We start from the raw sequence: 121,896 nt of genomic DNA on the forward strand, positions 1-121,896 counted from the left end.
CTGAGCCTATCAGCAACAACTTGCAATAAACAGCAGAAGAAGATGTCAGACCCACACGATGGGTCAGCCTTGATCCCTCACTGCAATTCAGTACCATAAAACCACCCCCCATTTGAGTCTGGGCTGTTTACACAGCTGAAGCATAAATATTTAGATTTTCAAGAGAAACGCTTGCTCAGCCAAAATCGCTGTGAGATCTCTGGAGTCAGCAGGGGGGTGTGGAGAGGCCCAGCATTTCCTTGGAAAAAAGAGAATCGATAATAATTAGAGCAGGGGAACTCTGCTTCCACAGAGAACCCAGCACTTTTGTAAAACTAACTCAGCTCAGGTTCTTTGGGGGGTGTGGGAAACTTCCCATGAGGGTGGGCGAGTGCTGTGACAAAGCTGCACAAGGGCCACACGTGGGGACCTCAGGGACACAGGGGTTGGCACGTGAGGCGTGGTGGGGAGGGTGCCAATGTTGCTGTGAGGGCAGGAGGTCCTGGGAGAGCCACAGGCACCTCCATGGGACAAGTTCAGCCTGTGGGACAGCAAGGAGTTTGTCCAGTGCATTTTGTGTCTGTCAGGTGCTCTGTGATTGATGTGCCTGCCATTGCCCTGGACAGGAACCATTGTATTGCCATGAATTGTTTCTTTCCCCTTGCATTTTCCTATCATAAAGTTGGCTGTGGACCCAAGTTCATCTTTTCCCACCTCTTGCCAGGGGAAAGGAAGGTTTTCACTGTTTCTCAGTATTACACAGACAGGTACAGCATCCTCCACCCCAGGGAGGGGATGGAGAACCAAGTTGGCTCCTTCCCACTGAATGATGACAGCCTCCTTTCTAGAAAAAAATGTTTAAGTGGATTTTTCATCAGGTAAACCTTCACTTCAGGAAAACCATAAGGTATAGCAGTTATTAAAAAGATGATTTCTACTAATGCATCTGCTGCATCTTCATTATGTCAGGGCATCTCCATGAAGGGATTTGCAGAGGAATCCAGCTATTCATTTCCACACATAATTCCTCAATAGCCCATTTGCTTCAAAGACTTTTATAGACTTTTACTACTACAGGAATCCCCAGATACTTATTTTTTAGGCTCCAGGGGATCCATTGAAAGGAAATTCGTTTTCTGAAGTTTTATGACAAAGGTTTTGCTCTGGATAAAAGCTTCCCGTTACTTCCAGCTTCTGTTCTCCACAAAGATGACTTTGGCAGGTCTCTTCCTATGGCTGCCACAGGGTGTGAGGCATGGGTAGAATTTTAGGTCCCAGAAATAAATAATATATTTAATTAATAACTGGAAAAGGGTCCTTCCTTACCCTCACTGCTTTCAGCAGTGTGGACATTTTTCTACAGATATACAAATGCACGTGAACACCTGGGAGTGGGAACCCTGCTTGTTTCCATGTTCTTCCTGTCACCCTCATCTACCTCATCCCCTGACCCATCTGGTACAGGCCAGTCCCCCAGGGATGGCCAAAAATGCTCTTATGGATCCCCCTTGTCCCCCCAGTGGTGCTGGAAGAGCAGCAGTGAGCAGCAGCTGGTGGAAAAACCCGAGGGTAGGTGGGATGTTGGCCCCTAACCAGCAGGATCCCACCTGGACAGAGGGGCCATGGCGATGGTGAAACTTAATAAGAAACAGGCAAAACTAGTAATAATAAAAACCTCTCTCCCCATTTCCATGATCCTAGTGCAACATTTAAGCCACACAAGGGCAAGGCAAACTCACAACACTCAAGGAACATTTCATACATCAAGTGGTTTTTTTTTGGGAAGGAGCCAAGTCTTTTCTAATTTTGCTTTCCTAAGGATTGGGAATTTCCAAAAGCAAATCATTTGCCTTGAAAAATAAGCTAATGTGAGTGTGAGGATGTCACACACATGCTCGAGCAAAACAGGCAGCCAAGGGAGTCCACAATCCAGGTGTTCCTGTCTTGTGTAGCTCCAGGGTAAGGATGATCTGTGTAAGCTGGAGCAGTCAATGTGCCTTGTTTAATAAAAATATAAACTGTTTGGTACAATCCTGCTCCTGTTGGAGTCCATCAAGGTGGCATTTCACTGTCTTCAATGAGAGGCTGAGTGAAGTGGGGTGATGGAGATGAGGCCAGTAGAGGGTGAGAGGGGAGGATTAGAGGAGAGCAAACATGGTCACACCAGCCAGGCTCCAGAGGCAAAGCCAGATGGTTACACTGCTGCAGCATTGACACAGCTAAAGGAAATATTTAGCTGGACCCATTTGCCATGAGGTGTCACTGGAGTTGAGAACCAACATGTCCATCAAAGGAAGGGGTGCAGCCAGCACTGGGGTTTATAAGGAACAAAAGCCACCACACTTCAGGGACCGAGCCAGCCGTGTTGGAGGGAGGGGAGGAGGAACGATGCTGCGGGCAGGGAGGCAGTTTCTGACTTTCTCCATGGAAAAATGTGCTGGCAGAAGCCATGGCTGGGTTTGGTGTCAGTCTGCCCATGCGGCGCCATGGCCACACACCAAGGATCACCGCTGGCAACTGGCTCCTTATGGAGCTTCTACCCCAAATCCAGCTTCCTCCTCCCTCCTGCTGGCTTGGTCTGTCAGGGCCATGTCCCTGTCCCTTTGCCTGCCCTGCCCCAAGCATCCTGGCAGGGCTCCATGAGCAGCAGTGGGACCACAGTGAGTCCCATGGAAAACTGGGCAGCCATCTCACCCTCCCTGCGCCTGTCCAAAGGACATCTCCAGACCTTCACAGCCTGATAGTTCTGCCTCAGAAACTGCAACTGGCAGCAAAACAGGGCAATTAGCCATAATCACCCTGAATTATCACAAGTCCTCCTCCGTCCTGGCTTTTCTGCCTCTCCTCCCCCCCGAACTTTGCTCTCTCATTAATCGAAACAGAACCTTTCTGTCACCACTGATTGCATCGTCCAACATCAGCTGCCTGGAAGGATAAAAATAAAAGATGGAAAGTGTGTGCTTTTGGTACAAATAAATAGATGCCAGAGAAGGTAATTTAATTATGCAGTGATTGAATCAGGTGGAAGAAACTGCATTATGCCCACAATCCATATCTGCCCTGATGATGGATTTGAGGCATGGTCCCTGTTTGGCCAAGTGATGGGGTTTGCTTGGGAGGGCTTGGAGCAGCATGCCATTAGGACCATTGTGGATACCTCATCCCCCTTTTTGGCAAATTTGGCTGCTGGCAGAGTGAGGCTGGCATTAAAACACTCTTGTTGTTCACTACAGATTTTCTGTGCAAGGAAAAATTACTGTAGAGCTGATGAGCCTGATGGCTGGGCTGTGTCCCTCCATTATTGCACCTTAAAATTAAATGAACAAAATGGAGCAATTAATGGACAAAAAGGAAAAGCTCATCATGGATGTGTGCTACTGAAAAGTAAAAGCTATGAGGAATTTATATGGGAGGGAAAAAATATCGATTTATAGCCAATAAAGGGTTTCAGGGAGGTCCCAAAGCCAAGTGCCCTCATGATGTGCCACAGCCCCAGCAGACCTCTAATTAGGATGAATTTCCCTTGTGCTGGAGTTAATGCATTATGTATTAAAATAATTTGTGTTCATTTGTAGCAAATAATTACTTTTAAGTGTTATCATTCATTTGGATTATTTGACTTCTCTATCAATTCTATAAATAATTGTTTAAAAGATTGTGTTGAGGTTGGTGGAAGGCATTCCTGTTGTGTTGCTGATGTGGTGGAGCAGCCCCCTGTGGTAAGACCGGCTGGTGAATGATGCGTTTGCACCAGCAGAAACCCAGCCCGAGCTCTCTGTCCCCACCAGCTTCCAGTGCCCCTTGGTGACAAGGAACACACACCAGATCAATGCTGGAAATCACTAGGTGCCTCAAACTTGCTGCCTCTATCTTAATTGTTGGAAATGCTCTGATTTCCATGTAAAGCTGTGCCCCTGTCCTTGCTTCCCCTTGCTGTAAATTTTCTGTCCCATGACACCTAAAAGCAAAAGCAATCTTCTTAATCACAGCACTTCTGAGCACAAACAGAGGTACAAGGTAAGAGGCACTGAGCAGTGAGCTCCTCTGTTGTGTGCCCTTCAATCTGGCTTGATAAATGGAGATTTTGCCAGGAGATTTTTCATGCATGAGCATTAAAAAGGGAGCAAGGCTATTTTGTTTCCTTGCAAGGCGAGACAAAAGAGCTGTGCTTTCCAACTCAGCAACATTAGTCTTTATTTCAATGGGGGAAATTAAATAAATGAATCTGAACGTGGGAAGGAGGGAAAAGCCTTCAGAACAGGATTTAAAAGAATTATTTCTGGGGTTCTTCATGTCCTCCTGCTGTTTCAGCCAAGTCCATAAAGCATTAGGGAAACACATGGACCCTGTAGACATCCCACCATCAGCCCCTGGCTGGGTACCCGATGTTCCAACCCAGCAAGCTGCCAAAATTTTAAAAAAGTAACCTGTCAATCAGCAGATCCTCTCTGAAGAATTTAGTCTGGGTAACTAAAAACTTGAGTGAACTTAAAAGCTCACTGTGTTTAATTTGATCAAGGCTTTAATAACATCTGGCTGGATGACTATGTGGGTACTCCTGCTGCCAGCAGGAGTGCTGGAACTGGGTTCCCAGCAGCCCTGTCTGCTGTGCTTGAGTCATTTCCCCCCAAGCTCATGTGTTTGCAAGTTAAGAGAATGTTGTGTGGTTTCAGTGGCTCCTCTGGGAGCTGGGGATCCTGGCAGCACTGACCCCACTGGTGCTGAGAGGTGTGAGGAAGGTGGAGAAGCTGATCCTGACAGAGCCCCTGTCCTGGACTGGGGAAGGAGGGGCTCTGTGGGGTCTCTGAGGGGACAGTGAGGTGCAAGGGCAGGGATGGGGGCTCAGCCCCTCTTGCATCTTGTGCCATCACGTTGTCTTTCTGTGGCGGGGCTTCTCCTGGGAAGGCATCACACACCTCGCACCAGAGAGGGATTTCGCCTGCCCTTAAATCACACAAAGATGATTTAAGGAACTGAAAGCTTCAAGCCAGGGCTTCTAACTGAAAAGACACATTGATTTTCTGTAGCTGATGGAATAAAAGAATTACTGTGGCACAAAAAAAGGAAAAAAAAAAAAAAAAAGAAGTAAACTTTGTTCAAAAAGCTGCCTTGGCACGTGCTGTGCATGAGTGGGGCTGGCATTCCTGGGACAGGATCCTTCTGCAGCCCCAAGCTGCACGGACATGCTGGCACAGTTTTGGGTGCCCTGTGGTGGGAGCAGGCAGGGCCCAATGCCCAGAGGAAAGCAGGGTAATGATGGGGAACCAGGCTCCTCCTTTTGAGAGCGCAGAGTCTCTACCTCACCCATTCTGGTGTTTGGGGACCAAACCGCATCCCTTAGCAAAGGGGTACGAAGGGCAGTGGGCTGAGGAAGGGGAAGCAACGGGCAGGGGCACTCCTGCTCCCGGGTCTCTCCAGCTGCCGGCAGCAGGGCGCAGGAAGGCTCTTCCTGCCATGGAAGCCACTCCCTGGCTGTGCAGGATTGGTCTCCCCCGGCCGTGCCCCAGTGGCCCCTCACGGAGCCGGTCGCTCCCTTTCCCGCGCAATGTTTGATCCCAGCTCGGCGCGGCTGAGGCTCCGCCGCCTCTGAGGCGGGCCCAGCCCGCCCGCCCGGGGGAGAGGCTAGGAGAGGGCAGCACACCGCACAAAAACGCCCTAAAATATGTTCGGAGGACGCTTCTGGCGCTGGCAGCGATCCCGATCTGGCGGCTGGGCCTTCCAGAGAAGTCTGGAAAGGCTGGAAAGGGTGGAAAGAGTGGAAAGGAAGAAAGGAGGCTGCGCAACAGCCAAGGGGTCCCTCAGGCCCCGGGCCCTTCCCGGCCGGGCTGGGGCTCCATCCCCCGCGGGGTCCCGCAGCTGCCCAGGCCGGGGCAGCCCCCACATCCCCCGCCTGCCCTGGGCTGTCCCACCAGCCCCAGGAGAGCCAGAACAGCATCCTGCAGAGCCGTGAGGAGCTGGCAGCCCTCCCTCGGCCCTCCGCAGAAGCACTTGTTAATTCTCTATTCTCCCTTAATTACACGAAAGCAATGACCGTTCTATCATCGCTTTACAGCGCTTCAGCTTAAATCCACTATTAAAGCAGAAGTATTGTGGCTCAGACACTTTAATTTACAAGAATGATCTCACCTTTGTCCACAGCATCTTTTTACGTGCTATTATATCAGGTAATTGTTAAACTATTCACTGGTTTGGAGAGGTCTATGCTTTCATTAAAATGTCTTGCTTTTTCTGACCCAGCAGATTACCCACATTTTTACACTTAGAATTTGCAGGTGATTTGAGTTAAATCAATCTGCAGGAAACCAGATGAATTATTTAAAGCACTAGTGGCCTCACACTAGGAAATGGGATTTGGTCAATGCTTCTCCAAATTTTAGAAGTTTCAAGGTGCTCCCAGAGCTGGCTGGGAAATCAACTCCCTATTGACCAAAGCTATCAAAAGAACGAACTGAATAGTTTAAATTCATTTGAAAACTCCCCACACTTGTGGGGGGAAAAAAAAGCATTCATTAATTTTTAACATACCCTTTCTTGTTTTCTCTCTCACCAGAAATAAAGGCTGGGAGAGAAACCAGGGGCTCTTCCCTCAGGAAACAAAAGCCCTTCCAATTCTTTTGAGCTTTTCAGAAATGCTGCTCATAGGTTTTTTGTTGGTTTTTTTAAAGTGAAATTACACTGAAAATGTGGAATGATGAAATAAAACCCAACCCAAACCTCCAGATGATAAGTCCTTTCATGTGGATGAAACTTGCTTCTGACCAATTTTGACCACTTGAAAATGTCCATTCTCTAAAATCAGGGAAAATTGAAATAATATTTGTGTAAACAATCGTGGTTGCACCCTGTGTCAGCCCTGAGCATGGACAGTGATTAAGCTTCTCTGCTAAAACACGGCCCAGGGCGCTGTGGGAGGCCTGGTCCTTCCCAAGAGCATCTCCAGTTCCTGCTTCCAGCATCTGGTGAATGATCAGGTCAGAGCAAGACTGGGATGCAGGCACAGGATGAGACTTCTGCCTCAACTCTTCAAGAACCAAAGCACTGGATAAACCCTGAAATTTGATCTGAACACGTGAACCTTCATTTCCTCCTCTTCCTCACCCTGAGTTCCTCAGAAGCAGCAGCAAAGCTGAGGTAGGACAGACAGGGGAGAAAATCCCACTGCCCCTGGCCTTCCCCATCAGCAGCAGGAGCATCACCTGTCCCCAGCCCGTGGCAAGCACAGATATCACAGGAGCTCCTGGGGGCCCTCATGGCTTGCCCAGACTCAGCTGGGACACACACCTGCACAGGGCACTGGAGCCTCTTGCAGCTCAGCCCAGCCACCAGTCCTGGCTTCAGCCTTTCTTCACAAGGGCCTTGCATTACATCATCCCATTTCTTCAGCCTGGAATCTGTTTGCTCCCATCTGCTGGACTGTGGTGTGGTGAGCTCTGGATCTTGTTCATGTCTCTCTGTCCATGGACACTGGTCCCAGCCTGCAGGGCTGCCCCCGTGGGTGAGGATCTCCCCTGACTCCAGCTGGACCTGCTGCTCCCCACAGTGAGTTGTTGTGCTTTGGGTGGTGGTGAGGGCAGAGCTGTGTATGAGCCACATCATTACCCTGGAATCAGCCTGGGAAAAAGGGCTGGAGGGCACCCTGCATGAAGGGACTGTCTGAATTGTGCCATGTGTTTGACCCCCACAGGTGTGTGCCGTTCCCAGGGCTGGGGCAGGTCTGCTGCAGTGTCCCCCATCACTTTGGAGGTGCAGCTGAGGCCTGGAAACCATGTTGGGTGTCAGGGTTCTTGTGCTGTCCTGCCCCTGAGAAGAGCCTCTGGCACTACTGGGCTGGGGGCCATGTCCATGGCTCCCAAACCCATCCCCAAGGAGAGAGGATGGGGAGTGGCTCTGCCCCTCAGCCCTGTGGATGTGGCTGGGGACAGGACAGGGAAGCTCCTCTGAGGGCAAGGGCAGCCTGGTGTGTGTGACATGATGAGAGTTGTGGCTAACTGGGTTAGTTATATTCATGTTGCTAGGAACACGGTGAATTATGTTAATAGCAGCATCTGGGGAAATTACATCTTCATTAATTGGTCCTGATTGCTGCTTGGCAGATGCGAGATGTTTCTGACTTTAACATGCAGGACAAAATTTATTGTAATCAGCACAAGCAGGGACTGCACAAATGCTGTTACCATGCCTTGCTAATTGACTTTCTGAAGAAGAAGGGATGGAAAAGACCTGCATGGCCATCTCATCCTTGCTCTCCTGCCCCAGCCAGGACAGGCTTGTCTTCCACTGATTCCTGTTCTAGTGCTCCTTCTGATAGAGCTCTGAACATCTTTTTGAGTTAATAATGGTAATAACATGGTTGACAGACACAGGAGAGCAGTCACAGGGCTAAGGATGCTTCTGTTGATGTGTTGTGCTGGCCTTGCTCTTGCCTTGAACTGCCCACAAGGCTCCTCCTCATGGATGTAACTTGGGGGCAGTCAGGTCTATTCACATGCTTGGTGTTGGTGATTTGGAGATCTTTGATCCCATCGAGTTGCCAGCAGGGCAGAGAGGAGGCTCACCCAGGCAAGGCTGTCCTCAGGGCCCCAGCCTGCGTGGGAGATGGGGCTGCTGGCCTGTGCAGAGACGCCCGTCATGGCCAAAGCAGGGGTGAGCTACATGTGTTCTGTGGCATCGATGTTTGCAATGCTGCAGTTTCTACTCAAGGGAGCAACAGCAAACAAGGAACAAACCACATTGCAGTGAGCTATCCCAGGGGGGCAGAAAGCTGCATTCTTAACCAGGGCAGGGATCCTAATCCCTTTGGATAGACCCCCAAAGCTCGCAGCAAATGCAGAGGTAATACATTACATCCCTGGGGAAGCAGGGGCTGAAACGCAGGCGAGGCACCAAGTCCCTTGTAAGTCATGAGGCTCCTCTGGGGACAGCAATAAGTTGTGTTACAGCCTCACTTGCTCTGCCTTCTTTTTACACAACACCATCTTTCATTTTAATAGTGGTTTTTCAGCCAGCTTTGTTAGGGCTGCTGCTAATTGGGCTGGATTCATGTGTCCCACCAGGGCACAGGACAAGCCTGGCACTGCTCAGAAGGGAAGGGTTTTACTGCCTGGTGCTTTCAATGGGCATAGCCCAGGCTCTGGGGAGTAGGAGGAGGGGACGTGGTGGGGGTGAGAGAGGAATTCAGGAACAATTTTAACTCTTTAGCTGCCCTTGAAGCTCATACACCCTCCCTGATGCAGTGATGCGACGGAGAGTGACTCTACATGATTCAAGTATCTACCAGGGAGATAAAAACCTGTTTTACAATCAACCTTTCTGATCTGGAAAGGCGTGGAGCCACCTCTTTTGCTGTGAAATTGGATTTAAAAGTTCTTCAGCACTGAAAGTATCAGATTCAGACCTTCACAAAGTGGTTTTCGTAGGTCATCTCAAGGAATGAGAACTCATTGCTGGGACAATACCACCAGAGCTTTGGAAGCAGCAAAGTCTGTGCCCTCAAAACCTAGAGCTAGGTTTCACTAAGAATCTGTAATAGGTACTGAGCAGGGAGCTGGCCATGTCTTTTCTATGACACTGCCCCTGTAAATTAATGCAAGGACCAGGAGAGCTGTGATGTGTGTGAGATTTGGCTGCACAGCAACACTTCTGGCTTGTGAGACACTTTCACCAGCTCCAGGGCTCCCCAGGTCCCTCAGCACAGGGGCACTGGGAGGTCAGAGAGCTCCAGGGTTTCTGCTTGTGTTCTCTGAGCCTCTGGGAGACTCACAAAAATCCTTTCCCTACCACTGCTGCACAGCACTTGCCACCTCTGTCCCCACAGCCCTACAGTTCCCCCTGGAGCCCTGGGTGCTGTGTTCCTCCCAAACTGGCTGTTCCAAGGTGACCAGAACTTCCAGCTCCCAGTCATCCCACTAAGGTGGACGAGCCCCACTAATTAGATGGAGAAATTAATGTTTGGTGGGAGCATCCACTTGGGATGTCACCGAAAACACAGCTCTGAAATGTGTGGCTCTTTAGTCAGAGATGCCATCATCCCACTGCCCCTTCAGCCAGCGTGGCAAAGTGTGTCCCCATCTTGCTGTGGGTCAGGCCTCTCTGTCTGGAGGACAGAAGAATATGGTACAGGAGATCTAGGATCCTTTCCCTCCCCCATCTGGATGAACCAGATGGTAAAACCAGGCCACTTGTTTGCAGAGGTCTTTCCCCATCAGCCATACTGGAAATGTCCCATGGAGGAAACTCCCATGAGTGGAAGCCTGCTCATGCCAAACACCCAAACAGCTCACATTTGCAGCTGAGAAACACAGCAAGGAGCTTACTAGTTGGCAAACAGACTGAATTGTAGCACTACTTTTATTTTAAAGGGCAATTAGCACTGTGGAAGGATTCTCTTCTGCCTCTTCAATATGCCATGTTTGTTAGTTAAAAGCTCAATTTATGGTTAATTTTACATGATAACATATGTCACAGCTCTGCAGTTGAACTGCTCTTGTGGCATCAAGAAAATTTAGCCACAGCAGAAATTCTGGGAGACGCAAATGGGGGCAGTAGCACTGTGAAACCCAGTGGTACCTACAGAAATTTAGTGGGGAGGATTTCCAGAGAAGACTGAAACTCTGGAAGAGGTTGTTATTTGGGGTTTTCCCTTCCTGCTCACTTGAGAGCTGAGACTGTCAGACCTGGGTGTGGTTTTTGCAGATTCCTTTCAGTGAGGGTGGTGCTCAGGGCCAGTGAGTAGCAATGCCAGTCAGTCCAGGAGTGATAACCCAGGCTGGCCCATGAACCACTCTGCAAACCTGGTACTGGGGCAGGGAACACAGAGGGTCTCCACCAGCCAAGAGCAGCCTGGATGTGTGTGGGGAGATGAATGTGCTGCTCCATCCTGCTGCTGGGACTGGCCCTGGGCTGGAGCAAGGCTTTGACTTCAACACCAGTCCCTGCAGCGTCCATCTCTTACTGTCACTCAGCTACAGCAGAGATGACACGATGTCACCACTGTGACCACCCCGGTGATGGCTCTGGGCTATGATCTCAACTGCTGCCGTGCCCACTGCTGATAGTGAGTGGGAAATGCTCCTTCTTGGGGAGAAAGTTTCTATCAGCAGTTGCAGAGGGCTAGCACTGGGTTCCTGCTCTTCTTGGAGACAGGCTGTCACCAGAGAGATCAGGAATCATTTATTTTTAACGCTATGAATATGTAGAAACTTGTCTGAGCTTCTGCACACAGCGGCCATGAATTTAGAAGCAGCGTCAGGAACGGTGGCGCTCGGCACGCTGCAAATCGGGTCAGAGCCATAAATTTCTCTTGCTTGTGCACAAGCCATTTGCCATACGTGACTTGCTGAATTTGTGGTCATTTCTCTCTCTGCCCCCGTGTGCAGAGTGTATGGCTGAGATTTTATATTGCACCTCTGAGACACAAAGTCCTTCTGGTGCTTTTGCCTTGCATCCTAAACAGCCTCACTCGCTCTTCTCCCTGTCCCCTTGGCTTAATGGCTTCTGGCCACAGCCTGGCCCTTAAATCATGGGCTGCACCTGGACAGGCATAAACTGTGACTGTCCCCAGACAGAGAGGGTGTGATTGGAGTGGTGAGGGATGTGACTGAACACAGCTCAGCCTTGGGAGAATGCTGCTGCTCCTACACTGAGCCTGAGATGGCTCCTCTGGCACAGGCATGTGATCAGGGCAAGTCCTACAGAGACCCCTGACATGTTCAGTGAGCTTTTCCAAGGACAGTCATTTGGAATACACTGGGATGAAATGTTCAGTGTGGATTTTGTGGGGTATGTTAAGATGATCTATGTGTTGGGAGGCAAGCTTAAGCTAAGCAAGTTCACACTGTGGGGACTGGAAGATGATGCTGCCATCCTCCTCCACTTTACTGCCTGTGCTTCTCCTCCCCCACCTCTATCTGTTCTAGACATAAAAGCTTTTTTATTGCAAGACTATTTTTGCTCAGTGAATTAAAATGAGGCATTTGTAACTCTTCCTTCCCAGTGTAACTGCTCCCAGCAGCAGAGCTCTCTAGCTGGTCCCAGCCCCTCTGGTCAGCCTGGGAAAGGCAAGCCCAGCAGTAGGACATGAGCAGGGTCTTGCTAAACCCAGCTCTGCTGAGATGTGCCTGTGCCTCAAAATGGGTCTGCCCTGTTCCACAGACAGCTCCCTATGAGCCTGGTGAATCACTAAAGGCAGCAGAGATGACCAAGATGTTTCCTAAGTGATTCCTGACCGAATCCCTTTGTCACAGCAGTGCCACCACACAAACAGGAACTGTATCAACAGGATTGTTTATTAAATTCTGGTCTGGTTGCAAGGGTGCAGCCCCGCTGAGACCCTTTGGTGTAGAAACATGAAACAAGAACTGTGGATTTTCTCACATTGCTGAGGTGTTACCACGGTCTGAGCCCAATTACCAGGGCAGAGCAGGACACTGGAAACTGCCCATTTGTGGGTCAGAGATGGAGCTCGTGTGGCCTCTGCTGCTAACTCACAGCCACTCTTCAAAGCCAGGGTCTCCAGCTAACTACACACACAGCTCTGTTTCTACCAGGGTAAGGTTTCTGTGCTTGTTAAACGTGAACCCTTGAGCCTTTTCAACTAAATCCTCTTCCAAGTGTATTAGGTTTTTGGGGAGATTTTTGAAATGGCAAGGTTCCCTGAATTTCTGATCTACTGGTGCATATCTAAAGCCCTTACCATAACTCATCAGGGCCCTGCCAACAATGCAATCTGAATAAAAGCAGAGAGAAAGCACCTTTGCAATCAGGATTTTTCAGCTATAAATTAGTGGAAGGTGATCTTCGTGAAAACAGCACTAGCTTCATGTATTTAGCAGGGAACACACACCAAGCAAAGGAAATACTAGCTGGAGTGCTGGTGGTGGAAAGTTAGGACTATGGGAACAGGCTGATGATAGAAACTGGCTCCTTGGTCTCTAGCAGACACAAGCAAAGAGACATTTTAAAAGCAAAGGTTTCACAGGAGCTGTCCCTGAAGCTGTCTCTTGAAACTGCAGCTAGGGAGAATGCCTCTGTTGCCACCACAAACAGAAATCAGAGGAGGTGAGAGCATCCTGGAAGATGCCAGCAGCTTTCTTCCCAGGTTTTGTTCAAGCCTCCATGCATAGATTCAGAGTTAACAAACTTCTTGCCTATATTTCATGTTCCCTACATTTCAATCAAAGAACAACCCAGCCTTCAAAAACACATCCAAGGATTACTATCCTTTGAAGAAAGGATGATCTTGTACAGCAACCATTTACAACCAAAAGAAAAAAATTAATACATTTTGATTGTTATGGTAAAGAGAAGGACAGAGGTAAAAATCATAGCTGTTTTGCTTTGTTTCTTAGAGATAGGGGACTGTGCACATCTGGCTTTAAATAAATAATAGCAGGAACTTCCCAATGCCCTTACTCTCTCACCTTCAAGAGTTTCCAAACTAGCTAAAGGCTGCTTTCTTGCTAAGGGCTTTTGTCTCACTCCAACCTAGAGCTTTGTGACAGAACTGAAGTTATTTAGTAGAAGGGAGGAAGTAGATGCATTACTGAGTGCATTGTCTCTTGGCTGAGGTTTAGGTTTACCTGAAATTATTTCTAATGTAATCAACTGATTGCTTATTGACCATTTTACTTTAAATGTGGTCAAGGACTGCAGTCTACAGTCAGTCTATCTGCTCCCACCCTTGGTTCCCCTTTGCTGTGACAATGTCCCAGCACTCCCTCTGCTATCCATCATCAAGCTATACTTGTTTTCCAGCTCAGAGCTGTAGAACACTGTGAAGATCCCACCTGCACAGCACAGTGGGAGTGTGACTGTGTGTGCTCTCTCTTGTTCATAACATTGAGCAGCTCCCTGACTAAACATACCTTTCTCTTCCCAGCCATCACTAACCAGCTATTCTTCTTTCAGCTCAACTTCAACCTGCACTTAACCATTAACTGTGTCTGTCTGTACCTAAAAATTACTTGAAATGGAACATTCAATTATTACAGATCTTAAACATGGAGAACAAGGCTGCTGTTTGATTTCTGTTTCAGCAATGATAAAGCACTCCAGCATCACACTCTCATTCTCTCCAACAGCAGCTGAGCCACTAAACTGATGACACGAGGATTAACCAGACAGTCTAACAAGTCATTGGTAGAAAGGGCTGTTTGTGAGGTGCATGGACTGCAGTCTGAATCCATTTGATGTGCAGCTGTCTCACAGTCATAACTCATTAGCAATCTCTTCCTCTTGCTCTGTAATTTTCCAAAATGTTCTTCATTTTCATGGAGAAGATCTCCACCATCACTTTCAACTGCAACTGCACCCACCACACTGGTTTTGTGAGACTCTGGTAAAACCTGAATAAGATGAGGCCCAAAAGGTATTTTCTGCAGCTCTTCTGTTTTGGGTGCAGGAAAGTCACATTCCTGGGTTAGTAATGTGCAGCTCTCTGGTTCACAGCCGAAAACTTCCCTTCTCTTCCTCTTGCACGAGGTGTTTGTCTTCTGCTTTGCACCACTGCTGCTGGAACGTGCCTGTCCTGACACACTTGTCTCCTGACACTTGAGGTATGCAGACACTGCTTTATTCAGGTACTGAAGATTGATTTCATGGGATGTTGCCTCAACCTAAGAAAACACCCAGAATACACTCAGTTAAAAGGAGCAATGTTTCGATTCAGCCTTGCGTGATTATTTTCCATGAATTACTTTTGCTACATGAAGGGACGGAACTTAAAACTCTTTTTCTCAAAGCAGCATAAAGACTCAGGGGGAGCTAACCAAAATGTCAGTAATTCTTTGTTATTGCTGCTATAATGAGAGCAGTAGAAGGCTTACCTCCGTGGGATTTAGCCAGAGATCTCCATCACTGGGATTTTCTGCTGATTTTATGGCGCATACCAGCATTCGAGTTATTGCCTCCTCTACACGGGCTTCATGATCTGCATCCTGCCTCAAGAGAACAGAAGGTTTTAGGGGATAGATTAGCTCATGGGTCTCTGCAGAAAGCTGAAAGATCTTAGGAAAAACATAGATGGCCTTAGTTTGAAAGCCACACTCATGCATATGAAGTCAGTGGAAGGTTTCAGACTCTCTTCCTGTGCACAGCCCCCAAAACAGGTGACAGTACAGGCTTTGGTGGGACTGCTCATCTGAATAAGGATTTGCAAAAAATAGTATGTGTATATAATCTTTTCCCTTATTAGTGTTTTGTTAATTGAATCTGGTGCTTGAAATTATAATGCAATATTAGCATTTAATTAATGTGTGCATTTAAACAGCTCTTTAGAAGAGCCATAGAAGTACATAGCACATTTTTATATCTACATATTATGTCTAATTTAAGCAATTAAAACACACAGGATGTTATAGCAAGGCAGCAGCTATCTAAGGACTACACAAGCACAAAAGTGAATCTTGAGGAAATTTGGGAAACATTTTATCATGTAACAGCAGCTGACAAACTGCTGCACTTTTGAACATCACCAGAAGGAAAAGCATATTTTCTCTGAAAACTCTCCTGCAAAACTGAAAATTGACTTACTAACTTAATAATAGACTCTTTGTTTCAGGCCTTCAGTTCCTTCATGGCCCCCCCTTGGACAGCTGGATACTGGCTAGGTTAGGATAGCAGAAAAAAAACTTTATAGGATCTTGGCTTTCTTTCCCATTTAAGTTTCTTGTATACAGAAGGAATGGTAGACTCTCCAAACAGGATGGTGGTTTTGTTATCTCAATGACAAGTACCTAGAAGTGGATGCATATATCTGATTTAATTGAGATGCTCAGATGTGTTTGTTTTGGAGGGAAGATGCAACATGGTCAACCCACAGCCCTGACCAGTCTAACTGTGGCTCCAGGGAACCTGTCAAGCAAACCACACATCTGGCTAGTATGAGGGCTGAAGGCAACAATTTGTCCTGGAGCCCTAAGCAGAATTTGGGATAGAAGCAGGGGGAAGTGCTCTTGGTATTTCGTGGGTTTGGATGCTAGGCTTTTAAATGGCCTTGTATAAAAAACCAGCAAAATACAGAGTTTGGTATCGACATGTGGAAACTATTTAAGGTGTTGCATTGTTGGTATTCATCCTGGCCTGCAGAACAACAGGGCTGTACTGATTGCATGATAGTATGTTAGAAAGCAAGGAATACTTTTGGGTAGCTCACATCCAGCTGAAAACAAATTAAATTTCTACTCTAGACTCTTGCCAATATAATTAATGGTTTCACTGGGACTGTAATTGTTGGTGTGATTCACATCTGTCAATATGAAAGCAGCTGGTAACAGCTGTGAGCAAGAACTGCTTGGTTTGGTAATGCAAATGTTCTCAGAATTGTCTTTCAGAATCCATGTCAGAATTTATTTTATAGATGGAAGTGCCCAACACCTCACAAACAATGCTGCATCATCAGCTGCAGGGGTGGTTTCTGTAAGGACCTTTCACCTGGGCTGCAATAGCCACATTTGCTCATGACAGATACTGATATCTGGGGAGGGTGCGTGCTGTTTATTGGCAAGATCCACTAAACACTCCTCTGCTTATGACACCACACATAACTGACTCCTGCTGGCACCAAACAGGATCTTGGTGACTTCTGCAAGACCTTTATGACAGAGGTCTTTTTTTTCCTTGCAACACATAAGAACAGCTAGAAATGCTCAGGCCCCACCCCAGCACCTGGGAGCTACCAGCCAAGCTGATCCCACCACAGCCTGCTCCTCCGGAGGGGGACAATTTGTGAGGCCCAGCTTAGGGCACAAGTGTGTGCTGACATCAGGACCTTCCCAAGCCCAAGGCACACAGCCAGTTCCTCTGAATTACTTCAAAGGCTCAAATTCAAGGCAGGCTTAAGTGGCTGCTCTACAATATAATTGGTGCTTTCTCTGGCCCTGCAAACAGCCTGACTGCATTTAGGGCTGTGTGAGAGCCTGGTCCGGGCTGTGGGCCTGATGTCCTTGCTAAATACACAGGTTTCACCTCAAAAATTTCTCCATGAGGGAAATACCCAAGTGAGTTCCTGTGCTCTGCTTGGTTTGATGTTGGTATGAGAAATGCATTCTCTGGTCTTGGAACAGCAGCTGAAAGCATGTGTTCTTTCCCCTGCAGATTTCCAGTCTAATATAGCTTTTAGAAGTAGGAAAAAAAAAAAAGGCAGTGAGTATTTTAGTGAGGCCATTTCACAGGCCATTTCAAAAGTTTTTTTTTTTTTTTAATATTAACCTAGGATTAATAATAAAGTAATGTCAGTCAGAAAATCTTCTGGAGTATTGAGGTGATCTAGTGGAATATGTCCCTGCTCCTTGTAGAGTGATTGGACTAGACAACCTTTAAAGGTCCCTTCCAACCCAAACTATTCTATGATTTTATAATATCCCTGGAACCATCCCATATATACTGGTTAACATAAGCAAGAAAAATCAAAGCCCAGGGAGAAGAAAATTATTTTAATACATGAGGAAATCCAACTTCAGCCAAAGCAAAACTATCACAGAGGAATGAAAATTCAAAAATCTTCTTCTCCTCCCTTCCTATTCACATTAATCTGATTTAAATTCTAATTTAGCTTTGCACATAAGCTTGTCCTTGAGGTGAAGTTCCTGGTTTTTTGTTCTCTATTCAGCACAAAGCTGGCTGGCCCTTAAGAAATTAGGCATGAAAATTTAGCTTGTGTTTAATTGTTTACTTGATTGAAGTGAACTTGAAAGGGGATTTCTGCTGAACTGGGGCTTCAGATCTGGAACCTTGAAAGGTTCTCCCAGATAAAATGTATCCGTAAGGGCTCTTCCCTCCCCAGCCTCTGAACACAACACACCCAACAGGACTGAAACTGGCAGGCAAGGGACGGAAATCCCTCGTGCTACACCCCCAGGACATTAAAAGGAAAATACCAGTTCAATCCAAGAGTTGATGCTGACAGTGACAGGATCAATGGATTCCACATAGTGCCACCAGTGCCTTGGGACGAGGAGGACCTGGAAGTGCAGACATTGCATTAGGGAACAAGCAGAAGCCTGAAGAAAGACACAGTTTTTTAATTTAGGTGATGTGGGATGTAGAGACAGGACTGAGGCAAGGACACAGGTGAGAGGTGATATTTATTTCTCTCTTTTAAAGAGCCTTTTCTCAAGAACTAAATGCCCACTCTATCAATACTATCATGTAAGACATGGACATGATCCAGAACTACCTTTCATCCAAACTCCTTCCCATACAGTCCCAAGCAGGACTGTAACCTTTAACTGCTGTGGGTAAGCAAAGTCCAGCAGTACAGAGGGGGTGCAGCTGTGCAGCAGTACATCAGGACTTCAGAGAGACTCTCAGCCAAGCAGAAATTCTTTTGTAGACTCTCCAACTGAGCAAAATTCCCAGTTCCTGTAGGACTGCCAGCTGGTTTTCCCAAAAAAGCAGGCATGCCTATGCTCATCTAGGTGACTAGGTGACAAAATGCAGCTTTAATTCTGGTGAATAATCACCAGTATTAAATTTGTCACTTTTAGTAGACAGGCTTTTAAAAGAAAATGTCATGATTTCTGGGACAATCTAGTTTAGATCAGAGCTTTACAACAATATCAGGATGATAGCTGTGACATAAAATTGATTCCCACCCATGTTTTTTATGGTACAAGACACTGATGTTGTTTTGATGATAGAGGACAAGCTTTGCAGATTACTTAACATTAGAGTAACATGGAGCTATCAAGGAAAGCATAAAAGATATTTTTTGACAAGTTATAAAAATGGTCAGAGACAGAAAAATATATACTTCACAATGGGGAAAGTGAAGCAATGATCTGTATCTGAATTGCAGACAGTTCTTTCTCTTGGTAGACACAAATTACTTAGAAGGATGTTCTGCTACCCAGATAGCCCTGTGCTTCATTATATCAAAACACACCTCATGAGAAAATGTCTGTGGGGGAAACAATGGCACCAGTCCTGCAAACACTTACAGGACACTTGGAACACTCTTATTTTTTGGGCCAGATGACAAAATGTTCTCCACAGACTTAAATTTAAGTCAAACAAAAAGAAGCATTGGCTCTCCAAAGGTCAAAATCATTTGGAAATTATTATTTAATCCAGTACAGCACACAGAACAGAAAAGGAAGTCAGTCAGTGGAGGGTCATTATTTTAAAAATATCACTAGTTAGTACTGATATGTAAGTGTATGAAACCCTACAGACTGCAGCCAAAACATGTTTTCTCTGCTGAACAAGTTTCAGAGTTTTGTTTTTATCAAGGAAACATCGACTTTAAATGAACAGTGCAGTTGCATTAGCAGCAATTGATTTATCTGTAAGGAAGTGTTTTCCAGTTTCACTGACTGCAAAATCATACAAGCCCCCTCCCCAAATGCTCATCTGCTCTATAGGGGATTTTACACTGAACTCTGCTAAAGACTCTGGGTGCCCTCCAAGTGACTGGGTGTAATGCTGAACCCTAGCAAACGCTGTGTTACAGCAGAAGAAAGCAGAGCTCCCGTGAGCGGCTGTTTGCACCGGCGGGATCCTTCCTGTGAGCCCTGTGCAGAACAGGGAGCTCCAGCACGTGGAGGAGGGCAGCAGACACTGGGGAGGTGGTGCAGAGGGACCAGGTAGCAAGGGAACATGAGCAAGAGACAGATTAAGGGAAATGTATAAATGTCTCAGTAAGAGATGCTGCCTGGAAAACCAAGAAGGCAATTAGGCATGGAGCGTGCTGGCTCCACATGACTCACATGCAAAATGGAGACAGAATTGCTTTGGAGAGAGCAGGTACAGCCAGAAGGAAAATACAATCCCCACAGCTTGTCCTGGGTTTTCAAACCAAAGTGGAGGAACTTGGTCCTTTAGAGACTAATCAGGTTTCCTTTGCCAGCAGGTTAAGGGTAACAACTGCAAAGCTGTGTCTCTCTGCAGCTGGCACTGTTTGCTGATGCAGTTTATAGGAGAGCTATAGAGCTGTGACTCAAATAGGCAAAAGAGGGTCCATAAAGACATTTGCTGTCTCTCTTCTATTGTTGAACAAGCTTATGCTTGTTAAAATTAGGATTTATAGCAACAAGACAATTGAAATTATCAAAAAGCAAAAGGACTAAAACTTTAAGGAAGATGAAGAAATGGCAAAAGGTAATTAAAACCAAAAAATACAGCTGGCAAGAGAGTAGAACTAACAAGACCAAAAAAAAAAAACCCAAAACCCCCAACAACCCAGAAAAGAAAGATAGGATTCTTCTACATTTACAAACTAGTATTCTTCTAGGTTAGGTTTTCAAATTAGAAGCAAACAGAAGCACAATAAAATGAAAACAAACCAAAAAAACCACCACCGCTGCCTCTAAGGATCAATTTCACAATTAAAAAAAACAGACTTCCATATGTTTATGAATATGGGACACAGATTCCTATAGGAAACATAAAAGTAAGCCACAGTGAAACAACACACACAAATGCAGCAAACATTTTACAGGGAAAATGTAAAATGCAATAGCAAGACAGAACTACTCCAAGCTAAGAGATAATCTTGTGCTAGGCTGCTTTCCACAGAACTTATCTAACTTTATTTGTGCTGGGAAGATACTGATCTAAACAGTAACCAATCAGATAATTTTAATATTTAGGCTAGTGACAGCCAAATATAGCAAACGAAGCTAAAGTAGGACAGAAGTCCCAGAAAAGATAAAATGAGATGCTGTAATGTGAGGAAAGAAACCAAGGGAACAGTTGGGAGAGCAAGTGGAGCAATGCTGAAGACTTGTACAGCACAGAGAACAGAGCAGGTTTGAATTCTCAGTGGACATGATTAACTTGATACAGTGCAAAGGTAGGGCAAAGGTGGAATTGCTTCAAAAAGAGAGCATACCCTGAAGTGAAATATTATACCAAGAAATTTCTGCTCATTAGAAAAAGATATTTAGGTAAATGCACACAAAAAGGAAGCCAGTGTCACGGGAAGATAAAGACACTGAGCCACGGGGGGACCCAAGGAGATCCCAGAAGTGTTTGCAACCATGGCAATGAAAAATAAAATGAAGTAGGTGCAGGCATAGCCAATTCTGTGGGAACAGCACCTGAGGACTGTCTGAGCACTGCTGCCCCAGCCTATGCCTCATCCCAGCTGGAGCCTGGCTGTCCTGGTGCTTGGAAGGTGCTTCTCACCCTGCCTCCTCCTCCTCCCTCCTGCTGTCTTCGTGTCCACTGAAACAGAGCTCCAAGGGTGACGGGGGTCAGAAACACAGGCACAGCCATGGGGAAAGGCACAGTGAAGAGGAGGGAGTGGGGCTGCATCAGGCCATGCCCACAGTGACCCAGGTGAGAGAATGAGGGAAGCTCAGGGAAGAGGTGGAGAAGCAGAGGCAGGGAATTGCAGCTTTGACCTTCCATTTCCCTGGCTTTTGAGGCATTCATGGGGTTCTCCGTATGTGTTGCAGCTTGAGCAGTGTTTTTCCACCAATCCTAGCATAAATTCAGCTCCTGGACTCTTCTGCTTCTTCTGTGATGGAAATCATAGTTCTGGTGTCCTGAGGTTGGGTTGGGCTGTCTGCCTTCTCTATGGGGTGACTTGGGGCCAGCTCTGCAGTCTCCCACATGAAAACTCTTTATTCCTTCCCCAGAGCAGAATTACCAGCCACCTACTATGCATAATGGTGTGGCCAACTCTGAATTCTCTTTTAGTAAAATCACTTAAATTATTCTCCAATAAAAGTAGGTTTTTTTACTGTAAGCCCTTTTAAAAAGTCTTTTGTATACTTTGAGCTGGAACATTACACACTACCTTTGAATTACTGTATTTCTTGACTTACTAAACCACTTTTCTTTGGTATCAATTATATTTTTCTTGGCTATCACGGCTGTGTGTTTTTCTGTTCCTCACTTAAGCCCAACCTAAAGTTCTCACACCCTTTCTTTAAAGGCAGCACACAGGGAAATCCCTCCCTGACTTCATGAAGATTTCTTCTTGCTCAGGGTTAGGTTAGAAGTCAGAGGTTTGTCTGCACTGTTGGGAGCTCTGCTGCTGAGCAGGATCCCATGGTGTGTTAGATTCTGCAGCAGAAGCCCAGAAAGAGAAATCCTGCAGCTAAACACAGGAACTGAGTGACAACTGTATTTGTGGCCACATAAATGTGTTTCTTTTAGACTTTGAGAAAGCAGGTAAGCAGAAGCAGGGGAGGGGAGCGTCTGAGCAGCAGGACATGGTAAGAACCAGCAAGCAGTAACGTTCATCTTTTTCTAAAATAGTTTTTTTTCCCATCCAATGACAATATTTTTCAAGGCCAGAGGGAGGGCATCCTTCTCAGACCCAATGTGCCTCTTGGCTACCTCATTTAGGCCTTTCCCTGCACTTCTGCCCTGCAGCTCCTCTGGCCCCAGGCTGCACTGGGGCACAGGGCCAGGCCACAGGGCAGGCAAGCTCTGCCTCAGCAGCACCTGCCTGGGGTAGCAAGGGGGGAATGGGATTGCTCACAGGGGCACAGAGGGGCAGCTGCTTGCTCTCCATCCCTTCAGATAAACTCAGATCACTTTATAGTCTCCCTACCATTGTCTGGTTATGTGGATATGGATTAACAGGGAGATGGATTAAGAGCAATTACATTAGAGAGCAGGAAGGAAGCCAGAAGTCAGTGAGAAGTGGGGCAGAGGAAAGAATGATCAATGATTTTATCCTTGTACAGCATCTCAGTTTTTTGTAGCTTTTTCAGGTGGTATTCATCTTTCCTATTTTTAATCATCAAAAAAGTTAAGCACCTATGTGCATAGGCTCCTTCTACAGCCTGTGTTGAAGGACAAGGTGGGATGAATGTTCCTGCAGGATTGTAATTATGTAAGACAGGAAGGATGAACTACCTTGTTGAGGTGCCAGGTACCACTGATGGCAAATAGGACACCTGTCCTGAACAGGATTTAAGCTGAGGGTGACAGATCCCTAACTCTCTTAACACTTTTCCCAGAGCATGGGTAGAAGATACAAGAACAGATGTGGTTTGTCCCATTTCTGGTCTTTTAGGGGGTATTTGTATTTGAGAAAGAATCAAGGTGTTACTAGAAATGCTGCTCCATACTTAATCCTCAGCTTTGCAACCATCACAGAGGTGACCAGGTCCAAACATTTATAAGGACCCCCTACATTTGTGTGACACAACTTGAGCTTGTAACTTCATGGATATAGTGAATATAGTCATGTACTGCTGCAAGCCCTTCCACTACTCAGCTGCCTATTTGAGTAAGCTTGACATCTAAATGTTTTCATCATTTGTTTCAGAACAGATCACTGATGTATAAACAGAAGTTATGTCTGTTGAAATGCAGCTGACAGCCAGTGGTCAGGTACAGGATGAAACCTTATAAAACCTTAATTCTCAATCAGCTACCAAAATTCATAATAGAGGTTCACCTTTGAACAATACAGTGGAAGGGCACAAAGGATCTAACTGACTGTACACTCTGTGCACTGGCACAATGTTACATGAAGGAATTCTGCTTTCAGGCAGAAAAATGGCTGGTGGCAAACATCGACCAGAAGGTGGCATTAGACACATTAAGTTTTTGATATTCAAACCTGCACTCACTCTACATGCAGCTGCTCTCCTGAATACCTAAGAACACCTTTGTCTTCATTTTTTCAGCCTTTTATTGTTACAATCATCCAAAATGTTCTGCATACCCTCTGGGAATGAGTGGAGATGCTACATTTTATCACAAAATAAAGATGCCTACAAATTCTCCAGTAATTGGGCTAATTCTAAGTGAAAACCACTGTTAAGCACATATCAAGACATTATTTAGGAATTCTCTCCCTTGTTGAAAAAGGAGTTCTTCTAGGTCATTCCTTTCCATCAAACGGCTGCAGCTCCCAGTCACCTGCCCTGAAAGCTTCTGGATGAGATGCTGGCCAGCACCACACAGAAAGCACTGATAAAATGGACAAAGGCAATACCTCACTGCTCCATCATTGCTTCTACATTACTTTGCCCCCCAGGAAATCCAAACAGTATCTCGTTCATGGCAATGCAGACAAATTCTATTACTGAGCTGGCTCAAGATCTTTATTCCTAGCAAGATTAATTTGTAATTGCTTTAAGCCTAATTAAAATTAAGATCATATTAAAGGTTCACTAGTGCACTTGATCATTGCAAAGGAGATTATAAATTCAAATAGTATTGGGGATCAGGGATAACGCAATGCTGAATAGATGTGGCATTTTTATCAATAGTAAAAATTTGTTCTTTGTGCTTTCAATTACTGACTGCTGCAACTTTACAAATTGCTGAATGTGAAACTAATGATTTGCTTTAGTAGTATGAGTATGAGCTAATGTAGTGCAAACAGTAAAGGCTGATCATAGATTCCCCATTTGCATCTGTACCAAGTGCAGAGCATTACACTTCCAGTTGAAGGGTATCATTCTTTTGTTGGAAGCTACTATCCTGCCCCACTCTGCCTCCTCAAAATTAACTTAATTAGCAAAAATCCATTCTTTAAATTGTTGAAGGCAGCTGGGTTTGCCAGTTAGGGACAGGGGAATACTCATACAAGTTGTTGAGCTGGCAGGTCAAAAGAGGTGACGATATCTGGTAGGAGAATGGTAAAAGGGTTCCAGAAGCAGCAACTCCACTGTCTGAGCAATGACCATTGCAAAATTCCTTTGGAAGGGCCTGACAGTTTGAGATGCACAGCAGTGCCTTAGCAGGACATGCACGGCTGAACAAATGAAAAAGGGTAATTCAGACTCCAAATACAGACCTTGCTGATTAAATAAAGAAGGACACTATTTACAGCAGGAGACTGGGAATCAAGAGTCCTGAGCCCTACTCTCACACTGCTGCTGCCTGCCTGTGTGACTGTAGGCCAGGCACTTACAGCTGAACCTTCTCAGTAAAGCAGGATTAAAAACATCCTCACAGCCCTGGAAAACACCATGAAACCTGTGAATGGTGTGCACTCTAAAAGCAAGTATCATCATTAAAGTATTTATTAAAGCAACAGGTGAAGGCTATTCACTACCAAAATATGAGTTCCTTTGCTAGCTCTATATACTCATTAACCAAATGCATTTTATGGAACATACTGCTGTCAGAGTAGACAGGTCAGAGTTCAAGAAAGTTCTGAAGTAGACAAATTTGAGGTGGTTGCAAGACAGGTGGTTGTATGGAATCAGGCAGCTGATTGAACTCTGATCTATGAATCAGGCAGCTGATTGATAGCTCTCCAAATGTCTGCAGTTTTTGTACTAAAAAGTTGAGGCAAACAACTGTCAGTGAAGAAAGTTTCTGTGCTGAGAGAAATCTCTAAGGTCTGAATGTGGAGTGGAGGAAGAAGGAAGTTCCACAGTCAATTTGTTAAGATTTCCTAGCCCTTAATTAGGCAGTTAAATAGAATATTAAGTAATGTGAAGCTTGTATGTAAGTGGTACCTGTCCTGGACTGAGTGTAACAACATGGGCTGTTGAGTTCCTAAACTTGGGAAAGCGTTTCAGATCAGGGTTGGCAATGTTGACTTTGCTGAATATGCTGGATTCCTCATAAGGGATCCTGGTAGGATAAAGGAAACTGGTGTCACCAGGTGGGAAGAGGTGCCATCTCTTCCTGAAAATAGAGAGAAGATAAAAATGTATTCAGTGCATGTCACTTGCAGCAAAGAACTAAAGGCAGTAGCAAGGTTTTCAATAAAACATAAATCTGCCTCACTGTGTGAATCTCCTACGCAGTGAGAACACAGCCAGTGCTTACAGGCTGTCTCCTAAAAGTGTTTTTAAAATATTCCACTTTTTAATTTTTTAACTGAGAAGATTTACAGCTTCTCACCAATCATTTTTAAAGGCAGATAAAATTTAAAAAACCTCTCCCGTCTGGTTTCTTCTTCCTCCTTTTTACATGCAGCATTTACAGATGCTCAGAGCATTAAAAATTGCTCTATAAACTAGAGGAAATAGTTTAGTTACAGACAATGTATTTTTGTTCACTGAATGAAAAGCTTTCAAAATCTGTATTTGTTTTGAAAGGAGGGCATGGTGTGTTTAGGATGGCAACAGTAAAAGGGTTAGACATTATCTTCTGTTTCCTTATATGGCTGTGAGTCGTGAACCCCCCTTTCTTAAAAATCACCTTGATGTTTCCATATCAAAGATGGAATGAATAAAAACCAGATACATCCATAGACATAAGTATCCTTAAACACCTGTATTTTTTTTGTGTTATCAGTACCACATGATGAAAATGTAGCTGGTTGTGCATTTAAGAACTTACTGGTGTGACTAAATGCCAGGTGGAGCAGGACAGGGTTGTTCTGCTCATGAGGGCACTCATGTGCCACGTTGCTCCTACATGCCCAAAGAAGCACATGAATGCACCACAGTGCAAAGGCCAAGCAGAGCTGAGACCACACTTTGTCCTCAGGAGCTTATGTCTCTATTTCACTTACATAGACCAGATCAAAGAGGAAAAAAAGAATATGCCAGAACTGGTGGTGCCAGTTTTATGGGTATTATAAATTAAATATCTTAGCAGGTACATATGGTATTTAGAAATAGAAGTTTTAAATCGCAGTACTTTAGGTGGTAGAAATAACCAGAAGGAATACACAAAGAGAATTTATTACATTTAAGATGTGCTAGACAAACAGTGCAACATGACCAATGCATTAAGCAATGGAAAAGTAAAGGCAGCATTTTACAGCACAGCTGGAGACCTTGTGTAGCTCTTCTCTTTTGTTTTGGACTCCTCTAGAAAGGGCTTTTCTTTGTTTTCTTTCCCTTGGCACTCCTTGAATTTTGTCTACTGCTTCTGGTTGTCAGTTCTAAGTCACAGATCTGAAAATGGGAGCGAAGCAATCAAATGGCACAAAACCAAAAGGGACAGGAACAGAAGAGATAGGAATAGCAGGACAGTCAGAACTACAGAGACCAGCACAGATGCAAGTGCCATAGGCTGCTGATATTTCTTGGTAATTACCAAAGCAACTGCTGGATGCAAGCATAAAACCACTTCTCCTGAAACTCAATCCTTATTGCAACTTTATTTTGCCCTCCAAGCTAGATTCTCTGAGGGGGCAGAGAATGACTAGGTTAGGAGGCTCAGGGTTAATCCTGCAGGCTCACGGCAAAGCAATATCATAAAGCAAAAAATTAAGAAGCCTAAGGGATGCAAGGAGGAAATTCAAGATAGCAACAAAGGGCTAAGGAGCTGTCCCTGGCTTTCCTGCAAAGGCAAATCTATTTAAGTTTAGCATAAGCTTATATTCTGTTACAAAGCCTGTCTTGTTTGTGAGTCTCAAAAGGGAATCTTTCTGCTCTGAAGAAGCACAGGATTCACAAGCTTGTGGAAGTTTGCAATCTATTTACAGGCTTTGTTCTTAAGAGGAAAACAACTTTGTCTTTTCAGGCTGTGCAAGGGCTTTGGATTTTTTTCCCTGAGAGGAAAAAGGATTTTGGTCTACTTGAGGGGGAGGAAGTGCCTTGGGAAGGTGGACAGAATTGCTGCATGATGCTGGAACTCTGGCTCGAGTTCAACATCTGAAGGTAGAGATTGAAGAGGCTTGGCAGGTATTGTGTCTTCTACATCACTGTACTTATTTAGTACACCCAGTATTTAAGTGGATCCTTAGAAGATTATGGCATTTAAGTCTCATGGTTTTCATTGAGATTTCTGGCTCCTGAATACACTAAAGTGTCTGGACTTCAATGCACAATGCTTACTGATGTGATCTGAAGTCCACAGGACTGGCTGCAGCACAGCAGTGCTGAGGGAGGCTTCTAGAATATCTCTGCTGCATATCCACCCAAGGACCTCAAGGCTGTTTGCAAACATAAATGAAAACCCTACACAGAGTTACCCTTCTTAGGGATAAGATGATGACAAATTCATTTGCCTCAGGCCTTAAAGCCAGTCAGCATGTGATGCTGCTCAGCTAAAAGGCAACACACCTGACTTCCAATCCTGCACCTTAATCACACCACCACAGTCTTACTGTTCTATAAAATGGCAGAGTAATTAATCCCATTGAAAAACTCCTAGCAAATTTCTCCTTCCACTCTATACTATCAACCATAGAAAGTGTGTGCAACTTGTTCTGTTACTCTAGCACTTACTCTAGCAATAATAGATAACAACCCAAAAACCAAAAAAAACCCACCAACCCTGAAGCCAATATACAAGGAAAGGAGAAAAAAAAAAGAATGGAAAAAAAAAAAAAAGACAGCATGCAAACAGGCAGAAAGATACAGCAACAGCCACATGCTCCCAAATGAGTTTGGAGCCTCAAATGTCCCTTTCAACTTTGCTCACAGCTGGCTGCTCCCATCCTGATGGTCCCCTTTTAAATTAATTCTAGCAGGCTATTAGAGGCTCTTGCACAGACAATATTGTAAAAGTCTAAAGTAGTTTATTTCTATTTTGTTTGGTTTTTTTTTATTTTTAACTCTTTTATCTCCTAATTCCAAATTCCTGAATTCATAACTACTAGGAAGATTAAAGTGTTTATAATTGGACCATATTACACACAGACTAGAAAATAAAATTGTGTCAACTCCAGAATGCCCTGAAGTTCTGCCATTTCCTGTAGAACCATTATTATGCTCTTCAATCATTGAGAACTCAGAAAACTGAAATAATCAGAACCTAGAATTGATACTAAAAAGAGTCCAAAACTAACTTTATGCACAGTATAGCTCTCCCCTGTATTTACTGTATGTACACTTGTTACCTTCCTTGTACTTGCAAGACCAAGTTGCAGCCATAGGAGTCCAAGTGGCAGGGGGTGTTTGCTCCTTCAGAACCAATCCACAGTGTGCTCTCTTTTCCACTTCTTCCAGGAAAACCAAAGTCAGACCACCTTACATCCTACAGCAACAAAAAGGTTTATTTATGTAAGCTGTTGAACTGATTGACATCCTATCCTTAGTTCTGAGAGTCTTCTGTCTTCTCCTTCCATTGCTCATCACTCTTTATCCACTGCAGCTGTTTTTCCCTGGTTGGGTTCTGAAGCATGCACAGTCTGTTTCCCTTCCTCCAAAATTCTCATCCCCACCTTTCATATCACTCAAGTTACTCATTTGCTCTACAGAAGGGCTGCCCAAATTCTCATGGGGCTTCTTTTCCTTTTGAAACACTCTTTTTTTTTCTTTCTCCACCCTTAACCATCCACCCAAGCTCAGGATTGCTTTTTGAAAAATTCTTATATATGGCACTTAAAAAGATAATGAAAGGAAAGAAAAATCCCTATTCCCTTTTCAAGCGATTGATAATCTATGTGGAATTTTTGCTCTCTCCTTGCTCCTATTTCAGCTTTCTCCACGTAGTCTGGGAACACAGGCTTTACCCCATCTGTGACCCAGTGTTATGCCAGGTTAAGTTTCTTATTATTTAATGGACACAATTGCAACTGCAGAGGCAGTGAACTTAAAACAACTTGATGACAGGGTAAGAAAGGGCAGAACAGGTGTGCTCATATTATGAACACAGTGCTGGATCTTTCCAGTCTGTTGATCCTCACACAAGCAATCCCTTGGGGCTGACAGTTGGAAAGAGGCACAGTGAGGCATTTTTCAGACAATCCAAGGAGTTTGCAGAATGGTTCTGTGTAGCTTGGATAAAGCTTTCCCATTTATCTACAGCTCTCCCTGCCACCTGCAGGGCCTGATCATTTGTTTATTGGAAAGCACTTGAGGAATACTGGCCAGAGATACTGGCACCTTTTGGCTGGAGCCCCAGACTGAGCCTTAGGAAACAGAGATTAAATTTCTGGCTTCCTGATGGTCTTGGGCAAATCGCTTCATCTCCGAGTTTTATTTTTCCCATCTTGAAAAGGAAGATAATGGTATTTGTTCCATTTCAGTAAAGCACTTTGGGGTCATTCACATCACCTAACTTTAGGAACCTAATTTAATCTTGGCTCCTGCTCTAGTCAAAGCACTCTCAATCAAGCCTTGGAAAAGCCTCTCTCTTTCTGCTGTCTATAAAGAGAAAATAGGAGTCTAGGAGTCCTAATTTAAGTATGTAAGCTTGCTGCTTGCAGACAGGTAGATGACTATCCTTTTTTAAGATCTATGGATGAGGAAAACAACAGCTAGACATTATAAGGATGACTTCACCACGACTCTGCATCGGGAGACCCTCAAAGTGAGTGATAGCCTTCCCAAAAATTAGGTGTTGCTAAAGATTCTGAATTTCAGAGTTATTGATTTTAAAGATATCATTTGAAAAAAATGCAGAAGTGTAATATAAACATTTGTCAAAGACAGCAAAAGATCAAAAAGAAAAAGTTGCTCCTATAGATTTCAGCAGGCATAAGATTTGAAATTCAATCCAACTACTTCAGTGAAAAAGTTAAGTGTAGCACCATTTCTACACTTTAATCTCACACCTAAATAGTTTTTATATTTTGTTACAATTTAAGTGAAAAGAAAGCACACATAATCAATATCAGATTTAAAAGAACTTTTTGAAAATGCTCCTGCTGTAGTAAATAGTTGAAGCAATTATGGGTAAAATAGTTTTTAACCAATGAACTGAAAAGGAACTGGTAGTATTACTGAAATCTTGTCACACTAGGTTCCTTTTCTACAATAAAAAGCCACAGTGAGAAGAAATGCACTAAAAGGTGTTCCAACCATAACAGATGGCACATTACTTGTAATATATATTTATTTCATTTGCTGCTTATAATGAAGTTAATCTGTACCCGTATGTCACTTTAAAAGGTCTCATTTCTATTTAAACTTCATGCATGTATCTTGCTCCTGATTTATATCTCAAATTCTGTAATGAAATATCAACTGAACAAAAAATGTAAGATGCTAGATATTGCTCATAGATTAGAATAATGGAATCATTACCTTAGCCCACACAACTGTAAATGATAAACAGTGCAATCTAAATTTCAAACAACTTCTAAATGGCCCTATTAATCACTATAAATAACAGTGCAGTTGGCCTTCTTTTCCCCTTCAAATAACCTCACGTAAATCTAAATAAAATCTAGAAGGAAAAAAAAGGAATTGTCATCAAATTCACACAAGAATGGAAGAGAATTTCTACAAAGAACTCCTTTGGCTGGTATAAATTTTGTAGCAGTGTTTCAAAAGCCATGTGAGTGTGGAACTGATGGATGCATTTCTCTCCCATGCCTGTGAAAATGGCAGATGACACACACCATATTTGCTTGCATAACACCACCAAGTCTTTCCTTCCCAGATTCTGCTTTTCAAAAAAATCCATGGCATAACCATTACGTGTGTCTGCTCTAAAATTGCAGTACAATCTGTTGTGTGTTAGGTCAGGTGATCAGGTTGTGGCATGGCACCTGCACAGAAATGCAATTCCTGGAGGCCCAACTTTGTTCTTGAATGGGGGCAAGGAAAAGAAAGAGGCAGAAAAATGGTTGTTTCCTTCAAGTGTGAAGGAAGCAGAAGGATATTCAGGACTTCTGAGCTGCTATTGGCTTGTGCTGGAAGACATATCATGGAAATGCTGTCTGTGGAAGCAGAAAAAGAGAAGACCTAGACAGGACCACAGAGAAAGTTATGCAAAGATCTGGGGAAGCCTGAAACATCCCTGGATCTCCCAGTTTAGTTCAGACAACACAAACCAGCCCAAGGTTATATGATGCTGGTTATGTTTCAGCGTGTTCAGGAAGGGAAGGGGGAAAGAAAGGTAAGATGATCTCTGTGCCCAATCCTTACCTTCCGGCCCAATGGAAAGTCGGAAAAGTCTGAAAGCCTTAAAAAGACTGATCACTGAAAGACACCAGTTTTACTGGCACAAAAGAATAAAATACATATGAGGAACATGGGAAATGCTTTCTGAGGAAATAATTAATTTGAGGGGGCTTATCAGTTCATACTCATTGTCACCCCAGTGATACAGTGATTTTACAGGGAATTATGATTCCATTTTCACCTTTCAAAGTATAGAAATGAATAAGGCTTTACTTACTCTTTCTTTATATCTTTTGAAGAAGTACACCTTTTGTATAGCTATCCTTAATTTTGCCCTCTTACAATTTGCAAGGAGAAGTAGCAGGAATGTAGATGAAGCAAGACATGGAAATAGGAGATAGGCACAGAGAAAATAAAAGGAAATACCTTGGGTAGCTGTCCTACTGTGTATGGTAATTGCATACTTCCATGGACAGGTTACTTCCTGTATTTAATTGCCTCCACAGAATCTCTCCTCCTCACAAACAGTTAATCTAATTATATTAAGGAAAGGAGCTAAGCTACTTAAGAAAATGAGCCACAAGGCAAAACATGGAGCAAAGCCATGTTACAGCCTTGTTACTACAATGAAATACATGCCATCAATCCTCCCTCCTGAGTGGAGCTGTTAATTTGGGTACCACTTGGGTGTTAGGTGGATCTGGCCTAAATGGGAAGAGAGTAATGCCAGGCTGGTAATTATTTTTTGTCACTTGGGGTGGTGTTTCTAAATTTATAAGGAGACCCAGAACTTTGATGGCTGCCACTTGGCAGATTTCAGTTTGCCTGAGAGCTAATACCTTTTATTTCAGAATTTTAAAGTAAGTGGCCAAAGGAGCAGAGAGGGATAGCAGTAGACGTTTCAGAAGCTACATTAGATAATTTGCAGTGGTTCAACTAGGAAAGAGATAATGTTTTACCTGGAAAATTTCTGGCTTGTCTTCAAATATCCTGGCAATGTACTTGTAGTCAGCGTAAGCCCAGTATTTGGAGTAATCATAACAACTGAATGGTCCAGAGAGACAAGAAGGCTGCCCACAACTCCAAGCCAAAAACTCCTCAAGTGTAGCTTCCACATAGCTACAACTGGTTTCAAACTGGGGAACTAGAGCAACAAAAGAAAAATCAAATATTACATGAGCATTGAGCATAGAACCAGTAAAAATAATACAGGTTCTCTCAGCTGTGGTTAAATGGAACATCAGATACAAATCTGACTAGGTAGCTTGACTCTGGTCAATAAAATGGTTCTCATGACCTAATTCATAAGTAAAGTCTGAGACTATTGCTTTTTCATTAAGGTTTAATTGAATGGCTGTTACCTTGAACTTGCTGTGAGACAAAAGCAGACCAATAGTTAGTGTTGTTCTTCAGCACAGTAACTCAATAACACGCCCAAGTTCACTAAACAGCTTTGCTTCATCTCCCTTCCTAAGTGTGAGCTGAAAATGTGCACATCAAGTGTTTCTGTATCCTTTATTTTGTCTCCATAGATTTATGTAGATGGACATGTTCATCTTACCCTTTCCCTGAAGCAATGACCAAACCAGTGTGGTCATGCATAGAAAGTGAGGTATGGAACCACACAGATGCTGCCAATGATCCATCTAAAATGCTGTGTGCCCTTATTTTTCATTTGGGACTGACAAAAGCATATTGCAGTGTTCCTTGGCAGACACAGAAAGTGTTTACCAGCAGGGTTTTGCTCCCAGCATGCTTTGGTCAGGCTGACAGATACAGCCTTTCAGCTCAAGGTCAGGTCACTTGGAAGGCCTGTAAAGTAACCCACATCACAGTATATTTTAATTGCAGTTAATCAGAGATCTTCATTTCCTGCCACCACTAATTGTGCCATCTTCAAAGAGACTTACCCAGTGTTAAAAAAAATATTACTTTACTATAACTATTACTGGGGAAAAATTACTGCAGCCTGCATGAATGACAATGACAGAGCTGCAATTTAATCTTGTGTAACTTGCATAGAGCTGCACAGAAATGGGATCCTTTCACTGCTGTGCAGCAGCAGCTCTTGGTTCTTTACCACTTTCATTTCGTTACTGCAGCAGTTCTCACAGAGTCTCATACAGCTTTTACAAACCTTTATCACTATTATTTTCCATTGTAGTAGCATAGGTAGTAGTTTCCTTCCCACTACTATCAAATCATTACCTAAAAGTGTCAGTGGATAGGCTCCCTACCTAAGGACTGCATACAAGACATATAAATCACTTGCAAGTCACAAAATCACAACCAAAACCCTCTGTATTGGATCCCATATCTGTGTTGCAGTCCCTCTCCTGATACCCAGGTTTTAATGCAATGTTTATCATTTTACTATAAGGTGGTCTGACAGAAAGATTAGACAAAAGAGGCACTACTGAGGGTGCCTCAATATCTGTATTCCTTTCATGAGAAAAAAAGAGGACACTTTTTCACTTCATGACACTCTTAGGACACTGCCTATTTTCCAAGATAACTCAGAAGCAAATGTTTTAAAGGCAAGAAATATGCTCTTTCTACCTCACAGCATATTTCACTCTCAGTTTCATTTAAAAAAAATCCAACTATGAAAGGCAAGACTATCTTGTAGAATACAATCTCCTCAGGGCAGGGTTCTTGGTTTGATTTATACCTTATTCAGTACCAAGGTGTGGGTGCTTATGGAAAAATAAATAGTAATAAAAAACACATTTGGGCAATCTAGACAGTTTGCTTAAATGGGTTTGTAGGTTGTAGGCTGCAACAAGGGTGAAAATGTTAGCAATGAGCAACAGAAAGCAAGAACATTATTAACCAGCTTGCTAATACTTAATGATTTAAAGCTGAGGGTGTTTAGTGATTGACAAATTGCAGATTAAGCCATGCAAGTCTAAAGTAGGCTGCCAGTTCTGTCTGATGACATGGTACCTGAAAGTATAACAGTCCTCTACTTTCCCCTAATACCACAAATGGAAATTGGAGGGAAGGAGAGAAGGAAAACGTGGGGTTTAGAGAAGCAGCTCTCCTCCTTAGTTAAGGTCTGGTACTGACAGTTGCCAACATCTGTTCTTCTCAGAGTGTTTGCAATGTGTACTAAGGAAAATGTAGACAAAAAAGGTGTAATAGCCTTAGAAAACACCTAAAGCTCCATTAAGAATGCAAGTGAAATATCTTCTCCATTTCTTTAAAGAAAATCAAACCCCTATTCACAGCTGCTGGGGAATTAAATAATCCAAGCAAGGAATAGCCACTTCATACTATAACAAAGCACAGGCATACTCACAAACAAAAAAACCTGGCCATGCACATCCAAGTCCAGTAACCACTTCATATCTCAGCTTTATGCAACATTTAGTCAGTGTACAGTATTTGTACTGTATTTTCAGCCTCCTATTCAGCAACTGATTCTGCAGCCACCTTTGCAGTCTCCCTCTATATCAAACCTCAGAGATCTGAATTCTTTTGCCATCCTTAGTGATAAAACCTCTTGGCAAGATGGTCAAGTTGCAGCCCTTTCCTATCCAACTGCACATCTGACAGCATCAGCTCTATCCAGGATCAGTGAAAGAAACATCCTCCAGAGATCCTGTGACTCAGAAACTGATTAGCATGACAGCTTCTTGTTCTCTCCAGCTTCTTCACAGTAAACTCATTGTTGATTCATTTTACTATGCAACCACCAAAAACGGTCAAAAAAGAAATGGCTGCATACAGAAGTGAATTCTGTGTAAGTTTTCTTCTTCTTTGTGCTGGTGTGCTCCAGATAGCCATCAGAAACAACGGCTCTAATGCCACATTTTCTCTGTCAGAAACAAAACTTCTGAAGCTTTGGCCTATCCCTTATCCCACATCAGAAAAATAAATCTTTTAGTGTGGCTAAAACCAGATGGGTAGGGATTACCTGATTAATAGCATCTTCACTGTTCTTGTAATGAACTTTGGTACTCTCTTTGAAGGTATCTTTTGTCAATGCTAAGTCCTCTGATTGTAGTTCTTTCCCTTTCTTATGGACACAAACTGTTTAACTTGTGTAATCAGACAGAATACTATAAAAAAACACACTTTAGTACAAATAATATATACAGATAATACTGCTAGCTCTCACATTTTTCCATGTTTCAAATGTGCAATCCACATTGATATGCTTCAGAAGTTACAAACTAGTAAGAAAAGCAAATATAAAATCCTTGCTACTCCCACCAAGTTCCCCATTTGCAATTCTCACTTTTTTACATTAAGGAATCTTCAGCTTGGGAAACCCATCCAGATGCAGATGTGGCACTAAAGAAAGATGAGGAGTTGCTGTAGTAAGAGATGTCCATGAATTTTGAGTTTTCCAGATGAACCTCACCTAAATAACCTCAGAAAATCTGAAGTTGCCATTTCAGAGTGTCACCAGAATGTGCCTTTAAGCAGGAGAGTGGATTTTTTCTTCTGCATTTCCAATTCCATAGTAGGAGTGTCCCACCTAATCTTAAGGCAATAAACCTCTTGGATATGGAAGGAATATTGAGAGAGAGAGATCAATGCAATTTTAGTTGTGTTCTAAAATACAAATTCTGTTCTCTCTCAGAGCAGATGACTGGCTCCATTTCACCTAGGAAAGTTAGCAGGAACAATAAGAAAGAGAGGCCCTCATTAAAAGTAGTTTTAAGCATGCAATAGTGAGATCAACCACCTTCCAAATGACAGTGGCACATGGAATGTATTACATTATTTCAGACTCTGAGATGGCTTGGATAATGGCTTCACTAATATATTCTTATATTGAAAATTTTTTATGGCATCACAGGTCTCATTCAGTTACAGTATAACCCCTGAAGGCTGTACCAATCTCCTCAAAGACAATTCCAACCAACATTACCACATAATGGAGGCTCCTGGAGACAAACTGATTGCTGCACAGGGATAAATGCCTTTAGGAAAAAGCAAAATGCAGTTAGATGCTTCAAGATATAAATTCCAATTTAAATCCACTCTGTATCTCTAGTGACTACAAGTTATTGTTAAGTGATGACTCTTATCTACTCAGTTGGTAGCATCAATCTGTCACTTAGCTACATAACACTCCATCAGTCCCATCAGAAACTCTGCCAGTTGGAACATCCATCTGGCTCTCAAAAAGTGCCTACTAATTAATGGAGAGTAGGATCAAAACTACTCTTTTACCTGGTAGGCCTTGTGTGTTACAACTCAGATATATTAGCAAGGTATAAGGTAACAAGGTATATAGGTAACAAGGAATGTGTCATATATATATATAAATTAAAAAAAAAAATGCTACACCTTCTCTATTGGCAATGGGATGCATTTCACACTTAGTGCAAGAATTAGGTGGTACCTCACTGAACAACAGAGATATTGCTATGAAGATGTGTACCAAGGTTTTAATTCTACACCTCAGCTTTCCCATCTGTAGAAAGTGAGTAAATAATATCTGTTCCCCCCAGGAATGGCACAGAAATCATTAATCCATGCTGGTAAAATGCTTTGAAATCCTAACACGCCAAGCATTTTCCCTCTAACACTTCTGTTTCATCACTTCTCTTGCAAAAATTGAACATGAAATAACATGGTCATGATGCTGTGAAGAAAGCAAATTTCACAGTGTTAAGTAAGATAGTATGATGTAATCCCACCACTTTCACTGGAACTGGCAGACCCTCATCTGGAGTCTTTGTGCAGACTCTGCATTCCAAGAAAGAGGAAGTCCAACTGAAAAAGGTTAGAAGACTACAGAAAGAATAGTTGGGTAGGGTCTAAGAGCCTATGACATATTAAATATTTTTAAAGTGGATTTTTCTGGCCTAAGGGTTAAAAAAGATCCTAAAGTTAGTCAAGATACTTTATAGGCAGAAGGGAGAAAGTGCATGGCAAAATGTATTTTGGTATGTCATTGGGAGGGCAAAGGCTGTAAAGGGCAGGGATAAAGCAGTGCAGAACCTTTCAAGTAGACAGCAGACAGAACATGTTTCTTCTGTCTTCCCCCATGGTATGAAACTCAGTCTGTCCAAGGACACACTACTGTGTGCCTACAGACAGAGATGAAGTTGTAGTATTTAAAATCCAGTTGGAAAATTGTCTTTCTCCCATGGCATGTTCCAAGATGTATGAGTGAACCTGGAGGGTTAGCAGTGAAATTACTGCACTGGTGTCAAATGATTTTCTTAATGCTTTATACTTCCATCATGTCTTCCATCACAGGACCTTAAAGTACTGAAAATCACCTAAGTCTTAAAAACCTATGGAGGAAGGTGAGAATTACCACCATATAGATAAATACCCCAAGTCTGGCTAATTATTTGGCTAATTTCTTAACACAGTCAGGCGGATGGATATGGAAACTCAGCTCATGTGAACAATCTAATCATGTGTAAGACTGGGACCAAACACACACACTACAAAGCAAGGAAGGAACACTGAGAGCCTTGGTTCTTAAATGCTGGTGTTACCCACCACACCTCCTACTGAGAATAAACACATGAGAAAGAGAAGGGAGAGTTCTACTGCTGGCCAGATCCCATTCCTAAAAACAAAGCCTGCAATGAAAAGCAATACATTAGAGGAAGAACAGTTATAATGAAAAGGCAGATAATTGCAGGACCTGGAAAAGAGACTTGTGACATTAATGCCTGTCCACCTCATTCTCACCTAAATCCACTGTCTTCAGGCCCAGCCTAAACTGGATTGTCTTTCCCTCCAACACAGCAGAAAGGTATTCCACATTCCAGTGCAGGGCTGGCCAGTTGCCAGCCATCTTACAGAAGACTGCAGGTTGCTGTAGAGACATCACAATTTCCTTGGTTTTCTCAGGAGTAAATGGTTTGACATCTTCATCTATGTAAAGAAAAAAAAAAACAGATGGGGATGATTTATCATACATGAAGTTTTACCTTTCATCTTCAATGGGACAGAAAAAAATAAGAACTAAGACCTCCTTTGTTTATGACTGATTGTTTTATTACATTTGTAGATTTTTTTAAAAATCAAAGTTGTACTGGAGACAACTGCAAAGACTGGAAACTAAAATTAAAGTTTAAAGCTTTGTATTAGCACATAAAATATAAAGCAAAAAATAAAAATAGGCACATGCTTAGAATTTGCACTTGTATCTTAGGCAATATAGCACTGTAGCCAAACTGCTTAGAAATAGGCTAACAATAAAACAAACCTGCAAATAATGTTCAGAGTTTAGAGAACATAAATTTAATGAGTAGCAGTTTTTCTGCATGGGATTCTTTCCAAAATTGTAGTATATTGTCAGAGGTAGCAAAAACGGGCTCTCCATGTGTTCTCTTTAAACTGAGGAACAGTAGCACAACCAATCAGCAGGTATTTTTGAAGTGTTTTAAAATTTCATCAACAGAATTTTAGAAAAAAGGAAATGATGCCAATCCGAGAACTAAACTAACCCAAGATTTCCATTTATTCCTTTGCTGTTTAGACATTTATATGTCCCACTGAAACTGTCAAGCTGAAATGCTGGCAATCTTGAATTAACTCAGCACTTTCAGAACAACTTTTCTTTAGGGAGATATTCAGAGGGAAAATCTGGAGTTTTTTAAAAGGAATGACATCTCTGTAGAGCAGAAGAGGTGGACTACAGCTTCAGATCATAAAAAATTCCATTCATTATTTTAACCTCTATTGAATTTAACTCATCCAGAATTTTTATCTGTATAATGGCTAAGATTTAACATGCTGAATTGATACACATGGCTCCTTGTGACTTCCAGCAGTTTATTTTAAACAAACAAACCAATTCAATTCAATCATTGTATTTAGGGGTCAAATGACGGTCTGGCATACACGGTGAGTTAAATACAGGCCAAGAAAATTTCCTTCCCCTCTGGGTGCTAATTTTGCCTGTCATTCCTCCCCATGTATGGGAAATAGCAGAGAACCATCCAGTGGCACATGGGGCAATCCTGTGGAGCCAGCTGGGGGAAACACAAGATGACCCACTGGGAACAATGTCACTGAGAAAAGTTTTTCAGTATTAATTTAAATGCAACAAAAATCCAAAATAAATCTATGAATGCTGAAGCGGGAATGACAGGAGTAAGAGGTGTCCTGTGCATGCTGTGTGCTGTATCTTGTTGGTAACTTTTCTGAGTCCCTCCTCTTTTGACAGGGTTTATACTCCCACATAGCTGTGCTTTTTGGCTTTCTAAATTAGGCTGCTATCTTGACACAAACTCAGTGGGAGGTATTGAGGCTGGGCTTTCCTAGAGTCAATGGGTCTCTTATTCCACAACCTTCCAGGGAAACCAAATCCCTCACTTTTCCCTCATGAAAACTCCATAGTGAAGCTTTAAAACTAAAGACCTCTGGTATTTCATCTTCATGGAACATAATTTTAAATGGCTTCTCTTTCCTAAGGCAGACGACAGGAGGGAGCTTGGATTTTGGTTTGTTTTCCACATTTGCTCTCCTAGGCAGAGCAACACTTGACAGGATGGTGTTGCTGTGACACAGGGATGTCTCTGACACTTGGCCTTCAGTCTCACACCCAGCAGCTGACACAACCAGGACATAAGGAGCCTCACAGGGACCGTATGGCTCACCATATGCTCTTCCCCACCCCTGAGGAGGCTCTGGGCTTCCCGAGGAGAGGTTGGCACACCTGGGGGAGCAGCTCCAGAGCAGGCAGAAAGGCCATCTGCAGACACAGGGCACGTGCTGCAGCCACCAGGAGCTGCCTGGAGGCATGGCAAGAGGGGAAAGCTCAGCATGTTTATTCACAGCCATTCTGGTCAAGAGCTACCACGAGACTTGGTCCAGATCTGAACACTCCCAGGGGGTTTATAAAACTTCTGTCTTTCACCAGTGCAATTATAATATTGCACAGAGGTGCTTTCACCATGTGGGAGCTGGCAGGCCTTACCTACCTTTCAGATTTTCCAGCTCATAAAAATGAAATCACTTCTGCTTAGGCCATGTTTATCACTGCATGGCTGTCTTTTTAAATACTCAGGGCTTTTTTTGCTTTAAGGGCACTGCATTTAAATATTTTAGAGGATGTAAATGCAAATAAATGCAAGAAACCAGTGACACCTTTTTGGAGGATTTTGTAAAGCTGACTTTTATTGCAAAAGTTTCAGGTTTATCCTGTAACTTCAATGAACAGTTGGGATGTACTACAAAAGCAGAAATTTTACTGGAAGAGACAGGAAGACTCTTTGAAGCCTACTGTTGATTCTGTGTGGCTTTCTAATGTGATTTCCACATGCACATCATGCTTTTGCAAGGTGTGGTTTTAACCACAGGGCATACACACACAGTGGGAAGCTCAGAGCTGAACCTACTGGGAGAGTAGGCTACTGGCAAACAAAAAATCACAATTAGGCTAAATAGCCTCTCCTCTACTGAATGATTGTCATGTCACCATGTTCAGTTTTAAACATATTTCCCTAAAAATCAATAAAAAACGAAAGAGGACAGTCTGTCTTGCTAAGATGCTAATAATTCCTATCTTCAAACAGTATTAAAATCTTTGTTAAATAAGTATATATCTTCTCCTGATATAGATAATCACATACAATACATATAATGTACAGTGACATCTGAAACATTTTAGAAAATTTAACGACTTAAATAAATATACATTAGGGATTTTTGCAAAGACAAATGCAGATTCTTGCTAGATCTGTGTGAAGAATCTGTGTCTTGATTTGCCTTTGTATATTTCTTGGTGAGAACAGAGTCAGCTAAATGTAATTCTTTCCCTATAACACTTGTCATGCATATCTAAGTGCCTGCTAGAGAAAAGACACTTGATAAAAGGTAAATATCATATAATACAGCAAATAGATATTATGATAATTTGGAGAACTCTGCTCAAGACCAACAGAGATTTCTGATGGAACCATATGCTGTAGGAGTGGGGAAAAGTAATTAAAAGAGATATCTGAAGATAGAAGATCTGAAGAGAGATTAGCAGGGCTATAGTTTAAAATAATAATTTCCTCAGTTATTGTTATCATAGTTTCACAAAAACCTTATAAACTGGGCTGTTGCTTCTTGGTATTTTTTAGCCTGAGATTGATGGTAATCGAGTCCAAGGCAAAACCTGAGGTTGTGTAGCATATATAAGCACATACAGTTTGGATACAGATGTGCACAAGTAAAAGGTGAACAAATAAAAAGAAGAAAAATATCCATTGCACATCTTAGGCATTAAATATCAAATTCCTAGGGGAGATTGGGTAGCAGGAAAGAACAGAAATGCATATTCCCTTGAAAAAGAAAAGCTCTGTGGGAGTCTTCATTTTCTCAGTTGTACTCTGATCCACAAGAGAAAAGGAATACTTCAGCTTAGCTCTTTCTATCAGGCTCAACAAATGGTGTGACTTCACAGCACAAAAGGAAGCAGGAATAATTTGTCTCATGTTTTGACTTTACTCAAGGCATGTACAGAATCCAACCAGGAACTGAAAAAATGAACCAAGTTTAAGCTCAAGTTTTGTAACTGTGGCAGCTTATATAATTGGCAAAAAACATAGGTGTTCTTTAGAAAGGCAACACCTGGCAAAATAGAGATCTCCCAATTAAAAAAAAAAAGAAAGCTCTCCAGTTGTCTTTACACAAAGTGCTGTCAAACATTAAGCCTCATCCAGACTTAGCACTGAGGGCAGGTAAAAGAAAAGTAATGAATTGCCCAAGTACTCTCCAGTAGACTTTGTGCTTCTGAAACAGAAAATAATTTAATGTTTCTGATTAACAATTTTTCTGAATAACTGAGTAGGGTTTGGGAATTAAGAGTTTAGCACAGCAGGCAGTCTAACTAAAAGTGGACTTGATCAAAGTTGTTCAGAAGTTAAATGTACAGTCATTAAAAAGCTAAATGTACTGTCATTCATTTAAAATAATTTAGCAAATTATAAGAGTTCATTAGTGCGTGGCAGTTGGCTTCTGCCAAAACACCCTGCTGCTTAAATATGAGATTTAATTGAGAGGTATTAAAATTATTTTCTAAAATAAGGAGTACAAGGAAATCCTGGTAATGTATTTGGTACATGCATCATCAAATTGTTTTTCTAGCAAATCTGTAATGCTCCCTTTTCCTTACTTCTTTTATTTAAAAAAAAATTAAGAAATAAAATTTAAAAATTACATTTTGAGTACATTAATACAGAGCAGCCAGGGGAGTAAAAAAAAATCACCTAACCTCCAGAATCTTAACTATTCAACAACCAGGAGTGGGAAAAGAGAATGTATGGAGGAAGACGAGCAAACTCCCCAAACCAAATATAAGTGACTTGCTTTGGAGGTCAGACTTAATAGTTTCACAGTACATTAATTCTGTAAATTAAAAAACCAACTTTAAATAATCTGCATGTGATTACAGCACTAGGCACTGTAATCAGCCTCCTCTGGGCAAACAGAATGCCTCCAAATATACATGTGTAGTTTTCAGGATTGGCTGCACCAACATCTAGGTATTACCTGCCAGCCAGCTATTGCTGTTGCTATTAGTTTTGGCTGTGGGAATGTTAATGCTGTGAATGCACACAGCCAGCAGGCAGCTACCCCACATGTGCAGATGTTTTGATACTGAAGGAGAGGTGGCAGCTACCCCAGATGTGCAGATGTTTTGGTTACTGAAGGAGAGGTGGCAGCTACCCCAGATGTGCAGATGTTTTGGTTACTGAAGGAGAGGTGGCAGCTACCCCAGATGTGCAGATGTTTTGGTTACTGAAGGAGAGGTGGCAGCTACCCCAGATGTGCAGATGTTTTGGTTACTGAAGGAGAGGTGGCAGTTGCATGGAGACTCTGGACAGACCAGTCTGCACTTGTCAGACTGGCAGCACAGCTCACTCTGGCAGCCTGCAGCCAACGCAGCCTTCCTTCCTCTCCAAGACTGCTACTGCAGAAGGAAGGCAGGCAAAGGAAGAAGAGAAAGAGGCTGAATGAGGAATTTGGACTCAATTTCCAGTGCTCCTGCGGCAGGGCTGAGCATCTTACAGTTTTTCTTACAGGAAGCTGAAGTGACTTCAGACGTGAAGTAAGATAGGAGTGGGAGCCATGCCCAAACCTCATCTTGCCCTTCCGATAAAGCAACGGGAATTGCGGCCAGACTCCTTAAGGGGGAGTAGGGGCTGAGCCCAGAACACAGCTCTGGGAGGGACCTCCCCCCGCCGCTCTAAATGACAGTGCATCATCTCAAGCACACGTTTAGGAAATTCTTCCCCTAAATGCCCTAAGCTCTTCCTCGAAAGCTCTTCCCCCCCCCCCCCCCCCCCCCGCATCAGGCCAGCTCCTGCCTGATGTCTCTCCTCCATCCTGCCGTGCAGGTTCAGAATGCAGTCCTGCCAGTTTCAGCTCATGAACTGAATTTTATTCAGGGCCACCATGCGCAAGTAACTGCAAATGACATCAGTGGAGTATTTTACACCCCAAAGTTATGTTAAGGAAATTCATTTTCAAAGACTGATGGTTTCCTCTCTTCCTGAAAACCTGAGAATTATGCAAATGAACTGAGTCACAGGATATTAGGCTTTAATTGGGAAGTACAGGGTGAAAATTTCCACCATTTCCTTGTGCTAGGACTGTCTCAGTGCAGCTCTCGTTGTCTCTGGTGCCAGCAAGAAGAGATAGTCATGGTGCTCTGGTACTGGTCTGTCCTTTGTGTCTCTGGTGCACATGTTTCTCATTTCTTATCAAACTGTGCCATTGTTCTCCTGTTGTCTTACATGGAAGCAGCAAGGGGTAACTTAATTACCTCTCTGCTATAATTAACAATGTAGACATTAGGGAGTTTGTTTCTGTTGGTCTAGTCAGGTTTAGCTGTCATACAATAGGTATGCTGTGAGCTCTGCAAATGAGTTGTCTGAAGACCTGATTGTCTGGGTTGGTGTTTGGGATCAAGTCCATATTGAGGACATAAAGCTCACAAAATGTTGTTTGTGTCTTTGAAAATGTGACCCTATCATGCAATTTCATTTAGAAAGAAGAGACTGAATTGATTATTTCTTTGTCTGTGCTTTTCTCAACAGGGACATATATGAATAAAGTTTAAACTATTCTGTGCTTTGTGATCACAGACACAATGAAATTCTTGGGAGAAGATATAGTAGCATGAGATGTTGGGTTCTTTAAAAAAGAGCAATGGTAAGGTAGTTTGGATATCTTGGTATAAAAGTGCAACTTTAACCTTTTGCAGTTTTATTATTTCGCTAATGTTCAGGGGGTTATATTAAAATTCTATGTAAAATTCATACTTTTGAAGACCAGACATAAAAGACATCATTCCTTCTAATACTAGTATTACATCAGACAATGTTGAGTGATATTAATGTTTAAAAAGACTATGAAAATACTGAAACTCTTCTACTTTAAGGAGTTTTCCCTATTTACTGATAGGTTGAAAAGTACTGAGTTTTGGTAGATTTTGCATATTGCAAGAAACTTCCACAATTCCAAAGCAGCAGCATTGTCATAGTTTGTTGTATAATTAAAGGTCACCTTCAGTCTCCAGAAATGCAGATGCAGCTGATTACAACAGGAGTTCATAGAGATCTGAGTAGAAACTTGGGCCTGCAATCCTTGATCTTCTCTGATATTTAGTCTTGGTGTTTACAGATACAGAAACTTCGCAGGCAGTTGTTATTTGAAAAAGAAAAGATAAAGGAAATCTCTGGAGGGAAAATGCTAAAGATACATTGACATCACTAGCAGCAGTTCATTGTATTACAAAGTTGTGAAATATGAGCTTCTATGTAAAAAGGCTGTGCTTTTTCAGATAAAGAAGAGTTTATGTTTAATAGTTATATTAAAAACCAGATCTAACCATGAACGTGTTAAGGTTGAAAATAAATTAGAAAACCTTGGTAGTTCACATTTTTGTGGGCTGTTTTGGTCAAGTGTATTCTTGACATTATGTCAAAGCAAAGCAATATTTTTACATGAATCAATATGATCTGGGTCATAATAAAACAATAAAATGAGACAACACAGGGGCAGTAGTCTGCTGAAGCTGGAGTTCCAACACAAACTCCCTAAAATGTCTAAGACATGGAGCCTGAAGGCTAAAGTGAGGTAGGGAAGTAGCCAACTAAATTACCTTGATGAAAGACATCATGTAGCTTCCACCTCCCCCTCAAAGATACAATCATCACTTAGATGTTCATCATTAAGAAGGTGATGAATGGCAGAACAAGCAGAAATGGAGCACAGAATGCTTTAAATGTGCTCAAAGCCCAGGTCAGATGTGACTTTTGCATATTCCTTTTGAGAGCTGCAGTAAAGAACCTGCAGTGTGGTGTACAGGTAATCTAGTGACATGTCTTTCATTAGCCAGCCGCAAAGGTAGACTCCACAAGAAAAGGTGGAAGATCCCACCTCTCCCTAGAGAATCTTACAATGGGCTCTGGCTCACCACAAACCTGGAATCATCTACACTACAATGGTCACTCTGCAGTGGGAATATACACAGTCTGCAATCAAAAGGTATAAATCAATTCCCCACTGGAAAACACTGAAGTTTGACTTTAAAACTGCTCTGCTTTCATAAGCTAAAGATGGGTCTGGTCTGTATTTTTGCTTCCTGTTGATTCTAAAAAAAAGGAAGCACTGTAAAACCTGAAGAACAAGGAAATCATTGTATGACATTAGAGCTGGAGTTTACATACTTCCCAATAAAAAAGAAAGGCAAGAAAATGTGCTGAATGAATATACAGATTGGAAGGTGCCCAAACCAGAGCAGATTTCAACCAACCTGTTCCTGAGCAACTAGAATAGAAACGATGTCAAAACTTGAGGAAGGAAGAACGGGATTTGCTCACACCTCACAGGCTCACCTTCAGAGGTGTTTTTCAAGATGAGGTATAAAGAACTCACCATTACAGATCCCTGCTACACCACTGTTGTTTATGGCAGCTCTGAAACTGCACTGTCACAATTCCAGCTGAAGTCTGGAAATTGACGGAAATCCCTGGTAAAGACAACTTTTTTTAGATCCTGAAAGGAATTTTCAGACTCTGCAAAATACTACTTTTCAATCTTTGAATTAATTTTGGGTTCTGCCCATTTTGTGCCAAAATGCTTCTAACCTTTATGGGCTATGCAATGACTTGCTGCTTGTCACATTGCAAGGTATGAGTTGACACAAGAAGGGACAAGATTTATACATGACATTAGGAGCTGCTGGGAGAGAGGTGTAAGAACCAAGGGGACCCAGGCATTCATTGACTCTCTGAAGTATGTAACACGGAGAGCAAAACCATGGTGACAGGAAAGAGCAAATGGCCCTTCCTAATGTGCTAGGAACTGGGGGTTGCCCCACAGGGGGATGCTCTCCTGGACTGCTGAGCACAACATTACATGACAGATGTGTTTTAGCTGAACTAGACTCTGCAGATGCCCCAAGGTGGTAACAAACCATCAAAGCCTCAGTTTATATTAAAAAGCCAATCTTAAATCGGCACACTGCAGGTGCCAACCTGCAAGCAGATCCACCAGGCCTGCCTCAGGGATGGCAAGAGAATTTGGAAGCAAGAACAGCCTCAGCCATGTAATTTTTGTCTAGCCACTAGTCTAGCAGAGCTCCAGGTGACCAACTCCTCCTAAGATGAATTCCTGAATGTTTTAGGTCAGACACAGGCAGACAGGCAGGAATATGGTCACACAACCACCTCAGAGCTTGCAGGTTGGAAATGAAGGCACCTACCAATGGACACACTATTGTGCTCAGGCAATTAGTACCTGCATGGGCATCTGTATCACAGTTTGGATCTAGGTGTCATTCTGTCCATGCAAGACCTGCTATAGACATGAAAGTTATGGGCCAGGAGAGAAAATAACCTTTCTGCTTGCCTGAATATATGTGCATTTCATCTGATAATATTCAAATCTCTTTAGCTACATTATAATGAGGTTAAAGCAAGAAAAATTTTCCCACCTCAAATATTACAAATGTCAGTAATGAGAACAGTAAAAATGTCACCACACGGAGAAAAGAGTGAAATTAGCATATTTAGGGGAGTATTATACCCATGAGTGAAATAATGCAATCAGCTAGCTGCAAGATAAAGCTAATTTGGTTTCCAACAGTTTATCAACAATACACTGCTCCTTTACATTAACAAATTTAACCAATACCATATCCTGCAAACAAGAATAATTCACACAGAATATTACACTGTGTTAATTAAATAGCTAGAATAGAAAAGGTCAGGCCATGACTGAAAGATGCGCATATGGGTTGTGAAGCTATGAAAAGATGGAGCGATTTCAAATCAAGCAATTAAAATAAATTATTTAAATCACCATTAAGTCAATAATAAATATACTTAAATATTTTTGAGCCTATTTTGACAGCCCCTTTAGTTTGTTGCTGTTTCTCAGAAATTTCTCTTTCCTGTTGACCCATGAGTCAAAATATCTTGCAACCCATCGTAAGATGAAGTGTCTTGGATAAGTTACCGAAGAGTTATCTTGCTTATATTCAAGTTTTCATTTGACCACGCAGATAATATGAGGCATGAGACAAGTTTTGCAGTTAAAAAGGACACTACAAAACCCCACTTGCCTTATTTCTTGATGGGTTTCCTGCCACTAGAACCATGAAACCTCCACAATTACTACAGTTAATTGAAAAATATTCAAAGAGAGAAGTGCTTTTTACACATTGTTTACTTCTGCAAATAGCAGCACTTTGTCTTTGGATGAATGCCAGCAAATCACTTAAATTACAGTTGTAACATACCCTTTTTTAATTGAAAGAACATTTTGGCATGGGCTAAACTATGCTGAGGTGGTAATGTATGAAAAAGACTTAGTAAAATGGGGAATTAATCTTATTTGGAGCTCCAAAGCACTACCAGAATATATATCAGTCATGAGGAAGTCTGAATCTCACCCTATGTTTTTACTGTACTTTTGTCACTACAGCTGTACACAGCAGCCTCAAATTTGAGTTTGCTGTATGTCCCCCATTATTTAATTGTGTGTGAATTTTATTTTTCATGGGGCATTTCCTGAAGTTTTGTAGACAAAATATAATTTTCTTTTGATCACAGTTCTGCCGATTTCAGTCAGTATATACTTCCTTGTTGCACTTTCAGTCTAGGAAACCGAGCTGCATGGACTAAAAACATGCGATGTCTGTAATGTTCTGAGAAGAATTTCATGGGAATGAAATGAAAACTCTTGAGGTTTTGGCTGCAAAATTGTGGGATGATGGCCATGTGTAAAATTCAGCTGTGCACTGCCCAACACATCAACAGTTATGACACTGACACTGGACATAAAACCAGTCTGTGGGGATCCCACCGTTCAGCTCTCCTCATTTAATTACATGGGCATTTATCAAGCCAACTTCCAGACTTGGTGACAGAATGTCTAATCAAGCCACACTGAAATACCCAATATTTTAGGGAACATGAAGCACTGTGTAGCATATGAGCCATTAATTTTATGACAAGTACAGATGGCTGATCTACAGATAAATTCTCACATAAACTAATCTAATGAATATATACTTCAATCTATTTAAATGATAATACTAATGAGCAGAGTGTTCCCCACATGATGGTATATTGACCCGAATTATTTTAAAATGGACTTCTGCGCATGTTGTATCCGAACCCTGCTATTTTTTCCCTCTCAATTCGGACCATGGTTGAATTGTATCCACCAAAGCAAGACGATTTCCTTCTCCCTTTAAGAGGATCGATATCCAAGGGATGCCCTGCTGCAGCACCTCCCTGCGGTGAGGGGCCCGCGGCCGACAGGGACGTGTCGGAGGAGGAGCTGATGCAGGGGCTCGGCAGGTCCAGTCACGGGCCCCGTTACGGGCCCGCTTCAGCCGCCGCTTCACCCTCCCCATATCCGCCCTCGGCCCAGGCCTGCAGTCACGCCGCGCTGGGGCCCGGGCGGGCCGGGCCGAGGGGCACCTACCCGGCGCGGGGGAACGGCAGCTCTGTGCCCCGGCCATGCTCCGGCGGCTCTGCCTGCGGGGCGGCTCGGGCGGGCCTCGCTCGGCACCGCCTTCGGCGGCGGAAGGGGCAGCGCGGCCCGGGAACCGCGGCGGGGCGGAGCCGGTGGCGGCGTGACGGCCGGAGCTCCCCGGCCCTGCCGGTGACACCCGGGCGGCCGCGCCCGCGGGCCGCCGCGCTCCTGCCCCGGGCTCCTCTCTCCCGCTCCCCGCGGGGCGGCGGCCCGGTGCCTTCCCCGTCCCGCACGCCTCCGCTGCCCGCCGGCGCGACTCCCTCCCCGCGGGCGGCGGGCCCGGCTCTCCTCCGCGGCGCCGGTTCCCTCCTCCCCTCGCCGGCGGAGGAAGGAGGCGGCCGCCGGCCCTCTCCGACCGCGCATGCGGCAGCGCCGGGCCGGGGCAGCGCTGCCGCGCTCGGGGGCTGAAGTGTGGGTGTCCCTTCCCCCGGCCCCGTCCCCTCCTCCCCTGCGGGCCCCCGGCAGCGCCCCCGCAGATGGGCTTGGGCTGGAGCAGCGCGGAGGAGCGGCGGCCCCTCCTGCCGCCGCCGCCGCAGCAGCCGCGGCCGCAGCCGCAGCCGCGGGGGCCGGCGGGGGTCCCGGCGGGGCGGCTGCCGCCGCTGTCGGGCCGCGTGTACGGGCGGCGGTGGCTGGTGCTGCTGCTGTTCTCGCTGCTGGGCTTCGCGCAGGGCCTGGTGTGGAACACCTGGGGCCCTATCCAGAACTCGGCCCGCCTGGCCTTCGGCTTCAGCGGCTGGGACATCGCCCTGCTCGTCTTCTGGGGGCCCATCGGCTTCGCGCCCTGCTTCTTCTTCATGTGGCTCATGGACAAGAAGGGTGAGCGGGGCCGGGGGCGGCGGGGCCGGGGGTTCGGGACTCCCCGACCCGCTCCTGTGGCTTTCCCCGGGCCAGGCGGGGACGCCGTGGCCGTGTCCCCCAGCGCCGCGGTCCCGTGGCCGGTGAAGGGGACGCTGCCAGACCGGGGACACTCGGGCACAGTGGCCTCGGCCTTAAAAAGGGTTGACTAATACCTAAAAGGCATTATGACTGCTGTTTTCAGTACTCTGCCCAAACGAAGACTCATCAAAGTCCATTCACAAGGAAGATACTTAAGCTAAGCGGAATTAGGGCATTTGACGTCGCATGGGAGGTGTGGGTCTGGAGGAGCGTGCTCCAGTCCAGCATTGCCATCCAGCTGTTTGACCTGGTGGTGATTTCTGGTTACCAGCTGTCAAACAAACACGCGTTGATGTTTCGATCAAGTAATGCCATTGCTCAGGGTGGCCATTGCATCTTGAAATAAATTCTTCATTTTTAATTAAAAGCAGGCTGGACATGAAGTCGGTGGATTTCTTTTCATTGATCTGAGGAGATACAAAGACAGGGAACACAGAGAAGTTGCGCTTTGGTGTTTCAAAGAGGAGTACAAGGGAGAGTTTCCTAATTTGTGTTCAGGCCGTTGCATCTCAGTAGCAAACTTACAAAAATGGTGTTTGTCTCTGGAGAACTTCTCCAGGGTCTGTGTGGTTCCTCTGTGGTCACCCAGGGGACCATTCCAGTGAGGTCAAGCATCTGTGTTTGCAGATTTCAGCTTTTGGGCCTAAATTCACTGAAGGGATTTCTTTTAATTCCTGTTTAAACAGACCTCTAAACAGGAGATAGTCACCAGTGGACCCTTGTGGCTCCTGATCCTAAGTGCTACTTATTCCATTTATTTAGGAATTGATAGTTCATTTGTGGGAAAGGAAGGGGAAGAGGAAGGGAAAGTGAAAGCAAGCAGGGAGAAAAGTTGTATTTGAGAAGGCCTGCTTCAAAACTGTAATTATGTTTCCTAAAACTGAAGAGGCATTGGGGGAATAAAATTTACTGGGCTGAAAGTACATTCTGGAAATGAGTCTATGGTGGCTGTACATCCAGTTTTCTCTCAAGCAGTTTAGACTTGAGTTGGCAATATCTGTCTCAACTGATACATAATAGTGTTGTTAATGATCTTAAAATTAAAACAAGTTATTTTGGTTTGTACAGTGAAGACTGCTCATGGCATGAAGGAAATAAAGGTAAATGTGAACCTATGCTTAGAGAGCTGAGTCTGTATTTTTATTTCTACATTTTCTATGAAGTGATCCTGAGCAATGCAAAATAATACTGGAAAAGTTTTGAAGCAATTCGTGGGAAAAGAAACTTTAATATTTTGTTCTTTTATATTATGATTAGTAGTGTAGTTGTGGGATTTCTTGGTTTCACTTAAGGTTGTTTTGATGAGAATATGTATACAGGTGTTCTTCTCATTTCCTTAACTGATTGCTTGGAGGGTTCTTTTGTGTGTTTGTTGGGGTTTTTTTTAATTCTCATGTTCATTGGAGGTGCAGATATGAGCAACTCCTTTACTCTTGGTTTGTTGCTGTCCTTATTGAGAGAATGTTGGTAGGTAACCTGAACAGAGTGTCTCAGCTCATTTGGCTGTGCGCATAAGGAGTACATATGGGCACTGGAGCAAGTTCTTTCCAGATCAGCGGATTTTGTGAGGGCCCTGAATGTTTTCTGGTATTTGTTTCTTTCTGTTTGCTGAGTCTGGGTGATTCCCACAGAGAATGTGGTGCTGTTGACTTTGGAAGGGATGGTGGAGTCCTGTCACTTGCTTCATGATGGAGCAGAGAGGAGAGCTACTGAGCCCCCAGTGAGCCATGGGGCACACTTCACTGGAGGCGTGTTGTGGGGGGGAGTAACCTGCTGTTTGGAGTACATGTGTTCCAGCAGGATCTTGACTATTGCTTTGAAGCTGTAAAGTTGGTCGAATCTGATCTTGCAAGGGTAGTATTTCACTTGCTTGCTGTTACACCAGATTTACTCTGGAGAAGCTACACCATTTACTCTTTGACTTGAATCATTTGTCACTGGAGTTGGCTAGTAAAGGAGCTGTCAGGAAAAAATGTATTTGTGAAGTGTCAACATGTAAAACCTGGCAAGTATCAGAAGTATGACACTGTAGATGAGGCATGTCAGAATCTGAGAGGAGATTGTGCTGTTAGATAGTCCTATACTTCACAGTCAGAGGTAAATCGACCTGATAAGTAGCTGCCTGCTGTCACTTAATCTGATTTTGTGTTATGATGCCTCAGAAGAAGTTCAGAAGTATTGGTCTTTTTGGTTTTTAGTTGTTCATTCGCAGCACATAGTTCACAGCATATATCTGTATCCATACCAGACTTCTGTTGTGCATTTTGTGCACCTGCTCCTTGTTTCAGTACTGGTTTGGTCACTGGTAAAGGTTTGGTCACTTTTCTTCTTTTTTTGCTTCTTAAGTAATTGGAAGTTGAAAGAACAAATATTCATGAATAGCATACTAATAGTTACAAGAAGCATTTCTTGGATTCCGTGATCCACTTCCATTATAGCTTTTCAGAGAAGTGTGGGACCCTCTGAGAAGAGACAACAGCTGTGTTTATTTTTAGTGAGAGGTGTACTAAATAAGCTCTTTTCTTCAGTTCTGTACAGAAGGGTTCTAGGAGGGAGGAATTACAATTTTTTTGGTTTTTCTAACCTCAAAAGGTTTATTGGCCTTTGTGACCTTTTTCCCTGTGGCCTGCTGAGGGTATCCCCTGGATTCACTCTGAAGGCCTGGTTGCAGCCAGCCCAAGCTAGGCAATTGGGGAATGGCAGGAATACGTGGACTGGGAAAGGTGTATAGATGGTGTCACTTCTGGCTCCCTGAGGAATACTTCTGGCAACTGTATGCGTCCCCAGAGGATGACCCAGAAGGGTCTTGGTGCCAGAAACAGCATGACAAAAAGTCTTGGTTGACTGAAGACCATGTTCCTATGGATCTGTAGGGATATCATGTTTTTTATGAAGTTGAGGATGATTTTTCATCAGGAGGGTAGTGATGAAGGCTTCATCACAAGGCTTCACAAAGAAGCCTTTTTACTTGAAGATCTGAGCAGACTCAAAGAAGACATTTTTGAAGGGATTTTCCACACTGTTCTAAAGGGTCTTTGAGGCAATGGAGGAAGTCTGGATTTAGCCTGTGTCTCTGTAAACTGTGTAAACTGAAAGCTACTTTGTGGTTTTGCTGAGCTCTTGTCCTCAAAAATGCATTTGTTTTCAGATGCATAGTGAGGTTCACATATCACAGCTGAAAGTTCTCTGGGGAATGAGCTCTGTTCCTGTTCCTGCCTCCCAACTTCCTCTGGCTGAATTGAGCCAGCCCTTGGGCACCCCCAGGGGTTTCCATGTTCCTTGGCTGGGTGCTGTATAAGGACAGTGGTGGCATCTGTCACATTTCTTAGTCCTATTCTGGGATGGGTGCATGATGAAAATCAGCAATTATATGTCACTTTTGAGTATGTGCCATTTTGGGTGGGTTTGAAAACTCTTTTCTATGTGTAGGATTAAAGGTGTTGTCTAGGTTGGTTTCTTAGTGAAGAAAGGTGAAAAGATAGAGGGTGCCATGGAGCTACATGTGTCTTGGTGCATTTTCTTTAGCAATAGGATTAGAGAGTCCTTGTTTAAATTCTAATTATCTTTAGAGATTTAATAAGACTGAAATTAAATGGGAAATTACTTCAGTGTGCTATTGGATGGACCCTTGTTGTTTACATGATTAAAATTAGCTACAATTTGTCACATGATGCTTGAGTGTTTATGTACATTTCGTGCCTTGAGTGTTTCATTTCCTGAGAACTGTAAGTGCAACCTCACAGGACTGTTAGGATGTTTATATGTCTAACTTGAAATCAAAAGCTGGATCTGGTTCACCAAGGGGGTTTTATTAAGCTCCTAGTTACAAAGTGAGACCTAGAAGCAATATATGTCAGTCTTCATTATGTTCCCATATAAGCAAGAAGAGGCAATGAAGGATGAAATATTTTATGATAGTTTACATTGAACAAATTGAATAGAATGGTAATTTTTTTCATTAATTTTAGGAATGCAGTGAACAGTTTTATATTGAATTTGAAGATGAGACATATTACTTGTAAAAGTGGAATGTAATCTATTTCTTGGTCCTTTTTTATAAAATTATATATGCTTATGTGGGTTGCATATACAATCTCAGTAACTTTATTTTGCTGAAATCGAATTTACGCAGCAATGTTATTCTAGTGATTACATTATGAAGTAGAGAGAAAACTTCAATAATCAGATTCTGGTTTTAATCAAGATTGGCTTATCCATTGACACCATGAAAGTTTTTATCTGTAAGAGTAGTTATTCCTTTCCTGAATACCACACTCTTTATTTTATTGCTGTCTCCTAAATCATGCATCTTGGTTTCCTTCTCTTATTTGATGGCTCTTTCTCTTCCACCTGGGAATTTTGAGATTAAATTCCTTAATGCAGTCTGACAAAATTGTCATGAATATTGAGTACAAGTACTAAATCAGACCTTAATAATACAAAAAATGTTCTTAATAACTGTTCTCCCTATAAAATAAACTACACATGATGTAGAAACAGAACTGTGCATGGCGGCTTTCATGTTTGGAGTTCCTGGATTGTCACTTAGTGCTGCATGCATACTGGTTTTGCTTTCAGGAGACCTTTGGATACATCTACCTCACATATAGGGTCACTGGGACATAAGGGAGGTGACTCCAGGTGAACTTGTTTTCTCCTGAGATTTTAGTCTAGGAGGTGTTTGTGAAATGCCTTTGGGTTTATTTTGAGAGATGTGAAAGTGGGTACAGAGAGAAAGCAGGTTGTCCTTCTAGAAGTTGGTGAAAACATTGAATGGCAAGTGAATCCAACAGGTGGGGAAGATTTTTTTAAGTATTCCCATTATGCTTGGCATTTCAGGATCCTTCTCTGTCATTCAGGCTTTTGGACAATGTAAGTATAAATTTGACATGTTACTAATAACTTAGAAGAATTACTGCAAGTGTAGTTGCTGATAGGGTCCATTGTTAATATAGATGGATTATATGAAGTCATTTCCATGGTGGCACTCAGAAGAAAATGGCAGTTTTTGATGGAAGTATTCATAGTTCTATCATGCCACAGATACTTAACAGAGGGACAAAAGAGGTGACTTGTGAACCTTGAAAGTCTGAGAATTTTCACCTTTGGCAAAGAAATGCATTTTCATTTCCTTTTTGTCATGATCTCAGAAACAGACTTTTCTTATCTCAGATTCATGACTGCAAGATGAGTGCCCAGTATTTCAAAGTGACCAATTTGATAATTCATGTGCTAAGTTCAAGTGTGAGCCTCAGCTAAAAACATGTGGGGTAAGACTTGGCCTAAGGCTGTAAGACTAACTTAGTGACATCAAGCCAAAAGGATTTACATGCTTCAACAGTAGAAGTTTTTAGGCATTCTGACTTTGGCAGGTTAGTACAGCCTGCAAGAAATACCCATGGGAAAACTTACAGATTCAAAAATGTGAGTAGAATGGCAAGGGAGCAAGTAAGAAAGGCAAGTGTGATGCAGAGATTAGAGAGCAGCCTCATAATAAATAACTGATTCTACTTAGTATTTATGATGTTAGGATCCAGTAATTACGATTATTAGAGAGATGCCTCTGCCTGAATTAAGGTGCAAATGAGACCATATGTCCAAGTCTGTAGTATGGATTTTATTTAACATAGATGTGAGGTAGAGAGAGAGAGAAATAAGAAAAAGAGAGGGAGAAAGGGGGTGACAGATGAAGTAGAAAGATACCACTACCCACAGATTCAGACAACATCCCGTTGATCCTCTTCTTCTTAATCTTCTCATCTTCTCAGTGGTGGGGTCCTGAGGTCACTCCAGACTTTCACCATTTGTACATCTTAGCAAACAAAGGAGTCAGTGCTCATTTGGCTACCCAGTTCTTTTATTCTATGGGTTAAATGATTCCCTCTATTCCAATGTTAATTAGTCCCATGTTCATTCTTTCTCTTTTGAGTTGGTGGGCTTCCCAATAAAATAGGTGGGCTATGGCCTCCACCTGCTGGAGCCAGTCAGAACTTTCAGCCAAGTTGCTGTGTTGGCTTTCAGTGTAGATTCCTTGTCTTTATTGCCAGTGCTCCCCCAGCTTGTTTTTCTCTTCCTAGTGTGAGATAATTGGAAAATAGTACCACCTTTATCTTATCTCAAGTTCCCATCAGGTGGCATAATTTACTGTCCAAATTTCCAGGAATTCATGGAGTCATAGTCAAGGGGAACGGGTAGGATGGGGAGCTTGGTGGTCACAGATGAGCAGTTGCTTCTTTATACAGTTTGCCATAGTGGGCAAAGTCCTTAAAAGCTGTTCAGGCTATTATGACCTTTATGTCTCTTACAAATGGCAAAGGTTTTAACTACAGCCAGAGCAGCAAGAAGCTCTTTGGGATTGAATGAAAGTTAAATGTGAACTTTGGGCTTCAGCTAAGAAAGGAGTCAGGGGAGAATGCCCTGACTCAAGAAGTGAAAGGTCCATGTGTTTGGTGAAAATGCAAGTGGTTGATGCACTTGAACCAAATACAAAAGAAGTTTGAAGGAAAATACCTTCTTTACTGCAGTGTGTCTCTCTCATCCTGTGGACAGCTACTGCATACTATTAATGGTCCATACTTCATTATCTTTTAAGTGATACTGATCCACACCTATCAAATCCTGTGAAAGGGATTAATTTTCCTATGCTAACAAATCTTGGAAGAAATGAAATGAAGTGTTGCTTTTCATGTGGAGAGATGAAAGAAGCAATTAGAGAGCTGAATATAGGTAAATCCCACTAGAGCAGGTATTTGATCAGCTTGGTTTTACAAAATTTATTTTGATGAGTGCTGGTGTGCATATTTGTATAGACATACTTTTCCTCTGTATCATCAGAGGAGAAGAAAAAGGAAGACTGAACCAAACTTGGCTTTTGTTGCTAAATTTTATATACTGTGGCTATATGAATGTTCACAGAGTGTTTGTGCAAGTGCTTCCAGAAGTGAGACTCATTAGAGAATTGATTGGCCCACTGTCCTTGGAGTCAGGCATGCTGCAAAAGACCACTTGATACACAGTGATTAGCAACACAGAGTGCTTTAATTACGAGCTGGTGAATTGTATTAACTTGATGCTGCTCTGGTTCATCATAGCAATGCTAGCTTGATTCTTAGTAGTGCTTCCATACCTCCTGCTGGGCCAGGTTGAATTGAAAAGCCTCGGTTGGGGCTGTAGATAGATGTCCTCTACTGGAGCTAGGTCTTTCTGTTGGGTGGGGTTCCACCCCAGCTCTGATTGCTGCCATGTTTCCATACATTCTCTTTATGCTGCTCTCCTATGCAGCTGCTGTGCCCTTTGCACTCTTCACACAGGTCTTTGCAGCTGAGTAGGGGTACTGGGACAGCTGTTTAAATACCACGTGGTGAAGCATATCAGGAAGCTGCATGCTTGATTTGGAAGAACTTTCCATGGTGGAAAGTAAAATAATTCTACTTGCATATAGCTCATGTGACAATAGTAATGGCCATGTTATCTGGGGATAACGCTCTTAGGCTTTGGTGCACTGCACATACAAGCACAGTGAGCATGGGGTGACGGCCATAAACTCAAACACAAGGAGTTCCACCTCAACATGAGGAAGAACTTGATGTTGTGGGTGGCAGAGCACTGGAACATGCTGCCCAGGGAGATTGTGGAGCCACGTCTGCTCACTGGAGACACTCAAAATCCATCTGGATGCATTCCTGTGTAACCTGCTCTGGGTCACCCTGAGCCTTGGCAGAGGGCTTGGACTCGAGGATGTCCGGAGGCCCCTTGCAACTCTGACAATTCTGTGATTCTGTATGCAATTTGATACACCTTGATGCTGGGAAGCTGATGAATAGGGAAATGATTTGCCAGTGTAAAATATGATTCCTTGCTTTTCTTATGCAGCTGCTAACACAAGCAGTTAAAGCACTGAAGCATCCCTGAACTGGATCAGGACACAGGTCCAGATAGGAAGATATTTTGTCAACAGCAGCTTTTAGAAGTTGACTACAGGGGTAGTAATACCAGGGCAGCTATGCACTGATACCTCCCTTGTTGTATGCTCACATGTTTTTACTACTCCTCATAACCTTCTCTTGACCCAAGTTCACTCTAATCTCACTGCTTCTTCTCTACTTCGTACCTCACCTGTCTTGTGGTATGCCCATCTTGCCCTCCTGTTTTCCTCTGTTCTCCACTGCTCTTGGTTGTTGAGGAGGAGGGGTTGGATGCCAGAAGATCAAAGGGCTCAAAGGAGTGAGAAAATCCTGTGAATGGATGAGAAGAGGGAGAGAAGGGGAGAGTGTGGAGCAAGGTAGTGGCTGAAGTATGGGATGCAGAAATAAGATCTGGAGCCAGAGGGCAAGAAGTGCTGGGAATGGGAAAGGTGGAGGAATGAGTTGAGTAGGAGACACAGGGAAATGGATACTTTGAGGGGCAGTAGGAAATGGGACTGCAGCAAATGGGGAGGGGTCAGATGCCTGCACAGCAGTGTAGGTCAGCAGCACGGCTTCTGTGAACTGTCTTGAGAGGCACTTTACAAACCAGGAGCTGGGAATCTCTTGGGGCACAATTGACCTTTTTGCCTTTTCTTATCTCCAACAAGATCCTGGTGTTTTGCCTCTTCACAGCCAAACCTCTGCACTCTGCTGGGCACCGTCTGTCAGCCAGAGGCTGAACTGGCCCTTCCTCCAGCCCTGCCTGCCCTGAGCTGTGGTGGGTCACAGCTCCTGCTGTGGCTCCCTGCGGGACTCTGGGCGCTGCTGACGCAGAGGAGGGCGGCTCTTCCTTCTTGCATGGCTTTGGTGGTGACGGAGGTCTGGCCTCGTGATGGAGGCACTGCTGGGATGCAGAAGAGGATGTTTGTAGCCCCTCTGGCTGGGATCTCTCCCCTTCTGGAAAGCCTTGTGGAATGGGACAAAAAGTGCTAAAATACTGTTTTGTTTTGCACTGCCTTGCTGCATTTTTAAAACATTGACATTTTGCCAGTCTCCTTTTTTCCTGGGAGTTTTTAATAGTGTGGCATCCATGCTGCATAAAGGTAGCTGGTACTAACTTTTTAATGTGAATGACAACCATAATTTCTCTATTATCAAAGTCCCCTGGGCTTTCTCATAGGTTTTTATTATGGAAGTAGACAAGTACTTAGGAAAGTTGTATTGCATTCATTTTGCTAGCTGTATGTTTGTACTGTATTTATAATCCCAAGCTATTAGTTTAGAATTCTATTAAAAAGAGTAGATCGGCTGTTGTTCTGCAAAAGCTGAATCTATTCCCTTTAAAGAAAACTGAGGCTTTTCTTCAAAGAATTAACATGATATATATTTTTTCTATCAGAAGAAACTAAGTATGAACAAAGAAAGACCATTTTCACTTGGTAATGCTGAACTTACCACACTTTACTGATTTCTGAATTCTAGTAAAAGCATTACACAACTGCATAAACAAAGTAATTTTTATTCATTATTTTCAGCAGATGTTGTTTTTAGCAGTTAGTTTTGTGTTATGTTTTAGGAGTGAAAAGTCTGAAGCAAACACAAAAATGAGGTTCATTACTTGTTAATAAAGTTTGGACATTTTCTGCATTGCTGATTTTTCACCTGTGCTTTTTTTTCTTCTTTCTTTTCACTTGTGGGAAAGGAGCCATGTCAAACAGGGGTATTTACTTGCCTTTTCAGACTTAGGAAACAATGCATACATAACACAGGTCCTGAAATAATCTTCCCTGTTGTGAAAATTTGTAGCCTGACATTGTCAAATAAAAATATTTGGTTTATATAAAATATTTGCTTAAAAACACCCAAGCCCCCAAAACCATGGTCAGTGCTGAAAAGAGCAGAAGTAAATTGAAGAAATATGTTTTGGCAGCTGTTTCATTATTTTACAAATTTTCTTGGAGAGTTTTTGAATTATTCCACTGACAGGGTGGTATTGCCTTAACTGAGCAGACCAAAGACATGATAAAAAATTCTTTAAGAAGTTTTTTAGTTACAATTATATGATTATATATTGTAAATAATATATTCCCAGGGTCAGAGAAATTGTGGCTTGCCTTGCCTTTCTCCTAGTGGTGACATTCAGAGCTATTTCATCACTTCCTGCCATAACTTTGGTTTTTAAATGCTTCTGGCTTGCATGTGCTATTGTAGCTCTGTAGCTGTGCTGTAGCTTTAATTGTGCTGCAGGAGCTTGTGATCAATGCTCCAACTTCCTCAAAAGCTGTAAATTAAGCTTTCTCATGCAGATTTTTAGTAGAGAGGGTTTTTTAGACTTTTCCTGTTTCCAGAGCTGGAGATCTGTGACTCAGCCAGAGGGAGTGATGTGTTTTAAAAGTGAGAGGTCTTCTGCTTTTTGCAAAGAATGAATGCTGGTGTTTTTCTGGAATATAGGACATCAAGTATAAGCACAGTTAGAAACTTTTTTGTTTTACTTCTTTATTTGTTGATGAGAGCCATCCCTTTTAAATGCTTCAGAAAGGTGGAGGTGTTATAAGTTTAATTAATCACATGAACCTAAAGAATTGATCAGGACCCTTAAAAATATGATGGGTTTAGGACTCATTATAGTGCTGCGAAAGATGTCTTTTAGAATGAACTGTGTACCCTAAGTAGTGCCTGATGCATTTTAATATTCAAGTAACACTGAAACTGTTCACACAGAGAAAATTTGAAAGCTCACTTCAGTGACCTTTCCTATAAGTCACAAGACCTGCATGGATATTACATTAGTGAAGCTCTTGCAGCTCTTTATTTCCCCCTCTCACAGCAGGGATAATAAAATGAAGAAAGCTTGTGCTTAGTGTCCTGCTTAGCAGATGCACTAGGCAGTATTTAATGGAGCTGCCAATCCTTGCTGCACGGTTGCTTCTTGATACTTGGTTGAGGCAAAACAAAATGCCTCTGTACTTCTTAAAAAGAAGAGTTTCATGCATTATTGAGTGGTGTGAGTAAGTACTATCAAGGTAACAACAGAACACTTTCCCTGGCAGATGCGTATAAGAATAATTGTTTTTGCTCTCTGTTGCCACAGGTAAGGCTCTGTAGTTAGTGGTGTGGTAATTGAGCCTGCTGTGCAATTGGGAGTCCTTGAAAGGAGTGGAAAGAGAAAAGAAAGTGCTTCCCTCCCCTTGTGTGGTGCTGTAAGTGCTTCAGTTGTTGGTGTTCATTCAGGAGAGTTAGAGCAAAGGCTTCTTGTTGTGCACTTTCTGTCAGCTTGTAAGTGACATCCTTTCTTTAGCTTCAGAGCTAGTGAGGAGGTTTGGCCCCCAACTGCATTATTGGCCATTTTTGTTAATTGCTCTGCATCTCTCTCTATGTACGTGCTAGCACATGCCATTATGTAGATTTAATTTTATCAAATAGCAAAGATGGGTTCAATGATTCACCTGAATTTTCATGTTTTATTAGATACTGGCATTGAGAGTAGAAAGCAGCTACCTGTGGTGAGAGAAGAAAGAACAATTCATACCAGTGTTTGTTAACGTCACAGATTTAGGAAGTACTTAAATAGCTCTTTTTTGTTGTATCCCAGCACTGCACTCACCTCAGGTGAAGAGAAAACCTGATTTAACAGGCTTTCTAATACTAATGGTGAGACAGGCTCCTGTTTCCCTGTGTTCATAGCCTGAATGAACAAGACAGAGGGCAGGGGAAGCAGAAGGGAAGTGGCCTGCCCAGTTTCATATGGCATGTTGAGAGATGCAGGTCCTGCTGCCCCAGGCCAGTGCTCTCTTCTCTGAGAGATGCTCTGCAAGCATTAGCAGAGGTTCATTGCACTTGGATAAGTTGCAGATAAAAGGGATGCTTTCTGCAGTAAAATGTGTAATAACAATAATTGGCTAAAATAATTGGTCTCCTTTGAAACCAACAAACGTGTTATTAAAGAATAGGAGATATTCTAATAAAGGGTCTAAAACTGATTCTAAAATCGTCGTTTTCATCTTCAGGCAAATACCATTCAGCTCAGCACTTTGTTTATCTGTTCAGACAAAATGTCAGCCTCTGGATTGCTGAATAGAATTTACAGCACTTGTATAAACTTGCAATGCAGATTTCTAATTTACATATTTTGCCTTTTTTCCCCATTGTTGATGTTAAACTATTAGGATGCTTCAAAATCCTTCACTGCCATGTGGAAGGAACTTCATTACTTGTAAGCTACCTTTTTGTATATCTGAAAGGTTAGATTAAGCCTGTTCAGTTCTTAAAACCAGGACTTTTTTATTTACACTACCAGACTTTTAAATTGCTGCACAAACTCTGAAATACTGCTTTGTATTTATATGAGTAGTGTGTCACCAACCATGGTTAAATCTGTGGTAGTGGAGCCAACTCTGTAAAGAATTTGCATCATTAAGTCTGTAATAACTAAATGTAGAGGTGTAGAGAGCAGGAGAATTAAGTGATACTTTCCTTGGCATATTTTTGGAGATTGATTATGTGCTTGCCTAATATGCTGGGATAATGTTAAAAACAGTACAGGTCCACTGTTGATGTGGGCCTGGCTTCATCCATGCAAATGAGATAAAGGCACCCTGCAGCCTCCTGACATTGTCGTTTTAGCTTGTTGTTCTTTCTAACAGGTGTTCTTTCTAACAAGTTCTTGTAGCTAGAGTAAACAGAAAAATAAGGACTTTAACATGCTTTAATGAATGTTGGGGAGAGGTATGTGTGGAGAAGAATAAAAATAACTTAAAAACAGGAACAGTATTTATAATACAAACCAGAGGCGAGCTGTGCAATTAGAGTGTGTACTTAAGTGTCTTGGTTTCCTTACAGTTGGGGTGCACATAAAAAAAGATGCAGCAGCTCAAGAATTGCAGAGTGGTTGTGTCATTGTTGTAATAGCTCTCAATTGCATTCTGTTTAGTTTTGTTTCTCACAATTATGTTCTGTCAGCTTCCATATCTGTTTTAGTGGTTATATGTGTTCAGTTACCTCCCTCATGATGAGTGTCTTCTCTGTGAAACACTTGACAGGCTAAATTTTGTGCTTTGAGTCTCTGAGCTATATTGTGTTTTTTTTCAAAATTCTTAGCTAACCTCAGAATTTGGGAGGGATACCCTCCTTACAAGGCTGCACATGAGGATGTTTATGCAGAGTGCATGTTCCTCATCTGAGAGGTACACTGGAAAAAAGAAAGCATGTGTATTGGCCCTCATGCTTTCAGTTTGCACACAGCCTTGCTATGTCTGTCCAACAAGCAGCAGAAATTACTTTGTCTTTGGGTCAGAACTGCTTGTTGGCATCCCTCTGTCTTCCTGATTTGGCAGGGACTTCCCTGTGGGTTCCCCTGTCAGTGGTGAGGACACTTCTGGGATGTTGGCTCTACTGAAATTCTGACCCCAATGAGAAAGTTTGTCCAAATCACAGGAACTATTTTACTTCAGCTTGTTGTGTTCGTGTACAGAGTTTGCTTTCTCAGATTTAAATTTTGCAAGTAAATCAATTTATATAGAAATGTCAAACTCCTGCTGATAGCCTTGCTGTTAACTGGGCAGCAATTGCTGACAGATTCTGTTGCAACAGCTGTAAGATCCTATAAAGAGAAATTGCCCCTCTGAAGATCATTACCTCCTACATCTGCATTTCAAGAAATTTCTAGTACATATTTCATATGAGTATCTCAATCTGCCAACTGTTTATGTCAGACAGAAATTGGAGCAGTGTCAGGTGGAATCTGCCCTGCAATCCTCCACTGAAAGGTGGAACTGGGCTGTGTTGTGGATTAGTACAGAAAAATATCTTCTTGTGCCCTAGACAAAACTGAGGGTTTATATAGCTCTGGGTTTAATTTATTTCAGACAGGTTCTGTATGATAGAGTTTGGTTCTTACATTTTGATGCCAGAAGGATGCTGTCACCTGTCTTGCAGAATGTTTAAATAGAGTTAGCTTCATTTTCAAGCAGAAAATAAAAAGTCTCAGGTCCTAAATCTTTCCAGTTGAGATTGGGATGCTGTCTTGGCAGTGCCACATAAAGCCAGGGAAATGAATGGAAGCAGTTTGCTTCAGCTTATTTTAAAAACAGAAGTTTGAAATGGGGCAGTAAGAGAAGCATCAGCATCAAGTACTTGGGGAGAAAGGGAGGTCCAGGTTGTGATTAATAGCACCCAATGACAGAAGCAGCAGTTAATAGCACCAATGATATCTTGGCCTTCAATCCATGATTAGAGCATGCTGATAGTAAATGGTGCTGATAGCACCATGGTGGTGGGCTCAGTCACTCTATGGGCCATTCACCTAAGAGTTGGACTTAATCCTTGTGGGTCCCTTCCACCTCAGAATTTTCTGTGAGTCTGTAATTTTGGATTAGCTACATATGACCTGGTAGTTGTTCTCTCTTGCATGCAGTGTTTGTATTTGGTTCCCAGTTTTTATTGATGCTATTCTTGAGAATGTATTTATTTTCCATTGAGTTTCCAAACACAATTTATGCCACTCGGCAATCAAGTGCCTTTGTGGAATCCGAGGCAGGCCCAATATACTGACTTTTCAATTTTATTCCATGTGTTAGCAGAAAGACTGGGACCACATCTCAGCTATGAAGTATTTTTGCATCAATGAAAAGGTTCTTTTCTTTTGGAAATTGTATTGCTTGATGCAAGGATGCCTCTTCTGAAAGAGGATTGCCACTTATCCTCCTTAATGGCTGTAGTCAATTTGGCAAAGAGCAGGCACAATGCAAGTTTTATTCACTGTGTTTAGTAGAAAGCAAATTTTTTTTGGTATTTTAATCATGGCAAAGATAATTGATGTTATGAGAGTAAGTGTTGCAGCTATTAGTATAATTTTGCTAGAATTACATTAAAAAACCAAAGATTTCTGGAGGATGTTGTGTGTGTGCCGTGCTTTCAGGATTGCCTGATAAAGGGAGCTGTTTAATTAAGCCTTTTTAAAATTATAGCTAAATGTATAGGGATATATTAAAAAGGGAGAAAAGCAGACCCATCATATGAAACAGAGAATTGGTATCCATCAAAAGAAACCCATTTAAAAATAATGCTTGAGCCATAAGGAGGGCATATAAACAAAACATAAAAACAATTCCAAGTCCAAAGAAAAATTGTGGAAGGCTTGGAGCTCAACACTTTACTTACTGAACCTAAATGTAAAAGTTGGTTTTTATAGATTAATTTCATAGAAGAAAACATCCAGGAACTGTGGTTTGTTTTGTAAAGAAGGGCAAAACAAGAACTTTGAATTTGCTTTAAATTGGGAGGAAAAGCACAATTTAACAGTGAATTGTTGAAACAGCTAATGCAATTGGTGAGTTTTAAATTTCCTGGTGTGTGTGGACCAAGACAGACTTTTTCATTCTGTTTCCTCTTAGCTAGATATGTTTCAGTCAAAATGATGGGGAAGTCAAGCAAATGCTTTCAGTTCAGTGTCAGAAGGAACAATTTGTGCTTTCAGCCTGGTCTTTAAAAACTGTGAAAAAGGGCAGGAGGCTGATGTCACATGTTTCTACTCAGAGCCTTGCTGTACTTGGTATTTGTGAGAACTGATTTTGCTATCTGCAGGGGAAGTTAGGAAACCCCTCAAATGTTACTGCATCTAAGAGCAGGGTGTGTGAGCTGTATGAGGGAAATCAGTGCTGCCATGCCACGGGAAGGGCTGAATCCAGCAGCCTTTCCTCTGGCCAAACTTCTATTAAAAATAAAGGAGAAAGGTGAAAACTTGTCTCTTCTGCCCATCCAACTGGGATTTCCCCTAGGATGAATGCTTCATTGTAGGGGGGAAACCAAACTCAAAAGGTGTGTGCCTTGTGTGTGATGCTCTGAGCTAGAAGAGGCTGCTTGCAGTGCTCTGTAGCAGTAGTGGGGAACTGAGGGAGCTGCTGTGCTGGGCTCAGGTGGGGGATACTAAGGAATGAGTTAATCACATTCTCCTGGTGAATCACAAACTAATGTATAAATTGTTGGAATTAGGACAGCAGCATAGTTTTTTAAGTTTCTTATTAAACTGGGCATAATAATTCACTCATTGGGCTACAAGTCAGTAATGTGGGGCGTGGGGGAATGCATTTTCTTTTCATATACTTTGAAAAGCATCTTGAAAGTAAGGCATGCTGGAGGAGTTGTGGGGGATGAGCACCCACATTCTGAATGCTCTTGCTTGATGTTGCTGTGAGGGAGCTGAAGAGCAGCTGGGTGCCACTGGCAGCTGCTGCCCACATGTTCCAGCATGGAGGGGTTCTGCTTCTGCTCTGTGTTGGGCTGTGGGTGGTGGGGATTGTGTCTTGAGAGTTTGTTAAGTCTGTGATAGTGGCCAGAGTTTGGAGACAGTTGTTTTAAAAAGAAATATGAAACAGCAAATGCAGCATTGACTGCTGAAGTCATAAAGCAGATGGTGTTATGAGCCACAGGAGGGTTAAACAGTTGGACAGTATCGACTGTTACACTCATAAATGATAATTAAAACATCCTTTTTATTACTGACTCAATTTCTGCTGCTAGCTTGGACTTTTCTGTTGCTGTCAATGAAGTTTGGCTGTTCTGGACAAAGCCATAGTTTGCTGAAGAGCCATTGCCACCTGTGGGGCCCAGAAACCTCCTGCAAGAAGAGGATGGGAAGGAGCAGCTAAGGAGACAAGGTGTATAGAACACAAACCTTCACCCACTGGCAGAAAATCTTGTTTAAAGGAATTTCTTCCCCTTTCAGCCATGTGTCAGAAATCTCTGATAGAAAGGGATAGAAACTGAATGATGAATTTTAAGAAGCTGTACCCTCCTCCCTCCCTCCAATTTCTGCTTGCAGTTACAGGGTAGAATTAATGAAGTTAATTACATCTACACAAAATCTCTTGGTTGAGTGAATTTCTTAGATCTTTAAAGTAGAGACATAATTTTCTGCAAGGTTCACAGGCTGTTTTTCAAGCTTGGTTGGTTGCTTTGGTTTATAGTCCCCATGATGCATGGTTGCTATCTTTAAGCACTCTAGGGTGCACCTTTTAGAGTAATACAAGATGTCTAATTCAATGTAGCAACAACTGCAGCATTCAAAACAAAAATACTGAAATATATAAAAAGACTGGTTTCTGACAAAGATGAAAAAGAGTTAAAATGTAAAGCAAAATAAGAGGGTGAGGTGCTTAGAGAGTAAAAATATATTGTGTAATTAGCAAAGCAAATGTCTAATATGCTGCTTGTCTGAAAGTCTTTTGTGCACTTTGGTGTCATCATTTTCAACATGCAGCATTAACCGAAGGAATGTTCAGGGTGTGTTTACATGTTAAGGTGGAAACAGAAAAAAAGGACAAAGAATAATCTGGGTAATCAAAACATTTTAAAGGGATACCTTACAGTAAATAGTATTCAAGATTAGGACTTCAGAGAATTAAGAGATCAGTCATACATGATTGTGAAGCTTTAACAGAAAATTTTACTTTAAAATTTTCTACACATGAGGTTGACATTAAAGATAGGCCTGAATTTAAAGCTGGAGGCAAACTTCAGCATCTAATTAATTTTTTTTACCAAATTGCATGTTGCAGGTTTTTTTTTTAAGGAAATTTCTGTGCAGATTCAATTTGAAACTTCCTTGGTTTGCAAATATTTTGATTTAGGGATTTTCTTAAAAATTAGAAATCAAGTAGGAGTTTTTTTATATGGCAACACTCATTTTATGTGTCGTGGTGATTTAAATTTAAATTTCTGTTTCCCATTTACAGCTGTGTACTGGGCTTGTCCCTGGCTTGCACTTCAAGCAGGGCCCCATGAGCAGGACCCTCCATGCTGTCCTTGTCCTTGTGTCTCTTGAAAGGCAGAATGCACTGTGTTTTGTGCAATGTAGTTCAAGAAGAGCCTAGTTTACATGGAAAATAAGGTGGTGTGTACATTACTAGAGCTTCCCTGAAAAATTTCAATAGCATTTTCTAATGGAAAACATCAGTTTTTTCAGATAAAAGATTTGTATTTCAATTTTTCACCAATAAAGTTCCAATGCTTGCTGCATACAAATTTTCATTATATACAAAAGCAGTGCTAACAAAGATTAATTTCTAAGAAGAAAAGGCAGAAGCAGCATGTATGCAAGGTAGATATGCATAATTGCCCCAGCACAGCACAGGCAGTATGGCAGTGTGGAGTTAAATGTCACATGAAGACTGGTGGTGGCCTAGCAAACACATGAACATGAGGGTTTTGAACAGCCTTATTAAAGGGGCATTTATTTAGGGCTCTCTGAACACACTTGAAAAACCAGTTTAACAGCAGCATTTGCTGGTTGAGCACAGTCAAGCAGCTAAGCTGGGGGAGGCATTGGGAAATCCTACCAGGAAAAAATATTTTTGGTTGATGATACTTCTTCAGGGCATCAGGGATGTGAAGTGTCCATTGGAGTCACATCACTGCAGCTGGCATTCCTTGTGCTAATGACTGGGCCTTACCAAAGGAAGTCTCACTTCCCTTTTAGAAAATCTGCAACTTAACTTACTAACTTATTTTTGTTTGGGTTGTCTTGGGCAATGCTGGTTGATAGAGAAACTTATTTTAGGTTTTGGTTTGTACAGTGTCCAGTACCAGGAGCTGCATACCCATGAGTGAGGTTCATTAAGAACTGTCACAATATGAGCAAAATTATGTCTCACCCAGTAAAATCACATTTCAGTAAAATACAAGGAGACAAAATATTTAATGCAACTATTGCTTGAATTGTACTGATTACAGGAGTCACTAAGAGAGGGAACACTCCTCTGAAGATAGGCAGCTTTAGAAAGAATCAAAGTCATTTGTTTGATAGGTGACTTATCATAGGACATGTTCTTCTACCATCTGTTTTTTGGGTAATTACTAGTTTTACCTAAATGTAAGAGGTAAATGTTTGTCATCATTAATAATTTTTATTATATTCTATAAGAACATGGAAGCCCTTTATTTTCTATTTGTTGCTGTGAAATTGTTTTGAAATTTACAACTTCACAGATGCTGACTCTCTCTGTGGTTTTTAATTGTGAGTATTTATGATTTTGGTGTTTTGCAAGATTTTGGAGCTTAAGCCCCTCAGCTGTCACTGTTCTCTGCTGCTGATGGAAACACCTTAACAGCAGCAAACAAACTGCTGGCAAAAGGAATTGCAGCATGAAGATAAGGTTGTTTCTAATCTAAGAGCTTCTCAGTTGAAAATTGCACGAGGGAAAAACATATTCAAGGAATCAGTCAATTGTGGCTTTTCTCTAATGTACGATATTTACAACCTCTGACAGTTGGACCTGAGAGCAGCAAAAATCTGCCCTAATTGCAAGGACTGCAAAAAAATACTTGTACTTCTTTTCCCCTGAATAAATGGTTGTTTCTTTGGGATGAAATGCATATCTGCATTATGAAAGAAAACAATAACAGTGCTGTGTCTGTGCTTGTTAAGTGGTTGGAGAAGAATGAGCAAGTCCAGATTTTTCTTTGCGTCTGTGTAGATTTCAGATAACACAGTAGAGCATGTTCCCCAATGCCTCTAATTCCAAAGGGAATATTGTACATTTTGATGATACTTTTATTATTACTTTTCACTTCCAAGAATGTCTGTGTAGATTTTGGATACCCTCCTGTGTGTTGCCATGCCAAGAGTAAGCTTTTGTAATTCTGGAGTGCAAGTGTAGAAAATAACTCAGGATTTCAGAATGTGTCTGGAGTTTATATCAGCACCAAAATGCTTATGATTTGAAAGAAATGTGTTATTTCTGTGAAACTGCATGTAAATATAGATATATAAAAACAATGTTTCTTTTGCAACATTACTGATTTAACTTGTAAAATACTGTTATTTTTTCATCTTAGGTCTGAGGGTAACAGTGTTACTAACATCATCCCTCATGGTATTGGGAGCTGGCCTCAGATGTGTTCCAGTTTCAGACCTAGAAATTAGGAAAAAGTAAGTGAATTAATTATTTTTAATACACGTATTTTATTCTTTCTGCTGATATAATTTTTGCTGCTACTACAAAGAAATGTTAGTACCAATTTTTTGTATGAAGTTGATATACCAAATGTTTGTTGTGTGGCCATGGGTTTACATGCTTCTTTGCTTCTTAAATGGATTTTTCTAGTCCTTCTTCTCCATAGTATCTGAAGATCAGAAAACCCTTTACAAGCTTGAGTTAATTTACTCTCACCCCATCCTGCATAACTAATATTAATTTGCTTTGCTAATAAGGAGCTAGAGATTTATTGAGGTTCAGAAACTGGCCCAAGATCACACAGGGAGCCATGCCTCAACCCCCAAAAATAAGTAATTTGTATGCAAATGTTAAATAATTAGTTCATTTTCTCATGTGAATGCATGGGATCATGCCGTGAGACAGATGCATTTGTGCAAAATGGCTTTTTTCATGTAATCTCTTCCAGTCCATGTTTCAAAGTAGCCTTGTACTTTTTCTGCAGTGATTTTCTGCTTTACAAATTTGTGATAGAAACAGATTCCTTCCTAAAAATCCCACAAACGAAACAATTTAATTATTCCATCAACATACCCTGAATAGAGGAATCATCAGTAAGTTCAGCAGCACTGCTCGTTTTGTACAGCCAGGGAACATGGATCATTTGTTCACTTAACTTTCTTTTGCCTCTTAGTGTGAAGGAGGTGGGAGTATGCAGGCGTTAATACTCTTTCCTGCTACTTTGAAAAAGCAGCAGCACTGGTTCTTTGCTAGTTATGCTTGCATAATATGTAAACACTAAGGAAAGATCTTACAAATAAAATGTTTTATGTGAGTTGGGTTTTTTCCACTTGAATTCTAGTCAGCTTGAATTCTACCACGAAGTTGTGGTATTACTTCAGCAAGTTATTTGGGCTTGGGGGGTTTTGTTGGTTTTTTTTTCCCCTTAGTACTGTTTAACCTGAAAATCAGCTTGGGCACCTTTTAAGCTGAGAAAGAAAATGTTCAGTGTGAAGTTGAAAGCTGATGACTGGGTACCATGGATAAAACAAAGAAGGAGGTTCAGAGAGAGAACTGAGAATGTAAAAAACACATGAATTGTAATACTAGCCCTGATAAGTAAACTAAGAGCAGAGTGTCAGGTATGAAATCATGCACTTTCAGTTCTTAGGTGCTTAGTGAGCATACAAGGAAGCACTCAAGGTGCTCCTGATGTTGGTTGCCTCGTGTTGCCCATTTTGACAGGGTCTTCAAGGACTCTGTAAGCAGGGCAGGCTGCACTAACCATATTGTGCTACCCTTCACAGTGACCCTTTTGAGGAAAATGTACTGTTTGGATGGCCAGGAAGAGCTGTCCTTATTTTACCCTTGGTCTACATTTTCTTAAATGTCAAGGGGTGCTCGACATTAAATTTGTTCATTCTCATCAGTCTTGGGTTGAATATCAATAGCTTTTAAATAGGACATGTGGTTTAAATGCAATGAAAGGTGGTGGTTTATGTAGCTTTTCATTTATGATGTATGCCAGAAGACATGTGCTGCCCTAGGCTTTACCAAAACAAGGATGAAGACTATAAATACCTGAGAAGATGAAAATTCCCAGGTGAGATTTGGATGTGAGGTATTATTTGGGAGTGGAAAGAAGAGTTTCCACCTTTAAATAAGATTTTCCAGGGTAGCTGCAGAAAGCAGGCCTAGGAAAGCAATGAAATACATAACTAAGGAGAAACATTCAGGGAACAATGAAAGGCTTTGGACTCTATAGAGTCTGATGAGTGAGATGTATAAAATATGATGTTAAAATTTATTGAAAACTATATAGGGGAAAAAAGAGTATGAACAGAATACTGATGGAAAAGGTTAATAATTTCATAGATTCATGCTGTGAAAATATGTATCATCTCCAGCTGAAACTGATAAATTTGCCTACTTATCCTACTCCCAAAAAAGAAATTTGCCAGAATTGTAGATCTCCATGAGGAAGGAGCTTGATCTTTTACGCAGTTTGATTTAAAAAAATCTACCAAGTATTAATTATGGCCATCTGTGGGAAGCAAAAGAATGGTTTTCAGTGAAGTTTCTTGAGACTTTGTAAATTGTACAGACCATGTGATGCTATACTGTGTAACTTCCATTGTTTTGTGGGTTAAGGCTTAAGGCCAGGTTTCATCCATTCTTTGAAGTGATACCAAGTGAAATAATTTTTTTTTTTTGAGATGAGCATTATTGCTTGATGCATTAGCCACAACTGGCTGAGCGCCAAATTATGCACTTATTCTGAATGTGTCTATATGTTAATACAAGTATTTGAATGTTACAGAGCCTGTCAGAGAGACAAGATCACTTGCAAGCTAATTGGAAGCATTTCAGAAGCCAGTGTAACTGGAATTTCTTTAAATCTTTTGTGTGTTTTGTAGTGTGTTCCTTCAGCCTGAGAGTAATCTGTGGGAATATTCTGAAGATTTCCATGGGACAATGCTGTCTGAGTTAATATACATAAAATTATAAGAATGTTCATGAGGTTTGTAGGGCTTAGACTGGGGGTTTTGTGCTTTGTAGCTCCCTAAGCTCTTGTGATTAACATTAAGGAGAGCTACTAAAGCCCACCCCCTATCAGAGCAATCATAGACATAAGGAAACCCCTGTTAAGACTGGCATTAATCCTGGCTGCTTTATGCTCCTTATCTCAAACACACCTGTAATATCCAAGTGTATTCTTAATCCCCTTTCTAGTCCATAATTATTTTTTGGTTGTAGTTTGTAATATCAGACTAAGACCATGCCCAGTCCTCCAAGTCATATTTTAAACATGGACCTTAACCTCTCTTTTCAGTACATTTGATATGCATTATGCATATGAGGCTAAATTCAAGTTGCACATTTCATTGTGTCTCTTGAAGCAGCTGTGAATTTTCTATGGTGAATTTTTGTTCTCTGACAGTGTGTGACCTAAAATTGTACTGGAAATCCATGCCAGAACTGCCTAAATTCAGTGCAGGCAAAGTGGGAGTACATGGTGAAAATGTTAAAGTGTGAACTTGCATGTCAGATGGAGGATCCATCCTTTAAATGGACTAATAAAGTCCCTCTCGTGTACACATAGACTTTTACCTGTTTCCCTCCCCAGCCCAGTAATCTATGAGGTTAATGAGTCTATCATACAGGGATGTTAAAAAGAACTTTTCTTAGGTACCATGTGCTTCTGGGCTTGTCAAATGTGCAGATACATGACAGTAAATTTGACCCCAAATTTATTATTCCTTTTTAAATGTTATGAAAACTTCATTTGCCACACCTGTTTATTTAGTTCATAGTTAATATACATTATATAGAACATAAAGGAAAAAGAGATGTTACCAAATTGTACCTTTCCCAAATCTTCTTCCCTTCCCTGGAGGTTACCAGAACATCACCAATGCTTTTTTGCCTGCATTTTGTCCAGTCCTTTCCTTTCTGACACTTACTTGTCACTGAGTAAATATTTTCATTGGACTCTTTTGGGATTTGATTATTTTATCCTGAACACCAACATTACTCAGAGACCATTTTTTTATAGACTAAATCAGAGTTGTTTTTTCTCCTCCACATAGCACTTCATATTTACCTTGTGTTCTGTGTTTAGGAATAGATTTACATACGTCTTAGGTCTTAAATCTAGGCAAAAAGCTGTATGAGCTGAAATGTGTAAAAGAAGGAAATAAAATTAAGAAATCAGCCCACAGCCATAAAACTTTGGCTTTTAAGACTGATTGTGTGATGTAAGACTTCTTAAAATGTTTTGAAAGGCCGGATAATTAAAGACATGGAAGTAAAGGATGTAACATAATTTGTCATTTGTATTGAACACATTAATTAAGCAATTTATTAGAACTTCTTACGCTGTGGGCTGGTAGTGTTTGTCCTTCACATTAGATTTCACAACAGAGAAGCAGTTACTGAGGACCTTGAATCATGGCAGTGAGAGGATGCTCCTTGGCAGTAAGTACCATTAAAATGTTTGTTGGGAATCCAGCAAAAAACAAAGAGAATTGCAGTGGAAAGAGAGTGGTTGTTTACACAGTCATTTATAGGAGACACACCAATAGCTGGTAGATCCTGTAAATGGGTCTTTTTGTTAATATTAACAGTTCTTATGATTTTGAATATTTCTCTTTTATATATATATATATATATTGTTGTGAACTTTGAAGATTCACTCTTAGCACATCTTTAGTGCATTTTGGTTCTATTAGCTAGTTGCAACCTAGTTTGAATTTTACTTTTGTTAGACTTACCCTTTAATAATTCCACATTTTCCCCTTTTCTGTTGCTTAAAGCCTAAAGAATTAATGAGATCATCTAATTATTTGTCTTTTCTGATCCTAAGGCTGCCATAAGACACCATTCTTATGCATGAAATATGCAAAGGAGCATCTTGGAAGAGGTTATTTCAGTAAAGGAAAGAGGAACTAGAATTCCTGTATTCTCTGGTAATACTGAACACACTTCTGTGCTCAAAAAACCCCAAACAGTCCAAATTGGAGCATCTGTAGAGAAGCGGAATTAAAGTGTTCTAGGGAATGAGAAGAGCCTGTTAGGAGAGGAAGGTAGACAAATCAGCCTGTAAGGAATTAAGACAGAGTGTGCTGAGTGTTTTGTGCTCCCTACCTCACTGGGGAAGAGAAATGAAAAAAGGATTTAATCTAAAGTGAGGGTCTGGGAGTAGAAAGATGAATAAACATACCTGTTTGTGTGCTGTAGCTCAGCAAGCAGAGGGGGAAAACATTAAAATTGAGCACTTGCCTGGTGCTTTTGGTGCTGATTTGTGCTGCAGTCCTGGGTTAATCCATGGCATCAGAAAAATAGGAAAGTGGGGAAAAAAGGAAACAGGTCATTCATGAGTAGGTTCACATGGGGGAACCTACTCCTATTAAAAATATTAACATATTTTTTATGCCTCTGTAATGTAACAGTTTTTCTTGTTTTTATTACTTCCACCAGCTTCATCTTGTACATAGGGTTTATTTTTTAACCTCTGTTCCAAAGCATTTGTTTTAGATTAGAGGTCCTGTATTCTTAAGTGGTTATGATTTTTTCCAGCTTTGCTTATTTGTTGATGGTGGTGGGGGTGATTTAGTGTCCCTCTGGCTGCCCCGTGGTCCCGCCTGCCACTGCTCGGGCCACGTCTCCTGTGATGCACCAGCAGCTCCTGATCAGCTTGGGGGGCAGCCAAATTGGCTCCTCCTTCAGCTGGATCAGCCCTGGTGGAACAAGGAGATGACTTGATAACTCTGGTCATAAATGCTCTTTCCCTTGTGCTCCTGTCCTGGACTTTGGCCATGGCACTGTGGGTGTCATCCACCTGCAACCAGTGTGCATGCTGAATTAGCAATTTACAGACCCTCTGTAAATTCTTGGAGTTTTAAAATTACCTCAGAAAGGGCTTGGATTGCAGCAGTATTTAGTGGGCAGCACTTCTACAAGGCTTCAGTTAGTGCAAGCCTGTTCTGGAAAGGAAGAGGATTTATATTCTCTGTGGGATATTTAGCTTCATCTCATATAATGGCAGGTGGTATCCTCAACTGTAGAACGCTTTTAATTTTTTAATCATACTGAGCTCTTTGCCTTAGTTTGTGAGTCATATTATGGTGGCTAATTTCTGTCCTTAAAGAATTCATATTAATCAAATTTATATTGAAGTTGCTGCATTATAATCAAAACACCCTCTTGCTCTTTCACTCGCTTAAGAAAAATTATTCAGGAATATTTAAATAGGTCTTGTTTATTCCATTCTTTAATTTGCTGCATCTCCTGTACACTCCTACTCTTTTACTAAAAAATCCTACTTAGGACCTCTTTTGTACTAAGTAATCTTAATCAGCTTTCTCCCACAGCAGCCCAAATAGCAGCCAGTCCTGGTGCACTTCCCTGATAATTTTTTTCAGTATGTTTTGCCTCATTAGCCCATAATGTAATTGCCTACTTTGTGTTTACAATGTTGGGTACTTTGGGTCTGTTCATATTTGATGAGCATGTCCTCTATTAGTGTTGCTTTAAATATTTCTTCTTTTAGTAATGGGTTTGTGGAGTTAGTTAGTTTTAAAAGAAAAACAAGAAAACAGAACTTAGTAAAAAAGCCCCTCAGCTTTGACTTTATGTGCCTGTATCTTTCAAACCTGGATTAAGTGAAGACCACCCCCCCCCCCCCCCCCCCCCCAGGTCCCAGGTGTGTGACAGGTGTGATGGCTGCACAATGACACAGTGTGAAGACACAAAGGAATTTGTCACCACAGTGCCAGGGGATCTCACTGTACACCCACCTCATCCCTTTCCTCTGTCAGGATGTGTGATGGACACCTCAGACTCTTTGCCTGAGATTGCTGCTTCCTCTCCTTGCAAATACTTGTCTCTCTCAGCAGGCTCTCAGTAATAAGTTTTGGAGTAACTCTGGTTTTCCAATCCTTTAAATTTAATCCCCAAACTCACTAGCTTTTAGACCTCTGCAAATGTGTTTGCTGTTTCCTTTAAGTGTGGGAGAAGAGCCATGAGGCTGGGATGCCTGGGATGGAGATGCTGTGGTCCCTTCTTAGTCCGCTCCCATGGTGGTCTGACTGTGCTGAGGCCATGGTTCATACAGGGGTAAAACATGAGCCTAATTCCTGATGAAAATGACTAAATGTGCATTTCTAAGTTTTTCTCCTTTTTTTCATTCTATTTCTGGAGATAATGTACCAAACAATGACTCAGGCTTTGTGCTTTCAATAATATTTCTTACTGATGGGGGAAAAAACAGGTTTAAATTATTCCACATATCAATGGTCGCATGCATCAAAAACAAGCTAAAAAAAAGCTAATGGCCTCAATCCATGAATATCCAGAAGGCAGAAAGCTTTTGTAGTATAAATATATCATTTAATGAAAATATCGAAAGGAAGTGCATTTCCATGAAATTCATCTATAGAATGTTATTTTTAATAGATGAATTCATTGCTTTACCCAGAGGTATTTTTCTTTCCAGTCTTTTTCCAGACATAGAGCCTTGGTGTTCTCTCTTTGGGGTATAAACAAAACATCATTTGCATTTGCCATACAATGTAGCAATGAATTGCAGTAAAGCATGAATTTGACCTCCCTAATTCTCTTTGCCCTAAAAGTGCCTGAAAAAGTTCCTCTTACTAGGAGGTTCTTTTGTTATATTTTATTTTTGTGAGTTTAAAGGAAAAGCTCTGTCCTAGTAGCTTGATTGTGAAAAATCAGAAGTGGTTGTTGACAAAACTAATGTTGGTTCCCTCTGAGGTATAATCAGTCTCCTAATATATAATGTGGGTAAGTCCATGGCTTTTCATGTGCCTTTTTTTGGGCAAGCAGTTTGCATCACACATCAGTATAGACACTAGAGTAGGAGCTATTTGCTTGCTTTGTTGCCATGTAGTGACGCTAAATTCAATAGCACTTCAAACGTTTTCTGAAGTCCTCCAGTGGAAGGGTCTCTTTCATTTGCTTCCAGGAGCTCCCACAATGAGCTAATCACTACATAAACCTGTTTGTCTTCCAAATTAGCAAGAGCTTAACAATCCACTTGTTTCAGTGAATGAAATTCACTGAAAGGCATGTGAAAGAAATATTAGCCATCCATTTCTATAAAACATCAACTTCTTTATCCAGAATTGCTTTTTGCTTTAATTGTTAGGCTCAGCAGTTCATGTACTAACCTTTTCCATGGTAAGTGGCACACTGTAGCCCTGGCTTCCTGCAGAATAAGCACTCTCTGTGACTTCGTTGCTCCTCACACTTTTCCCAACAGTGGCAGAACTGAATTGCAGTTTACTTGTGTTGTATTTTCATAGAAGTTTGAAAGTGACTAAGTGGTCAATTCTCATGGCAGCGAGTGGGAAAAGCAGGGTAGAAGTTTCACAAACAAAACCTGCACCAGAATCTCCTCTTCTCAGGGCTCTTGATACGAGCTCTACTTCCTCCTAAGATGCAAAGGAATTGAATTTTCCAGTCGGGCTGGAAAATTATCACTGTGTTTAGAGAGTCAGAGCAACACCCTGGGGTTGGCAGCCCTGCTCTTCACTGTGTTGTCTGCCAAAGAAAAGGTGAAAATGCTTTTTCCACACTGTGAATCAGTTAAAATTCTGATCCAACTTCTCCAGTCTTAGCCTTTCCAGAAAAAGTTCACTTTACATATCTCAGAACTGAACTTTGGATACTTATTTTAGTGTTATGGGTTTTAAATCCATTGTATCAAAAGTAATTTTTGAGTAAGTAGTTCTCCTTCCAGTGTTGCCTTTTTTCCCCATCTGAGAACAGAAACTAATGAGATTTTCTTTCATTTAAAATTCTCCTAAGTCCAGGCATTAGACACACAGTGGTAGGAACACTAAATGTCTGGATTTTTTACCTAGAAAAACCACTTATGTAACACACAGCTTTTAAATAGCTTAACAAATCCAGTACCTGATGTGACTGTGACCATGCATGCAAAGTTTCAACTTGTACAAGGAGAAAAAGAAAAATAAAGCCGACTGTAAATGGAAGTGCTTTCCCATCTTAACTGTATGGTATTATCATCAGTCACTAGAACCTTTTTCCAGTGTAATCTCACTTTTTTCATACCCAGTTTGCTCAGGTATATTGTAATTCCAGTATTTATATCCTTACATGGTTTTCTTTGTTGCTGCCTGTTAGGACATTTTAACAGTGACTGCAAGAAGTGAGTAAGGCAGGTACAGCCAGGTCAGTTCCTGATACTAGTATCAAGTCTTCTCAGGGAAGTGGTGAAAACTGCATAATTAAAGTTATTTATAATGTGACTTGATAAAAAATATTGGGAAAGAGGTGACAGTATAGTACAATAAGAGTTTTTCTTCTCTAATTTCTATTGCTTTATTTGAACTGTCCCTTGTACTATATTTTTGCAGTTCAGAGGCCAGTTTAGGAACAGAAGTGATCTTTATTTTGTGCAAAAGTGTGTGGTGTGTCCATATGTGTATTTTCTTAGATAGATACATAATGTAAAGATGTAAGTTACTCATTACTGTGATGCTCTGCCATGTGATACTTCACACTACCATTTACCATCAGTGTTCAAATTTTTTTTTCTTCAAAAGGGCTCATAAAGGGCTCACATTCAGTTGCAAATTATAAGTTTGGCAGAGCACATAAATTCATTAGCTGGGAGGTCAGATGTGCAAAAACCTTGACATATCAAAATGAGTCCTGACCTGGTCACTGAGACAGTTAAAAACAAAATATTTTAGATAGATGTTTACTTCCCCAATTTTGCTTTAAGCTACAGTCATCAATTATTTTGTAAGTCGAGAATGAATTTCTGGTGTAACTTTTTTCCAATTTTCTCTTTCATGATTATGATTAAAAAGCCTTCTGCTCATGTTATTTCCTGTCATTTGACCTCAATAGCTTTCTACTTTTTGATACATGAAAATAATTAAATTATGATTGGATAAATAACACATCTGAAAACAGCACTGGGAAAATAACAGATGAACATTACACTTGATAGTGCAATGAGACTGAGAAATGTTTTTCCATCTGGGTAAGATCCTGAGCTAAAGTTATCTTTTCATCCCTTTCCTCAGGAAAGAGAAAACTTATACAGAATGAAATTGGAATAGTGATGGGGAAAAGGCAACTCCTCTTTGCACCTTTTCAGTAGCAGAAACAAGAAGAAAATCAGGGGATAACAGAAACAAACCTCTCTTGGTCTTGGAGCAATTTTTAGCACTGATGGTGTACAAGAGGAGACTCACAGGCTGCAAGACCAAAATCTAGTGCAATGCTGATAAGATGTTGTAAAAAACAGCAAAAAGCCACCAATACTGTTATGTTCATATTTCTCTGTCGGGTGGAGCAGCTGCTACATACATCTCCCAGAGCAGCAGCTTAGTAAATGCTCTGAATTGCATTTGGAATCTCTCATCCCTGCCTCTCTGGGGAAATGAGTTAAGGATGTGCAGAAGAACCATGCAAATAATCTTTTTCTCAGAAAAAAGTAGCTTAATTCAAGTCAGTATTGAAAAAGAGATAAAATAGGGTTTAAGCTGTTATCATATGCAGAGATATTTGAGGTAGTAGTCTGTATATTGATGGCAATTTAGTCTGAAAATAGTGTTTATTAACTCAAATATGTTGGACTTGAGAAATTAAACAATATGAAGATAAGAGATGCTCTACCCTGGATGATAATGACAGGCTTGGTAAATGCCAAAACCACAAATCTGTGTGAACAGAGCACACCAGCCAGGACAAGGCTGGAGAGAGGGCAGCCAGGAAAGCACCAACAAAAGACACTTTGAGAGAGGCAAAATTGGCTCACCCTGTGAGAAAAAAAACCCAAAAAAACAACAAATCCAAAGCAACAAAGACAAAAAGCTAATATAGAATTAAAATCTGGATTAAGTTGCTACTTTATCCCTCGGGATCTGCAAAGTAAAATTAACATTTATTGCTCCCTTTGAGTATAAGATTGGTTATAGAGCTTTATTCAGATGATGGAGTTTGATAGACATAATCTAAATCTGAAGTACATGGTAAGAGTATGTGTGTGTAATCTTCAAAATATATAAATTGGGGGCTTTTGTTTGATGGTTTATTCAGAGTTTTTTTTACAAAACTCTCTTCTTTTGTCAGATGAAGTGCCTACATGACCACAGATGCTGCAGAACTATTGTACTCTTTTCTGATTTTACTGAGTTTTATTTGCCTTTAGGATGACTACAGAAGAGGCATATTTGGATTAAAACAATAATACCAGAGTGGTGTCAATGAAAAAAAGTACACCTAAAGCTATAAAGGTTATTTTGTGGTGACACAGTTTTCCAAACATACAGTAACAAGAACATCATTTAAGCATTAAATTCACTTTGGAGCAGGAGGAAATACTAAAATAAAATCATTATATGTTGCAGTAGTTACCTCACTTGCTACTGAAATGCAGTTGTTTCTGGGGATGTGCTGTAGCTGTGCAAATACCCTGGAACATTTTAGAAGTTTGAGAGTACCTGCAGTGAGATAAGTAGAATGAAAATAGCAAAGTGCACAAGGATACCTTGGTTTGTCCCAAATATACTGGAGAGTAACCATGGGGTATTGATGTAATGTGTCCTCCAGAAAAATACCCAAGCATTGTTTATATAGTACTTTTTCTTTATTTAAAACCATTTCATTTTGGTTTAGCGTGTGTGAGAGTTTAACAAGCATTGACAAGGCCTGACCATGCCTTGGTGATGTCCATCTGAAGCACATTATCAACACCAGTAATGAAATCTGTCATTTCTGTGTGAGGATTTAAAAAACCTCCAAAAACAGTGAATTGCTTTTAAGTAAGAGTGGATATTATTTCTGTCCCAGCTCAAAAATAGTTTCCTTTAGAGGATATATAATAATGCTTCTTTTTTTTGTATATTTTTAATAAATTTTGTTTAAAAAATTAATTTCCAATCCACTGAGAATCGGTAGCGTCTGTTCCTTTCTATTGCAATCGATCTTGTTAATTCTATAAAGAGTCTGTAGGCATTTCTTTTGCATATTGTATTCTTTTGTGTGCTTTAAAAACTCCTGCTACACTGTATATTATTCAGCCATTTGTGGCTTGAAACCCTGCCTAAATGCTGGCTTATGTTTCCCCATTTTCAAGCCGGAGCTTTTTATGTCTCACAGCTCAAGTCTTGCAGCAATAACACTGAGTTCCTGCTATGGTTAAAAAAACACCACCCTTTTGTAAATATCATCTGCCACCACTTTATTGCACAATGAATAGATTTACTTTGGAGGGTTGCAATATCTCATGTGACTCTCTCGCTCTTTTTTAGGCTATAGTTTTCCATAGTTATAGACTTTTAGGCTATAGTTTTCTATAGTTATAGACTTTTCCAAAAAGTAATCAGCCATAGAATGCAAATAGTTTTGCATTCTATGGCTGATTACTTTTTGGAAAAGTCAAAGTGGAAGATTTCTGACTGAATTCCGCATGTAGGAGAGCCTTCAAAAAGTCCTTTCTGTATTTGTTCATTGTACTAATATTAAGCCAAACTTCGCAGAGACTTCACTGCTTGGAAGTACTATCTCTGTTCTGTCACCAGCCTTATCTGTTAAATCCCAATGAGTGTGAAAAATGAGAAAAATCTGGGTTTACTTGGCTGTTTCAGCAGTATGTTGAGAATGGCCAGATTGCTGCAGAAGATGACTCTCTTGGAAATCCTAACAGCCCAGCCTTCTCATCTGTAGGCACATAGAGCTCATCTGAGTGTGTAAATAAAAATAAATAATGCAGTGAAAAAATATGCAGAGTATTTTGCTGAAGTGTTTCAATTTTGGATTTGCCATAACTAATTTAAATCTTCTGTTGGGATTTATGCAGGCAGGAGGGTCAGGTTTACAGCATTTGTAATTTAAAGCTTTTCTGCTACTGCACCTTTTCTACTTTTATATCCTGTCATGATATCTTTTTGCTGCAAAGAAAGTCCCTTTTATTCCCTTTTCCTTTTCTGCTTTGAAGAGAACATTTGCTTCTCTTTTTATATGAGGTAATGAGATCAGAGTAGCTCTGGATTCTTTAAATCAATCTAATTTGGCTTCTTTTGGTGGATAGAATATCCTTTTGCACAGGCCTTTCATTTCTTTGTGCAGCAGCTCCATCTCCAGCACTAGGTACCTGTGAAAAATGCGTACTTTATGATTGGCTTTTCGCAAATATTAAAATGAATATTATATGTGTTCTGTTAGAAAGTTATGCTGTATTAATTTTCTTAAGTAGTGTGTTAAATATAGTTTTAGGTTGTAACATAATGTTAAAATAGAAACTATGCTATGTGGATACTTTTTTTAAAGGAAGGACTTGCAGCGAGATAGCAGCCACAGGACACCTACATCTTTCAGAGAAAAGGAATTTATTGCTTTCTTAGCAAAAAAAAACCTAACTTCTTCCTGCCTTGCTCAGCCCTGAAGATGCCGTTAGGATTAAGAGGAAGAAGTTGACACTGACCAGACAGAATCCTGTATTTGAATGGGATTTATGCATCATGTGTGAGATGTATAAATATGCCACAGGTTATTGTTTTTAAGGGTTAATCTCTGTTAACGTGTATCCTTTTTCGGGTTTATGCTGCCCAGAAAAAGATACGTGGACGTCCATAACTCTTTGTTTCTATTGTCTCATATTGTCCTAACCCAAATTGTCCAAGTTATTATTACTCTAATTATATTACTATTTTTACAACCATTTTATTACTATTAAACTTTTTAAAATTTTAAAACCAACGTGCCTTTTATTACCAAAGCCCAGCGAGCGGTTCTCACTGCTGCGTGCTGTGTGTTGCAGGCTGATCCACGGCGGGCAGCTGCTGAACGGGCTGGCGGGCCCCACGGTGATGAACGCCGCTCCCTTCCTTTCCACCACCTGGTTCTCCCCGGACGAGCGCGCCACGGCCACGGCCATCGCCTCGCTGCTCAACTACCTGGGCTCCGCCGCCGCCTTCCTGGTGGGGCCGCTGGTGGTGCCGCCCCCCAACGGGACTGCTCAGCTGGGAGCGCCCAGCAACACCCAGCACATCAAGGACCGCATCGAGGCCGTGCTCTATGCAGGTGCGCCTGAACCACAGAATGTTCATGCTTTCCTGTGTGTTGGTGCTTGAGAGCCACTACCCTCTAGTGGCTGGTTTGCACAGGATCTAGTCTCTGCCTGGGGGGAGAGAATTAAGTCAGGAGGATTAATTTTTTAAATAGCCATTTGTACAGACTGACTTGAAAAGAAGTAATTCAGTTGTTTGTATCGGCTGAACTTGGGAGAAATGTCTTCTTGGAGTTTCCCTGAGCTTCAAAACTGGTTTTTGCTTATTGAATTTTCATTGAAAATATGTTTCCATGACAAGTTGGCTTTCTACTACTGTTTCTGTAAGGATGGAAATTCAATAGTCTTTTAGCGTGAAATTCTATTCTGCATTAACTGAGCCTTAATTTATGACCTGCATGTGCCTTTCAAATGTGATTAGATAATTAGTATTTCAGGATCAGAAACATTAAAATTAAAACATGATAGATTTTGTTTTTAGCTAAGATCACGTAATTCTTACTGGTGAGCAATTTCAATGAAGTAACAACAGTTTAGTGGAAAAAATCACTGATACAAAATTCACCTGATAAAACTTGGGGTTTGTATCCTTGCTCTTTTTATTACAGTGGCTTCTATGCCTCTTCCTGTCACTTAAAAAATTAGCAGCAAACTTTAAGGAAACAGAATTGGTTACATGGTTGAAGTGTCTACATTCTAATTTTTAGTGAATATAAATTGGTACAGCATTAATGAGTTGCGCATTTGATAGGGGTTTTCCCCTCTTATAATTGCATCTTCTGAAATCCAGCCAGGAGTTAGTCCTAAGTGTTCCAGAAGTCCTAACATATATGCTGTGTAGTTTATGTGGAGGTTTAGTGGATTGAGTTAGCTGTTTGTGATCATTTATTCCTGGACGTTATCCTTATGGAAATTTGTCAAGTTAATATTCCTGTTGGGTGAGGGCCACTTTAATGTTTGTTTTAAAGAAAGTGCAATAGAATTTGGATCATGACTTCAGCAATTATTTTTGAGTAAGCTGCTTTTTACTGGACTCAAATGGAACAACAAGGAAATTCAGGTTTGGCTAAGCCTTTTTCATAACTGTTTCATAAGTAAATATGGTGTTAGGCTCTGAAAATCTCATGGCAGATGAAAATGTCTGGTGTGAAAGAAGGAAAAACGAAAGCAAGTCAGGTTTTGTCTTGAGGAGCAGTAGATAAGGGGAAGAAAACCCTAGCAATTAGAAAAGTGCTTTAGCTCTCCCTCTGCAGATTTTCCATGGAGAGGGAAGAATTCATCTGCCTAAGGAAATACCGTGCTGTGCTTGAAACCACTGTTTTGAGTCTGGTAGCAGTAGAAATGTTGCCTTCAGCAGTGCATTAGATTCACATTCTCTTCTGTTCTCTTTCGGGAGGTTTTCCTAAGCATTTTCCTCAGAAACAGGGATGGGTGTTGCCACCAAGGTTCAGGTCTTGCCTGCCTCACATCTCAGCATGGCTCTTTCTACCTTTCGGAGCTGGCAAGGATGTGAGAGCACCCTTGTAGACCTGTTTGGGATCACTGGTCCCAGCAGTTTATGATTCTACAGCAGCTCTTCAGCTTCCTAGGAATTGTGTTTTATGAGGCATCTGTATTTCTCACTTAGTATTTGAAAGTGCTTTGAACAGAGATAGTTTCTTTGTGCTGGTGTTTGTGTCCTATGGGATGTGTATTTTCAGGAGCTGCAAACCCTGTAGCTGTTCAGACAATGACAGAGAGATGCTTTGTGAACATTGCTGGCCTGCAGTGAATCACAGTAATGATGGAAAACCTCCAGCTGATTTAAAATTGCTAAGAACTGTCAAAGAGGAGTTTGCTTTGAATCCCTCATGGGATTTGTTCTGTCTCAGCTTAGCTCTGTTTCCCTGGAGAGCTGAAAGCACAAGGTTCCTTCTGACTGCTTCCCTCTGCTCTCTTGTGCCCCATGGGGTCCAGAGGTGGAAGGACAGCTGCTCCATAGTGGGTAACAGTGAACAAACAGCTCTGTTCACCTGTGGGACAAAAAATACCTGGTAGTTGTGGTAGGGCACTATTTGTCCCCTTAAACAGCTGTGCAGAAAACTAGCCTCAAATTGACTTCACAGATTAGAAGTAAAGGTTTTGCAGAATGTAGAAGAGCAAGAAGCTGGACCCAAATGTCCCACTTCCCCACTTCTTCAGCAAGTGTGGTCAGGTTTGGTATGACTTGTTCTTTCAGATACTATGGGAAAGCCAGTTCCACAGGGTAAGCACTCTGCATTTCTAATGAGCTTCTTGCTTTTGTGTGAGCTAGCATTAAATAAGCAGCCTCCAAAACTTAGATGATGTCTTTTAAAAGACAGTAACGATGTGAATTGTTGACTTGGGATCAGTAGTGTGCCAACAGTGTGCAAATTTTCCAAGGACTTAAGCTCAAACATGATTACGAAGCAATTGCTTATAAACACATTCTGAAATTGCTCTGTTAACTCCAGTCTCTTCTGTGTTTTAATAAATTGCTGTTCCTTTATCTCAAACATGGACTCAGAGCTCAGCTGAATTGCCACAGCCTCTTTCTGTGTCATCTGTGTTGCTGCACATTCTGGTTCACAGCTCAAGTATTATGGGTGTAGCAAATCAGGATTGAATTGTATTACCTGAATTGTGTAAGGAAATGAATTATTCCAGACTGCAGCCAGAGCTTTTAGCCTTGTACTTTCCTAAATATCAATGTAAAATTATTATTTGTTTAAAAAAAAAAAAAAGGGTGTGTGTGTAAGGGGCCCTCATGCAACCTGGAATATTCCCACAGAACAAGGTGGGGAGGAGGGTTTCTGGAATTGAAAAGGTTTTTGTGCTATGAGTCACCTGTCTGAAGGAAAAATACTTTGTTATCAAGGAGTCTTGAACCTCTTTTTTTTTTTTTTCCTTTCTTTATTTTTTTTTTTAGTCTGTTTGGGGTTTACACGAGCATCATGGTGCCTGCTTCCTAGGCTGAGATGCAGGCATCTCTCACATCACAAGTCACTATGGTGTGATACACAGCTTTTGTGAAGCATTCCAGTTTCACTCCTCAACAAGTACACAGATGTGTACATATCTGTGTCTCTGCACACTAATTTATGAGTTGCCCCATTTCATGTGCTTTGCTCTGTTTGAGAGCATCCATTGCACTTTTGAGAAGCTGGCAGCTTCTTCTAAAGAAGAGCCTCTCTTGTGACTGCAGCTCCCTGCAGCTCCCTCCTTCTCAGCATTGACCTATTTCTTACCTTCTCGATTTTGTTTACTTTCACTCACTACTTAACTGCCCAGGAAAAGTTTTAGATTGTATTCCTCTTCCTCTACTCTGGTAAATTAAATTATGGAAATAAGGGTGTGGGTTTCCTGTTGAGGTAGGATTTCAATATGTAAGAAATCAGATGTGTTTGGCAGTACCTGGACTTTAGATAGAGGTGTAAGTATTGTATACAAAGCTAAGATGGCACTAAAAACTCATATTCTTCAACAGAGGGAGATGCTTTTGTTTCCACTGTGAATTTGTCACTTTTCATTTAGGCATAGAGCAGAGCTATCTAGGCAAATTTGTTAGCCTACAAAGTATAACACTGGGAAACATTAAAGAGTTGCAAGAAGGTACTACAAGGACAGCATCCCGAACTTAGTAATTTAAAAAAAAAAAAAGGTTACTACTGCTCCTACTACAGTAATTTGACTGGTAGAAATCTTGAGGCAGTGCATAGATGAGACCCCAGATGGGCACCTGTTATGAAATATATCTGTGATTTAAATATTTCTGTGATTCTGCAGAATAAAACCTGGCCTTTCCTCGTATAGCATTGCAATATGACAAGGGCACTTAAGTTCCTTGGACAAAATTGATGGGATTGTGTGATCACATTCTTGATTGGCTATACCTGTGTGCAGTCTTAAATCTTCCTTTAATATGTGATTAAAATGTGTGTAATATGTATGTCTATAAACCTATATGCAGACTAGAGGCAGGAGGTGGGGGGATAAACAGCTTTTACTAAAGAGCTGTGAAATATCATCCTGTAGTGACAGAGCATCTCATCCCTTCCTTAGGTCTGGGGTGATCAGTTACTGCCAGTTCTTTATTCACTGCTCATGCTCTCCAATGTGCACAAAGATAGAAATTAATCTGTTTTCTGAAGAGCAAAGGAGTGAGAAGATCTAGTTTAAGTGCCCTTGGCCCTTGAAACATGCAGTTACACCACAGCAGGAAAAGAGACACCACGTAATTCAAAATGAGTCCTTTAGTATTTGATGATGAAAAATGGCATTGTCACACTCCCGATATGCCTTTTTTCCCATATGCCAAATAGAAGCATTCATTTCCCTTCTCCATCTCCAGCTGATCCATTTAGACTCTGAGTGTTATTTACTTTTCAGTTTCCTGAATTTATTTTCTTCTAGTTTAGCAGAAGACCTGGCGAAGTGCCATGTTCATATTGATTTATTAAAAAAGAGAAGAAAAAAAAAAGAAAATTAAGGCAATTGAGTATCCAGCTCTGCTGGAATTTATTTGTGCTGTCAGTGAACACTTCTTTGTTATAAGATCACAAGTTCTTTTAAGATAACGCACTTCAGCTATACATTTTTCTCTCTATCTGCAAAGAATCTTGTTTTCAAAGGCAGTAGGAGAAATACTGGGATTGAGGACTGTGGAGAACATGATATATATTGTAAAAGGCCTGTAAAACAAATTAATTAGACTGACTGTGGGTAGAGTTGTTTCTCTTCAGAATGTCTGCTCATGGGACTTAGTGTTTTCTGTGAAGTGCTCATCACTTCTCAAGCTCAGGTCCAAACTTCTTCTATGAAATTTTTCAAAGATTTGGAATTCCTGCTGCTAAACAAGCAGAGCATCCACAGACAGCTGTATTCTTTATTTTCCCCCCTCTTACCTGTACTTTTTCTATTCATGAGCCATGGCTGCTTCTCCACTTTGCTCTTTATATTCTGTTGCCATGTAGTACTGTTTGTGTCGGAACTGCTGCCTTGCTTGACCTTTTGTTTGCCTTCATCAACTTGTGCAATGAATAATTGTTATTCCATGCCCTGAGGCTTCCCAGGTCCCATCTGTTTCAAGTCTCTAGCATGCTGTTACCTGCACTGAGTTACTTCCATTGAAAGGAAACTTGGCCAAGTCCTCATATTGCAGTTCTCTCTGAAGAGAAAAAGCAAAAGCTTTCCTTTTGCTTCACTGGGTTCTCTGTGTGTGAGCCTTGTTCTCTGTAGTACCTATCACTGGAATGGACTGCCAGTCTCACTGATTCTCCATCTCAATTTGAAATCTTGTTTGGGGAAGGAGAAAGAAATTCCTCCTTCAAGTTACAGAATTCTGTTGTCAGGAGCAGTCAAGCACTTGTGATGGGATTTATGTCTCAGAGGCTGGCTGATAACAACACTGCAGTGAAATAAGTCTTTCAATGCTAACATCTGTTCTTGGTTTTGTTTTTCTTTGCCCTGTTGTTTAGAATTTGGAATGGTTTCCCTGATATTTTCTGCAGCGTTGGCCTACTTCCCCTCGCGCCCTCCATTCCCCCCCAGCGTGGCTGCAGCGAGCCAGCGGCTCAGCTACAGGAGAAGTTTTTGCAGACTCTTAAGGTAGGACCTCATTGGGTTTCCACTTCAAAGCAGATCAGTGCCTAAGTAAATAAAAACAAGTGTGCTTTAATCTTCTCATTGAGCAAACAAGTTGGTTTGTAGTACTTTTAAACAAAATAAAATTAAATATTAATGTCAAGACATAAAAGGATGCTAACTGCTAAAGAGCAGACATTAAATTTTAAACCACTGTGTGTATCTCCAGTCTTCACGCCAGTCCTTCAGCACCAGCAGTGCTTTAGTCATCCTGTTAGCATGGCTTTTCTTATGCAATGCTTCTGTTACATCAGGTTATACAAGATTGTTAAAAGTGAGCAGTGAGAAAACAGTGAATAACGCCGGGCAAAACTAACTTCTAAGCTGGTTTTCTCTCTGCTTATTATATTGGAATGAATTTGGGGTTTACTTGTCTTTTGAAGGATTATTCAGCTGCTTTCATTTAACCATCGAAGCAATGAATGAACTATCTAAAACTGTTATATGATTTATTAAATCTCATTATTTGTATGTTAAAATACAAAGCGGGAATAGGAAAAATGTCTTCAGGTGTGTTTCTGGATAGACTCAAAGGTGAGCTAGCTTGCTTTGAATTTTTAGGTTAAATAAAAAGAGAGGATATAAAGAAAGTAACAGTATTGCAGCTTCTCCCTCTTGGGTTCTTTTGGCAAGACACAGTCCCACTTCCCCCAGTGTTTGTACAGTGTCTTGTGTAATGTAAATATGATCTGAGAGGAGCAGCTAAAGCAACTGTAATATTAAGGGTGAATAATTCTGAAGGCCATGCCCTGTAGATGATACTGCACAGAGGAGCTTCTGGGGCAAAGAAGAGCTGCTCCCCTGGTACGGAGTATGACTGACTTCACTGGGAAGCTTCTGACTCTTGCTGTAATTGTTTGTTGAGTGATGGAGGAGCTGAATCTGCATATAAAGGGTTGCTTGAAGCTCGATAATTGTGCAGCTTTAGACATTTAGTTACTACAGGCCTATTGTGGGCTGTACTTTCAATAATTGTATTTAGAGGCAGGGAAAACAACTCATCCTTTGTCACTGGGTTTTCTTCTGGTTTTGGAGGCTTTTTTTTTTCGTTTGGGGGAGTAAATAGTTGGCAAGATCCTTAATCCTGTGTGTTCATCCTGGAGCAGGCTGGCACTCAGGAGGTGTGAGTACAGCTGGGTGGTTAGTCTGCTAAGTGACCTATTCAGGGTTTTAAAAAATAGCAGTTCTCTTAAGGACACTTATCACACACAATAATGCTGTTCTGCACCCAAGCTGATGTGCTGTTAGACCCTGCCTGAGGGCTGTGTTGTAAAAATGTTGCTGTTGAACGGAAATCCAAACAGCAACTGGCTTTGCAGGTGAAATATAAAATTTTAGTTGACAGTGCTCCATTTGGGAGTTTTATAACCATTAGATTCCGTGTTTAAAGTGTTGTAAACAGTGGACCTCAGATACTGGGTAAGGTCAGGATGTAAACAGCTAAGCTGGCTTACTTACTGTTAACAATAACCAGTAAAACTTCAGAAAACAAACTGGACTTTTCAATGATGAGTATAGTTTACAGTGTCTGCAAGAACAAAGAGGGCTTTTGTTAAAATGTGGTCAGGTAGATAATTATATCTCTCTTCCCTCGGGTCTTGCATTCTTCCATGCTACCCTTTATCAAAGGCACTTCTTCATTCCTCTGCACATGAAACAATCAACAGTTCATCATTAAGCCCACTTATCTTGGGGAGCTGTTCAGTAACAATCTGTCATGCAAGGGAGTTTTATGAAAGAAAATGGTATCTGCCATGCTTCAAGAGAAATCCATCATCTGGTTCGTTAGGCTTCTAAGCTCTGTTGCCTGCCTAATCTAGGCTTCATCTTGGCTTAGAGAGCCTTTCTTTAGACTTGGTGGTGTAGACTGAAGGTAACCAGCAGATGAGTACCAGGAAATCATGATTTCCTTTTATTGTAGAATTACCCTTTGGTGTGAGAACTGTGTGTAAGGCATTCAGGATGTGTGTGAGCTGGTGGGCTGACCCAGCAATGCACCAGATACACTCAGGAGAACTGAGATATTCATAATTTCCCTGTCTTCTCCACCAAGCTACAGTTTTATTACTTCAAAATAAAGCAACATAGTATAACTTTACCACTGAAGTCATTGACCTTTTCTCCTTGGACACCAAGGGGATCTATCACATCCTTGCAACTCCCACACTCCTTCGTGCCTTCAGGTCCTTTGGCAGTCTTTTGCATGAGCTGCTTCTTGCAGAGTTATTACACCATCAGCAGAGGTCAGCCATCCCCTGTGGGCCCTTTTTGGGGGACTTTCTTAGGAACTTGAGTCTTCCTTCTGATTTGGAGGGTTCCTCCTTCTGACAGATTGCTACAATTAGTTGATGTCTCATTATCTCCTGATACCAGCTCTGTCAGTCTGCAGTGGGAGACAACAGATTGGTCATGGTTTGGGAGCTAAGCCCAAATCTTTTAACAGTCTATCACACACTGTGACAAGTGTAGTTTGAATTTCCATTAGAAAATGTGTGGTGCCCTATCTCAGTTTCTTGGGTGAAGCAAATATGACTTGTTTTTATTTCCCCAGTTCAGGATATTCCAAAAACTTCAATGGAAAAAAATTCTAATACAAGTAAATGGTTGATAAGTCTTAAAACCTGCATTAAAAAATGTGTTGTGATTTTTGATTTGAAGTAATAAAATACTTTTAGCCAGTTACATGGCTTTTATATTTTCTAGGGACTATGTAAGCAATTTTGAAATTTTGTATCAGGGGTTTTATGCATCATTATTGCTTTAATGACACTTTCATCAACAACAGCATCCAGTAATGGAAGCTGCTCAGAATGTGCCTGATGTTAATAGGCACTGTCAAAGTTACTCTGAAAATGATGACTTTGATGGGGCTCCCCTCTGAACCAGCCTGTCTTACAGATTCTAGTGGCGTTAGGTTTCTGAAAAAAACAGAATAAAAAATCAATTCATATCCCAGCAGAATGGTTTAACAGGGAGGCTAATTCTGATATCCTGTCATTGCTGATAGGATGGAAAACAGTGTGGGTTCAACAGCTGATGGTGTGACAGACAGCACATTTTTCTACTTTCAGTGGAGCAATTGCAAAATTGCAAAAGCTGTGCATGAGTGACTGGAGCCATGAAAAGTGGAACTGCTACTGAAGATGGGTGTTTGGAATGGCTTTAGGCAGCACGAGGTATTGCTGGGCAAGGGGCAGAATGACACCTGGTGATCAGTATCTCTGTCACTGCCAGGCTCCCTTTCTCCTGGTGACCTTCCTTGTTGTGGAGACCAGGCAGGGGAGCAGGTTCTGTCCCTGGAGATTGTCATCATGCAGAGCTGCTACTGTAGGATTGGTACTAGGGGTTGGATGTGACACAGAGCAGCTATCCCACATCACAGGCTGTCTTGTTGCCTGAGTGACAGAAAACAAATACACCACAGAAAATGCTGCTCGAGTAAAGGACAAAGTTCTCCCTCAAAAGTAGCTCATTAATGAAGTTGAGGTCCAGATAGCCAAAGATTTTTAATATTCAGCAAATGTCATTGCAGAACACTGCATTCAGACTTGCTTCCTCTTAGCAATCTACAATATGGCTCTATAAGGTCGATATGCAAAATTCCCTTTTATTTTATTCGACAAATGTTGAAATGGCTTTCACATGGATAGTATTAAACAGCATCAAATGCCAAGGTGATACCAGATAGACTAGGATAAGAGTGTGGCATTCTTAAAAAAGGAGAAAAGTTGTTAGGAAGACCGTAGCATTCAGAGAAATATAACTAATGTATGGAAGAGCTGAAAGTTTGAGTGTTGTTTTTCTTTGCATTAAAAGATAAATCTGACACCAATGATATTGAAAGCGGAGGATATGTTCATGGGATGGGAATGTGTTATTCAAGAAGAGGATGTGTGAAAAAGAACAGTGCAAAAAGCACTGGCTGCTTGTGTTGTGTGTGGAGCATCTAAGGGAGTAAAACAGCGTAAGCTGCAAACTTACAAATGTTTTGGAGTGTAATTGAATCTCTCTCTCCCTCTTGGCTTTTGTAACTGTGTGCTATCAAATTGCCACTGCTTGCCAAGGAACTGGTACTGATCAGGATCAATTTTATGTAAATTGTTTGAGACCAGAGGGAGCCATGTTTCGGGTTACACTGATACCCCATGGGATAACTAACCTTGGAAGCACCGTAAAATCTCTTCAGTTTAAAATATCACTATTTCAGATTCCAAATTATATTTTCTTTCCCATTTGAGACATTTTTGAGGAAAACTTGGATTTCTCTTAGCAAGGACTTCACATTTGCTTTCAGTTATGGTGAATGGGGGAAATTGTTGGTTAAATTCCTGTTTAGCTCTATACATTGAAGATGATGATACAGCTTTGACTGTTTCACCTTCACTGAATACTAAAAGTTGAATAATTGGGAGGAAAAACAAATATGTTGACTATTTAGAGTAGAGTATTATAGCTGTCTCTTGTTTTTGCCAGTTCAAATTGTAAAAATTTTCCACTCTTGCAACTGCATCTGCCTGATTTCCAGAGCTTTCCTTGAATTTCACCAAAATAAAGAGAATTAAAACAGGCTTGGGGTTTTTTTGGTCTTTTAAGTGCAGTTCAAGAGGGATGAATCTCTGATTTTATTTTTGAAATAAGCTTTTAATCTTTTAAATTAGTGCTTATTATTCCTAACGTACACTTAGGCTAAGTAGGTTGCCCATGCCAATGCATGGAAGAATTGCTTGCAGAAATGAGAAACATTTGAGCCCAGCATGTTACAAAAACCTTTGAAGTATGTGGAGAGACTGGCTTTTTCTATTATCAGTGCTAAGGTGGTAACATATCAGCCACTAGGAATTCAGTGGCATGGCTGGACTGGATACCTTTCTTGTTTTCCCTGGCTCACTCTTGCTTCAGACCTTTGCTTTTTTTCTTGATGGGCAGAATATAGATTCTAGGGTGTGATTTACTCTCCTGGCTAATCTTGGTGCATTTTTAATATCAGCTGAGGCTAATGGCAACGTTTTATCTTCCCAGCAATTTCCGATTCTTGATGGTTGCTTTGGCCTATGCCATACCACTGGGTGTTTTCTCTGGCTGGTCTGGCGTTCTGGATTTGATATTAACACCCATTCATGTAAGCCAGGTAAGTTTCCCCTGACTGATAATCAGCAGCTATTTTGTAAGTGGCATGTTTTTATTTTGCACTAGCATGCACTTTTATCAGGTTTTTATGTTTAATATGCTGTTAATATATATGGATCACTTTACTCCCTGAAATTTTAAACAAAATGAACTGTAGCTTTGGCATCCCAAACTGTCAGAACTCTCCCTGCTGACTCCCCATCAGTGGTGAGTGTTTTCAGAACTGTACATGCCTTGTAACAAAAAGGAAGAAGTAGGTAAAAAAATGGGAGTATTGTTGGCTGCTGCATCTCTAGTGAAAGAAAATAATGTATGCATGGTAGAAAAGATGAAGTGGGGACAAGATGATTTCTAAGCTTTTGATAGAGTATTACAAAAAAAACAGAGGACATTACTCAGATTCCATAAAGAGAGGTCACATTTAGGGCATAGACTACTTAGTCTTACTTCTTGTGGTGAATTTATTTCCTTCCCAGAAAAAGCCTTGCACTTCAGACTATTGTAGAGAGCTGTTCTTAGCAGTTTGGAGCTCATGCACAACACTTGTTTTGAAAGTAACATCATCTTATTTTCTGAGCTTTAACACATTTCTCTATGTTCTGTTTCATTTTTTTTTCCCTGTCAGGTGGATGCAGGCTGGATTGGATTTTGGTCTATAGTTGGAGGTTGTGTTGTTGGCATAGCAATGGCAAGGTAGGAGTAATTACAGGTCCTTCTCCATTTCTTCAATTGTGATTATCATTCAGTTTATCCTCTTAAGAACAGAACTTGCTTTCTCTCATCTTTCAGAAACTTGAAATGGAAAATTCCTTTTGGGGTTATAATGTGTTTCTAGTAAAGCAATAATTCATACCATGTTAGTGGTTGCTGGGGATTGAAAACTCCACATGCATATACCTGAATTTGGAAGTCAGATTCTTGTTCCTGACAATGGCTTCCTGTATGCTGCTTTTAAAGACAGCTCTGGTGAATTCAGCTGCCTGGTATGAGGGGGAAGAACCTCATTGTAGCACATTTGGAAAGCATTGAAGAAATTATTTTCTGTCTCCTTCCATTAACACTTTTGGGCATATTGTTTCCCTAAGGGATGTAGGGAATGTAGCACAGGCAGCCTACCCACAATAACATTATGTTCCTCCAGAGAGAAATTAGCCTGGGCCCATTTTGGGCAGGTTGCTGGATTCCTGCATAGCCTAACTATCTTCTGCTGTATCCTATGGGCTACAGTATGGGTGTGTATGCTTTTTGTAAATCCAGACACAGCTGTCTCTGGCCATCATGAAAGCTGATGACCTGGGGAGTGGAACAGCAAGAAAAGGATTGCCCTTCCAAAAGGCTGCTGTTCTCATTCATTGAGGTCCCCTTTAGGAAAAGGGATGGTGGGAGGGAGAAAAAGTCTTTTAGGAGGTACCTGAGCAGTGAGTTTATTATGTGATTAAAACCAATTTGGGATATCTGAGGATTGTCCTGGCTTCTCTGTGTCCACTCTTGTGGCTCCATGTGCAGATATCTGCAATTGTTGCATCATCATGGTGTTGTGGATGGAGAGAGTGATCTTTTTAGGACTCTTTTTTTTTCTTTTTGAAACTCTCTTGTTTTCACTTGCTGTGCTTCATCAGAGTACACAATGCATAAAGAAATGTGAAGTTTCACATCCTGACATTTTGCAGGCTGCCTAGCAACTGCAACAGGGAGAGGAAAAAACTCCTGACCTAGGGAGAAGAAACAAGTGCTTCTCTCCCATCTACTCCAGATGCAGACCAAAGGACTTCATCTAGCCAATCAAAGTTCATGCCCTGATTTCCTCTAAAAAGAGTTGCTTTTGATTAGCCAAGCTCAGATACAATGTTTTCTCTGTAAGAGAGTAGATGTTTAAAAGCAACTGCTGCAAATGACACAGATGCCATAGGTTGCATGTTGAAGCAGGTAGACTGCCATTTTTCATCATGAGTTCATCTCTAGTATATTTGCAGCATTTCAATAGTAGAGCTTTGAAACTCACTTAACTTTACTGGGAGAGAATTTGCAAACTCTATGTCAACATGCAAATCTCAGTCTTTATGGTAGATTAATTTATTTAATATGCTGCCTGGGTTTAGTTTCAGGAAATGCAGGCAGTCCCTTTAACTGCTTCAAAATTGATTTCAAACCTTGTTGAATACCTGTATTTTGTAGCATTTAGTAAATTTAAGAAATACCACCAGTCTGTCTCCAAATATGTCTCTCTAACTTGGGCGATGCACAGTTCAGATGGGAGGGTTTGCATACAGAAAGGGAGGGAGGAGGTGATTTGTCACTTCTGATGGATGACTCTCCCTCCTAGGCCTATTCAGCATTTATCTGTGTAGGGTTGAATCAATGATGAGTCTGACTGTAATCTGCTGAAAGTTGTAATTAGGAAAATTAAGTAATGATTCTTGTCAAAGCTGACAAGTTGATATATTTCAGTGTCAGAACTGTGATTTGCCAAGCAAGCAGCTCTCTCCCTTAACCACCTCTCAAGAAGCTGTTAGTTTTGGGGTGGATTTTTTTTCCTTTTTTTTTTTCTTCTGCTAATTTGTTAAAGCAAAATTGGTGCATCTTAGGAATTTGCTCCTTCCATTTTTGTCAATGCAGATCCTATAATTTAGAATTTTTAACAACCTGAGCCTTGCCCTTGAGCATTAGGTCCTGTACATCACAGTAGGTGTTAAATCATCTGTATTTAAAGTAATGCCCAGTTTGGAAATTTGTTTATCTATCTCATTTTGAAAATGCTGCAAGTTTCTCTCAGCATTAGACATAAATCCTTCTACTCTCCACCCACTGCTGTCCTGACAGCCATGAACTTATATGTTTAGCTAATGTGTTTGATGCATTTTTATCATTGAAAAGCCTGGCCTATTTTGGGCAGCTGGTAGGTGCTGTACCCTTTGCTGGCAGCTTTCAAATGCTACTAGTTTGAAGAAAAGCAGTGTCAAAGAGCAGCATTCCTATAATTGCATGGAAACATAAATCTATTCCCTTTTCTCAGATTTTTTAATTTTTTTCCCCCCCACATTTGCCAAGGATCATAGATATTTCTGAGGTTTTGTCCTCTGCAGCTCAGTTTCAGTTCCTGCTTCTAACCTGCAGTGTAGTCAAAATGCTGAAACTTTATGGCATGGTGATAATTTCCTTAGCAACAGACAGTGTTGTCAGCAGTGCAGGTTTGTGATTTTAACTGTAGGATACAACCTAGGGCTGGATCTGCTGGGAGGCTGGAGACTGTTAGCAGCAGTAGGCTCAGGGGTGTGTGTCTGGCAGAGTATACACCTTCTCTCCTGTTGTGCCTACTGTTTTAGCAGTTGCAGGCAACCCCTTACATGCCAGATGATGCAGAAGGATTTATACAGAACAAAGGTTTGAAATCAGGTACAGGGTGTGAGGATAAAAGTCATTTCTCATATTTTTTGATTGAAGCAAGTATTATGAAGAGTAGACTGGGTTTACAGTCTTCTTTATTCTCCTGTAACCAGACAAGAAACAGAAGTCCTTCAATTACCAAGTTCAGGCTAGGTTATTATGTCATCTTTTTTCAATTATTTCTATTGCTGGCTGAATCCAATAGCTAAATAAATCTTTACTTTGGGGTACATTTGACCCTTTTGGAGTTCTATGGTATCTAAGAGCTCTTTGGAGCACATTGCTACCCAAACTGGCATCCTTGTGTCAGGAAGAGTGGCAACTGCTTGCTAAAGGAGAGATTTTCTCCATTAGCTGTCATGAATGGATTAGATGCATATCAGCCTCCCATCCCCACATATCCTTGGTGGTGGGATAGAGACCAAGGATCCTCTAGAGATCACCCCAGACCTGTAGTCTGTGAATGTCCCTCCCAGAAGGCTGATATTTCTCACATTGTTTCATTAGACAGGACCTTCGTCACTGCCCTTGCCTGTAAGGACAGTGATGTTGTCTGCCAGCAGGCAAAGTGGGAGTCTCTGTGGAATAACCTGGAAGTTTACACTTTGAGATGCTTCTGCAAAGCTTTTAAAATTGCTGATTTTGACCCTAGTGATCCCAAAGAATAATTAAAGAAACTCACTGGCAAACCAGTGAGGTGATCCTGACTCCTCGATTGGATTGTCAGAAGAAAAATCCACCAGTAGCAGCTGACCTCTGGCTATTGGAGATGAATGCATAAGCCACTTGAACACTGCAGTCATAAACTTCTCAGATTATATGCAGCATTGATCTCCCACTACTGCTTATTGAATTACTCACTGCTAAATTCAATGTGGAATTCAGGCATGGGGAGAATCAAAATACAAGGAAAGAAGTTGGTTTGGGAGAGCAGAGAGTGTTTGAGTGCATTACTCCTATGTCTCTTATGCTATTTTTGGAAGTTTTCAAAATTTTGGCAGCATTTCCTGTTTTATCAAGTAAGCTATAAGGTATCTGCTTATAGAGTGTTCTTGTCAGGGCAGAGAAAGCAGTCAGCTTGTAGACAGACAAATTTTGTCATGGACCAGCCTGGGTGGATTATGCTGCCATTAGCCTGATCAAGGCAGGAGCCTGTCAAGGGGGCAGAAAATATGCTTTGGAAATACATACCTAACCTGTCCATCCCAAAAGCACATCTCCTAAGCAGGAGATTATAGAAAATTACTCATGAACAAATAAGATTGCCTTTTCTAATATATCTTCCCCAGTAGTTAGGTTCACATCCCCTTTGAAAAGAGCAGTTCCACTGATACTTAGGCCACACGAGCACTGCTCATTCTGTCTCCTTGAAAGAAAAAGGAAAAAAAAGAGAAAAGCAGTTGTACCATCAGGTGGTATAAAAATCATAACTCCCTCTATATAAGAGCCAGACTGCCCAAGGACTTGTGGGGCTGTCCTCCCCCTGTCTGTCAGCAGGGTCTGTGTAGAAGAGGCGCAGCCCCAAGCTTGTGGTTTCTGGAACTTTTCAATCCAAAACAGCCACTGGCAGAGTTGATCCCCTCTGTAAGGAGTTCCTTCCTTGCCTAAGCCACCACAAGCTTCATCACCAATGCATCCAAGGGTTCAGAAGCTGTTCCTTGTCATCTTCAACTAGGGATTCTTTGGACTTTTTTGGAGTTTTTCCATTTCCCACAGGAATGAATCTTGACGCTTAACTATGTCTTGAATGAAACGCGGCAGCCTCCTCATATGCTAATGGAGCTCTGTGTCTGCCAAGGGAGACTGGCAAATGCTGACAAAACAGTGATGGAAGTAGTGGTGAGATACTGTGTCCAACAAATGCAAAAGGAAAATAAAACCTCTCCTCCAGTGTTTTCATGTGATGCCTTGAAAATTGCTTGAGAATTGTTCTGGTTTGGTTGTTACTTTGTGACAGCTAAAAAATCCATGGCTCTTCAGCTTGACAGCTAGAAATATCACCATTCTATAAAAATACCTTTTTTCTATTTCTGAAAATGAGAAATTACTTTTAAATTGTTTTTATAGTCTCCAAAATGTTTAATGAGGATATACTGAATTAACTGTCAAGCATCACATTTAAATAATATGAAAATTGGTGTTTGTACTGCACTGATGTGTGTTTTTATTTTAGATTTGCAGATTTTATCAGGGGCATGCTGAAGTTCATACTGCTGCTGCTTTTATCTGGAGCAACGTTAGCATCAACCTGGTTCACTCTCACCTGTCTAACTTCTGTCACTCATCTGCCTTTAACCACAGGTATTGACAATGATTTTAATTCCTGTTCTTTATAATTGATATTGCAGGCAAATATTTGCAGTCTTCAATATCTTATAACCTGGTTTGGTATCTTTAGTAATACAGTAGTTTTTACTGAGACAAAAAAAATGTTTAGAAAGTCTGTTGAAACCTGAAATATTTTCACTCCTTTGAATAATTCAATAAAAAGATTAAAAACTTGAAAAACCCAATAACAGGAGCCCTGAATACAGATTTAAATTTGATTTGGGGACTAAGTGTTTTTCTGCTTTTGAGTCCTTTGGAATAACTGAAGTGAGAAATAAATCAAGAAAAATCAGATGAATGAGAGTAGTCTTGCATATAAGAAACAGTGACATGTGTGGGAATTTAGGGGTTTGAAACTTGCATTAGTTATTAGAAACACTTGGTGCATTTCAAACCAAGGTGACCCACAGTGTTTTCAGCCATCTAAATCTGTCCCTGCACAGTGCTGTCCTCTTTTCTTGCACCTGCATGCAGGTTCAGGGAACTCTTCCAGCCCAAAATTAACTCAGCCTGTGCCTCAAAAAGACAGGAAAAAAAGCAGTTGGCAGGAGCGGGGGAAAAGCTCAGAGGTCTAGCTGGGCTGCCAGCGAGCTGCACCCTTAGTTGAAAGCTAGCACTGATTAGTTCTTAAAAATCTGTCCTTCACCTTATTATCTGCACCAAAGGACTGATTCACCTGGGATTCCAAGACCTTCGACAGAGTAGCAAGTTACAGTAAAACCTAAGCCATTAGGGTTCAAAAATATATTTATTTAATAAAGAATTCTATAAGTCCATTTTAAATGAAGGACCATCTCTGTTACAAGCAATTTATGCATTCTAGGAGAAATGAAAACCTTTTTTTGCCTATTTTTAATAAAAAAGGGTTTGGTGGGGAGAGTAGTATATAGAGTAGTGTTTTACTCAAATTAAGTTTGAGTTTCACTAAGTGTCCTTGGTGCACTGCAAATGTCACAACTATAAACTAAAGTGGGTACAGCAAATTGAAATACATGATCAATTCAGGAGCAACACCATCTGGATGGATAGGTCAAATTTGTGCTTTATCTTGAAATTTCAATGCTTTCAAAAATTCTGCTTAAATAAAACTTAATATAATCAATAAATAAATCAAATTTCATGATGGCTGTTGTCATACTAAATGACTACACATTTCCATCAAATCTAAAATAAAAGCAATAAAAGCTTTTTTCTCATGCTTGCCTGCTTCATCACTACAAGCCTGCAGTAATGTAAATTTTTACAGTAACTCTATCCTCTGAATTGATGCAACAAACCAAACACGTAAATGACCCTTCAAGTCTATGCATAAGAATGAAGAAACGTTTCAAGAGGGGAAAGTCATTACCTATGTACTCACCAGTGTTCCAAAACAAAACTGATGGAGCTCTCTCTGATTTTTTTTGTTTGTTTGTTTTTTTGGAAAGAATTCAGCATGCAACATAGGTTGTACAAGAATTCTTATTTTTTACAGCGTGTAGTTGCTTTGTGCTGGTTTTTTTTGGAAAGGTCATCCACTGTCAGGACATGAAAGTAGGTAGGGTATTTGAGGTTTGATATATAGTGTCCTAGACTAGCATCTCTTGATTCAAATGCAGAGATTGGGTTGTACTTCTCATGCAATTACCATTTCTCTTAAAATGGATGATTCCTTGGATTAAGTTGTAATTACAGATCAGATTTTTCTGTCAATGCTTTTCTTACGTATGCCACTGTAAATACTGAGCCCTTTTCTTTAAAACACAAGCTTGTTTTGAATAGAGTGCCAGGAATGTGGTGCATTCCTCAAGAAAAAAAAAAAAAAAAAAGGCAGTCTAAAGCATCAGTCTAATGTGCAGCCAGAAAATAAGATCTCTTTAAGATCTCTTTTTCCCGCTGTTTATATTTCATAGATATGCAGTGGGGGAAGGTTCTTATCAGGCTTTTCTCATTAAAGTTCTTAAAAAATAGATGTAATGTGCCTGTTCAATTTAGTTCCTTGTACACAGAAAAGCAGTGCTATATCTTTATGAAATATGCTGTTATGGATGAAAACACACAAGCTATTTAAACTAATTTATAGGACTTCATGCTAGATTATTCCTCAGTGTAATGATGCAACATGATGATGACCTCCGCATTCACAGTAATTGGGAGAAACGGTACATTTGAATTGATTTGGATGAACTTCTTTTTATTCTTCTCCTTTTAATTAAAAGTTTGAGATACAGAGTGTATTGGAGTACAAATCTAAGAGGTCAAATTAAGGCTGTGGGCTGGCAGTGTGGGCTGGCAGCTTTTGGAAGTGATTAGTGGTAGCTGGTACCAGGTGGCAGTCACTGTGCATATCAGTGGGCAAGTGTTGACAATGGACTGCCAAGTAGTTATTTGCTGTGTGGTTTTTGTAGAGCTTGAAGATATGCAAAACAAAAGCAGATATCATTGTGGGGCATTTCCCTCATTCATATTTTTTTAATTTTTTGGTTGATTTTTTTTTATCTACTTTTTCTTTTCATCTACTTTTTCTTTTCATCTTTTTCTTTTCTTTTCTTTTCTCTTTTCTTTTCTTTTTTCTTTTCTCTTTTCTTTTCTTTTCTTTTCTTTTCTTTTCTTTTCTTTTCTTTTCTTTTCTTTTCTTTTCTTTTCTTTTCTTTTCTTTTCTTTTCTTTTCTTTTCTTTTCTTTTCTTTTCTTTTCTTCCAGAAAAAGTCCATAAAGTACTTTTTATTCCAGAGCCACTTTGCTGGCAGCAGTGGACACCTGCTGCAAAGCAGCAGTTGTGTTATTCGGGGCAGGTTTTGATGTTGCCAGAAGGTTCATGGGCTCCTCCACTTCCACCTGTCCTGTGGCAGAGCTCAAGTGTTGGGCTTGGCAGTGCTGCAGAGCCAGTGATGGATCTCAGTCCACACTTTCAGCCTTATTCAAATGCTGAGGCAGAGCAAGCAGGGTTCAAAACTGACATGAGAATTTGTGGGGGTGTACATTTGATCTTCCAAAGAGGTTTTCCCTTCCAACCATGTAGCTCCCATTTTGGGAGGGACTTCCCCCTCCTCTCTTGACCTGCCTTCAGTGTTGAACAAGTCAGACTTTGCCCTACAAAGCCACAAGTGTTGCCATCTTCAGCAATACCTGAGAACTGCTGAAATATCCACATGATCTGAAGGATTGCTGGTACAGTTAAAAGGCAGCTCTTCCACAAAACAGTCATTTTAGGGAGGAGACAAGACACCTTTGGGAGCCTTTGTACTGGCCCAGGTGTTGAGGCAGGCTTCACCACAGAGATGAGGTGTGGTTAGATGCCATCACCACTGGCTGCTGTATCTCACCTAACAGCTGCTTGATCCATGAATTAAGTTTGCATCTGTAGGCAGACCCTGACAGTAGTTTCCCCAGGTCCAAAGCCAGTCTTTTCCTTTAGCATGTGGATATTGGGTGACATAAGCTCATCTCCCCCTTCTGAAAACCCTCTGCTTGTCTCCAACCTGGGCTCAGAGCAGGCAGTAGGTGGATGTGTGCATAAAAAAGATGAGAGAGTTTGGCCAATTATTCACCCTAAAAGAAAAGGAGAAAAATCTCAAAATATTTGTTTTTAAAATACAAACCAACCAAAGTTTTCTTTTAATTGGTGTTCTTTGTGGCAGTTTTAGTAATGTCTGTTTTAAATACTGGAGGAGGGAAGGTATTTGAAAAATGGTCACAGCAAAATATATTTTCCTCACCTTGTTTGTATAATATTCTCTTAATTCCTTTTAAATAAGCACAACATCATTTAAAGATATTTCCTACAAAATGTAATTACTTAGAATGGAGACCTTTAATGCAGTTATTAAAAATCAATGACTGCATTTGTGGTTTTAAATTATACTGTTTAGGATTGTTTGTGTTGAGTAATGCCTGCATTGCTTCGTATTTGCATAATACACTCAATTTTTCCTCCTCCCATGGAAGAAGACAAGTTTTGTGTCATTTGCTGACTTCTTAATGTAACTCCAAAAGACTTTATAAAAAGTGTAGTCATAGTTGTATATATGAACCACAACCGCCCGTGTGGGGAAAAAAGAAAGCAAGGCAATAATGATACAGTGCCAGCTACTATATCATCTGTCTAAAACACCTCTCATCAGCTAATCACAGCTCTCCAAAAACCTTGATTCTGGAATTGGTTTATATTTTAAGCAAGCCTGAATTTTATTTTAAGAAATTTTAATTTTAATGTATATTATTTGCATTTCAGTTTCAAAGACAATTTTATGTACACATAGAGCATTAAAATAGTTTTCTCCATTGAATTCTCAGTGCAGCTGCTGATCTGTTTCTCTTTGCCAAGTTCATTGTTAGTTTGCTTTGTACTGAACTTCATTATGTGAATTTATGTACAATGGGATACTTCGACCCAAAATAATTGTGTAAGGCATTGTATTGCCAGTTTCAGTATCTTGCCACTTTGTATTGCTGGTAGGATCTCTGGATACAAATACCAGCATTTTCCAAAAATTGATATGCAACACTAGTTGCTTGCAGCTCAGATTGAATGTTTTCAGTGTAGCATATCAAGAATATTCTAATATTTATGAGCACATTCAGCAGAAGTTTGCTTTACAAAATCTTTTCTAGTGCTGCATGGCAGACACTGAATACAGTGGCAACTCCATAAGCTGATGACTGTATTTAGGTTAAGCAGGCCACACTTTTATTTTCAGGTTCAACAGATTGAACATTGTAAACACATCTGTCTCTCTGTCCTCATCTACAAAGCACAGAAAAAGAAAGGTGATAATAATATAATACTGATTGGTTTATTATTTCAGTTTAATTTCTTTACTATAAACAAGATGTGCTTGGTAAGTGTAAGGCAGGGGAGCCCAGAGGATAAAACAGTGGCCTGAAAACATTAACCTGCTTAGGGTTTTGGGCAAATCATTACCCCAACTCCTGCTGTGCTTTTCTCACTCATAAGATGGGAATGATGACTCTTGTTTTGCTGACAGCTTCTTTAACTCCACAAATAGGAGAGTGCTTAAAGAAAAAGCATAATTTAGGGCGTTATTTTCTTTTAAGAAACAGTGTTTAATTGTATACAGTGCTTGAAATTTGGGAGGAGCATTTCAGAGATGAGTATCTATGAATCTGGGCACTTTAAATATCCATCAATAGCAAACCTCAAATATTGTGTAATTTCGAGCCTTCTCCTCTTTCATTTCTTGAGGCTTACTCAGTAATTTTTTCACTTCTTAGTTCTCCAAACTGAATGCTCTGCTTTCAAAGCAAGTTCCACTTGCTTTTCTCATGAGAAAAATGTAGAACAAATCAAATTTGATCAGATTTTTGGTTACTTTCAAAACTATATCATGACATAGCAATTTGATCAGTGTGTGCTGGAATGGAAATCCAGGCAATGAAACATATTGATGTTATAAATGTGCACTACAGAGACATCTTTCTTCTATTGTGTTTTTCATTCCCATAAGTGAATTACAGTAAAATTTACTCTCTTACCTTAAGGGAGTCACATTTCTCATGGAAAAATTAAGGGTTACTTCTTCCATGACTTTTCTTACTATGGCCAGTAGCAAGAGTTAGATTATAGGGAGGTTTCATTCTACTTTAATGGACTTTAAATTCTGGCAGGAACTAACTTCAATTGTTCAAATTGGTCATGGGGATACTGAAGCACTGAAGTCAACAAAGCCTGCATCCACATCAGGCATTATCCTTTCACTTTGATGTTTGGAATACAGTTATAATGGGCACTGAAAAAGTGCCCTAGATCTCCATAGGTTTTGCTTTAAATTGTGTGCTGCTTCCAAGAGAATATATTCCATTGTATTTACTCTCCTGTTTATCTCTGTAAAATTTGTGTGGGTTTTGGCTGAGTGTGTCTCAAAAGAGAACTGTTACAAAATGCACAGAGTTCAAGAGATTCTGGCAGAGGACTTAGGAAGATGCTGTACCACTTGCTTGCTCTTGATACAGCATTTCCTGCGTAAATTTATCTGAAAAGTGTTTTTTTAAGAAATGGTAATATTTCATATTCTTTGTTAAAAATCAGCCAAGATGCATGTGCCAATGGTTGATAAGAACATCAGTTGAGGTCCTTCCATCAGTTTCATTTGGGTTTGGATCGGGCTCTGTAGTTGTACATTTAGTGATGGTATAATTGAAGAGTAAATTGCTAAACTTGTTGCAGAATGTCCTGGAAAATTCTTGAAAGTTGTTTGTATGTCAGAGATAGCTGAGTCTCCTTCTGCTGTATTGGAAGCTCATCTGAGCACACCAAGTGAAGGCTGTCATTTAAATCACTTCCCTGTTTGAATTCCTAACTTCCCACCCCAACCATTTTTTTAATTGGTAGAAAGCTTTTGCCACAGCTTGTGGCTGGGAGAAGAGAAAGTCTTTTTCTGGGATGTGGGCATGTGTTTGCCATCCAGTAGCTCAAGGCCTGTAGGAGATAAGCCAGACAGGAACCTTCCTTCTTGCCACTTTTTCTGCTCTTTCTGCTAAACCACTGTATCACCATCAGTCCCAAGTCATCTAACTGGTAGCATCTCTAGTGCTATTATCAAGGCACATTTTATTCCTTGCTTCCTTCCTGGCCAGCAGGATGAGTGCTGAGGGAATAGCAAGGGTTACCTCATACCTCAAGCACGAGCATGACATGATGAAACATGGCTTTAGCCTCCTGCTGCAACAGCTCCTGCCAGTTCTCTGAAACAGCTGTGCTGTGGATAGGATTTTTGCCTTTGCTGATCTTTTTGCAATGGTCAACCTGAGAAATAGCTGCTTAATGCACACAAACTTCTTTTAAGAACTATTTAAATTAATATGTTTTTAGAAACCTAGCCCAGTTCCATTGTTGATATCCATAGCTGCCATTGTCTTGGATACACAACTTTGCACATAACTTCATAGGTAATTAATTCATTCCTTTTCCTAACAAAAAGTGATTTTTTTAAATAGTAGTAGCATGACACACTTCTCCAGTGCACGCTTATCCAAGTTACTTGTTATTCTTTAGGACATAATGTTAGCTTCTTGGTGAATCATCTCTTTTTTTTTCTTTTGTCAGTGCTTTCAGATCCTTATATTCATTTCCAAGGACTGTCATTAAGATTGTCTTAATTGAAAGAACATTTGCTGTAACTTGAGCAGCTGTTCCTCTGCAGTATAAAATCGTGGTAATTGTTTGTGTTAGTTCAGCACAAGGTCTCTGTGATGGAAAGCAAATGGTCCCTGTTAATAGGTGGTATCTCCCTGCTGTCCTGTCACCCATGAGCTGGAATATGAGATACACTCTTTAGTGTGTTAAAAAAAAAAAAACAACCAAAAACCACTTCTGAACTCTGATTTTACTTGTTTCTGGGACTTACTTTTCTAGAACTGTGTATTCTATCTTTGAGTTCCTGTCAACGACCAGTTGGATTTGTGATTCAGTTGCTAAATTACTGGAATAAGCTTATTTGTATAGCACTCAGGATAACCCTGGCTGATTTACAGATGCATGAGATAAAAAGCAGTTTCCCATCACTACAATAGGTACCATTTAAAGAAGGCTTTCAGATGTGCACATCTTCCTCGTTTTCAGAGCCTCTTTTTGTGGTTTCCCAGTTAAAAGCTATCATTTCCATTAGATATTAGAACTTAAATTGGCATCTACTGGATGCTATATTCTGTCTGTCCTTTTGCTGTGACATTTCTGCTTATTGATTCCAAAGATGAGTGTTACCTGTACCTCTGCATAACCTTGTTTTATCAGTGCTAGCTGTGATCTCAGCTGAGGTGCTGTCGTTGGTATTCAGCTGGCAGTTCTTGATGTGCACACACAAGGCAGGCAATCCTTTGGGGCAGCCAAAGGGTGATGCCAAAGCTGCTTTGCTCCTCTCAGTGTGGAAGTGTGAGATGTGTGCCAGTGGGTGTGTTCCTGTGAGTGTCCTGACAAGAAATTTGAGGCTGTTGTTTCTAAGGTACAGGGTCACTGCCCTTGTTCACTCGTGGTCTGATCACCTTAATACCTTGCAGTGAGTGGTGAGCAATGATGTGATTCAACTGGCATATTTTAAACTAGCAAATCTAGTTTGAAGGCTTCTTCTCATTTTATGGAAACCTTGGCACCTACTGTATTAAACAAAATCTGAAGTCTTTAAATGGCTGCTAATTTTTGCCTTCATCTCAGTGACTCTATGTTTCTGGAAATCATATGTCTAGACATTGTCTCTGTTGAGAGGTATGAGTTCCCTTTTCCTGGCTGTTGCTCCTTCTGGAAGTTGTTTCAGCCTTCTTGCAGAGGTGTTTATCCTGACAGTCTGTTCACTTTCAACAGTGCTGTTGTGCCTTTCTGCAGCTTCTCATCTATTTCCACTGTTTGAGTTTCTGATACAGAATTACAGCTGGGTGCCACCTTCCCTTCTTTGAGGGAGGTTCTGAAAATGTTCTCTAGAAGTTACAAGTCTATCTATAGATATCTTCAACTGAGTGTGGTAATAAGGGGCAAATGTTCATTTGTCTTAAGAGATTCTTCTATTTCATTTATGTGTTGGTCTCTCAAGTCAATACAAAAATTTCCAACCACTGAATGTGATTGGATATTCTGGCTACGCCCGACAGCAGTTAGAGAGATTTAGAGCAATATGCAGCAGTGTTGAAGGTGAATGGGAGTTCAAAGAGTGGCTCATGAAACTTTAAATACTAGTGAGGACTTGCAGCAAAAATCTATGGATCTTATAACTAGGGAATCAGGTCTTCAGTGTTAGCTAGAGGAGGGCATTAGGAAGAACATCCTAATACTGTATGAGGTTTTTCTTTCCTCTCTGATGACTCCTGGACATACCTTGCATCAATTTCTTTGATTTATTCTGCAGTTTATGACAGGAGAATTCAAGAGTAGGAAATGCTACTATCATGGTTTTTTTGAGGGAGTTGGTTTTGTTTGGTTTTGCATGTGTTTGTTTGTTTTCCTTACAGCTCAGAGTACTGTGGTATATTCTAAGAAGTGGGGCCACCTCTCCCTCCTTTTTCCTGTCTCAACAAGTCCTCTGTTGAAAGATAAATATCCTTGTTCCTTGGAAGCAAACCACATGAAATAGAGGATGCAATAGATAGCCCTTTCTGCTTCTAAATCCCTTTATTTCTTTTCCATGATTTTTTATATTTTATAAAGCTGTTTTTTAATTTTTTTTTTAAGCTGAACATTTCCTGCTTCCTAACAGTTTCTCAATTGAAAGCTTGAGCAGTGCTTAACAAAAGATGAAGTGGAGCTGTTTCTGTTCTTCCCTTTCTAAGACAAAAGAGTGTAAATTAAACTGAAATATCTACACACATATATATATATTTATATGAAAAAGAATTTCTAAGGATTTTGTACGATAGAATCTTTCCACTGCAACGAAAAGACACTATAAATAATTCACCTCTGACTTCATAACACTTTTGTATTTGAAATATTTTTCTCTAGGTTTTCTTAGTATTTTGGTGGGAGCCTCAGAAATTATTCCAGAGTTTTCTGGTTATTTAAAGCCTTCTGATAATTTACTTCTTCTTTGTACTTGGTCAGTAACCTTGGTTAATTGAGGTTGCAAGTCAGGAAATCTTGTCTGTCCAGGACAGCACTATGAAAAAGCTTACTTGAATTTCTAAATAGATACTAAATTTTTGTGAAGTTTTGTGGTTTGGTTGTTGGTTTTTTTTAGTCCAGAAATAGCTATAATAAGTTTATTAAATTATAATATAAGTATATTAAGCTTCTGTATTAAGTACTGTGAAGTATTTGGCAGAAATTGAACAAAATAGCTGAGGTTGCCGAAGAAACATCACATTTTTCTGTTGGTTTGTCCAAGAAAAACAATTTGTTGTACAGCAGCAAATAATCTGCATTATCAAATGTGTCCCATTCCTGTCAGGAGCTGGGTGCCCTTCATTTCCTTTTGAAGCCAGAAGGGACTCAACGTGTTGCAGCTCAGGCTGTGCTGAATACTAATGTCTTGATAGCTGGTAGATCATTAGTATTTATTTGTAAAATGGAAGGAAAATTAGTTTTGACCTTTAGAACTAAGTCAAAAGGTTAATCCATGTCCATTTCCAATTTGGTGCATTAATTGCTCCCTGTCCTAATTGTGTGTAGGACAATATTTTCTGTTTGTTTCAGAGGTAAATTAAACTGTAGGTGATGCTTTGCATTCATAATTTTGTTGTTTGTTTTACTTACAAATGAAGTCCAAATCACTGAATGTATCTTCATGGATTCTGTTTAAATAAATAGATAAATAAATCAATCAGTGTTTCTGATTTTTTTTCACAAATCAATGCATGCATTCTTCCTAAAGCTAGCAGAATGTGATGTTCTTTTTGATGCACAGAGGATAAATATAAGATTATGCATTTTTTGGTTATTCAAATATTAGTATTCTTGGCAGCTCTGAATAGGAGGGGAAAACACCAGCATGAAATTAATAACTGTTTTTGTTTCTGTCATAGCTACACTGTACACATCCTGCATTTTGCTGGGCATATTCCTCAACAGCAGTGTACCAATATTCTTTGAGCTCTTTGTGGAGACAGTCTACCCTGTTCCAGAAGGAATAAGCTGTGGAGTTGTCACCTTTTTGAGTAATGTGTTCATGGGAGTGCTTTTGTTTTTCCTCACATTCTACCATACAGGTAAGAAATACAAGCCACTTGAAACATTTAATACTCCTTAAGGACATACCTTTGTCAGTAAAAGGAAGGATTTGCACGTACAATTTCTGTTAATAATCAAATGTTTGAATCCAAGCAAGGGCAGCAAGGAAGGAGAATTTTAATCATTCTTTTCTGTATGCATGCTTATAAAAATGAAATTTCTTAGATGCAGGATAATTCTACTTGAATCTGCTGTAGCCAGAAACCACCAAGGTACACACTGTCATCAAATTGTATAAAGGCCTGGGTAATGTGACCATTAATAATGTTTGTACCTGTGGGTGGTGAGAACCACAGTAAAGCTCACCCAACCCCATGCTCTTGGGTAGAGCTGGATTGCCCAGGAGGGGCAGAGCAGAAATGCCCCATTTAAAGCCAGCTCTGTTCAGTGGGTGAGGTCCCACTGCCCAAAGACAGAACAGGCACTCCCTTGGGAAATCCCATGGCCTCTTCCAGCTCAACAGGATTTCACTTCAGGTTTTTGTCAATTCATTCAGACTTTCTCATCTCTCAAGTATTATTTGCTTCCTACTAACTCATAATCATAACTTAAAACTTGCTGTTTAGTAGACTATAATACATATTATTACTCTAGGCTGTAAAATAAGAGCCCAGCTTGCTTTCAAAGGGAAGTCTTTATTAAGGGTTTTCAAAGACGCAGATTTTTTTCTTTGTATTTTGCCATTATGTAAACATTTGCTTCATGGTGTAATATTTGTAAACTATTAGAATATATGAGCTTTTACATATTATTACCTCTTAAGATGTTGTAATTTATAACTAAGAGGAGAGTGACAAATTTCAGATTGAATTCTGCTATAAATTATCAAAGTTTCATCCTGGGGCAAATTTTCAGCATGGTTTGTCTTTCTGCCAGGAAATTGCAAGCAGGATGACAACCTTGTTCCAAATTGTGGTCTGTGAACACAAACAGAGAGAAATTATTTAATTTTTTAATACTGATGCTGAACTGTATCATTGTAAAATCTGAATGCCATCTGGACTAGCCTTGGGTGGTGTGAGAGCTAGGCTTTACATTTTAAAGTATACTTTTGATATCAATTGGTGTGAACTCTGTTCACACATACTGTTGTTTCTGACATCTGTACCTGAGCTGGAAAGATGACACAGAATGTTCAGAGAATTTTTTCAGTGTTTGGCATTACATAATAAATGAGGATGGGGATATGGTGTCTCACTTCTGATGAAAAAATTACAATAGAGTGGACTCATTCCCCCATAAATAGAGTATTGGGACCATTTTTTGTCTCTCATATTTCTTTCCCTACAAGATACCAGTAAATGCAGGTTAGGATAAACCTGGAATTGATATACCCATACACTTAAAATATTTTCCCTATTTCTTCAAAAGGAAAGAAAATAAAGTAATTTGTGCTTAGGAAAATCCATTCTTTGATAGAAAGTCTGAGAGAGTGTGTGGTCACTGGGGGGGATCAGTGCCAGGGGTGCTATTGGCTCCTCTGATTAAAAAAATCCGTTAGAAGGTAGATAATGATCTGAATCATTTGCTTTCATTTGATTAAAATACGTCCTGTAATGGCATTTAAGAAGCTTACAGATAAACCAGAACTCAGTCAAATTCATCTTGTTCCCTTGGTCTTTCCTTTTAGCCAAATAATCTTTCAGTAGTTTTCATTCCAATTTCTCTTTTTCTCCTTGTACTGATATTGCAAATGCTGTGAAGGACCCAAGCCCTGGAAGCTTTCCAGTGCACTGAAGATTTTGGTTCAGCTAGCAGAGTGGGGATGTAAACCCACCTAAAGCTCAGCCTTGCTGCTAGTGCTGTGCCCCAAAGTTGCAGCCTCTGGATGAGGTTTCCTTTGCCTTTCTGCAGGGATTTCCAAGGGAAAAACAAAAGGAAAATGACCTTTAGTTCACACGATTGATGCGTTCCATGCATCGCCAGGGCTGGCACAAATTCTAGATCAAAAAAGACATGAAGTATTCCCAAGTTAAACTTCATCTCTTAGGATATTTGAGTTAAAATCTGTTTATTCCAATTAAGGAGGAATGTTGTAAGGAAAATTATAGCAAAGCGTTTTCCTGTTGACTTCTGGCATCGCATAAGTCTTCTCCAAGCCTAGGATATTTTTGCTATGGTTTTAATAATAATACTGCCTAAACAAATCCATAAGGGTTTTTGGTGGATCAGGGAGAATGCTGTTGAAAGTTACTGGTTTTGGAAGGCTGATTTTTCAGGCTTTCTGACTGTTGTCCTTTGCCTTGTTTAAAATAAATCATGCTTTTTCTTTCAGCAATATAAATTGCATATTTAAGAGAGTAGCAGTGATGAAGCCTTGATTTTGATTAATTCAGATTTGATTAACTCTCCTGGAGGGAGAGTTTAGATTCTGTAAAATTAAATAATAATAAGAGAAAAAAATAATAATAGTAATAATAATAATGGAAAATTTGAAAAAATGAGTAAAACACTATCCAGTGAAATGAATGTTTCTTTAGTAAATTGACACATGTAGAAAAAAAGAATTTGTTGTACTTGTTTGAAAAAAATGTGACTCAAACTGCTAATAATTAGTCAAATATCAGATGATAGAATTTCTTGAGTACAGAGCACAGACTTTTAAGAGCAGTACGTTATGTCAAACAGCTGAAAAGAGGCTTCCAAGGACCTGTTTTTTGCAATGACTTTTAAATTGAATTGATTCCATTATGCACAAGTTTTCTTCTGAGGAATTGGCTTTCCCTTCTTATACAATGTAGCAGGTTTGATTCAAAATCAAACCCAGTTTCTTCCTATGCTTTTAATTTTAGTTCTCAATCCATAGAAATCAAGGGACTAATGAGTAGAGTCTTTGGAAGTGGTTTATTCTCCATCAGCAATGATAGATTTTTATTTTTTTGCCCCGTTCTCTTCATTGGCAGGTTGAATAAGGAGGATTTCCATTAGCTGGAGGCATTGGCTTTAAATATCTATAACTTGAGGTGTCCATGGAGAAGGCTCACAGACCAAGTTAGCCATGGATCGATTGACTGGGAGCTGTCAGGATTTTGTCAGCACACAGCAATTTCCTTCAAACCTGCCATCAGTCCAAATTTTGGTTGCTTTAAACCCAGAACACGTTTGATAACTGAGGCTGGGTCTCTGTTCTGCTTCACAGAGTTCTCCTGGTTCAACTGGTGCCTGCCCGGGTCGTGTCTGCTCAGCCTGCTCCTCATCCTGTGCTTCCGCGAGTCCTATGACAGACTCTATCTCGACGTTGTCGTCTCCGTGTGATCACCCCTCGCTGGTGAGGCTTGGAAGAGACTGGAAGTCGGCTTTGCAGTCTGCACATCTGCCTGGATTTGCACAGCTGAACAGCAGAAAAACAAAGAAATTTCAAGACTTAATCGTGGCTTTATTTAGAGAGGGTGAGGGATGGGTCGTTCTTACATTCAAGACCATCTTGATTTGCCATAAATGTGGAACTGAAGTGGTGATGGTGACACCAAAATGCACAAAGAGAATCTCTCTGCTGTCCAGGTCCCTGTGCAGGGCTGGGGCTCTCTGTTGAAGAGGCTGTTGATGTAGCAGTGAGGTGTATGTTGTGTGTGTGTGTGCCTGTGTGCTGACTCACGGTTATACACACCAGGGTACCAGTAATCTTCAGAGTCTTCTATCAGAATGAAAATAGGGAATAATCTTAACAAAAGGAAAAAAATTAAGAAAAGAAAACAGAAATCTTTTCAAGATCTCTTTAAAATCACTAGTCATTTATATATTGAATGTTCATTAAACATTTAAGCCAAAATGATTTGGTGCTTGTACACTACATTTACATTCTAATAAAGTGGGTTCTGATATAAGACACTGGTACCAGGGTTTTTAGCCATACTAAATACCCCAAATAATCCTTGCAGTGATATTAGAGGTGTATGTTACCACCCTGGAGCACAAGTAAACAATAGCTTTAGCTGCCACTGAATCCCAAACTGCACCCACAGTCATCTCTGAAATGCCACCCCGGTTCCGTATCTCCTGAATATGGAGCATCTGTGGGGTACTGGAGTGTCACTCTAGGTAAATGTTGCTGTTTTAAAGGCCACCACTGTGTCACCTTTCCATCCTCCATCTCCAGTACTGCCTTTTTTACTGTTTGTGCCACTGAATACTGTGGGTGTGGATGTCTGAATCCTGCTAGTTCTCTCCTGATACTCTAAGGTGTGTGTGGTTTTTAGGATTAGTTTATGACTGAGGGTGCCTAAACAATATTGCTTGTAACCCAAGTCTGGAGAAATCACCGTTTCCTAAAAAAACCTTTCTAGTTGAGGAGGTGCATTGATGGCGAAATGACAATGAGTTTGACAATGAGTAACTCACGAGTTCTGGCATAATATGGGAAATTAATGCCAGCTCTTTTTATCAGTACTAATCTGTGGTCGTTCCGGCCCTTACTTGAACATAAATATTAAAGACACTTTGAATAGTTTTTTAACTCAATTTTTAAACCTGCTAATGATTTCTTAATTATATTCTTAGATTTCAGTTCAGGATCATTTAAAATATTTCTGTATGTGTGTGTGTGTGTTCTGTGCTTTGTGTTATGGGGATGTGTTTGTGTGTTTGGGGGCGTGCATATTTATATCAATGTATACACAAATAAAACTTATATATATAAGAGATACATAAATATATATATATATAAGTTGTGCAAGGGTATGTGTTTCCCTAGGTTTACTCCAGGTGATCCTGTCTGGGGAAGGTGATGTGCCCTTGTTTGTATGCAAGCCAGTCACTGCCGTGAGTGGGAAGCGTTGTGCGACAGGGATTCTTTTCAGGGAATGATTTCCTGTCCTGGCAGTTCTGTGGCAGGGGGTGGGTGCACGTGTTGGAGGAGGCTCTGCATCTCTAGAAGTTGAATCAAGCACCCTCTGCTCCTGTGTGGGGCTCTTCTTTGCCCCAGGGGCAATGCCAACCCAGTAAGCTCACCCAAATAAACCCAGAACTACCTTTCAGACATGGATCTGTTCCTTCTGCCTGCTCTCCTTTTGTAGAGAGAATACACCTCTAAGACTTAACTCAGGAGTGTATCTGTGCAGTAAAATAAAACAAGCTGTTCCCTGCTTTTATGTTTTCAGAGCAATTGATGTCCTTACTGTAGTAACTGAAAATGGGTTTAGCTCATTGCCTGTATCAGCTCTAAATAGTCTTTCCTGTCTTGAAGCAGGTTCTTTGTGGTAGTGGAGCTAACCTGCATAGGGAAAATGAAATCAGTCCAACCAGCACATTCAGATCCACTGGCATCATCCCTTACTTTTCAGATGAGTGGTGTTAACTGTCCAGCTTCTTTTTACTATGTTTTAGTGCCTGGATTAGTTTCAGTATCCAGTAGCTGCTGCTACCTATTGTCTCTGAAACCAGGGATCGTTTGCCAAGAGTCTGGAGTTGCATTGTCATGGCAGAATTGCAAGCTGGGATGGCTCTTCAGAGCTCTTTTTCTGCAATTTACTGTAGCTATATAAAGATTAAAATTGCTGTCCTGAGCGACAGAGATTTCTAATCCTTTCACTGTTCTGACTGTTTTAAGATGGAGAAGCATTTTACACAATACTTAGACTATAACCTATTCTTCCTCTGTTCCAGAAGGCATCAGACAATTCAAAATATTTGCCAGTGCTTCCAGATGCAGGCTCTCTGTAGTCAGGGGAGATGAGTGAACCTCTTGTTTTAAACCCTGTTGATTGTTTTTCTGAGTCAGAGTGAATGGCTCATTCACTTGCTTTGTAGCTGTTTCTCTGTGTGCTGAGTTGACTGTGGGTGGACACCACGTGCCCAGCAAAGCCACTCTGTTATTGCCCTCCTCAGCTGGGCAGGGGAGAGAAAATACAATGGAAAGCTCATGAGTTGAGGTAAGAACACTCACCAGTGACCATCATGGGCAAGACAGGCTCAGCTTGGGGAAACTAGTTTAGTTTACAAGCAATCATACCACAGTAGGATAAAGAGAAATAAAACCTAATCTTGAAAACACCTTCCCCCATCCCTCTCTTCTTTCCAGGCTTAACTTTACTTGTGGTTTTCTCTCCCCCCTCCCCTCAGCAGCACAGGGGGACAGGGATTGGGGGCTGTGGTCAGACCATCACACATCTCATCCCCTGGGGATCCTCACATTCTTCCCCTGCTCCAGCATGGGGTCCCTGCCAGGGGAGACAATCCTCCATGAGTTTCTCCATTGTGGGCAGAGGCCTTTGGGAACAATCCTGCCAGCAGCCTGCTCCAGCCTGGGCTCCTCTCTCCATCCTGCCAGGAGTCTGCTCCAGCAGTTTTCCCACAGCCTCCTTTGGGCACCCAGCTGTGTGGCAGGGGCTTCTCCACAGGCTGCAGGTGGATCTCTGCTCCCCATGGGCCACAGCTGCCTCACCATGGTCTGCATCACAGGCTGCAGGGGAATCTCTGCTCCAGTGCCTGGAGCAGCTTCTGGCCCTTCCTCTGACCTGGGCACCTGCAGAGCTCTCCTCTCTCCAGCTGTGCAGGAACTTCCTTTCCCTTCCTAATCTCTTACCAGAGGTGTTATCACCGTGGCTGGGGGGTTCAGCCTTGGCCAGTGCCAGTGCTGCATTTGCTGGGCTGGGCTGGCTCTGTCCCTCGTGGGGAGCTCCCACTGCTCCTCACAGACCCCAGCCCTGCAGCCCCTCGTGCCAGAGCCCTGCCCTGTGTCTGCCTGGCACTGCAGCCTGGGCTGAGGCACAGCCACCAGCGCCTCTGCCCTGGAGCAGGGACCTTCTGCAGGGCTGGGCAGCCCAGCCAGGCCCTGCTGGAAACCTGCATGGGCTTCACAGGCTCTGCTCTGCAGTCAGGGCTCAACCTGAGTTCCCAGCAGCTCTGATGGAAATCTGCCCACGTGAAAGTCAAAGGATTGCTCCAAAATTACTTGAAGTTGTGCAGGACATGGCTGCATTCCACACACACAGTGTTCAAGTTTAGGATTTTACTAGATTAGCAAGTCTGCTTTAGGATGGAAGTGAGGATTTTAAATGTGCTTGCTGAGATATCTGAAAAACACTTTATCCCCATCTGTGCTCCACAGCAGCATCCTTCTGTGGAGGAGCAGTCCCTTTCATGTCAGTAACACAACTCAACCCATAGAAATATTTTTTGGATAAGCATTCATGCCTGGTCCAGCCTTGTTTGGATTTAGCAGGAGTCCAAGCTGCCAGGCTACCTGCACTTCTTTGGAAGTTTGAGTTTGAAGCACAGGGAGAGCCCTGTGCAGTGCAGATGCAATTAGCAGTAGTGCAGAATAGGCTCAAAACAGTTAATGCTTTTCTTAATAATGAAAGTTTGAAGTCTCTCTAACTTGGAGCAGTCACAGCACTGGCTGCTGCATGGCCTGTGACTTGCCAGCAGAGGAAGGTGCCCTGAGAAGCCCTGGAATATTCTTCTCTTTGTGGCCTGTAAGTTCACAGCCCTGAAGAGCCTCTTCCCAGCAGTGCTGAGCCCTTAACACAGGTAATGATGTTGTGGTTTGTGTTGGGAATGCTGGGAAGGTTGCTCCATGGTGACCACTCTCTCCTAATGGCTATTGTAAACATTTGTTTGGCTCAGTGACACTCTTGGTTCAGCTTCCAGTGCTGCTGGCTCTCCTCCTCCTGAGCTCTGGAGCTGTGCAAGCTCCCATGCTGCTCATGGGGAGCTCAGGATTAGAAAATGCAGGCTCCACTTGCAGCACTGGTTCCTGGCTCTGGTCACTGCTGTTACCCATTAACTTCCTCTGCCCTCCCTTGGGGCTGCCTGCTCCCCTGGGCTGGAGGTGTGGAGAAGAGCTTCCTTGCTTCCAGAGCAATTCTACAGGGAAAAGAGGTTGGCTGACCGTGTGCTTAATGTACATAAAAATAGGGATTTTTATTTTTTAGAAAATCGTGCCAGTTGGAATAAAGTGGAGACCCAAAGGATTCTGCACATATCATGAACAGATAATCTGTTAGAAGCAGCCTGTAATTTACCTGAAACCTATGATTTTTAGCTCCCACACCTGGAGAGGCCAAGCAGATGGGCAGTGTGTGTGTCAGGTATTCAGGCTCACAGCATCTCAGTTATTCCCAACCATCTGACAGAGCTGAAAGGAGTGGGAGTGGGACGTCTTCAATCTTGGAGTGGGTTGGAAAACCCCAGACTCTGTTAGTGTTTGTTGTGGTAACTTGGGGAAAGCAACAGGTTGGATTGAGTAACAAGAAGTGCCCAGTTCCAGGGGGCATTTCAGCACCAAAATATTTCCCTGGACTGATGAATTCCATTTGCAATTTAAGATTTTGTGGTGACAGGGATGTTAATGCTGGGCTTGTTCTACAGTGAACTGAGCAAGTGACTGCATGGCCTTGCACTGCAGCATAAACAAGCTGCACTGATTGATGTGCATGTATTGGCTCTTACAAGAAAGGGAAATGTGATTTAATTGTCAGGAGTGACTGAAATATGAATGGGAATTACACAGTTTGCACAGTGGATATAACTGCTCGGTAATGGTGTGACAGCAGGGTTCTAATTGTTCATTTCTTTTGTTGGGTCACTTGCAAATTAAGTAAGTATCTCTGACAAAGGCATTTTTATGTTTCATTAGTTTTGAGGAGGTTCTTTTTATACTAAGTACAGACCATTGTAATAACTTGGCAAGACAACTGCTACAACTCTGTGGAAACCTGCACCAGTTCTGGGTATTGATCTGGTATTTGATGTTGGGGCTGCCATTCTCTGGGTTGTTTTAGCACCACATGGGATGTGGGCTGTGCAAGGAGCTCTGGATGCCAACCCTGCCCAACACACAAGAACTTTGTCACCTTGTGTGGGTCCCAGCATTCCAGCTGTGGGGGGAGAAGAGGGAAATGCTGCCTTGTGGCTGCTGCTTCCTTTCCATCAGAGACAGCCAGGCAGCCTCCAGGCTCCCTGCTTCACCTGAGGGGATCATCCCCATCAACACAGACTCTATCCCACGTCCCTGCAGCCGTGACTGCTGCCAGGTGGGCTCTGGGTGGCACAGGAGTGTCTGCCTTGCTTCCTCTGGGGGTGCCACTTCAGCTGGCACCCAATTGCCCCAGAGCAGGCACTGCCACAGTGGAGTCAGAAGAAGATGTCAATCTGCTCACAATTTTTGCAGTTTGTGTTTCAAGACAGATGAAACTAATAAATAAAGGAAGAAATGTAACTCTGTCCAAAGTTTTGACAAGCAAAAGCAAATATTTGCACAGATGTGCTGGCTGCTGCCAATTACTTGGGATTGCAATGTTTTTGGATCAATTCATGCCCCCCACAGCCCCAGCACTGTTTCTTCACTGCTCAGGCCCAGCAGCACCGTGGGAAGGTTCAGCCCTGGTGGAGGGCAGGGACTGCAGCACAGAGGGAGAAGGGAAGGGCTGAGCCAGGATGCCCAGGAGGGGGAATGTTGGGCACCTGGGCTGTTTGCACAGGAGGGGTGGCTACTTCAGCCCAGTTGTTTCAGAACTTCATTTTTTCCTTCCTCAAGGATGAGTTTTTGACCTTCTTTTTCTGTTTGTGGTGGGATTTGTGCTGCAGGAACAGGGACAGCTGTGGTGGTGGCACACAATGCAGAGGTGCTGGGTCTCCAGGGTGCAGCAGGGAAGGCAGGTGGGACTTGCTCTCTGCAATAACAGCTCTTCCCTCCACGGTCTCTCTCCCCAGTGGCTTCCTCCATGTGATTTATCCTCCTGGACAGACTCACTGCACTCACTTTGCATTGCTACATGAAGACAACACCTGCAGCAAAACCTCTTTTCTTTATGGAAAGATTTTCCCTTCAGGCTGTGGTCACTTCTCCAGCCTTGGTCCACGTGTTTGTCAAAGCCACCACAAGCCCAAGGTCACATTTTTCTTCACAGAGGGGATGTGCAGGTTTGTGTGGGGCAAGCCAGGGGGCTTGGGGTGCCCACCCTTGCCAGGGGAGGGGATGCTCCCTGCCCAGCAGGGACACCCTGAATGTGCAATATAGACTAGAGCTGTGTTCCCTGCCCACAGCTCTTCCTTCTGCTCTGACCTTTCTGCTTCACCTGGGCTGAGCCAGCCCAGCAGAGCTGCAGGGTGTCCCCACAGGACTCCTGCTCCTGTGGGACAATGATGCATTTTCCAAACATATCTCTTTTCTCTGCCTATGATATTTGCTAGATTAAAATCTCTTTTTAACCTACCATGTTTAATGTCTTCCACTGTGCATTTTAGAAAGAAGTACTTGATAAGGTCATAAAAACAACTTTTAATTATGGGACACACCTAACAGTTGGGGTTTTTTGAACTGCATGAACATATGGAGAAGGAAGAGGGTTTTACATGTTGGAGAGCATCTTTGTAAACTATCCTCGACTTGTAAGACTGTTCAGTTTTATTGGAGTTTGTATGCATTTTGCTTTTGTAATTTTTAAAGTGATTTGATAGAATTTTATTTTAGGGCAAATTCTACATTTTGTATGCGATATTCTGATGTGGTGTATTTTTATTTTTGAGAAAATAATGTTGAAACCACTCTATACTTGTCAATGTAAGATATCCACTGTGTAATTTCTATTTAAAACTGGACTCTGACCATGAAGTGCGTGTTATTTTACGTACTGGCTGTTGCACATTAAAGAGGTTACTCAGTTTGCTGCCATCACTGTTCATCACTTCCAAGAAAGCACAAGGGAGTAGTTTATTTCTGCCATAATGCTGCCAAAACCCACTGCAAAGCCTGCTATGAAATGGGGGTTGTTTAGTCTAAATGAATGCAGCCTCATCCAATCTCCCAGCCCAGCCAATGAAAGATTTCCATGGCTTTTCCTGAGGTTCTGGGGGGTGGTCTGGCCCTGCAGGTGCACCCCTTGTACCCTCCAGCAGGGAGGAGAAGGGGAAGGGCTGGC

The 121,896-nt window shown here is 41.3% G+C and overlaps 2 protein-coding genes across 2 annotated transcripts; one reads left to right on the forward strand and one right to left on the reverse strand.

Moving 5' to 3' along the window:
• Positions 1–12,242: 12,242 nt before the first annotated feature.
• HSPBAP1 (HSPB1 associated protein 1) lies at positions 12,243–49,643 on the reverse strand. Its single transcript, XM_071435276.1, has 8 exons — positions 49,515–49,643; positions 38,265–38,450; positions 32,555–32,739; positions 28,643–28,779; positions 25,356–25,527; positions 17,853–17,936; positions 14,802–14,912; positions 12,243–14,591 (listed from the first exon to the last, which is right to left on the reverse strand). The coding sequence occupies exons 1-8, from the start codon at positions 49,549–49,551 to the stop codon at positions 14,034–14,036; spliced, it is 1,470 nt and encodes a 489-aa protein (XP_071291377.1). The 5' UTR covers positions 49,552–49,643; the 3' UTR covers positions 12,243–14,033.
• Positions 49,644–49,968: 325 nt separating this feature from the next.
• SLC49A4 (solute carrier family 49 member 4) lies at positions 49,969–121,649 on the forward strand. Its single transcript, XM_071435277.1, has 9 exons — positions 49,969–50,381; positions 70,238–70,331; positions 83,657–83,919; positions 89,383–89,512; positions 94,568–94,676; positions 95,301–95,368; positions 100,233–100,360; positions 110,833–111,015; positions 114,177–121,649. Exons 1-9 carry the CDS (start codon positions 50,042–50,044, stop codon positions 114,290–114,292), a joined length of 1,431 nt encoding a protein of 476 aa, XP_071291378.1. The 5' UTR covers positions 49,969–50,041; the 3' UTR covers positions 114,293–121,649.
• Positions 121,650–121,896: the final 247 nt, after the last annotated feature.

This window comes from Agelaius tricolor, unplaced genomic scaffold (assembly GCF_023055355.1).
Source record: "Agelaius tricolor isolate 1412-34295 unplaced genomic scaffold, bAgeTri1.0.p SCAF_10, whole genome shotgun sequence".
Taxonomy (NCBI): domain Eukaryota; kingdom Metazoa; phylum Chordata; class Aves; order Passeriformes; family Icteridae; genus Agelaius; species Agelaius tricolor.

Coding starts and splice junctions, on each gene's coding strand:
- HSPBAP1 (XM_071435276.1), bottom strand. CDS start 49,551: ATGGCCGGGGCACAGAGCTGCCGTTCCCCCGCGCCGG. Junction 25,528..28,642: donor GTCTTGCAAGTACAAGGAAG/GTAACAAGTGTA, acceptor CTCTATTTTCAG/GAAGAGATGGCACCTCTTCC. Junction 17,937..25,355: donor TTACACTCAGTCCAGGACAG/GTACCACTTACA, acceptor CTGCACTTCCAG/GTCCTCCTCGTCCCAAGGCA.
- SLC49A4 (XM_071435277.1), top strand. CDS start 50,042: ATGGGCTTGGGCTGGAGCAGCGCGGAGGAGCGGCGGCCCCTCCTGCCG. Junction 50,382..70,237: donor GTGGCTCATGGACAAGAAGG/GTGAGCGGGGCC, acceptor TTTTCATCTTAG/GTCTGAGGGTAACAGTGTTA. Junction 95,369..100,232: donor GTTGGCATAGCAATGGCAAG/GTAGGAGTAATT, acceptor TTTTTATTTTAG/ATTTGCAGATTTTATCAGGG.